This window comes from Heptranchias perlo, chromosome 20 (genome assembly GCF_035084215.1).
Source record: "Heptranchias perlo isolate sHepPer1 chromosome 20, sHepPer1.hap1, whole genome shotgun sequence".
Taxonomy (NCBI): domain Eukaryota; kingdom Metazoa; phylum Chordata; class Chondrichthyes; order Hexanchiformes; family Hexanchidae; genus Heptranchias; species Heptranchias perlo.
Genome location: NC_090344.1, coordinates 26,252,611 through 26,370,039, shown reverse-complemented (window position 1 = coordinate 26,370,039; position 117,429 = coordinate 26,252,611). Strand labels below are relative to the sequence as shown.

At 44.2% G+C, this 117,429-nt stretch overlaps 22 non-coding genes across 22 annotated transcripts; 10 read left to right on the top strand and 12 right to left on the bottom strand.

The window, feature by feature from the left end:
- Positions 1–13,533: 13,533 nt before the first annotated feature.
- Positions 13,534–13,628, bottom strand: trnay-gua (transfer RNA tyrosine (anticodon GUA)). Its single transcript has 2 exons — positions 13,592–13,628; positions 13,534–13,569 (listed from the first exon to the last, which is right to left on the bottom strand). It is a non-coding gene; the product is annotated as a tRNA-Tyr (tRNA).
- A 19,668-nt stretch (positions 13,629–33,296) lies between these two features.
- trnak-cuu (transfer RNA lysine (anticodon CUU)) lies at positions 33,297–33,369 on the bottom strand. Its single transcript has one exon. It is a non-coding gene; the product is annotated as a tRNA-Lys (tRNA).
- Positions 33,370–34,139: 770 nt separating this feature from the next.
- trnai-aau (transfer RNA isoleucine (anticodon AAU)) lies at positions 34,140–34,213 on the bottom strand. Its single transcript has one exon. It is a non-coding gene; the product is annotated as a tRNA-Ile (tRNA).
- Positions 34,214–36,103: 1,890 nt separating this feature from the next.
- trnap-ugg (transfer RNA proline (anticodon UGG)) lies at positions 36,104–36,193 on the top strand. The gene is given in 2 exon segments: positions 36,104–36,139; positions 36,158–36,193. It is a non-coding gene; the product is annotated as a tRNA-Pro (tRNA).
- A 526-nt stretch (positions 36,194–36,719) lies between these two features.
- trnai-aau (transfer RNA isoleucine (anticodon AAU)) lies at positions 36,720–36,793 on the bottom strand. The gene has a single exon. It is a non-coding gene; the product is annotated as a tRNA-Ile (tRNA).
- Positions 36,794–38,682: 1,889 nt separating this feature from the next.
- On the top strand, positions 38,683–38,772 carry trnap-ugg (transfer RNA proline (anticodon UGG)). The gene is given in 2 exon segments: positions 38,683–38,718; positions 38,737–38,772. It is a non-coding gene; the product is annotated as a tRNA-Pro (tRNA).
- Positions 38,773–39,298: 526 nt separating this feature from the next.
- On the bottom strand, positions 39,299–39,372 carry trnai-aau (transfer RNA isoleucine (anticodon AAU)). The gene has a single exon. It is a non-coding gene; the product is annotated as a tRNA-Ile (tRNA).
- A 1,879-nt stretch (positions 39,373–41,251) lies between these two features.
- trnap-ugg (transfer RNA proline (anticodon UGG)) lies at positions 41,252–41,341 on the top strand. Its single transcript is given in 2 exon segments — positions 41,252–41,287; positions 41,306–41,341. It is a non-coding gene; the product is annotated as a tRNA-Pro (tRNA).
- A 2,986-nt stretch (positions 41,342–44,327) lies between these two features.
- Positions 44,328–44,401, bottom strand: trnai-aau (transfer RNA isoleucine (anticodon AAU)). Its single transcript has one exon. It is a non-coding gene; the product is annotated as a tRNA-Ile (tRNA).
- Positions 44,402–46,825: 2,424 nt separating this feature from the next.
- Positions 46,826–46,899, bottom strand: trnai-aau (transfer RNA isoleucine (anticodon AAU)). The gene has a single exon. It is a non-coding gene; the product is annotated as a tRNA-Ile (tRNA).
- A 4,417-nt stretch (positions 46,900–51,316) lies between these two features.
- trnai-aau (transfer RNA isoleucine (anticodon AAU)) lies at positions 51,317–51,390 on the bottom strand. Its single transcript has one exon. It is a non-coding gene; the product is annotated as a tRNA-Ile (tRNA).
- A 2,505-nt stretch (positions 51,391–53,895) lies between these two features.
- Positions 53,896–53,969, bottom strand: trnai-aau (transfer RNA isoleucine (anticodon AAU)). Its single transcript has one exon. It is a non-coding gene; the product is annotated as a tRNA-Ile (tRNA).
- Positions 53,970–63,419: 9,450 nt separating this feature from the next.
- On the bottom strand, positions 63,420–63,511 carry trnar-ucu (transfer RNA arginine (anticodon UCU)). Its single transcript is given in 2 exon segments — positions 63,420–63,455; positions 63,475–63,511. It is a non-coding gene; the product is annotated as a tRNA-Arg (tRNA).
- A 2,630-nt stretch (positions 63,512–66,141) lies between these two features.
- Positions 66,142–66,214, top strand: trnar-acg (transfer RNA arginine (anticodon ACG)). The gene has a single exon. It is a non-coding gene; the product is annotated as a tRNA-Arg (tRNA).
- A 7,940-nt stretch (positions 66,215–74,154) lies between these two features.
- Positions 74,155–74,227, top strand: trnav-cac (transfer RNA valine (anticodon CAC)). The gene has a single exon. It is a non-coding gene; the product is annotated as a tRNA-Val (tRNA).
- A 1,880-nt stretch (positions 74,228–76,107) lies between these two features.
- trnar-ucu (transfer RNA arginine (anticodon UCU)) lies at positions 76,108–76,199 on the bottom strand. The gene is given in 2 exon segments: positions 76,108–76,143; positions 76,163–76,199. It is a non-coding gene; the product is annotated as a tRNA-Arg (tRNA).
- Positions 76,200–78,829: 2,630 nt separating this feature from the next.
- On the top strand, positions 78,830–78,902 carry trnar-acg (transfer RNA arginine (anticodon ACG)). The gene has a single exon. It is a non-coding gene; the product is annotated as a tRNA-Arg (tRNA).
- A 7,941-nt stretch (positions 78,903–86,843) lies between these two features.
- Positions 86,844–86,916, top strand: trnav-cac (transfer RNA valine (anticodon CAC)). The gene has a single exon. It is a non-coding gene; the product is annotated as a tRNA-Val (tRNA).
- A 5,260-nt stretch (positions 86,917–92,176) lies between these two features.
- On the top strand, positions 92,177–92,250 carry trnat-ugu (transfer RNA threonine (anticodon UGU)). Its single transcript has one exon. It is a non-coding gene; the product is annotated as a tRNA-Thr (tRNA).
- Positions 92,251–95,691: 3,441 nt separating this feature from the next.
- On the top strand, positions 95,692–95,773 carry trnas-gcu (transfer RNA serine (anticodon GCU)). The gene has a single exon. It is a non-coding gene; the product is annotated as a tRNA-Ser (tRNA).
- Positions 95,774–107,172: 11,399 nt separating this feature from the next.
- trnat-agu (transfer RNA threonine (anticodon AGU)) lies at positions 107,173–107,246 on the top strand. The gene has a single exon. It is a non-coding gene; the product is annotated as a tRNA-Thr (tRNA).
- A 4,335-nt stretch (positions 107,247–111,581) lies between these two features.
- On the bottom strand, positions 111,582–111,663 carry trnas-uga (transfer RNA serine (anticodon UGA)). The gene has a single exon. It is a non-coding gene; the product is annotated as a tRNA-Ser (tRNA).
- Between the last annotated feature and the right edge of the window lie 5,766 nt (positions 111,664–117,429).

Genomic DNA, 117,429 nt, shown 5'->3' with positions numbered 1-117,429 from the left:
TCCTTGCATTCCAACCACCTCGCAATAAAGACCAACATATCATTTGCTTTCCTAATTGCTTGCTGCACCTGCATGTTAACTTTCTGTGATCCGTGTACAAGGACACACAAATCTCCCTGACTATCAACATTTCGTAGTCTCTCACCTTTTAAAAGATATTCTGCTTTTCTAATCTTCCTACCAAAGTGAATAACCTCACATTTCCACACTTTATACTTCATTTGTCAACTTCCAGCCCATTAACTTAACCTGTCTGTATCACTTTGCATCCTCTTTGCGTCCTCCTCACAGCTTACTTTCCCACCTAGTTTTGTATCGTCAGCAAACTATGATACATTACACTCGGTTCCCTCATCTAAGCCATTAATATAGATTGTAAATAGCTGAGGCCCAAGCACTGATCTTCACAGCATCCAACTAGTTACAACCTGCCAACACGAAAATGACCTGTTCATTGCGACTTTCTGTTTTCTGTACGTCAACAAATCCCCAATCCATGCTAATATATTACTCACAATTCCATGAGCCCTAATCTTGTTTAACAACATTTTGTGTGGCAACTTATCGAATGCCTTTTGAAAATCCAAATATTCTACATCCACTGGTTCTCCCTTATCTACCCTGCTATCTACACCGTCAAAACCTATAATGGAGTTGTCAAACACGATTTACCTTTCATAAAACCGTGTTCCATGTGCCTAATCATATTATGAGTTTCTAAGTGCCCTGTTACCACGTCCCTAGGAATAGATTCTCCCAATTTCCCTACTACTATTGTCGGGCTAAATGGGCTGTAGTTCCTTGTTTTCTCTCACCCTCCTTTCTTGAATGGCGGGGTTACATTTGGTACCTGCCAATCCATGGGGACCTTTCTAAAATCCTGGGAACTCTGCAAGGTAAATCCAATGCGTCCACTTTCTCTGCAGCCACCTCTTTTTAAACCCGAGGATGTGGGCTATCAGGTCCAATGAATTTGTTAGCTTTTAGTCCCATTAATTTATCCAGTACTTTTTCATTACTAATCTTCATTGCTTTAGGTTCCTCTCTCTCATTAGAACCTTGGTTCCCCAATAATTCCGGTATGATTTTTGTGTCTTCTACTGTGAAGACAGATACAAAATACTTGTTTAACGTCTCTGCCATTTCCGTTTTCTCCATTGTCAATTCTCCTGTCTGTCTCCAAGGGACCCATGTTTACTTTCGCTAATCTCTTACTTTATACACACTTGTAGAAGGTCTTACAATCCATTTTAATATTTCTTGCTGGTTTACCCTCATTCTATTTTCTCCCATTTTAACAATTTATTGGTCATCCTTTGCTGATTTCTAAAAACCCTCCTATTCCTCAGGCTTACTTCTCTTTTTTGCAACATTGTAAGCCTCTTTTAACGTAATACTATCATTAATTTCTCCAGTTAACCAAGATTGCACCACTTTTCCGGTGAAGTTTTTAACCCTCAAGGGAATGTAATTTTGTTGAAGAATTATGAATTATGTCTTTAAATGTTCGCCATTGCTTATCTACCATCATATTTTTAATCTAATTTCCCAAACTACTTTAGTCAAGTCACCCCTCATAACGAAGTTATTGGTTTTGTTTAAATTTAAGACCCATGTTTCGGACTGAATGACATCACTCTCAAACTCGATATGAAATTCTATCGTATTATGATCATTCTTCCCCAGAGGATCATTTACTATAAGATTACTAATTAATCCTGTCTCATTACACAATACTAGATCTAAAATAGCCTGTTCCCTTGTTGGTTCCTCGACATATTGATCTGGAAAACTGGCTCGAATGCATTCCATCAACATAAAACAGCTTATCTTGAGTAGCAAACATGAAGTCAGCACGATGGGATGACTTATGGCTAGAAGACAAGGCCAGATCTGCCATGTGAATTAGATGTTTGCTGCAAACACGGAGAATTAATGAAACCAAGACTTCCCTGCAGAGCAGGGAGTTGGAAAGAAAGATGCTGGGCATTGAGAGGCGAAGGATTTTGTAGATAGCAGGATGAATAGAGAAAAGGATCTCAACTCCCTGCTTCTTTTCTATACGGATAAATATAGACAAAAATCTCATCCCCATGCTTCTTTCAGATAATGAATGTCTTAATGCTCAAAAGATTACTGATCCAAGCCAATTATCTCCACTCGCACTCTTCTTCCAATCTTGCACACGTTGCTTAGCTTTGAAATTGTGCACTTTTTCACATTGCGATTCAATTTGAAGAAAACGATGCTGTCATCAGCTAGTGCTGTTCAGGAAATGGAACACAAGAAGATACATAAAAGGCTAATGATAACAGTGACTGTTCGGACACTCTGAGCTACAGATACAGGTCGGCAACATTTAAAGTGTCAGGCAACAGATCTTTTCCAAATCATGACAGAATTGGCAAGAAAACTGCATGCAGACTTTGATCAGCGGCACGACTTTCGAACAGGAGGCATTTTACAGAAGGCAAGAAAGTGCATTGTGTCTCGCTCTTATGGGTTGTAAAATTGAAGAATGATGGGCTGCTGGCTGTTCAGGCAGTTTTCATTCAAGCAAGCAGACCAACGCTGCTTTTCCTACTTGTCCCTTTGAAACTCACTTAACTTTCGCCCCAGACAAGTTGCTCGCACAAAATGGAATTTACTGTTGGAACATGAAAGATTTGTTCAGACAACGACAGCCCCATTTTACACTACTTTATCTCCAGCTTCCTCTGCTCCTCCAGATGCCGGTGAAATAGATGTTCAAAGCAAATACTGCGACTTAACGAGAAAAAAACCTTAACTGGAAAGCAGGAGAGGGGGAGAATGATGCTGGGTGTTGAGAGACGATGGATTTTGCAGATACCTGGATAAATGGACACAACGACCTCATCTCCCTGCTTCTTCGGATAATGAATATCTTAATGCTAAAGAGATGTTCTCACTGCCCCAGGCTCTTTTTCTCCTGTCGCATCTCCCACCAATCTTGCCTATGTTGATTCGCTGTGAAATTGTGCAATTTTTCACACTGGGATTCCATTTGATGAAAACATTGCTGTGATCAGCTCGTGTTGTTAAGGAGGTGGAACACAAGGAGATACATAAAAACCTAATGATATCACTGCCTCTTCGGACAGTGTGAGCAACAGTTAAAGCTGGGCAATATTTAAAGTGTCAGGCAGCAGGTCTTTTCCAAATCTTGACACAAATGGCAAGAAAACTTCACGCAGCCTTTGATCAGCGTCATGACTTTCAAAAAGCTGACATTTTATACCAGCATTCCACACTCTGGACCTTGACCCTTCCCCTCTGATTCTCACTATGAACCGGAGGGATTTGTTTTGAGACAGGATGTCCCAGCTCTCCACCTTTAATGGGACAAGGACAGGACCAGATGGGCTGAATGGCACTGCTTTATGACATCACTGCAGTGCCGAGAAACCCTGCTCGGTATGTGAGTGTTTGATTGGGCGGTGTAGAGGGTGTGGAGGGAGCTTAACTCTGTGCTGTCCCTGCCCTTAGAGTGTTTGATGGGACAAGGCGAGGGAGCTTTACTCTGTATCGAACCCGTGCTGTCCCTGCCTTGAGAGAGTTTGATGCGACTTTGGAGAGGGAGCATTACTCTGTGTCTAACCTGTGCTGTAGTTATCCTGGGTGTGTTTGATAGGGCAGTGCTGAGGGAGCCTTACTCTGTATCTCACCCGTGCTGTACTTGCCCTCGGAGGGTTTGGTGGTACAGTGTGGAGGGAGCTTTACTCTATATGTAACCCGTGCTGTACCTGCCCTGGGAGTGTTTGATGGGACAATTGAGTGGATCTTTAGTTTGTATCTTACCAGTGCTGGACCAGCTCCTGGGAGGGTTTGATGGTACAGTGTGGAGGGAGCTTGACTCTATATGTAACCCGTGCTGTACCTGCCCTGGGAGTGTTTGATGGTACAGTGTAGAGGGTCTTTAGTCTGTATCTAACCCGTGCTGTACCTGACTGGAGAGTGTTGACACTGGGTGCTCACCTCGATGAGAACAACACTTAACCCGAAGATGAAAAGATAAACCCATCTGCTCCTGCCCTGTGCACAGACGTTGGGAGACATTGAGTGTCCCTAACACATTTAGACAATGCCCATAATCAAATTTTGATCACCTCCCTCAGATCTCCCCTTACCGTTCTTTGTTCTATGAAAAGAATCCCAGTTTCATTAGTCTCCCCTCATAACTAAAGTCTCTCGTCACTGGTATCATTTCAGTGAATCTCTTCTGCACCCTCCCCATGGCCTTGACATCTTCCCGAGTGTAAGATCCCCAAAACTTGACACAATATTCTAACCACGGCCTGACCAATAACTTGTACAGGTTTACATGACCTCTGTCCTTTTGTACTCTATGCCCCTGTTTGTGGAACCGAGGATCACATGTATTTTTTCAACCACTTGATCAACTTGACCTCCCACTTTTAAAGGTTTGTGTATCTGAACACTTCGCAGGTTTTCGAGATATTAACATAACATGGCTACAATACATTGACATTAAATATCTGATATAATGTGTATTATGGGAAAGAGAAGTTTAATCTGAGTTAGAAACTCAAACAGGCGCAGACAGGTCGCCATGTCAACACTAATCAGCCATTCCATTCCACAGAATCGGCGAGTTGGAATCTCGAATCCGATAAGGGGAAGGAAGAGGAATTCGTCTGTTATTAACCATAATGTAAACCTAAACCAGAGTGAGCAATATAGTAGATCAGATTGTAATGTGTGATGCTTATTTAATGAATATGAAATTTTATCTCCTGATGTCAAGTAGCATACAGGGTAAGATATGGCAGAAAAGGAAAGCTCATGTCAGACACCGAGAGCTCAATAATACAGAAAGCCTAGAGGAGTATAAAAAGTGCAGGGGTGAAATTAAAAAGGAAATTAGGAAACCAAAGAGAGAGCATCAAAAAATATTGGCAAATAAAATCAAGGAAAATCCAAAGATGTTTTATAAATACATTAAGAGCAAGAGGAAAATGAAGGAAAGGGTAGGGCCTTTTAGAGACCAAAAAATGAACCTATGTGTCGAGGCAGAAGATGTAGGTATGGTTCTTAATGAATACTTTGCTTCCGTCTTCACAAAAGAGAGGGATGGTGCAGACATTGTAGTTGAGTAGAAGGTGTGTGAAATATTGGATGCGATAAACTTAGTGAGAGAAGCAGCATTAAGGGGTTTAGCATCTTTGAAAGTAGATAAATCACCAGGGCCGGATGAAATGTAACACTGTAGCAATGGTAACACTGACCCTGGGGCACAGCACTGTTTACATCCCTCCAGTCTGAAGAACATCCATTAACCACTACTCTCTGTTTTCTGCCCTTTACACAACTTCCTATCCACACTGCCTCATTCCCGATAATACGGGCAGTATTAATTTTATCAACAAGCCTCCTGTCCGGCATCTTACCAAACACCCTTTCACAATCAATGCACACAATATCCACTACATTCCGTTATCAGTCGACTTGAGTTATCTCAAATGATCCATGTTGGCTGTTCTTAATTAACGTGTTTTTCTAACAAATGTTGAAATGCTTGCTCAACCTCATCTGGTTTGATCTGTTTCAAAACGCAACAGAAAGATCGAGACGTCTTCTGGAGTTTAAGATAAATTAGATTTTAAAAATTACGTTTCAGACAATGACGGACATCTGGGCTGAGACCCGCCCATTCTGTGCCGCAACTCCCGCCCCTCACACACTCCGATTGATTGGAGGACCAACTCACCCCACACCCGCTCACCCCGCCAGTCAATTTCCGCTCTTCCTATTTGTCCGGAACTCTCCTTAATCACCATGGCGGGATTAGTGTTGACACTGACATCCTGAGGTGCAGTTCGAAAATAAACCTTAATTGAACCCGTCAGTGGCAACATTTAATAAAACGAAATTAATAAAAGTTAACGGAAAAATAATTTCTGGAGTTTACCACAGTGGTGGAGCGACTGCGCTGTGTGTTTGTGCCAGTTTAAATGGCACGAAGAGCTGGGGTTTCAGTTAACTTTATTTTCCTTGGTCCAAACGCGCTCCCGCTGCTTCCAATGAATTTGCTTCTCGTCAAGATGTTAAGACCATCAATGGCGGCGGCATCACCCAGCATGCAGCGCGGTGCAGATTGTGCCCGATCTGAATCAGTGGAGCCCAGCGCGCAGGCGCAGTCTGACTCATTATCGGGCAGTGTGTCCTGAGCATGCGCGGTCAGTGGAGGCTGCGGGAGGAACGCGTTTGGTGCAGGTCAGAGGATCGGAGCAAGAGGATCAATAAACCCCGGGGCCCGGGTCCGGGCTCAGGCCCAGGCTCAGGCTTCACAAACCCCGAGTGCGGCCCCAGACCCGAATATAAAACAGTGAACATTATCCCCCCCTCACTACCCGCCGGTTTCCGGTTTCTCCCGTTTCGCTCCGGCCCAACTCTCAACAAAAGGCCGCTGCCCCGCGCATGCGCGGTGTAAACAGGGAATTCCCTGGGAGACAGGGAGCGTCTATAAATGAAGGAGAAATGGTGATCGGCCAGGGAGCGTCTGTAAATGAAGGATAAATGGTGATCGGTCAGGGAGCGTCTGTAAATGAAGGAGAAATGGTGATTGGTCAGGGAGCGTCTGTAAATGAAGGAGAAATGGTGATCGGTCAGGGAGAGTCAGCAAATGAAGGAGAAATGGTGATTGGTCAGGGAGCGTCTCCAAATGAAGGAAAAATGGTGATCGGTCAGAGAGCGTCCGGAAATGAAGGAGAAATGGTGATCGGTCAGGGAGCGTCTGTAAATGAAGGAGAAATCGTGATCGGTCAGGGAGCGGCTGTAAATAAAGGAGACATGGTGATCAGTCAGGAAGCGTCTGTAAATGAAGCAGAAATGGTGATTGGTCAGGGAGCGTCTGTAAATGAACCAGAAATGGTGATCGGTCAGGGAGCGCCTCTAAATGAAGCAGAAATGGTGATTTGTCAGGGAGCGTCTATAAATGAAGGAGAAATGGTGATCGGTCAGGGAGAGTCTGTAAATGAAGGAGAATGCGTGATCGGTCAGGAATCGTCTGTAAATGAAGGAGAAATGATGATCGGTCAGGGAGCGTCTGTAAATAAAGGAGAAATGGTGATCTCTGTATCTTTAGTCATCCAGGGAACTCTAGCTTTGGATGCTATTCCTTTGCTCCTCGTGGGAATCGGTCTACTCTCTTCCAAACCCACTCCTCCTTGAAGGCCTCCCATTGTTCAATTACTGTTTTGTTGCCAATATTTGATACCAATTCACCTGGACAAGATCCCTTTTTAACTCATGAAATTAGCCCTCCTCCAGTTAAGAATTTTCACATTTGACTGTCCCCTGTCCTTTTCCAGAACTGTTCGAAACCTAATGAGATTATGAACACTGCTGACCCACTGAAACTTGCTCCACCTGCCCCACTTCATTATCCACACAGAGCCCACTGCTGTACTCACATTCACTCTCTCACATTCACCCTCTCACATGCACTCTCTCACACTCACTCTCACATTCCTCTCTCACCCTTTCACTCATGGTTTAGGGCCACTGAAAGATGATGCGATGGGTTTGGATTTCAGCACAGGGAGGAGGGAGAGTGTGTGGGACGGGGATTTACAGCTTTGAGGAATAAGAGAGGAAAGAATGTTCCATGGAATGTAGAGTTATCTGATCTGAATTTTTATCCTGTACTTACAGTGATAACTTTTATGAACTCATTTTACAGGGGATGAGAAGGGGAGGATTTGCAGACAGGAAACTCAAAGCAAAGACCACGTCAAGATCTGACAGAGTCACTCGATTCATCAGGACCTGAAGATCATCGGCCTTTGAATGTGGAAGGAGAAATGTTTGTCTGTTCTATCTGTAGGAGAAGATTTCAAACATCAGTGTGAGTGGAAAAGCACCGAGACACACACACCCGAGTGAGAGTGTTCCAGTGCACTGACTGTGGAAAGAGCTTTAACCAGTTACATAGCCTGAAAAAACATCACACCATTCACAGCGGGGAGAAACTGTATACGTGTTGTGTGTGTGGACGAGGCTTCAACTGATCGTCCAACCTGGAGAGACACAAGGACACCCGGACCACGGAGAAACCGTGGAAATGTGGGGACTGTGGGAAGGGATTCAATTACCCGTCAGAGCTGGAAACTCATCGACGCAATCACACTGGGGAGAGGCCGTTCACCTGCTCCTTGTGTGGGATGGGATTCACTCGGTCATCCAACCTTCTGTCACACCATCGAGTTCACACTGATGAGAGACCTTTTAAATGTTCTGACTGTGAGAAGAGATTTAAAAGCAAAATTAATCTGCTGTCACACCAACACAACCACACTGGGGAGAGGCCGTTCACCTGCTCTGCGTGTGGGAAGGGATTCATTCGGTCATCCATCCTGCTGACACACCAGCGAGTTCACACCGGGGAGAGGCCATTCACCTGCTCTGTGTGTGGGAAGGGATTCACTCGGTCATCCATCCTGCTGACACACCAGCGAGTTAACACTGGGGAGAGACCGTTCATCTGCTCTGTGTGTTAGAAGAGATTCACTCATTCATCACACCTTCTGTCACACCAGCGAGCTCACACTGATGAGAGACTTTTTAAATGTCCTGACTGTGAGAAGAGATTTAAAATCAGAAACGAAATGGTGAGACACCAACGCACTCACACTGGGGAGAGGCCGTTCACCTGTTCCTTGTGTGAGAAGAGATTTACTCGGTCATCCACCCTGCTGAGACACCAGCGAGTTCACACTGATGAAAGACCTTTAAATGTTCTGACTTTGGGAAGAGATTTAAAATCAGAAACGAACTGCTGAGACATCGATGCACTCACGCTGGGGAGAGACTGTTCACCTGCTCCGTGTGTGGGAGGAGATTCACTCGCTCATCCCACCTTCTGAAACATTAACTTGTTCACACTATTGAGAGACCTGTTAATGCACTGACTGTGAGAAGAGCTTTAAAAGCAGAAATGAACTGCTGACACATCAACACATGCCCATTGGGGAGAGACTGTTCACCTGCTCCGTGTGTGGGGAGGGATTCACTCAGTCATGACACGTGCTGAGACACCAACGAGTTCACATATGACTGCAGGGGTTGGATTCTGCTGTTAATCCCATCCAGGTCTGAACCATGTTCATTCTGACAGTTGGGGTTTGTTTCTGCTGATGTTTAATATTCTGGATATCTGTTGAATAAATCAGCTTTGTTTTAAACACCTTGTTGTAGATTTTGGTCTTTCCCACCTGCGTGTTTAGCATCACCTGACTGGAGCTCAGAAAGGACAATCTGGGGGGAGGATCGTCCGGGGGGAGCAGAACTTCAGCCTGGACACAGTCCTTCAGGGCCACACTGAGAGGGGCAAACGGCACTTTGGTCTTTCTCATCTCTCTTCAACGACAGCAAAGTCACCGTGCGGCATCCAGTCTAAAAATGACTGTGGAATTATCCAATGAAGATTTAACCTGTTTGTGTGACAGTCCTGAGTCTACCATTTAAGGCAGGCGTTAACTCATTTAAAATAAACCTGTTAAAAATAAATGAGTTAAAGTCTGCTTAAAATAGCAAAGGGATGAGTTCACAGGAGCCTGTTAACTGCTGGTACAATTATACAACAGTCATTCGATCTCCAGATAAAGAAGGACCTGCAGTGTGTTTCCAGAATTCACGGTTTTGATTATGTGTGCGTGTTCGACACCAGGATCACTAAAAATACACGAAGCGGACCATCCACAGGGTGGGGGCGATCCCGACAGTTACTCTGGGATCACTCCCTCTGCACAACTCCACCACTGACCCTGCTGAACGTTGCAGGCTCAGGGAGTGGGGCCTCCAGGAGTGGACTGTAAGATAGCTGACAAATATATGCTGAGGTACCAGAGGAATCCTTACTAAGGAACCGTCTGGGATTTTACCTCTCAGTGTGGGTCTAGCGGTGAATGATTCCTGACTCCCCGAACTGTCTTACATTTAACCCAGGTCAGATCAGGATGAATTCAGTTTACAGGAGAATTGGGACAAATATCACCCACAATTGAGGGAGACACAAGCAGCCATTAGAGAAGCTCAGAGATCTTTGAAAAGAAGATGGTGCACAATTGTGCTAATAAGAGTAAAAGTTTTTCCAGCTACGTCAGGAGACAGAAGACCATTAACGATGGTTTAGGGCCACTCAAAGTCAGTTCAGGACAGATTCCCGGGCTATGGCAGAGCTGTTAAATGACTATTTCTCATCAGTCTACACTCCTGTGTATGATGCTCAGATTCCAGCTGTGGGATGTGCTGTCGACAATAACATCATAAATATTAAAATAGAAAGGGATGTGATCTTGGATAAAATATGAAATCTCAAAATAGTTTCTGCTCCAGGTCCAGATGATATCCACCCCCGGGTGTTTAAAGAGATGGGACGCGTGCTCTGTGAGCCTCTTGCCTGTATCTTCAACAGCTCAATAGAGTCGGCGATAGTCCCCTGAGATTAGAAGGTAGCTCACGTAGTTCCCATTTTCATTAAAGGGGATAAAATTGAATAGTAGAATTGAAGTCAATGGGAATCGGGGGAATACTCTCCACTGGCTGGAGTCATACCTAGCACAAAGGAAGATGGTAGTGGTTGTTTGAGGCCAATCATCTCAGCCCCAGGACATTGCTGCAGGAGTTCCTCAGAGCAGTGTCCTCGGCCCAACCATCTTCAGCTGCTTCATCAATGACCCTCCCTCCATCATAAGATCAGAAATGGGGATATTCACTGATGATTGCACGGTGTTCAGTTCCATTCGCAACCCCTCAGATAATGAAGCAGTCTGTGCCTGCATGCAGCAAGACCTGGTCAACATCCAGGCTTGGTCAGATAAGTGGCAAGCAACGTTCGTGCCAGACAATGACCATCTCCAACAAGAGAGAGTCCAACCATCTCCCCTTGACATTCAACGGCATTACCATCACCAAATCCCCCACCATCAACATCCTGGGAGTCACCATTGACCAGAAACTTAACTGAACCAGCCATATAAATACTGTGGCTACAAGAGCAGGTCAGAGGCTGGGTATTCTGTGGCAAGTGACTCACCTCCTGACTCCCCAAAGCCTTTCCACCATCTACAAGGCACAAGTCAGGAGTATGATGGAATACTCTCCACTTGCCTGGATGAGTGCAGCTCCTTCAACACTCCAGAAGCTCAACACCATCCAGGACAAAGCAGCCCGGTTGATTGGCATCCCATCCACCTAGAACAAATCACGCATCCCACCACAAGATCTTTAATATCCCGTCTCATCCCCGGCCACCATCCAATTTATCCTAATTTTTCCTCCATATCTTCCCATTTAGGGTGTCCGCCTGCGTTAGAGCCACGGGTCCACTGCATTTCTGAATCGAATTGGGAACCTCTTGAAGTAAATCACTATCCTCCTCACAGTTTATTATCCTCACTGTTCACTGCACTTTCAAGTTTGGAAATTGTGCCCTGTATACCCAGGTCCAAGTCATCAATATATATCAAGAAAAGCAGTGATCCCAGCACCGACCCCTGGGGAACACCACTGCCCACCTCCCTCCATTCCGAAAAACAACTGTTCACCACTACTCTCTGTTTCCTGTTATTTGGCCAATTCTGTATCAATGCTGCTACTGCCCCTTTTATTCCATGGCATTACCATCACCACTCCCCCACCATTAACATCCTGGGGGTCAACATTGACCTCAAACTTAACTGGACCAGCCATATAAATACTGTGGCTACAAGAGCAGGTCAGAGGCTGGGTATTCTGTGGCAAGTGACTCACCTCCTCACCTCAAAAGGCGTTTGTCATCATTAATATTGATGACAAACCTATTATGCGGCACTATATTGAACTTTTGAAAGTCCATACACACCTCATCAACTGCATTGCCCTCATCAACCCTTTCTACTCCTTATCAAAAAACTCTATCAAGTTGGTTAAACACAATTTGCCTTGAACAAATCCGTGCTGGCTTTCCCTAATCCTTGTACAAGTGACTGCTAATTCTATCCCAGATTATCGTTGCTAGAACTTTCCCCACTACCGAGGTTAAACTGACTGGTCTGTGGATGCTGGGTTTTATCATTCACCCTTTCTTGAACAAGGGTGTAACATTTGCAATTTTCCAGTCCTCTGGCATCACCCCCATATCTAAGGATGTTTGGAAGATTATGGCCAGTACATCTGCAATTTCCACCGTTACTTCCCTCAGCAACTGAGGATGCATCTCATCCGGACCAGGTGACGTTTCTACTTTAAGTCCAGCCAGCCTTTCAAGTACCTCCTCTTTATGAATTTTTAGCCAATCCAGTGTCTCAACTGCATCTTCCTTCACTGTCACTCTGGCAGCATCTTCTTCCTTGGTGAAGACAGATGCAAAATAGTTATTTAGTACCTCAGCCATGCGCACTGCCTCCCACTGCTACTTCCTCATTATAACTGGGGCTCGTGGTGCAATGGATAACACATCTGATTATAAATCAGAAGACTGTAGGTTCGACTCCGACTTAACACGCAATTTTTTTTTGCAATCTGTGCATTATTTTATGGATTCCAATACCTTGCAAGCTGTCCTAATTGGTGGTGCTGCCTGGCTCCATACCTGGTAAGTGCCTTCTCAGTGCTAGCAAGCAGTGCACCAGTGTCATAATCTGAAGGTCCTGAATTCAATCTTCAGAGAAGGCATCAGGGATTACGAAGCTTTTTTTCCATCTCTCACCTCATCTTTCCATCTTTGCTGCATAGCAAAATCAAGAACTTTTGCTGACTGCAGCCGATCAAAAGATTTGCTGCCCCTTGACCTCTCTGAACCCAAACACACAGCGAAGTTTAGGAAGTACATGTGCTATGGACTCAGTGAAAACACTCTTGTTTCTGTATAATTGCACCAAGACAAACGGTGAGTGGAGAATATAATCAACGATCCCGCTACTTCTCACATGCCAAGTGAGCGATCTGCCAGTTGAGCTAATTCCCAATTTGCTGTTTTTAAATCGCCCTTCACAGTTCCCACCTCGCACTCGCCTCCAAGCTGCTCCACGACCAGCAGAGAAATCTTGCCTTGGGTTGCCGCTCCCTGAATATATGAAATACTTTGCTCCAATCGGCGGTATCGAGCATCAGCAAGTGAGGAACAGCGGAACGGGAAGCCACAGTAATCATGAATGATGCTGAGAAGAGCCCGAGCCTGCGGAAGGAAGACGAGGTCACCGGAAAGCAACAGCCGCCCGAGCTTGAGGGAGCAGCGTGAGCCCTGACTGACTGACTGACTGATCGAAGACCTTTTTTGCCTGAAATTGCGGGCGATTTGAAGTGTTGCTCCTCAAAGGCACTCCCTGCTGGTGAGCAGAGGGAAATGCTCGAGTGAAACAGCCGTGCTCGGGCAGACACAGAAAGCTTTTCGGTTCGAGAAAGGAAAAGAGGTGTCCTGTGCCTTCGTGCAACAGGTTAATCTGTCAGCTGCCTGTGAAGTTAAGAGAGCGACCTTGAGTTAATTGCTGCTTATTCCAAAAGCACTCTCACGCCTTCGAGCCGGAATTGAACCGGCGACCTAAGGATGACTTGGCTTTGGTTTAATTAACTACAGTCCTCCGCTCTACCAGCTGAGCTATCGAAGGGAAGCGACAAAAGTCATTGTCTTTGGTGATTGTTCACCGTGTGCCTGTTGAGATGTTCAGACTCATGGAGACCACTGCTGATCGAAGACTTCTTTTGCCTGAGAGTGAGAATACCGACGAGGTGCCCCTCAAATGAAAATGCATATGTAGTAAGCTTTCAGTAGTTCAGTAAGATACGTCCATAGCAAAATGGCAGTGTGGTAAACCAGGGGTTAATATAAGTAGCCCATTTTGCTAGCTTGAATTCGAACAATGAGCTTTTCAATGAGCTTTTCGTTGATCATTCGTTTATGTTATTAATTTTCTTTATGAAAATGTATGCTTTATGATTAATCAAGCAAAGTGATATGATAGAGCTGAATTCTGGGGTAGGGAGGTATAGGGAGTGTTGTTATGCAGCTACCTAATGAATGGATCCTTATTTCGGACAAGGTCGAAAAACATCCCAGGCCAGAGAGAAGCAAGACTCCCTTTCCGTTGACCTACGCATGAACAGGTATCACCTGTGAGTGGTCAGTCATTATGTCAGTTAGTATGGCTTGCCGAGACTCAGCTTATCATTGGTTTTAACCCCTTGCTAATCATGTCCCTCCCCACTCTGAAAATGTATAACTGTGTGGATCTGCCTTTATAATTTTGCCTGTTCTATGAAATTGACCAGATTCTGTCAAGAGTTGAAATCGATTCTATAGAATAATGTCAGCTGCAGCTAATAAAATTGTGTTGAACTTTCAAGTGTATTCGCATCAGTTATTGCTGAACCAGACTAAGGGTAAAGAAATCCGGTATCGTCATTTGGGGGCTCGTCCGGGATCTCAACGTTCAATCACTGAGAGTTCACGGCGTAAGAGACGAATTGTCTTGGACACGGACGAAGGAGAGGGCGCCCCGGGTGAGTAAATCCTTCTTTACCACTCCGGCTTTACTAATCTGTTAAGTCTGACGACGAATCGTCCAATCGCTAACTCTTGTGTGGCGTCCTTACGAGATTCAGCTTAGTACTTAGTCTGGCGAATACACGGATATAGGTTAGTGATCAATATCACTAAGGTTCAGTCGGCGTACTGAGGGAGTGGTAATCAACATACCACTGGGTCAGGCTTTGAGTTCCGGGTAATTGAATATAAACCGAAACTCTGAAGCGGTAGGTCAGTGATCAACAAACATCACTGATGATAAACAGGAAGTGCGAATACGGTGCGTTAGTGATCAAAATATCACTAGGTCCGAGTTCCTGTTGATTGGATATGAACAGGACCTTTGAACACGGTGGGTCAGTGATCAATATCACTAAGGGTTAGGTTTCAAGTCTCTGGTGATTGGGTACAAACCAGTACTTTGAATCCTTGGGGATTGGGTACAAACAGGAACTGATTGCTTGTGCTGATCGACTACAGAAGGAAGTGCCTGTCACACACCCCGCCTTAGACTGGCTGTTAAGAGAGGAGATCCTCCACGCGAAGGTCAGGACCCTCAAGTGGGTGTAGGCACAAAGGGCACTTAGGATTGTGAGGCACAAGCAGTCAGGACCATCATTAAATCCAGTAAGTAACTGGGTGGCGAAATACGGTAGCGTTAACTTGTTGACTTGACTGGGTAGCGACCAATACAGTTGTGTTAACTGGTCGACTAAGGGCAACAAAACAAGATAAGATGGGTAATTGTCTGGATGTCACTACGGAACAGGGAACTGCCTTACAGATTTTGTGTGAAAAATATCCGGACAAGGTAAAACAATTAAGACAGTTGTCAGGGGGGCTGAATAAAAAACTGGGGAACGGTGAATGGCCATTGGGGGGAACTAAAAACCTAGATGCCGTCATAAAGGCTGAGGAATTAATTTGGAAAAATAACGGAGGTAAACCAGCCAAAGGGTTAATTGCTTTATGGAAACAGCACTGTCAGGAATTGAGAGAAGCTTCACTATTAGCCAACTGGCAAGATAACGCGTTAAAGTTAGGAATAGGACTCACTGAAGGAGGAATAGTCAAGTCTGTAGAAGTCCTAGAAAAAGAATGTGCTCATGCAGAACGGGAGTCTGAAAAGACTTCGGTCGAGTCTAAAACACTTGATAGGAGTGGATTACGTCATCCAATGGTTGGCATGGCTTTGACTGGGGAAGACGATGAATTAGATGAATGGAACTTCAGGTCCCATGTAGCTCCCCAGGGTCCTAGTGCTCCTCCTGCATAGAGTCGCCTCTATCCCTCAGCAGCTCCGAGACCGGTTGTTCAAACCGCTGTCATAACGCCTCAAATTGTTTCCCCAGTCTCCTCCCGTACCAGAAGTCAAACTAAGGGCTTATTGGCTCCAAGTTTTAAACCCTCAGCCAACCCACCTAGTTCCGGACAGCAGCCGAGACCGGACAGTCAGGGACTTAGAGACGCAGACACTGGAGAGCCAGAAGACGACTTGATATCACTAGACTCAAAACGTAATACTGAGACACTAGTTAGATATGAACCGACCCCTCGTCAGTTACCAATGAGACAGGCGCCGAATCCCGCCTATGTCGCGGCTAACGCCGGAAACGCTGACAACCCCCAAACGATAAATGTGTACTGTCCATGGAGACCCCACGAAATAATGGCCATTCTAACCGGGATACCGGGTAGAAAACAAGCACCTACTTCATTCGTGGATTTTCTTCGGACTACCATTTCCGTCTATAATGCCGAATCAAGGGACTTATGGTCGCTAATACAACAAGTTTTAACCCTGCTGAACATACTAAATTTCTGAACCAGTTGACTTATCCGAATCATGCCGCATTGGTGGAGCAGGTCGCAAATGATGAACACCGCCAGCAGCGTCTTTTTGCTGCCCTTAGTGCTATTCTACAAAAAACATTTGTTATAACCAAGATCTTAAACACCAAGCCTAAAAAGGGAGAGGGGGCAGACGAATATTTGGAAAGATTCTCTGAAATATACCAGAATCAGTCAGGGGATGTAACATACCGTGACAAAAAAGACTCACCACAGTACTGCGCTATGCTATTGAACTGTCTACCGATTCAGGTTGCTCAAACAATTAAGACTAATAATATGAACTGGTCAGAGAATACTTCCAGCCAGATGAATAGGGCGGTGAAATACTACTGGACGAATAATAAGCAACAGGAAAGTCAAGCCCAAGTTAGGGTCAAGACTGAGTATGTGATGAAAAAGGAAGAGCCAAAACTCATAACAGGATATCAGATGGAGCCTCAGTCTTGTGTCCCAGGATGGGTGGACAGGGAAGGGAATGAATATGTTACACATCCTACCGGACCAACCGCCCCTAATTATGGCCCACCCTATGTTCCCCCGAAACGTAATTCTGAAGCGAGAAGAGGAGGAGGGAGACAAACAGGGTCAGATGGCTGTTTCAATTGTGGTCAGCGGGGCCACTGGAGCAAGGAATGCCCCTCCCGTAGACAACAAAGATGGGAACATATGCAAGGGCAGCAAAGAGGAGGTTGGCAAGGGAATCAAGGACGAGGAAGATATACGGACTTTTCCCAAAATAATCCCTTCCCCCAGTATTGACTAGCTAACCTTGTGGTAAACGGGATCCAGTCAGAACAGGAGCCGGTTCTGTCATTAATGATCGAAGGAAACCCACATACATTCTTAGTAGACACTGGAGCAACTATGGCATCTGTCCGATTGGAGCTCAATCTCCCTGAGTCCGGGGAAAGACAAAGTCTGTCTGGTTTTCAGGGACAAGTGAGCCAATACCCGATATCTGAACCAGTGGAAGTATATTTTGGAAATGAGTCAGTAAAACACCAATTTATAATCACAAGTGGACTAGACTGTAACCTCATGGCTGGAGACTTGCTCTGTACATTCCGCCTGAGCATTGAGTGCGGGGACGAAGGACTGACTGTGAAACCATGGGCCCCCAAAAGGCAGTGTTATGTTTCTATCACCCCACAATGGTGGTCTCTAGATTTTAAGGATGAGGGTCCCCTTCATGTAACCTTGGCTTACGATATGAGTTGGAGAAATAAGGAATTGGAGGACTTTTACCGAAGCTATGTAGGAACGGAATGGGAAGTTATCCGTCGAGCTATGGTTACAGGACCAGAAGGGAGAGCAGAGTATGTTGAGATCCCCTCAGAGTTGTGGAAGGAAGCACCTATTACAGGTTACATCACTCGACGTGCTGCAAAAACAATGGGATGGGATCCAGGATACTTTGAATTAAAAGGAGCCCCACATATCACCCGGGAGGTGAATTACCCGCACCATGCGAGGAATCTAGGACCCATGGTAAAAACAGACAGTCGAACAAGCTGATCCAAATAACCGGCAGAAACAGATCCTGACAGATGGCCGGACTATTCTGTTTTATCAGACACCAAGGGTTAACAGAGCACAATTGCGCCACCATTTGGGCAAAGAAAAACCAGAATATGTCAATCCGCAAGTGTGGGCAGAGGACCCCACACAGGTAGGATGCGTTAAGATGACGCCTATTCATGTGGCCCTGCAGGACAATGTTGCATTACCCTCTATTCGACAATATCCACTAAAGCAACAGGCAATACCAAGCATTGACAAACTGATCGCTGGATTATTAAAGCAAGGGATTTTGATTAAATGTCAGTCCCCGTGTAACACGCCCATTCTTGCAGTTCCGAAGCCAGGGAAACCAGACCAGTACAGATTAGTACAGGACTTACGATCTATTAATGCTATTGTACAATCGCTACACGCACTTGTACCCAATCCGGCCCATATTCTGGCTCAAGTCCCGGCAGCAGCTAAAATCTTTGCAGTAGTTGATCTCCAACATGCCTTTTTCGCCTTGCCGCTAGACCCATCTAGCCAGTATCTTTTTGCCTTCACTTACAAGGGACAGCAATATACGTGGACCCGACTGCCACAAGGCTTCGTTAACTCCCCAACGTTGTTTTCTAGATGCCAACAGGAGCAATTACAGGCATTGACTTTAAAACAAGGGTCTGCACTAGTCCAGTATGTGGACGATCTGTTGATAGCCAGCCCTGATAAGCAGAGTAACCGGGAAGACACTGCCCAACTGCTAAATCACTTATCCTCGCTAGGGTACATAGTATCCCAGTCGAAAGTACTGGTGGCCCAACAGAGGGTTAAGTTTCTTGGCGTCTTGCTCTCAGCAACTGAGCGAGGCTTAGAAAGAAGCAGGATTGAACCGATCTGTCAATTCCCTGTACCTCACACTGCAAAGGAGGTACGGCAGTGGATGGGAATGGTAAACTATTGCAGACAGTGGATCCCTAATATTGCCTTGGACACTAAATTATTAACGCCATATACCAACAAAGAGGGCGAATTTCAACTAGATTCCGAAGCTTTAGAGGCATTCAAGAGATTAAAGGAAGCTTTGTCACAAGCACCCGCATTGGGGAGACCCCTGTACGACAGACCCTTTCAGTTGTACTGTACTATCCTCACTGATTGCTCGACTGCTGTTCTGACTCAAAAACATGGAGACAAGCATAGACCGGTAGCGTACTACTCTTCGAAGCTAGACCCGGTAGCACTGGGACATCCATTTTGTACTCAGATTTTAACGGCCATTTACAATAGCCTGCAGTCGGCTGCTAATCTGACTTTACAACAGGACATCACTGTATACAGTTCACACTCGGTGACTGCATTAATAGGACAGCTGCAGACTCAACATCTTACCATGGCCCGACAAAATAAGTATGAGATATATCTGCTGAATAATCCTAAGCTGCACTTTAAACATTGTACTCCCATCAACCCAGCGTGTTTTCTCACAGAGCCACCCCTTGAACAGACTGATCCAGGACACGATTGTTTATCTTTAATTAAGGAAGACACCTCTGTCAGAGACGATCTGTCTGATGTCCCAATAAAGGATCCAGACCTAACTATGTATGTAGATGGGAGTGCCTCTATTGGTTCCTTTGGGGAGAAACTTTCGGGATATGCAATCGTGAATCAATACCGTGAAACTATTGAATCTGCTGCTTTTGAATTTCCATATTCTGCCCAACAAGCGGAACTGTTTGCATTAATAAGAGCCTGCATTTTAGGAAAAAACTTGAGAGTGAACATCTATGCAGATTCGAGATACGCTTTCGGGGTAGTTCACGATTTTGGACAGTTATGGAAAAACAGGGGATTTCTGACTTCTGCAGGTACGCAGATTTCCCATCAGAAGTTAGTCTCAGATTTATTACAAGCCCTTATGCTACCAAGACAGATCTCGGTTATGAAATGCTCCGCCCACACGACAGGACAGACCTCAGTAGATATAGGGAATTGATATGCTGATCGGGAAGCAAAGGAAGCGTCCCAGACACAGAGGGTGGTTGTCCCTAGAATGATGAGTCAGACTAAAAGCTCAAACAAGAGCAAGTCTCCCTCTGAAAAACCAATGCCAACCATCCAAGACGTCATTAAATTACAGGAGGACGCTCCTGGCTGTGACAAGAAATTGTGGGAACAACTTGGTTGTACTTATGACTGTGTATCTAAATTGTGGCTTACCCCTGCGGGGCAGACTTGTATGTCGGATGAATTAGTAGTATGGGTTATTGAATGTGTACATTTTGCAACTCATTGTGGGGCCAAAGCTGCTAGCGATACACTGCTGGCCACTTGGTGGCATCTTAGGTTGCAAGCCCTAGCCCAGGGCATCAGCAGTCGTTGCCTTATTTGTCAGAAACACAACCCTGGAAAGGCAGTGTCTTGCGAAAAGGGAAAAACCCCTTTACCTGAAGGTCCCTTTGAGACCCTCCAAATGGACTACATTGAGCTGCAAAGATGTCAGGGTTATAAATATGTTCTAGTTATTGTTGATGTATTTAGTAAATGGATAGAGGCCTATCCGACAACGGATAATAAAGCCCCCACTGTTGTAAAAGTTCTGATGAAAGAGATCATTCCTAGATACGGAATCCCAAATCAATTGAGTTCAGATAACGGCCCTCATTTTGTAGGCCAGGTGAATAAGGAATTCTGCACCAAGATGGGCATCAAACAACAGCTACATTGTGCCTACAGGCCACAGGCCGCTGGGTTGGTTTAGCGTGCTAACCAGACTTTGAAAAATAAACTGGCCAAGCTGCAGGCTGAGACTGGTACTACTTGGCTCAAACTTCTTCCTATAGCCTTATTTCAGATACGTACTACCCCGGCTGGGGCAATGCGGTTAAGTCCTGCTGAAATTATATACGGGAGACCCCTCAAGACCCCGTGGAATCAAAACGTTCCGAAGACTGTCCATTTAAACCACATGACGACAGAAATGACTAACTATGTTTTGTCATTAACTAAGGCATTGAGAAGCCTTCACTCTCGGGTACGAGCTGCCAACATCGAACTTCCTCCTATAGCCAGTCCATCTAAAATCGAACATGGAATGTATGTGTTAATCAGGAATTGGACAAGGAAAGGACTGGAACCTCGTTGGGAGGGGCCCTATCAAGTCTTACTCACCACCCCTACCGCTGTGAAAGTGGAGGGGAAGAGTGCTTGGGTTCACCTCCAACACTGTAAAACTATCAGTCCCACGTTTTAAATTTAAAATGCTAACTTCTCTTTTCTTTCAAGAAATCTTTCCTATACAGGTGCCGTGACCAGCCATGAAAGCCTTACTACGGATCTCCTCTATTCAACTCTGCTTCACCCTGGGAGTGAACAAACAGGATACCTGTCAGCGCGACCAGCCTGAACACATATACCACCTATGCTCAGGAGACGTACTTCGATGCAACGACCCAGATGGATTCGGAAGATGGAACGTCACCCAGGTGGACGCCTCTACCGGGCTCTTGCGGCAGCCCTACCGCACGCTGATATTGGGAGCACAACAAAGGAACAGTCACTTACCATGTTACCGGACTAAATGCAAATTTGATTTTGTTTGCCACCGAAACGAAAGTGAATTCCCAGCCCCAGATCCATGCTCTAAAGGAGGGATCAGGCGCTCTGTGACTCGGGTGTCTAGGGGACTGTATTTAAATACTTTTCTCTGTATGTCTCATCTCTATGCCCAAAGCTTAAACATGTCCTCCTGCTGGGTGTGCTCCCATATCCCTCCCCATTCCAAGGGAGGTATCCCTCTAAGGCCGATTCCCCTAACTTCCCCAGAAATGGCAGAATGGGTGATAAATCGGAATGAAACTGACGGGAACGGCATTAGAGACAATGGCTATGTACGAGCATACGATTTAACAGTGCCAGTTCCAGTGGGGGAGCAATGGAGAAAATACACCAACCACACCAAGTGTGGGATCAAATTTAAGGGATGGTACCAAACCAATTACAATCGTACCTATAAGCCCCCATTCCTGATGCTCACCAACACGTCAAGGCCTCAGGGGGTAATATGCCTGTCTAAAAACACCACGGGTGGACAGGTAATGGGATGGAGCAGATGTACTCAATACATCAATGTGACAATGTACGCCAGCCCCAGTACCATCCAATGGACCGGCTGCGGAAATGGGTCAGTATTGCAGCACAGACTCCGGGGGGGGGGGGGGGGGGGGAACAACCTCTGGGACCAGACGGGGTGCCCCCATTCACGGAATTGCCCTCAAATCTGACAGCCTACAATGGTACGTATTTCATATGCGGCCATAAGGCATACCCATGGTTGCCTCAGAAATGGACTGGGTCCTGCTTTTTGGGATATGTGGTACCATACATCCATCACTTGCCCTCCCTAGCAGATCATCGCCATTACCGACTCAAAAGGGAAATCACAGAGACAGAACGATACTTCACTATTTTGTTCCCTGGGTATGGGGTGGGCAGGACAATCAAGGAAATTCGGCTTATCGCTTCCGTCTTAGAACAGGTAGCTAATGAAACAGCAGACGTACTGCAGGACATTAACGCGGAAATGATAGCCATGCGTACAGTGGCCTTGCAAAATCGCATGGCTCTAGACTATCTGTTGGCCGAAAAAGGGGGAACGTGTGCGCTGATTGGATCAGAGTGCTGCACCTACATACCAGATAACTCAGAAAACATAACTAATCTGGCTAAGCACATACGGGACGAAGTAAAGAAATTACGCCAAACCCCAAGGGAGGGTTGGTTAGACTGGCTTTTCGGTACCTCATGGGGAGCGTATCTAGTGCATGGATTGGTTATCCTAATTGCAGCAATACTCATTTTCGCCATAACCGTTCTTAGCATAAAAATTGTCTGCAAGATAGCCATCAACCAAATCCGAGTATAGAGCCTTGACCAATCAGAACTGTTGATTGAGCAAAGATTAGTTATCATAAATGATAAAAGGGGGGAATGAGAATACCTACGAGGTGCCCCTCTAATGAAATGCATATGTAGTAAGCTTTCAGTAGCTCAATAAGATGCCTCCATAACAAAATGGCAGTATGGTAAACCAAGGGTTAATATAAGTGGCCCATTTTGCTAGCTAGAATTAGAACAATGAGCTTTTCAAATGCGTTTATCCTTGAGCATTCGTTTATGTTATTAATTTCCTGTATGAAAATGTATGCTTTATTATGAATCAAGCAAAGCGATATGATAAGCTGAATTGTTATTAATTTCCTGTATGAAAATGCATGCTTTATTATGAATCAAGCAAAGCGATATGATAAGCTGAATTCTGGGGTAAGCAGGTGTAGGGAGTGTTGTTTTGCAGCTACCTAATGAATGGATCCTTATTTCGGACAAGGTCGAAAAACATCCCAGGCCTGAGATAAGTGAGACTCCCTTTCCTGTGACCTACGTATGAACAGGTATCACCTGTGAGTGGTCGGTCATTATGTCAGTGAGTATGGCTTGCCCAGACTCAGCTTATGATTGGTTTTAACCCCTTGCTACTCATGTCCCTCCCCACTCTGAAAATGTATAATTGTGTGAACTCTGACTGTGTAATTTGCCTGTTCTATGAGATTGACCAGACTCTGTCAAGAGTTGAAATCAATTCTATAGATCGGGCCAGCTGCAGCTAATAAATTGTGTTGAAACTTTCAAGTGTGTTCGCTTTCAGTTTTTGCTGAACCAGACTAAGAGTAAAGAATCCGGTATCGTCAGGCCATTCGGCCCATCGAGCTCGTGCCGGCTCGTTGTTAAAGCAGTCAAGATAGTCCCATTCCCCCGCTCCTTCCCGTTAGCCCTGAATTTATTTCCCTTCAAGTATTTATCCAATTGCTTTTTGAAAGCCACCTTTCAATCAGCGCATTCCAGATTATAACTACTCGCTGGGTAAAGAACTGTTTCCTCATATCGCCTTTGGTTCTTTTGCCAATCACCTTAAATCTGTGTCCTCTGGTTCTCGACCCTTCCGCCAATGGGAACAGTTTCTCTTTATTTATTTATCTCAACCCTTCATGATTTTGAACACTTCGATCAAATCTCCTCTTAACGTTCTCTGCTCGAAGGAGAACAACCCCAGCACCGGCTCAATGCGGTCAATTAGCTTCAATTCATTTATTGGAGCATTAAACAGCTCTTTAAACATTACTGTGACATTATGGTAGCGCGGCCTCGCGGTCGAAGGTGTTAAATTTAATTTCTATAGAGGCGTGGGTTTGAATCCCACTGCTGTTAGAATTTCTGCCAGTGTTTATTTTGACCTGTTCACAGAAAACCCGATTGTAGTGCGATGGAGCAGAGGATGTGAAAGAAGCTGAAAGTGAACGTGCAGATATTATTTTCATCACGGGGACAGGACACGTTTCTCACCTTAAGATTCTTTGCAGCAGAGTAGGAGAGGTGATCAAAGTGACCGGGCTCGAGCAGCGCAATCAGTCAGTGCGCGGTCCTTATATGACCGGACAAGGTCGGGAAATGGTGAGGTTGTTTGTCGAGTCTCACCTAGATCAACGAATCCTTTTCCTTGTGAACATTTCGAACGGAGCTGAACGTATAATTGAGGTGTTCCAAAATGCATCAATTATTTGTATCGCCACGTGGTTCCTCTTGTTGCAATATCAGATGAGATATTTAGTGTTATTAGTTTACAGGAGGGAGGCTGCGGTATTGGAGACGCAAACTATGATTTTGATCCATCTACAAATTATGGAATTTAGCCTGAGCTTTAACCCTGCGCGTTCGACCGCTCAGTCACGATACTTTCCATCTTGCGATCTTCAGGAGCTACTTTCACAGGAATAGAATTACTGCAAGCAAGAATTCTACCCCTCAAGCACCAATGCTTGCACGGCAGCCGGATGCATTTGTCCAGTTGGAAACCTGACTGAAGGAACATGCAGTCTGATAGAACCGGAAGTCCAGCAGATTGACTTTTGCGGTGAGCAGATGATGTGCCTCCATCTTGAGAGTGTTTCGCCAATCCAGCTCAGAGTGGATTAAGCATTATAAATTCGAGTGGGACTGGAGCCACTTGTATAAGATGAAGTGGAGGAGGTTATTTCCCTTCCTTGACGGGCATTAATGATCCTGTTGCGGTTTTGCTGCAAAATTTCACTTCCCAACGCCGAAATCACCGAACCCTGAACTAAAATTCAACGATGGTGAGATTCGGACACACAACCTTTGCAGTGATTAGAAGAAGTCCCACGTGCTACCAGAAATCGGCTATCGATTAGGTTATTTCACGTTACCCATATGCTGCTTGGGAACTTTTGCTGCGGTGCAGTAAGTTATTCAAAAGCTCAGTGGGGATTCATAGCGCTCCTGAGAAATCGACACAGGGACGGTTTGTGCAATGCATAGTCCTCTCTCTCTCTCCCATTTGCTCGCTCTCGCTTTCTCTCTTGAGCTCTCACTCTCCCCGTTTATCTCAAGAGGGCTGGAAAACAAGGGGTGGATGTTATGTTACAGCTGCACAGAGCTCTGGCGAGACCCCATCTGGAGGATTGCATTCAGTTCCGGGCACCCACCTCAGGAAGGATGTATTAACCTGGACGCTCGAGGGGCTGAATGGCCTACTCATGTTCCCAAGTTCCAATGAATGGAACAATAATTCAAGTATGGAGACCCTAATGTCTCAGGATGAGTGAGTGAAGAATGTTTTCTGTTTGAAGTATTGATTTCATGAATTGAATACTCCCAGTGTCCTACCTCATTGCAGCCCAGTCCGGACAAACTGCTCGCACAAAGTGGCATTTTCTGTGAGAACACGAAAGACTTGTTCAGGCCATGACAGTACCGAGTGCGGGTAGGTCTGCGCGTGAAATGGAAAAGTGAGGTGAAATACTCCAACAAGCAGCGGATGTCTCTGTTCCCATTTCCAAAATGCACGCACGCACGGGCCCATGATCCCCACTCACACTCTCCTTCCAATCTCACACACCTCGCTTTGGTTTGAAATCGTGTATGTTTTCACAATGGGATTTAATTTGAAGAAAGCAGTGCTGTAACAACCCGGGGATATTGAAGAGATGCAGTACAAGAAGATACCTTAAAGGCAAATGATAACAATGACTGTTCTGACACTGTGAGCTGCAGTTAAAGGCTGACAACATTTAAAGTCTCATGCAGCAGGTCCGGGTCCGAATCGTTCACGTGGCATCTCCTTCTGTTTCTGTCACTCCTTTTCCTCCACGTAGAGTGGATTTGGAATTCCTGTGCGGCTGCATTGCGCATTTTCCAGATCTGCTTCGAGCGCAATTCACTCCAGTTCATCAATTGCACACATTAGTTTGATCAAGGGGAGAGGACACCTTTTCACAGACAACGGCTGTTCATCCTCTTGTTTTTCTAACAGAGTAGGGCAGATCATCAAAGTAACCGGATTGGGTGAACTGTCCGTACAGGTGCCTGGTGGGCTCGTGGTTATGATTCGGCGTTCACATCTATAGAATTAATGACATGAAACCAAATAAACTCGACGAAAAGAGGAATATTTCTGTAAACACCATTAACCAGCCTATAACATTCTGTTGCAGACTGAAAGAGACGCTAACGTGGTTACCGAGTGACAGTCACAAGTTTAATAATGATTTGTTTTGTATGTGAAACGCTTTTCAGACTGCATTTTAGGAGACTGGTTGTCCAGCTTGCTCGAGTAAAACATGCCACAATGTCGTGATCGCGGGTTTGCTTCCTGTATGGGTTGATAAGGGGCTTTGTTTTGGGTATTCGTAATTTTAAAATCCAAGCTTTACAATCAGATCCACAGACAAATTCACGGGACAATTTTATTGAATAACATCCATTGCAACTTTACCCCTGGGCCGGAGAAACAAGTCTTTCTTTTTCTTTTTCTTTCTCCGGTTTGCAGAGAAACGTTTAACTCGCGGCCTGTTCCCATTAATGATCATCAGCAACAACAGAAAGACAGAGCGGGTCTGACCGCCCCGAGATGTGGAAAAAGGATCAGTTTAGAACAAATGCATCAAATCAAATGGTCACCCGGCACCGAGAGAGGAAAAACCAAGAGGAAAAGGCAGAATGTAACAGAGAAATAAAAACCAAATGCAGACGATATAAATATTTCCCATCGTTGATGTCTCTCTGTTCCATCCCCAATCCTTCAGTGGCGGGGATAAAATTTCACTGCAAATAAATGCGAGAATCGACCCAAAGAAGAAGAAACTAAATAACCAAAAACAGCCAAACACTGGATGACACCAAAGACCTTTAAATTTTCGGTCTAATGCAATCCCGACTGAGCTATTGGGACACCAAAGCAAATGCAACTTTTCGCCATTGTCTTGCAAGAAAATATCACCCCAGCGACGCCTTACTGTTCATTACAGCACTTCATATATAAACATCACACTCATATATACCCAACCACAGTCCATAGATAAACACCGCACTCATATATACACATCCACTGTTCAAGATATAAACACCGCACTCACATACACACAACAACAGTTCATATATAAACATCACACTCATATATATACACCCACAGTTCATATATAAACATCACACTCATAAAAACACACCCACAGTTCATATATAAACATCACACTCATAAAAACACACCCACAGTTAATATATAAACATCGCACTCATATATGCACACCCACAGTTCATATATAAACATCGCACTCATATATACACACCCACAGTTCATATATAAACATCGCACTCATATAGACACACCCACAGTTCATATATAAACATCGCACTCAGATATACACACCCACAGTTCATATATAAACATCGCACTCATATATACACACCCACAGTTCATATATAAACATCACACTCATATATACACACCCACAGTTCATATATAAACATCGCACTCATATAGACACACCCAAAGTTCATATATAAACATCGCACTCAGATATACACACCCACAGTTCATATATAAACATCGCACTCATATATACACACCCACAGTTCATATATAAACATCGCACTCATAAAAACACACCCACAGTTCATATATAAACATCGCACTCATATATACACACCCACAGTTCATATATAAACATCGCACTCATAGATACACACCCACAGTTCATATATAAACATCGCACTCATATAGACACACCCACAGTTCATATATAAACATCGCACTCATATATACACACCCACAGTTCATATATAAACATCGCACTCATATATACACACCCACAGTTCATATATAAACATCGCACTCATAGATACACACCCACAGTTCATATATAAACATCGCACTCATATAGACACACCCACAGTTCATATATAAACATCGCACTCATATATACACACCCACAGTTCATATATAAACATCGCACTCATATAGACACACCCACAGTTCATATATAAACATCGCACTCAGATATACACACCCACAGTTCATATATAAACATCGCACTCATATATACACACCCACAGTTCATATATAAACATCGCACTCATAAAAACACACCCACAGTTCATATATAAACATCGCACTCATATATACACACCCACAGTTCATATATAAACATCGCACTCATAGATACACACCCACAGTTCATATATAAACATCGCACTCATATAGACACACCCACAGTTCATATATAAACATCGCACTCATATATACACACCCACAGTTCATATATAAATATCGCACTCATATATACACACCCACAGTTCATATATAAACATCGCACTCATATAGACACACCCACAGTTCACATATAAACATCGCACTCATAGATACACACCCAAAGTTCATATATAAACATCGCACTCATATAGACACACCCACAGTTCATATATAAACATCGCACTCATATATACACACCAACAGTTCATATATAAACATCGCACTCATAGATACACACCCAAAGTTCATATATAAACATCGCACTCATATAGACACACCCACAGTTCATATATAAACATCGCACTCATATATACACACCCACAGTTCATATATAAACATCGCACTCATATATGCACACCCACAGTTCATATGTCAATACTGCACTCATATATACACATCCACTGTTCGTATATAAACATCTCACTCAAATACACTCACCCACAGTTCATATTTAAACATCGCACACCTATATATACAACGACAGTTCATATATAAACATCGCACCCACATATACAAATCCACAATCCATATATCAACATCGCACTCATATATACATACCCACATTTCATATATAAACATCGCACGCATATATAAACACCCACAGTTCATACATAAACGTTGCATTCATATACACTCACCCACAGCTCAGATATAAATAGCGCATTCATTGATAGTCACCCACAGCTTATATATTAAAATCGCATTTTTTTTATTCGTGCATGCGATGTGGGCGTCGCTGGCGAGGCCAGCATTTATTACCCATCCCTAATTGGCCTTCCAGAACTGCTGCAGTCCGTGCGGAGAAGCTTCTCCCACAGTGCTGTTAGGAAGGGAGTTCCAGGATTTTGAACCAGTGACGATGAAGGAACGGCCATATATTTCCAAGTCGGTATGGTTTGTGACTTGGCGGGGAACGTGCAGGTGGTCTTGTTCCCATGTGTCTGCTGCCCTTGTCCTTCTAGGTGGTAGAGGTCGCGGGTTTGGGAGGTGCTGTCGAAGAAGCCTTGGCGAGTTGCTGCACTGCATCCTGTGGATGGTAAACACTGCAGCCACTGTGCGCCGGTGGTGAAGGGAGTGAATGTTTAGGGTGGTGTCGAGCTTCTTATGTGTTGTTGAGCTGCACTCATCCAGGCGAGTGGAGAGTATTCCATCACACTCCTGACTTGTGACTTGCAGATGGTAGAAAGGCTTTGGGGGGTCAGGAGGTGAGTCACTCGCCGCAGAATATCTAGCCTCTGACCTGCTCTTGCAGCCACAGTATTTATATGGATGGTCCAGTTAAGTTTCTGGTCAATGGTGAGCCCCAGGATGTTGATGGTGGGGGATTCGGCGATGGTAATGCCGTTGAATGTCAAGGGCAGGTGGTTAGACTGTCGCTTGTAGGAGATGGTCATTGCCTGGCCCTTGTCTGGCGCCAATGTTACTTGCCACTGATGAGCCCAAGCCTGGGTGTTGTCCAGGTCTTGCTGCATGCCGGCTCGGACTGCTTCGTTATTTGAGGGGTTACGAATGGAACTGAACACTTTGCAATCATCAGCGAACATCCCCATTTCTGACCTTATGATGGAGGGGAGGTCATTGATGAAGCAGCTGAAGATGGTTGGGCCGAGGACACTGCCCTGAGGAACTCCTGCAGCAATGTCCTGGGGCTGAGATGTTTGGCCTCCAACAACCACTACAATCTTCCTTTTTGCTAAGTATGACACCAGCCACTGGAGAGTTTACCCCCTGATTCCCATTGACTTCAATTTTACTGGAGCTCCTTGGTTCCACACTCGGTCAAATGCTGCCTTGAAATGAAGGGCAGTCACTCTCACCTCACCTCTGGAATTCAGCTCTTTTGTCCATGTTTGGACCAAGGCTGGAATGAGGTCTGCAGCCGAGTGATGCTGGCGGACCCCAAACAGAGCATCGGTGAGCAGGTTATTGGTGAGTAAGTGCCGCTTGATAGCACTGTCGACGACACCTTCCATCACTTTGCTGATGATTGATAGTGGACTGATGGGGCGGTAATTGGCCGGATTGGATTTGTCCTGCTTTTTGTGGACAGCACATACCTGGGCAATTTTCGTCGTTGTCGGGTAGATGCCAGTGTTGTAGCTGTACTGGAACAGTTTGGCTAGAGGCGCAGCTCGTTCTGGTGCACAAGTCTTCAACACTACAGCCGGGATGTTGTCGGGGCCCACAGCCTTTGCTGTATCCAGTGCACTCAGCCGTTTCTTGATATCACGTGGAGTGATTCGAATTGGCTGAAGACTGGCTTCTGTGATGGTGGAGATATCGGGAGGAAGCTGAGATGGATCATCCACTTGGCACTTCTTCCTGAAGATGGTTGCAAACGCTTCAGCCTTGTCTTTTGCACTTACGTGCTGGATTCTGCCATCATTGAGGATGGGGATGTTTACACAGCCTCCTCCTCCCGTTAGTTGTTTAATTGTCCACCACCATTCACGACTGGATGTGGCAGGACTGCAGAGCTTTAATGTGATCCGTTGGTTGTGGATTCGCTTAGCTCTGTCTATGGCATGTTGCTTCCGCTGTTTAACATGCTTGTAGTCCTGAATTGTAGCTTCACTAGGTTGGAACCTAATTTTTAGGTACGCCTGGTGCGGTTCCTGGCATGCTCTTATGCACTCCACATTGAACCAGGGTTGATCCCCTGGCTTGTTTATTAATGGTAGAGTGAGGAATATGCCGGGCCAAGATATTACAGATTATGCTGGAATACGATTCTGCTGCTGTTGATGGCCCGCAACACCTCATGGATGCCCAGTTTTGAGCTGCTAGACCTGTTCTGAATCTATCCCATTTAGCACGCTGATAGTGCCACACAACACGTTGGATGGTATCTTCATTGCGAAGACGGGACTTCGTCTCCACGAGGACGGTGCGGTGGTCACTCCTACCAATACTGTCATGGACAGATGCATTTGCGACAGGTAGATTGGTGACGACGAGGTCAAGTAACTTTTTCCATCGTGTTGGTTCTCTCACCATCTGCCGCAGTTCCAGTCTGGCAGCTATGTCCTTCGGGCCTCGGCCAGCTCAGTCAGCAGTGATACGACCGAGCCACTCTTGGTGATGGACATTGAAGTCCTCCATCTGGAGTACATCCTGTGCCCTTGCTACCCTCAGTGCTTCCCCCAAGTGGTGTTCAACATGGAGGAGGATTGATACATCAGCTGAGGGAGGGCGGTTGGTGGTAATCTGCAGGAGCTTTTCTTGCACTTGTTTGACCTGATGCCATGAGATTTCATGGGGTCCAGAGTCAATGTTGAGGACTCCCAGGGCCACTCCCTCCTGACTGTATATCACTGCACCGCCACCTCTGGTCGGTCTGTCCTGCCGGTGGGACAGGACATGCACAGGGATGGTGATGGAAGAATCTTGGACGTTGGCTGAAAGGTATGATTCTGCAAGTATGGCGATGTCATGCTGTTGCTTGACTAGTCAGTGGGACAGCTCTCCCAATTTTGGCACAAGTCCCCAGATGTTAGTGAGGAGGACTTTGCAGGGTCGACTGGGCTTGGTTTGCCTTTGTCGTGTCCGGTGCCTAGTGGTCCGATGCCGGGTGGTCCGTCCGGTTTTATTCTTATTATGACTTTTATTAGCGAGATTTTACAACTGAGTGGCTTGCTAGGCCTTTTCAGAGGGCAATTAAGAATCAACCACATTGCTGTGGCTCATTTATACTCACTCACAGTTCACATATAAACATCGCATTCATATATACTCACCCACAGTTCATATATAAACATCGCACTCATATTTTTACACCCACAGTTCACATATAAACATCGCTCTCATATATAAACTCATTCGGTTTATAAAGCAACAGCGCGCTCATACACCCACACCCAGTTTATAGTAGCAGATCGGTACCGATCGCCGATAGAGCTCTCAGATTCCGAGAGTCCGAAGGAGCAGCGACCGAACAAATTCTGGATCTCATCCTTAACACAGACCGGTCGATCCACCTGTAAAATTACATCGCACTTGGATATCAGGGAGGGTAATGGTTTCTGAGAATGTATCAGGGAGCCTAATGGCTTCTTAGTGGCGATCCATCGGGGCAAGGGGATCTCAGAGAGGGGAAGGGACTGTCAGAGGGTATCAGAGAGTGCAAGGGGATCTCATAGCGGGGAAGGGATAGTCAGATGTCATCAGAAAGTGTCAGGGGGCTCAGAGAAGGGAAGGGACTGTCAGAGGGCATCGGAGAGTACATTAAGAACTGAGAGAGGGGAAGGACTGCCGAGTCTGAGAGAGTGTAAGGGGGCTCAGGGCAGATCTGTGTAAGGGGCACTCAGTGGGTATGAGAGAAGGTAAAGAACGCTGACAAGGTTCAAAGATGATCATGGACTCTCTGAGGTCAGAGACAGAGTGTATCAGAGAAGTTAAGGAGCTCAGCGAGAATCAAAGAGGGGAAGGGGGGCTCAGGATGTATCAGAGAGGCGAATGGATCCAGAGATCTCATCTTCTAAATGTTACAATTTCTAACCTTCAACATTTTTTATAACAGCAATAAATGAAGCCGATTGAACCGATAATCTGCCGTGTCCCATCTGGAGGGAATGAGAAGGTAGAATCGGGAGGGACTGGATATTTGGCAACGCTCAAGGTTTCATTTCACACAGCTCAGTGTTGTGTCTGTTTTTTAACTGGATTTCATGAACTCGAGAAAAGAGGTTGCAATTTGAAAATTTTATTACCCATTGTGAAAAATAGAACACAAATCGCCCAACGTGGGGCTCGAACCCACGACCCTGAAATTAAGAGTCTCATGCTCTACCGACTGAGCTAGCCGGGCTGGTTGCTAAAATTTTTCCCATTCTATTATTGTAGAGAGACAGCTGTTGGCTTTGCTGCAGGGGTTCAGTTCGTTCTGCAATCTCAGGGTTTCTCCTTCTGTGCACCTGATTTTCATTCTGGAGTCAGTCTGATGCCTTTTGCACGTCATTCAGCACCACGCTGAGCTGAAAAGGAACATCGGAACAGGAGAGGGCCATTCAGCCCCTCTTCCTGCTGTGCCATTCAATTCGATCATGACGTGATCTGCAACTCAACTCTCCTTCCCCGCCTTGGACACAAATCCCTTGGAACCCAAACCGAGAAATGATCGACCAATATCAGTCTTGAAAATTTGAATTGAGCCACAATCCACATCCTTTTGGCCGAGAGAGTTCCAGCTTTCGGCCGTATTTTGTTTGCTAAAGTAATTCCTGATTTCTTGCCTGATTGGTCTGTCTCCAATTTCAAGATTAAAACACCTCATTATGGATTCCGCCAACATAGAGAGAGATGACACAAAGATAGACAGAATTATAAGCAGTGCAGATGGAAGAATGAGATCACAGAGAGATATTACTCGATTAAGTGAATGGGCAAAACTGCGGCAAATGGATTTCAACGTATGCAAGTTTGAGGCCGTCCACTTTGGACCTCAAAAAGATAGATCAGAAAACATATTAATGGATGTTACTCCAAAAAATTGACCTCATGACATTTTGTGTGGATTCGCTTGTTTCTCAAGTCTGCCAAACTTTTAAAAGTTACCAAAATATTGCAATAGGAACCTTATGGCCCGTACGGGGATCGAACCCGCGACCTTGGCGTTATTAGCACCACGCTCTAACCAACTGAGCTAACCGGCCATGTAGACATGTTAGCTTTATGGGCTTACCCGCGTGTTGGGTAGTTTGTGTTTATTTTTACACCAGCTGACAGGGTTTTACAACGAATATTGAAGAAACCACATCCCTGAAACATTGTTACTTGTTTCTGTATATACTGTCGAGGATGTAGATCAAAATTAACAAACAAAGAGCACTTTAATGTAACAAATTAAATTCCGATCAATATTATTTTACTAACAATCAACAGCCCATCCATAAAACACTGCCCCGCTATAAAACCTGTGGGCAGGACCCTGAGCTGCGGTGAAAATGATATCACCGCAACGTGATTCGATCACGCTGCGTTTTGACGTTGAGTCAGATGTCTGTCTGTCTATCTGTCTGTCTGTTTATCCGTCTGATTGGGTCTCGGCCTTATTCTCAGGCCAGGCTTTTTGTTTGCTGGCTGCAGGCCTCGCTCCCCGACTGACTGAACAACTACCGGGCCGTGTGTCAGAATCAATGACTGTGACTGACTGTCTGCCCATTTATGGCCACATTTCTGAGTTCCTGCCTTCGCTCTGTGTCGCAGGCCTGTCTCTGTCCCTTAGGATCACAACACACCCACAAGCTTCACGACTGAACGCAGGTTTGGACAGTCTGTCCTCGCAGGTCCTTCGGAAGCTAATGATTTTGAACTGAATTATTTTTCCTGAGTGACTTGTGAAGTTTTGTTCAGTGATATGTTTGCGAAAGAGAACGGAGGAAATAGTTAGTGTGCAACTCGACATTTCTCTACATCGGAATAGAAAACGTGATTGGATGGATATAAGAGGTCTGAAAGGATGGCCGATCGGCTGTGGGTGGCACCGAATTCTGCAATGGCTGCAGTCGTTCATTACCGGTAATGAAAATGAGGTAATATACTACCACAAGCTGCCGGTGAAAATCATTCAATTTCCCAAACTTGACCCACCGAATCAAATGAAGCTGCTGGGAAAGCTACAAGACAACGCCGGTCTATCGGGCATCGTTTGAAGCAACTGGCAGTTTAAAGTAACATCTACAGCCATGCAAGTACTGCCATGTGCCGCTGCGATCGCCGAGTGGTTGAAGCGTTAAATTCAAGATCAAATGGAGTTTTCCTTCGCAGGTTTGATTTCTGCTCGCTGAATTATTGTTGAAAGATCCGTTCAATGCTCAAATGAATGAACTGGATCTAACTCACTTCATTTATCTCCCTCAGAGCATGAGAGATACTCGAGCGTGGCCGGCGCTTTTAATTGGGTGCCCAATGTACTCTTGCAAAATTCAAATACACAAGAAAGAATCTTGCCCAATCTGCAACTAAAATTCTGCTACTTTGCAGAACCACCCATTTATAAGCGACTTTATTTACATGAATCTCTCTATCTCTCCTTGTCTCTTGTCTCGATGTTGTCCCCTGATGGACTTCTCAGGCTTCCTGGAACGGTAAAGGCTGATCTAACCTGCAACACCAGCAGGGAAAGGTAAAGGAAAAAAAGACTGAGACGGTCGGAAAAGTAAAGGTGCAACCCAGCTGATAAATTCGTAGCGAATGTCTCCACATTTTAGTCTCTTCGCCCTCACAGTGAAAGAAAACAGCAATCTGAGTAAAATATACTTATGATAGCTTGTACACTCTGACGATGCCGAGACAGATGCCAACGTAGCTTCAGATTAACTAATTCTGAAAAGTATTATTTGAAAAAACAAGTCGTACATTGTAAACAAATTTAGTAAAGAGAGGCTAATATTGGTGACTGGAAATAGGTCGTGTACAACTTGATATTGCTGTATTTTGGAATAGAAAACGAGATTGGGTGGACAGAAGCGGTTGGAAAGGATAGCCGATCGGCTGAAGACTATGGTGAAATTTTAGACCGGCTGCAGGGCGTTGTAGCAAGCGGTTCGTTGGTCTAGGGGTATGATTCTCGCTTTGGGCGTTTTTCTAATGGAATATGCGAGAGGTCCCGGGTTCAAATCCCGGACGAGCCCTGTTATCTCACTGCGTTTTAGTGAAAAGTCACCAATTGGATTCTGACATCTTTGCAGTTGTTCGAATTGAATTATATTTGAGCTCCAGAGGACAAAGTGCAGAAGTTTCCAAGGCGCAACACACACGGAGTAAATAAAATGTCTCAAAATGATGTGGAGATTGAAGCTGAATGTGAATTTACCCCAATTTAGGCGGTCTCATTGATATTAGATGACGGGATCGAGAACCACATATCCAAGTTTGCCGATGACACAAAGATAGACAGAATTATAAGCAGTGTGGATGGAAGAATGAGATTACAGAGAGATATTACTAGATTAAGTGAATGGGCAAAACTGCGGCAAATGTATTTCAACGTAAGCAAGTTTGAGGCCGTCCACTTTGGACCTCAAAAAGATAGATCTGAAAACATATTAATGGATGTTACTCCAAAAAATTGACCTCATGACATTTTTTGTGGATTCGCTTGTTTCTCAAGTCTGCCAAACTTTTAAAAGTTACCAAAATATTGCAATAGGAACCTTATGGCCCGTACGGGGATCGAACCCGCGACCTTGGCGTTATTAGCACCACGCTCTTACCAACTGAGCTAACCAGCCATGTAGACATTTCAGCTTTATGGGCTTACCCGCGTGTTGGGTAGTTTGTGTTTATTTTTACACCAGCTGACAGGGTTTGACAACGAATATTGAAGAAACCACATCCCTTAAACATTGTTACTTGTTTCTGTATATACTGTCGAGGATGTAGATCAAAATTAACAAACAAAGAGCACTTTAATGTAAAAATTAAATTCCGATCAATATTATTTTACGAACAATCAACAGCCCATCCATAAAACACTGCCCCGCTATAAAACCTGTGGGCAGGACCCTGAGCTGCGGTGAAAATGATATCACCGCAACGTGATTCGATCACGCTGCGTTTTGACGTTGAGTCAGATGTCTGTCTGTCTATCTGTCTGTCTGTTTATCCGTCTGATTGGGTCTCGGCCTTATTCTCAGGCCAGGCTTTTTGTTTGCTGGCTGCAGGCCTCGCTCCCCGACTGACTGAACAACTACCGGGCCGTGTGTCAGAATCAATGACTGTGACTGACTGTCTGCCCATTTATGGCCACATTTCTGAGTTCCTGCCTTCGCTCTGTGTCGCAGGCCTGTCTCTGTCCCTTAGGATCACAACACACCCACAAGCTTCACGACTGAACGCAGGTTTGGTCAGTCTGTCCTCGCAGGTCCTTCGGAAGCTAATGATTTTGAACTGAATTATTTTTCCTGAGTGACTTGTGAAGTTTTGTTCAGTGATATGTTTGCGAAAGAGAACGGAGGAAATAGTTAGTGTGCAACTCGACATTTCTCTACATCGGAATAGAAAACGTGATTGGATGGATAGAAGAGGTCTGAAAGGATGGCCGATCGGCTGTGGGTGGCACCGAATTCTGCAGTGGCTGCAGTGGTTCATTACCGGTAATGAAAATGAGGTAATATACTACCACAAGCTGCCGGTGAAAATCATTCAATTTCCCAAACTTGACCCACCGAATCAAATGAAGCTGCTGGGAAAGCTACAAGACAACGCCGGTCTATCGGGCATCGTTTGAAGCAACTGGCAGTTTAAAGTAGCATCTACAGCCATGTAAGTACTGCCATGTGCCGCTGCGATCGCCGAGTGGTTGAAGCGTTAAATTCAAGATCAAATGGAGTTTTCCTTCGCAGGTTTGATTTCTGCTCGCTGAATTATTGTTTAAAGATCCGTTCAATGCTCAAATGAATGAACTGGATCTAACTCACTTCATTTATCTCCCTCAGAGCATGAGAGATACTCGAGCGTGGCCGGCGCTTTTAATTGGGTGCCCAATGTACTCTTGCAAAATTCAAATACACAAGAAAGAATCTTGCCCAATCTGCAACTAAAATTCTGCTACTTTGCAGAACCACCCATTTATAAGCGACTTTATTTACATGAATCTCTCCATCTCTCCTTGTCTCTTGTCTCTATGTTGTCCCCTGATGGACTTCTCAGGCTTCCTGGAACGGTAAAGGCTGATCTAACCTGCAACACCAGCAGGGAAAGGTAAAGGAAAAAAAGACTGAGACGGTCGGAAAAGGAAAGGTGCAACCCAGCTGATAAATTCGTAGCTAATGTCTCCACATTTTTGTCTCTTCGCCCTCACAGTGAAAGAAAACAGCAATCTGAGTAAAATATACTTATGATAGCTTGTACACTCTGACGATGCCGAGACAGATGCCAACGTAGCTTCAGATTAACTAATTCTGAAAAGTATTATTTGAAAAAACAAGTCGTACATTGTAAACGAATTTAGTAAAGAGAGGCTAATATTGGTGACTGGAAATAGGTCGTGTACAACTTGATATTGCTGTATTTTGGAATAGAAAACGAGATTGGGTGGACAGAAGCGGTTGGAAAGGATAGCCGATCGGCTGAAGACTATGGTGAAATTTTAGACCGGCTGCAGAGCTTTCTAGCAAGCGGCTCGTTGGTCTAGGGGTATGATTCTCGCTTTGGGCGTTTTTCTAATGGAATATGCGAGAGGTCCCGGGTTCAAATCCCGGACGAGCCCTGTTATCTCACTGCTTTTTAGTGAAAAGTCACCATTTGGATTCTGACATCTTTGCAGTTGTTCGAATTGAATTATATTTGAGCTCCAGAGGACAAAGTGCAGAAGTTTCCAAGGCGCAACACACACGGAGTAAATAAAATGTCTCAAGATGATGTGGAGATTGAAGCTGAATGTGAATTTACCCCAATTTAGGCGGTCTCATTGATATTAGATGACGGGATCGAGAACCACATATCCAAGTTTGCCGATGACACAAAGATGGACAGAATTATAAGCAGTGCAGATGGAAGAATGAGATCACAGAGAGATATTACTAGATTAAGTGAATGGGCAAAACTGCGGCAAATGGATTTCAACGTAAGCAAGTTTGAGGCCGTCCACTTTGGACCTCAAAAAGATAGATCAGAAAACATATTAATGGATGTTACTCCAAAAAATTGACCTCATGACATTTTGTGTGGATTCGCTTGTTTCTCAAGTCTGCCAAACTTTTAAAAGTTACCAAATTATTGCAATAGGAACGTTATGGCCCGTACGGGGATCGAACACGCGACCTTGGCGTTATTAGCACCACGCTCTAACCAACTGAGCTAACCGGCCATGTAGACATCTTAGCTTTATGGGCTTACCCGCGTGTTGGGTAGTTTGTGTTTATTTTTACACCAGCTGACAGGGTTTGACAACGAATATTGAAGAAACCACATCCCTTAAACATTGTTACTTGTTTCTGTATATACTGTCGAGGATGTAGATCAAAATTAACAAACAAAGAGCACTTTAATGTAAAAATTAAATTCCGATCAATATTATTTTACGAACAATCAACAGCCCATCCATAAAACACTGCCCCGCTATAAAACCTGTGGGCAGGACCCTGAGCTGCGGTGAAAATGATATCACCGCAACGTGATTCGATCACGCTGCGTTTTGACGTTGAGTCAGATGTCTGTCTGTCTATCTGTCTGTCTGTTTATCCGTCTGATTGGGTCTCGGCCTTATTCTCAGGCCAGGCTTTTTGTTTGCTGGCTGCAGGCCTCGCTCCCCGACTGACTGAACAACTACCGGGCCGTGTGTCAGAATCAATGACTGTGACTGACTGTCTGCCCATTTATGGCCACATTTCTGAGTTCCTGCCTTCGCTCTGTGTCGCAGGCCTGTCTCTGTCCCTTAGGATCACAACACACCCACAAGCTTCACGACTGAACGCAGGTTTGGTCAGTCTGTCCTCGCAGGTCCTTCGGAAGCTAATGATTTTGAACTGAATTATTTTTCCTGAGTGACTTGTGAAGTTTTGTTCAGTGATATGTTTGCGAAAGAGAACGGAGGAAATAGTTAGTGTGCAACTCGACATTTCTCTACATCGGAATAGAAAACGTGATTGGATGGATAGAAGAGGTCTGAAAGGATGGCCGATCGGCTGTGGGTGGCACCGAATTCTGCAGTGGCTGCAGTGGTTCATTACCGGTAATGAAAATGAGGTAATATACTACCACAAGCTGCCGGTGAAAATCATTCAATTTCCCAAACTTGACCCACCGAATCAAATGAAGCTGCTGGGAAAGCTACAAGACAACGCCGGTCTATCGGGCATCATTTGAAGCAACTGGCAGTTTAAAGTAGCATCAACAGCCATGTAAGTACTGCCATGTGCCGCTGCGATCGCCGAGTGGTTGAAGCGTTAAATTCAAGATCAAATGGAGTTTTCCTTCGCAGGTTTGATTTCTGCTCGCTGAATTATTGCTTAAAGATCCGTTCAATGCTCAAATAAATGAACTGGATCTAACTCACTTCATTTATCTCTCTCAGAGCATGAGAGATACTCGAGCGTGGCCGGCGCTTTTAATTGGGTGCCCAATGTACTCTTGCAAAATTCAAATACACAAGAAAGAATCTTGCCCAATCTGCAACTAAAATTCTGCTACTTTGCAGAACTAAGCGACTTTATTTACATGAATCTCTCTATCTCTCCTTGTCTCTTGTCTCTATGTTGTCCCCTGATGGACTTCTCAGGCTTCCTGGAACGGTAAAGGCTGATCTCACCTGCAACACCAGCAGGGAAAGGTAAAGGAAAAAAAGACTGAGACGGTCGGAAAAGTAAAGTTGCAGCCCAGCTGATAAATTCGTAGCTAATGTCTCCACATTTTTGTCTCTTCGCCCTCACAGTGAAAGAAAACAGCAATGTGAGTAAAATATACTTATGGTAGCTTGTATACTCTGACGATGCCGAGACAGATGCCAATGTAGCTTCAGATTAACTAATTCTGAAAAGTATTATTTGAAAAAACAAGTCGTACATTGTAAACGAATTTAGTAGAGAGGCTAATATTGGTGACTGGAAATAGGTCGTGTACAACTTGATATTGCTGTATTTTGGAATAGAAAACGAGATTGGGTGGAGAGAAGCGGTTGGAAAGGATCGCCGATCGGCTGAAGACTATGGTGAAATTTTAGACCGGCTGCAGGGCGCTTTTTAGCAAGCGGCTCGTTGGTCTAGGGGTATGATTCTCGCTTTGGGCGTTTTTCTAATGGAATATGCGAGAGGTCCCGGGTTCAAATCCCGGACGAGCCCTGTTATCTCACTGCTTTTTAGTGAAAAGTCACCAATTGGATTCTGACATCTGTGCAGTTGTTCGAATTGAATTATATTTGCGCTCCAGAGGACAAAGTGCAGAAGTTTCCAAGGCGCAACACACACGGAGTAAATAAAATGTCTCAAGATGATGTGGAGATTGAAGCTGAATGTGAATTTACCCCAATTTAGGCGGTCTCATTGATATTAGATGACGGGATCGAGAACCACATATCCAAGTTTACCGATGACACAAAGATAGACAGAATTATAAGCAGTGTGGATGGAAGAATGAGATTACAGAGAGATATTACTAGATTAAGTGAATGGGCAAAACTGCGGCAAATGGATTTCAACGTAAGCAAGTTTGAGGCCGTCCACTTTGGACCTCAAAAAGATAGATCAGAAAACATATTAATGGATGTTACTCCAAAAAATTGACCTCATGACATTTTGTGTGGATTCGCTTGTTTCTCAAGTCTCCCAAACTTTTAAAAGTTACCAAAATATTGCGACCTTGGCGTTATTAGCACCACGCTCTAACCAACTGAGCTAACCAGCCATGTAGACATCTCAGCTTTATGGGCTTACCCGCGTGTTGGGTAGTTTGTGTTTATTTTTACACCAGCTGACAGGGTTTTACAACGAATATTGAATAAACCACATCCCTTAAACATTGTTACTTGTTTCTGTATATACTGTCGAGGATGTAGATCAAAATTAACAAACAAAGAGCACTTTAATGTAACAAATTAAATTCCGATCAATATTATTTTACTAACAATCAACAGCCCATCCATAAAACACTGCCCCGCTATAAAACCTGTGGGCAGGACCCTGAGCTGTCTGTCTCTCTGTCTGTTTATCCGTCTGATTGGGTCTCGGCCTTATTCTCAGGCCAGGCTTTTTGTTTGCTGGCTGCAGGCCTCGCTCCCCGACTGACTGAACAACTACCGGGCCGTGTGTCAGAATCAATGACTGTGACTGACTGTCTGCCCATTTATGGCCACATTTCTGAGTTCCTGCCTTCGCTCTGTGTCGCAGGCCTGTCTCTGTCCCTTAGGATCACAACACACCCACAAGCTTCACGACTGAACGCAGGTTTGGACAGTCTGTCCTCGCAGGTCCTTCGGAAGCTAATGATTTTGAACTGAATTATTTTTCCTGAGTGACTTGTGAAGTTTGGTTCAGTGATATGTTTGCGAAAGAGAACGGAGGAAATAGTTAGAATGCAACTCGACATTTCTCTACATCGGAATAGAAAACGTGATTGGATGGATATAAGAGGTCTGAAAGGATGGCCGATCGGCTGTGGGTGGCACCGAATTCTGCAGTGGCTGCAGTCGTTCATTACCGGTAATGAAAATGAGGTAATATACTACCACAAGCTGCCGGTGAAAATCATTCAATTTCCCAAACTTGACCCACTGAATTAAATGAAGCTGCTGGGAAAGCTGCAAGACAACGCCGGTCTATCGGGCATCGTTTGAAGCAACTGGCAGTTTAAAGTAACATCTACAGCCATGTAATTACTGCCATGTGCCGCTGCGATCGCCGAGTGGTTGAAGCGTTAAATTCAAGATCAAATGGAGTTTTCCTTCGCAGGTTTGATTTCTGCTCGCTGAATTATTGTTGAAAGATCCGTTCAATGCTCAAATGAATGAACTGGATCTAACTCACTTCATTTATCTCTCTCAGAGCATGAGAGATACTCGAGCGTGGCCGGCGCTTTTAATTGGGTGCCCAATGTACTCTTGCAAAATTCAAATACACAAGAAAGAATCTTGCCCAATCTGCAACTAAAATTCTGCTACTTTGCAGAACCACCCATTTATAAGCGACTTTATTTACATGAATCTCTCTATCTCTCCTTGTCTCTTGTCTCTATGTTGTCCCCTGATGGACTTCTCAGGCTTCCTGGAACGGTAAATGCTGATCTAACCTGCAACACCAGCAGGGAAAGGTAAAGGAAAAAAAGACTGAGACGGTCGGAAAAGTAAAGGTGCAACCCAGCTGATAAATTCGTAGCTAATGTCTCCACATTTTTGTCTCTTCGCCCTCACAGTGAAAGAAAACAGCAATGTGAGTAAAATATACTTATGGTAGCTTGTATACTCTGACGATGCCGAGACAGATGCCAATGTAGCTTCAGATTAACTAATTCTGAAAAGTATTATTTGAAAAAACAAGTCGTACATTGTAAACGAATTTAGTAAAGAGAGGCTAATATTGGTGACTGGAAATAGGTCGTGTACAAGTTGATATTGGGGTATTTTGGAATAGAAAACGAGATTGGGTGGACAGAAGCGGTTGGAAAGGATAGCCGATCGGCTGAAGACTATGGTGAAATTTTAGACCGGCTGCAGGGCGTTTTTTAGCAAGCGGCTCGTTGGTCTAGGGGTATGATTCTCGCTTTGGGCGTTTTTCTAATGGAATATGCGAGAGATCCCGGGCGAGCCCTGTTATCTCACTGCTTTTTAGTGAAAAGTCACCAATTGGATTCTGACATCTTTGCAGTTGTTGGAATTGAATTATATTTGCGCTCCAGAGGACAAAGTGCAGAAGTTTCCAAGGCGCAACACACACGGAGTAAATAAAATGTCTCAAGATGATGTGGAGATTGAAGCTGAATGTGAATTTACCCCAATTTAGGCGGTCTCATTGATATTAGATGACGGGATCGAGAACCACATATCCAAGTTTGCCGATGACACAAAGATCGACAGAATTATAAGCAGTGTGGATGGAAGAATGAGATTACAGAGAGATATTACTAGATTAAGTGAATGGGCAAAACTGCGGCAAATGGATTTCAACGTAAGCAAGTTTGAGGCCGTCCACTTTGGACCTCAAAAAGATAGATCAGAAAACATATTAATGGATGTTACTCCAAAAAATTGACCTCATGACATTTTGTGTGGATTCGCTTGTTTCTCAAGTCTGCCAAACTTTTAAAAGTTACCAAAATATTGCAATAGGAACCTTATGGCCCGTACGGGGATCGAACCCGCGATCTTGGCGTTATTAGCACCACGCTCTAACCAACTGAGCTAACCGGCCATGTAGACATCTTAGCTTTATGGGCTTACCCGCGTGTTGGGTAGTTTGTGTTTATTTTTACACCAGCTGACAGGGTTTTACAACGAATATTGAATAAACCACATCCCTTAAACATTGTTACTTGTTTCTGTATATACTGTCGAGGATGTAGATCAAAATTAACAAACAAAGAGCACTTTAATGTAACAAATTAAATTCCGATCAATATTATTTTACTAACAATCAACAGCCCATCCATAAAACACTGCCACGCTATAAAACCTGTGGGCAGGACCCTGAGCTGTCTGTCTCTCTGTCTGTTTATCCGTCTGATTGGGTCTCGGCCTTATTCTCAGGCCAGGCTTTTTGTTTGCTGGCTGCAGGCCTCGCTCCCCGACTGACTGAACAACTACCGGGCCGTGTGTCAGAATCAATGACTGTGACTGACTGTCTGCACATTTATGGCCACATTTCTGAGTTCCTGCCTTCGCTCTGTGTCGCAGGCCTGTCTCTGTCCCTTAGGATCACAACACACCCACAAGCTTCACGACTGAACGCAGGTTTGGTCAGTCTGTCCTCGCAGGTCCTTCGGAAGCTAATGATTTTGAACTGAATTATTTTTCCTGAGTGACTTGTGAAGTTTGGTTCAGTGATATGTTTGCGAAAGAGAACGGAGGAAATAGTTAGTGTGCAACTCGACATTTCTCGACATCGGAATAGAAAACGTGATTGGATGGATAGAAGAGGTCTGAAAGGATGGCCGATCGGCTGTGGGTGGCACCGAATTCTGCAGTGGCTGCAGTGGTTCATTACCGGTAATGAAAATGAGGTAATATACTACCACAAGCTGCCGGTGAAAATCATTCAATTTCCCAAACTTGACCCACCGAATCAAATGAAGCTGCTGGGAAAGCTACAAGACAAAGCCGGTCTATCGGGCATCGTTTGAAGCAACTGGCAGTTTAAAGTAGCATCCACAGCCATGTAAGTACTGCCATGTGCCGCTGCGATCGCCGAGTGGTTGAAGCGTTAAATTCAAGATCAAATGGAGTTTTCCTTCGCAGGTTTGATTTCTGCTCGCTGAATTATTGTTGAAAGATCCGTTCAATGCTCAAATAAATGAACTGGATCTAACTCACTTCATTTATCTCTCTCAGAGCATGAGAGATACTCGAGCGTGGCCGGCGCTTTTAATTGGGTGCCCAATGTACTCTTGCAAAATTCAAATACACAAGAAAGAATCTTGCCCAAACTGCAACTAAAATTCTGCTACTTTGCAGAACCACCCATTTATAAGCGACTTTATTTACATGAATCTCTCTATCTCTCCTTGTCTCTTGTCTCTATGTTGTCCCCTGATGGACTTCTCAGGCTTCCTGGAACGGTAAAGGCTGATCTAACCTGCAACACCAGCAGGGAAAGGTAAAGGAAAAAAAGACTGAGACGGTCGGAAAAGTAAAGGTGCAACCCAGCTGATAAATTCGTAGCTAATGTCTCCACATTTTTGTCTCTTCGCCCTCACAGTGAAAGAAAACAGCAATGTGAGTAAAATATACTTATGGTAGCTTGTATACTCTGACGATGCCGAGACAGATGCCAATGTAGCTTCAGATTAACTAATTCTGAAAAGTATTATTTGAAAAAACAAGTCGTACATTGTAAACGAATTTAGTAAAGAGAGGCTAATATTGGTGACTGGAAATAGGTCGTGTACAAGTTGATATTGGGGTATTTTGGAATAGAAAACGAGATTGGGTGGACAGAAGCGGTTGGAAAGGATAGCCGATCGGCTGAAGACTATGGTGAAATTTTAGACCGGCTGCAGGGCGTTTTTTAGCAAGCGGCTCGTTGGTCTAGGGGTATGATTCTCGCTTTGGGCGTTTTTCTAATGGAATATGCGAGAGATCCCGGGCGAGCCCTGTTATCTCACTGCTTTTTAGTGAAAAGTCACCAATTGGATTCTGACATCTTTGCAGTTGTTGGAATTGAATTATATTTGCGCTCCAGAGGACAAAGTGCAGAAGTTTCCAAGGCGCAACACACACGGAGTAAATAAAATGTCTCAAGATGATGTGGAGATTGAAGCTGAATGTGAATTTACCCCAATTTAGGCGGTCTCATTGATATTAGATGACGGGATCGAGAACCACATATCCAAGTTTGCCGATGACACAAAGATCGACAGAATTATAAGCAGTGTGGATGGAAGAATGAGATTACAGAGAGATATTACTAGATTAAGTGAATGGGCAAAACTGCGGCAAATGGATTTCAACGTAAGCAAGTTTGAGGCCGTCCACTTTGGACCTCAAAAAGATAGATCAGAAAACATATTAATGGATGTTACTCCAAAAAATTGACCTCATGACATTTTGTGTGGATTCGCTTGTTTCTCAAGTCTGCCAAACTTTTAAAAGTTACCAAAATATTGCAATAGGAACCTTATGGCCCGTACGGGGATCGAACCCGCGATCTTGGCGTTATTAGCACCACGCTCTAACCAACTGAGCTAACCGGCCATGTAGACATCTTAGCTTTATGGGCTTACCCGCGTGTTGGGTAGTTTGTGTTTATTTTTACACCAGCTGACAGGGTTTTACAACGAATATTGAAGAAACCACATCCCTTAAACATTGTTACTTGTTTCTGTATATACTGTCGAGGATGTAGATCAAAATTAACAAACAAAGAGCACTTTAATGTAACAAATTAAATTCCGATCAATATTATTTTACTAACAATCAACAGCCCATCCATAAAACACTGCCCCGCTATAAAACCTGTGGGCAGGACCCTGAGCTGTCTGTCTCTCTGTCTGTTTATCCGTCTGATTGGGTCTCGGCCTTATTCTCAGGCCAGGCTTTTTGTTTGCTGGCTGCAGGCCTCGCTCCCCGACTGACTGAACAACTACCGGGCCGTGTGTCAGAATCAATGACTGTGACTGACTGTCTGCACATTTATGGCCACATTTCTGAGTTCCTGCCTTCGCTCTGTGTCGCAGGCCTGTCTCTGTCCCTTAGGATCACAACACACCCACAAGCTTCACGACTGAACGCAGGTTTGGTCAGTCTGTCCTCGCAGGTCCTTCGGAAGCTAATGATTTTGAACTGAATTATTTTTCCTGAGTGACTTGTGAAGTTTGGTTCAGTGATATGTTTGCGAAAGAGAACGGAGGAAATAGTTAGTGTGCAACTCGACATTTCTCGACATCGGAATAGAAAACGTGATTGGATGGATAGAAGAGGTCTGAAAGGATGGCCGATCGGCTGTGGGTGGCACCGAATTCTGCAGTGGCTGCAGTCGTTCATTACCGGTAATGAAAATGAGGTAATATACTACCACAAGCTGCCGGTGAAAATCATTCAATTTCCCAAACTTGACCCACCGAATCAAATGAAGCTGCTGGGAAAGCGACAAGACAACGCCGGTCTATCGGGCATCGTTTGAAGCAACTGGCAGTTTAAAGTAGCATCAACAGCCATGGAAGTACTGCCATGTGCCGCTGCGATCGCCGAGTGGTTGAAGCGTTAAATTCAAGATCAAATGGAGTTTTCCTTCGCAGGTTTGATTTCTGCTCGCTGAATTATTGTTTAAAGATCCGTTCAATGCTCAAATAAATGAACTGGATCGAACTCACTTCATTTATCTCTCTCAGAGCATGAGAGATACTCGAGCGTGGCCGGCGCTTTTAATTGGGTGCACAAGAAAGTATCTTGCCCAATCTGCAACTAAAATTCTGCTACTTTGCAGAACCACCCATTTATAAGCGACTTTATTTACATGAATCTCTCTATCTCTCATTGTCTCTTGTCTCTATGTTGTCCCCTGATGGACTTCTCAGGCTTCCTGGAACGGTAAAGGCTGATCTAACCTGCAACACCAGCAGGGAAAGGTAAAGGAAAAAAAGACTGAGACGGTCGGAAAAGTAAAGTTGCAACCCAGCTGATAAATTCGTAGCTAATGTCTCCACATTTTTGTCTCTTCGCCCTCACAGTGAAAGAAAACAGCAATGTGAGTAAAATATACTTATGACAGCTTGTATACTCTGACGATGCCGAGACAGATGCCAATGTAGCTTCAGATTAACTAATTCTGAAAAGTATTATTTGAAAAAACAAGTCGTACATTGTAAACGAATTTAGTAAAGAGAGGCTAATATTGGTGACTGGAAATAGGTCGTGTACAACTTGATATTGCTGTATTTTGGAATAGAAAACGAGATTGGGTGGTCAGAAGCGGTTGGAAAGGATAGCCGATCGGCTGAAGACTATGGTGAAAATTTAGACCGGCTGCAGAGCGTTTTTTAGCAAGCGGCTCGTTGGTCTAGGGGTATGATTCTCGCTTTGGGCGTTTTTCTAATGGAATATGCGAGAGGTCCCGGGTTCAAATCCCGGAAGAGCCCTGTTATCTCACTGCTTTTTAGTGAAAAGTCACCAATTGGATTCTGACATCTTTGCAGTTGTTCGAATTGAATTATATTTGCGCTCCAGAGGACAAAGTGCAGAAGTTTCCAAGGCGCAACACACACGGCGTAAATAAAATGTCTCAAGATGATGTGGAGATTGAAGCTGAATGTGAATTTACCCCAATTTAGGCGGTCTCATTGATATTAGATGACGGGATCGAGAACCACAGATCCAAGTTTGCCGATGACACAAAGATAGACAGAATTATAAGCAGTGTGGATGGAAGAATGAGATTACAGAGAGATATTACTAGATTAAGTGAATGGGCAAAACTGCGGCAAATGGATTTCAACGTAAGCAACGTGATTCGATCACGCTGCGTTTTGACGTTGAGTCAGATGTCTGTCTGTCTATCTGTCTGTCTGTTTATCCGTCTGATTGGGTCTCGGCCTTATTCTCAGGCCAGGCTTTTTGTTTGCTGGCTGCAGGCCTCGCTCCCCGACTGACTGAACAACTACCGGGCCGTGTGTCAGAATCAATGACTGTGACTGACTGTCTGCCCATTTATGGCCACATTTCTGAGTTCCTGCCTTCGCTCTGTGTCGCAGGCCTGTCTCTGTCCCTTAGGATCACAACACACCCACAAGCTTCACGACTGAACGCAGGTTTGGTCAGTCTGTCCTCGCAGGTCCTTCGGAAGCTAATGATTTTGAACTGAATTATTTTTCCTGAGTGACTTGTGAAGTTTGGTTCAGTGATATGTTTGCGAAAGAGAACGGAGGAAATAGTTAGTGTGCAACTCGACATTTCTCTACATCGGAATAGAAAACGTGATTGGATGGATAGAAGAGGTCTGAAAGGATGGCCGATCGGCTGTGGGTGGCACCGAATTCTGCAGTGGCTGCAGTGGTTCATTACCGGTAATGAAAATGAGGTAATATACTACCACAAGCTGCCGGTGAAAATCATTCAATTTCCCAAACTTGACCCACCGAATCAAATGAAGCTGCTGGGAAAGCTACAAGACAACGCCGGTCTATCGGGCATCATTTGAAGCAACTGGCAGTTTAAAGTGGCATCTACAGCCATGTAAGTACTGCCATGTGCCGCTGCGATCGCCGAGTGGTTGAAGCGTTAAATTCAAGATCAAATGGAGTTTTCCTTCGCAGGTTTGATTTCTGCTCGCTGAATTATTGTTTAAAGATCCGTTCAATGCTCAAATAAATGAACTGGATTTAACTCACTTCATTTATCTCTCTCAGAGCATGAGAGATACTCGAGCGTGGCCGGCGCTTTTAATTGGGTGCCCAATGTACTCTTGCAAAATTCAAATACACAAGAAAGAATCTTGCCCAATCTGCAACTAAAATTCTGCTACTTTGCAGAACTAAGCGACTTTATTTACATGAATCTCTCTATCTCTCCTTGTCTCTTGTCTCGATGTTGTCCCCTGATGGACTTCTCAGGCTTCCTGGAACGGTAAAGGCTGATCGAACCTGCAACACCAGCAGGGAAAGGTAAAGGAAAAAAAGACTGAGACGGTCGGAAAAGTAAAGTTGCAACCCAGCTGATAAATTCGTAGCTAATGTCTCCACATTTTTGTCTCTTCGCCCTCACAGTGAAAGAAAACAGCAATGTGAGTAAAATATACTTATGGTAGCTTGTATACTCTGACGATGCCGAGACAGATGCCAATGTAGCTTCAGATTAACTAATTCTGAAAAGTATTATTTGAAAAAACAAGTCGTACATTGTAAACGAATTTAGTAAAGAGAGGCTAATATTGGTGACTGGAAATAGGTCGTGTACAACTTGATATTGCTGTATTTTGGAATAGAAAACGAGATTGGGTGGACAGAAGCGGTTGGAAAGGATAGCCGATCGGCTGAAGACTATGGTGAAATTTTAGACCGGCTGCAGGGCGTTTTTTAGCAAGCGGCTCGTTGGTCTGGGGTATGATTCTCGCTTTGGGCGTTTTTCTAATGGAATATGCGAGAGGTCCCGGGTTCAAATCCCGGACGAGCCCTGTTATCTCACTGCGTTTTAGTGAAACCTTTGCAGTTGTTCGAATTGAATTATATTTGAGCTCCAGAGGACAAAGTGCAGAAGTTTCCAAGGCGCAACACACACGGAGTAAATAAAATGTCTCAAGATGATGTGGAGATTGAAGCTGAATGTGAATTTACCCCAATTTAGGCGGTCTCATTGATATTAGTTGACGGGATCGAGAACCACATATCCAAGTTTGCCGATGACACAAAGATAGACAGAATTATAAGCAGTGTGGATGGAAGAATGAGATTACAGAGAGATATTACTGGATTAAGTGAATGGGCAAAACTGCGGCAAATGGATTTCAACGTAAGCAAGTTTGAGGCCGTCCACTTTGGACCTCAAAAAGATAGATCAGAAAACATATTAATGGATGTTACTCCAAAAAATTGACCTCATGACATTTTGTGTGGATTCGCTTGTTTCTCAAGTCTGCCAAACTTTTAAAAGTTACCAAAATATTGCAATAGGAACCTTATGGCCCGTACGGGGATCGAACCCGCGACCTTGGCGTTATTAGCACCACGCTCTTACCAACTGAGCTAACCAGCCATGTAGACATTTCAGCTTTATGGGCTTACCCGCGTGTTGGGTAGTTTGTGTTTATTTTTACACCAGCTGACAGGGTTTTACAACGAATATTGAATAAACCACATCCCTTAAACATTGTTACTTGTTTCTGTATATACTGTCGAGGATGTAGATCAAAATTAACAAACAAAGAGCACTTTAATGTAACAAATTAAATTCCGATCAATATTATTTTACTAACAATCAACAGCCCATCCATAAAACACTGCCCCGCTATAAAACCTGTGGGCAGGACCCGGAGCTGCTGTGAAAATGATTTCACCGCAACGTGATTCGATCACGCTGCGTTTTGACGTTGAGTCAGATGTCTGTCTGTCTATCTGTCTGTCTGTTTATCCGTCTGATTGGGTCTCGGCCTTATTCTCAGGCCAGGCTTTTTGTTTGCTGGCTGCAGGCCTCGCTCCCCGACTGACTGAACAACTACCGGGCCGTGTGTCAGAATCAATGACTGTGACTGACTGTCTGCACATTTATGGCCACATTTCTGAGTTCCTGCCTTCGCTCTGTGTCGCAGGCCTGTCTCTGTCCCTTAGGATCACAACACACCCACAAGCTTCACGACTGAACGCAGGTTTGGTCAGTCTGTCCTCGCAGGTCCTTCGGAAGCTAATGATTTTGAACTGAATTATTTTTCCTGAGTGACTTGTGAAGTTTGGTTCAGTGATATGTTTGCGAAAGAGAACGGAGGAAATAGTTAGTGTGCAACTCGACATTTCTCTACATCGGAATAGAAAACGTGATTGGATGGATAGAAGAGGTCTGAAAGGATGGCCGATCGGCTGTGGGTGGCACCGAATTCTGCAGTGGCTGCAGTCGTTCATTACCGGTAATGAAAATGAGGTAATATACTACCACAAGCTGCCGGTGAAAATCATTCAATTTCCCAAACTTGACCCACCGAATCAAATGAAGCTGCTGGGAAAGCTACAAGACAACGCCGGTCTATCGGGCATCGTTTGAAGCAACTGGCAGTTTCAAGTAGCATCTGCAGCCATGCAAGTACTGCCATGTGCCGCTGCGATCGCCGAGTGGTTGAAGCGTTAAATTCAAGATCAAATGGAGTTTTCCTTCGCAGGTTTGATTTCTGCTCGCTGAATTATTGTTTAAAGATCCGTTCAATGCTCAAATGAATGAATTGGATCTAACTCACTTCATTTATCTCCCTCAGAGCATGAGAGATACTCGAGCGTGGCCGGCGCTTTTAATTGGGTGCCCAATGTACTCTTGCAAAATTCAAATACACAAGAAAGAATCTTGCCCAATCTGCAACTAAAATTCTGCTACTTTCAGAACCACCCATTTATAAGCGACTTTATTTACATGAATCTCTCTATCTCTCCTTGTCTCTTGTCTCTATGTTGTCCCCTGATGGACTTCTCAGGCTTCCTGGAACGGTAAAGGCTGATCTAACCTGCAACACCAGCAGGGAAAGGTAAAGGAAAAAAAGACTGAGACGGTCTGAAAAGTAAAGGTGCAACCCAGCTGATAAATTCGTAGCTAATGTCTCCACATTTTTGTCTCTTCGCCCTCACAGTGAAAGAAAACAGCAATCTGAGTAAAATATACTTATGGTAGCTTGTACACTCTGACGATGCCGAGACAGATGCCAATGCAGCTTCAGATTAACTAATTCTGAAAAGTATTATTTGAAAAAACAAGTCGTACATTGTAAACGAATTTAGTAAAGAGAGGCTAATATTGGTGACTGGAAATAGGTCGTGTACAACTTGATATTGCTGTATTTTGGAACAGAAAACGAGATTGGGTGGACAGAAGCGGTTGGAAAGGATAGCCGATCGGCTGAAGACTATGGTGAAATTTTAGACCGGCTGCAGGGCTTTCTAGCAAGCGGCACGTTGGTCTAGGGGTATGATTCTCGCTTTGGGCGTTTTTCTCATGGAATATGCGAAAGGTCCCGGGTTCAAATCCTGGACGAGCCCTGTTATCTCACTGCTTTTTAGTGAAAAGTCACCAATTGGATTCTGACATCTTTGCAGTTGTTCGAATTGAATTATATTTGAGCTCCAGAGGACAAAGTCTCGAAGTTTCCAAGGCGCAACACACACGGAGTAAATAAAATGTCTCAAGATGATGTGGAGATTGAAGCTGAATGTGAATTTACCCCAATTTAGGCGGTCTCATTGATATTAGATGACGGGATCGAGAACCACATATCCAAGTTTGCCGATGACACAAAGATAGACAGAATTATAAGCAGTGTGGATGGAAGAATGAGATTACAGAGAGATATTACTAGATTAAGTGAATGGGCAAAACTGCGGCAAATGGATTTCAACGTAAACAAGTTTGAGGCCGTCCACTTTGGACCTCAAAAAGATAGATCAGAAAACATATTAATGGATGTTACTCCAAAAAATTGACCTCATGACATTTTGTGTGGATTCGCTTGTTTCTCAAGTCTGCCAAACTTTTAAAAGTTACCAAAATATTGCAATAGGAACCTTATGGCCCGTACGGGGATCGAACCCGCGACCTTGGCGTTATTAGCACCACGCTCTAACCAACTGAGCTAACCGGCCATGTAGACATCTTAGCTTTATGGGCTTACCCGCGTGTTGGGTAGTTTGTGTTTATTTGTCACCAGCTGACAGGGTTTTTGAACGAATATTGAATAAACAACATCCCTTAAACATTGTTACTTGTTTCTGTATATACTGTCGAGGATGTAGATCAAAATTAACAAACAAAGAGCACTTTAATGTCACAAATTAAATTCCGATCAATATTATTTACGAACAATGAACAGCCCATCCATAAAACACTGCCCCGCTTTCAAACCTGTGGGCAGGACCCTGAGCTGCTGTGAAAATGATATCACCTCAACGTGATTCGATCACGCTGCGTTTTGACGTTGAGTCAGATGTCTGTCTGTCTATACGTCTGATTGGGTCTCTGCCTTATTCTCAGGCCAGGCTTTTGTTTGCTGGCTGCAGGCCTCGCTCCCCGAATGACTGAACAACTACCGGGCCGTGTGTCAGAATCAATGACTGTGACTGACTGTCTGCCCATTTATGGCCACATTTCTGAGTTCCTGCCTTCGCTCTGTGTCGCAGGCCTGTCTCTGTCCCTTAGGATGACAACACACCACAAGGCTGCACGACTGAACGCAGGTTTGGTCAGTCTGTCCTCGCAGGTCCTTCGGAAGCTAATGATTTTGAACTGAATTATTTTTCCTGAGTGACTTGTGAAGTTTGGTTCAGTGATATGTTTGCGAAAGAGAACGGAGGAAATAGTTAGTGTGCAACTCGACATTTCTCTACATCGGAATAGAAAACGTGATTGGATGGATTGAAGAGGTCTGAAAGGATGGCCGATCGGCTGTGGGTGGCACCGAATTCTGCAGTGGCTGCAGTGGTTCATTACCGGTAATGAAAATGAGGTAATATACTACCACAAGCTGCCGGTGAAAATCATTCAATTTCCCAAACTTGACCCACCGAATCAAATGAAGCTCCTGGGAAAGCTACAAGACAACGCCGGTCTATCGGGCATCGTTTGAAGCAACAGGCAGTTTAAAGTGGCATCTACAGCCATGCAAGTACTGCCATGTGCCGCTGCGATCGACGAGTGGTTGAAGCGTTAACTTCAAGATCAAATGGAGTTTTCCTTCGCAGGTTTGATTTCTGCTCGCTGAATTATTGTTTAAAGATACGTTCAATGCTCAAATGAATGAACTGGATCTAACTCACTTCATTTATCTCTCTCAGAGCATGAGAGATACTCGAGCGTGGCCGGCGCTTTTAATTGGGTGCCCAATGTACTCTTGCAAAATTCAAATACACAAGAAAGAATCTTGCCCAATCTGCAACTAAAATTCTGCTACTTTGCAGAACCACCCATTTATACTCGACTTTATTTACATGAATCTCTCTATCTCTCCCTGTCTCTTGTCTCTATGTTGTCCCCTGATGGACTTCTCAGGCTTAAAAGTTAGCAAAATATTGCAATCGGAACCTTATTACACGAACCCGCGACCTTTGCGTTATCAGCACCACGTTCTGCACAAACTGAGCCAATGGACCATGTATACAGATTTGCTTTTTAGGCTTACCCACGTGTTGGGCAGTTTGTGTTTATTTTTACTCCAGCTGACAGGGTTTTTGAACTAATATTGAATAAACCACATCCCTTAAACATTGTTACTTGTTTCTGTATATACTGTCGAGGATGTAGATCAAAATTAACAAAGACCACTTTAATGTAAAAAATTAAATTCCGATCAATATTATTTGACTAACAATGAACAGCCCATCCATAAAACACTGCCCCGCTATAAAACCTGTGGGCAGGACCCTGAGCTGCTGTGAAAATGATATCACCGCAACGTGATTCGATCACGCTGCGTTTTGACGTTGAGTCAGATGTCTATCTGTCTATCTTTCTTTCTGTGTATCCTTCTGATTGTGTCTCTGCCTTCTTCTCATGTTTTTTCTTTGCTGGCTGCAGGCCTCGCTCCCCGACTGACTGAACAACTACCGGGCCGTGTGTCGGAATCAATGACTGTGACTGTCTGTCTGCCCATTTATGGCCTTGAATGGCCACATTTCTGAGTTCCTGCCTTCGCTCTGTGTCACAGGCCTGTCTCGGTCCCTTAGGATGACAACACACCCACAAGCTTCACGATTGAATGCAGGTTTGGTCAGTCTGTCCTCGCAGGTCCTTCGGAAGCTTATGATTTTGAACTGAATTATTTTTCCCGGGTGACTTGTGAAGTTTTGTTCAGTGATATGTTTGCGAAAGAGAACGGAGGAAACAGTTAGTGTGCAACTCGACATTTATCTACATCGGAATAGAAAACGTGATTGGATGGATAGAAGAGGTCTGAAAGGATGGCCGATCGGCTGTGGGTGGCACCGAATTCTGCAATGGCTGCAGTGGTTCATTACCGGTGATATATTACCGGTGGCTTCTTATTTTCGGGGTATAATTCTCGCTTTGGAATATTTGACGATTCATTCTGAGCGAGGTCCCGTTTCTTAATGTTGTTTAAAGCTCAAATAAATATGAACCAGATTTAACCAACAGCATTTCTCTCCTTCAAAGAGATATTTCAGCAGACGTGTTTAATTCGAGAGCCCAATGGTCTCTTAAAAAACCTTGAAAGTAAACTCTCCCGAGCTCCGTGTTAAATTCTTGCTCGTTTGCAGAACTTGACATTTGTTTCTTTACTTTAATCTGTCTCTTGACTCTCTGTGTTTTCCCCTCATGCACTTCTTAGGCTTTATTAAACGGCCAAGGATGATCGAAGCTGCAGAGAAGTGTAAAGATAGGAAGACGGAGAAGGTCAGAGAAGCAAAGGTGCAACCCAGCTGATGAATTCATAACTGAGGTCCACTAAAGTCTCTTCGCCGTCACAGTGAAAAAATCAGCAATTCGAGTACAGTATACTTTTGGTAGAGTGTATAATAGGCAGATGTTGAGACAGACGCCAATCAAACTGTTGCCGTGGCGATTAAAACGCCAAATGCGAAACACTGGACCACAAGGTAACGCTGAACATTCTTTGCTGTGAACAAGCAGACAAACGCGGCCTTTCCCACTTGCCCCTTTGTAATTCCGGTCATTTTCGGGCCAGACAAGCTGCTCGCACAAAATAGCATTTTCTGTTCGAACTACTATTGGGACAGAAGTTGATGTTCAGGCAATAACAGCACCAAGTGCAAGTAGACATGTACATGAAATAGCAAATGAGGTGATATACTGCCACAAGCTGCCGGTGAAAATCATTCAATTTCCCAATATTGACCCACCGAATCAAATGTTGATCCTGGGAAAGCTGCAAGACAACGCAGTCTATCGGGCATCGTTTGAAGCAACTGCCAGTTGAAAGTGGCATCTCCTGCTGCTTCTGTGGGGAGTGAGAGGGAACTGAGCATCGATTTATTGGTTATTGGTGAGTTCGTGCCGCTTGAAAGCACTGTCGACGATATCTTCCATCACTTTGCTGACGATTGAGAGCAGACTGATGGTGCGGCAATTGGCCGGATTCGATTTGTCCTGCTTTTTGTGGACTGAATAACGGAACAGGCTCGATGGGCGAAATGGCCGAGTCCTGTTCCCGTGTTCCTCATTGGTTCAGAATGTAAAACGATCCTGCATTGGCCACGTATCAAGCTCGAGTCGCATGATCAGTCGGCGAGAATTCAACGCCACCACCACCAATCCTCGCATGGCCACTTGCTGCATGTGTCCATTTGGAATCCTGTTTGAAAGCATATGCAGTCTGGCGGAGGTACTGTGATAACCCTACGCAGTCACGCAGTCTGACCTACAGCTGTGCAAGAACTGCTGTGTGCAGCTGCGATGGCCCAGTGTTTGAAGCGTTCGACTCATAAGCCACTGGGGTTTTCTTGCACCGGCTTGAATTATACTCGGTGTGTTACTGTTTAACGATCTGTTCAATGTCCAAATGTATAAACTAGATCGAATTGACGCAATTACCCTTTTCAAAGCAGGAGAGACATTCCACCGTGGCGGGCGCCCAAAGTTCTCTTTCAAGATTTCAAGACACGAGAAGGAATATCTCCCAATCAGCAATTTAAATTCTGCTAGTTTGCTGAACCTGGCATTTATACTCTTCGTTTATTTCCTTGCATCTCTCTATCTGTCACTGAATCTGTCTCTTGTCTCTCTGATATAATTCTCAGGCTTCCTTGAATGGCGAAGGCTGATCTAACCTGCAAGACAAGCAGGCTGAGATGGTCGGAAAAGTAAAGTTACAACCCAGCTGATGAATTCGTAGCCAATATCTCCACATTTATGTCGCTTCAGAGCAATTCATTCTGCGAAGTGTTTCAGGATAATGCAAGTCGTACATTCAAAACGAATTTGGTGAAGAAAGGCTGATATTGTTAACTCGAAATAATTAGTGTTGAATCTGATCTCGCTGTACATCATATTTTGTACAAGAAAACGAGATTGGATGGACATTCTATTCTGAAAGGATGGTTGATCGGCTGCGTGGCAGCGAAAATTTACATTGCCTGCACGGCTCTGTTGCCAGTTGCTCTTTGGATCTGATTCTCGCTCATGGAGTTTCACTGGTTCAAATCCTGGAGCTCTTATTCACTTTCACTGGATTTCCCACGAAAGCCAAATAAAGTTTCACTCTCTCCGGTCCTCCATAAATCCTGATGTCGCAGCCTTTCTCACTCCGGGAGCTGGGGAATAGCGGAAAACTGATGAGTTTGTTGTCCCATCTGGAATGCGGTTTTGAACTGTTGTTATTCGCCGAGACAGCGTTGCTGAAGCCTTTAATGATCTCTCACAAATCAGCTGAACACGGTCGGAATGTGCAAACCATGTTACTTTTCCGAAATAAAGGAGTGACGTTCATTGTAGAAACACGGTAGAAGACTGCTCTCGCTCACTGCACAAATATCCATATCTGAATGAACCAGCTCTCCGGCAACCATTGAGTCCTCCCTTCGGACCTTGTCTGTGAAGAAGAATTCTGAGTTCCGTGCAGCCAATCTCGGATTTTTAAATATTTTTCATGTGCCTGCTATCGGACCGCAGGGTCACTGGTGGAATATCAGCCGTGCTCCGCTGGCAATTTTTACCGTGCATTTTCTTGCAGACAAAACACACATTGGAAACCTGGCGCTGTGAGGCAATAAATTCTGAGGTAAAAGATATCCAGGGCGGGCTGAAACCACCAACCTTTCAATTAAAAGCCGAACGCCCTGGCCGATTACACCACAGAGACACTATGTTCTTTATACTAAACCATTAATTCACCGCGCTAAAGTTTGAGTTTGCAGCGACCAATACAGCAGCTGTCCATCATCAGTTTACTTTTCGAAATAAAAGGTGTGCAGCTTGCACGAGTGAATATTTTTGCTGTATTATTTCTGAGCATTAGGCTCATAACTGCCTGTATGTTTGAAGGCTCAGTCCGCAGTGGGAGAGAGAAGTGGTTTTTTGAACTGTTATTTGACCAGGTTCTATTTCAGTAAAATTCCCGTGACCAGAAAATGAGATGAGATGAATCGAGCAGGTCCAACCTGCCGTTCTGTAACACTACACGGCATCTACAAAGTTGCCTCTTTGCACTTACAGTGAAGCGGAGGGCAGTTTTCACCCTAAAACCAGCAAGATAGTTGGCGCAGTAAATAGTGTCGATGGGAGCAGAAAGCAGCAAAGGGCCATTGATGATTAAATGTGAGGGCAAAACTGTGACAGATGGAGTTCAATGTGGGGAAGTTTGATATAATCCACTGAGAAACGAAGATAGATCAGAGTGTTTTCTAAATGGAGAGAAGTTAGGAACTGTCGAGGAGCGGAGATATTCAGGGGTCCAAGTACAGAAATCTTTGCGTCAACTGATTATTTGCTGATCTGCTGGCGAGCAGCTGGTGTTTACGATATAATTGTTTCACTTTCATACTGCGGGTTCGATTCTCGGTCAAGGAAATCATTTTAACAAAACAATTATGAACATTACCAATTTAATACATGAAACCGATGATTCTCTGTGAAAGATGAATGTTTGTGATCGTCATTAATGAACCGATAACTTTCTGCTGCAGACCGGTGGAAATATTAACATGGTTAACGAGTGACAGCGAAACTTTGTGCTTTGCATGAGATGAACTTCCATCCGTTCTCATTTCCCAGACAGTATTTTAAGAGTCTGGTTAAAAATGTTCAGTGTTTATGACACCAGGACTGTGATAGAGCCGTTGTTAAATTGAACAGGAACAAACAATTGACGGCGCCTTTTCACATGTGAATCTCAGCCCTGGAGGGTTATCAGGAGTAACTTCCCAAATAACGTTTCCGCCTCCGATCTAACCGGGGACTTTTCGCATGTGAGACGAACGTGACGACCGCTAAACTAGCGAAACCGTTGCTCAGTTTATAGCACTGTGTCGCTTCTCCGTTAGACAACATCACTTCTGTCCCACACTAAACGCCGCCAATCCTCTTCCGCTTTCCTTCACAAACATCTCAATGATCAAAACTTCACAAGTTACACAGGAAAAAATCTTCAAAATTTCAAAATCATTAAACTCCAGAAGGAACTAAGATGTTAATTCGTGGGATTTTGGTGTCGCTGGCAAGGCCAGCATTTATTGCCCATCCCTAATTGCCCTTGAGAATGTGGTGATGGGCCGCCTCCTTGAACCGCTGCAGTCGGTGCGGTGAAGGTTCTCCCACAGTGCTGTTAGGAAGGGAGTTCCAGGATTTTGACCCAGCGACGATGAAGGAATGACGTCACCATTCCAAGTCGGGATGGTGTGTGACTTGGAAGTGAACGTGCTCTTCCCATGTGCCTGCAGCCGTTGTCCTTCTAGGTGGTAGAGGTCGCAGGCTTGGGAGGTGCTGTCGAAGAAGCCTTGGCGAGTTGGTGCAGTGCATCTTGTGGATGGTACACACTGCAGCAGATTAAAGTTGCGTTCAGTAAAAGTCGGTGTGTGAATGTTGTGTGTGTATTGTCATCCTGAGAGACAGAGACAGGATTGTGACACAGAGCGAAGATATGAACTCAGAAATGTAGCCATTCAGGTTCATAAAAAGGAAGACGGTAAGTCAAAGTCATTCATTCTGACACACGGTCCGGTACTTGGTCATTCAGTCGGGGAGTGAGGCCTGCAGCCAGCAATCAGAAAGTCTGAGAATAAGGCAGACACGCATTCATACGGATATACAGGTAGACAGCCAGATAGACAGGCAGACAGACAGGCAGAGAAGCAGACCGTGTCCTTTGCCTTTTATCCTGATTTGTCAGTAACAATTTTAAACAGCTTCTGGATCCGTCCCTTCCTTTAATACTGTGCAGCAGCAGTGAAAATAACTTTGTGGATTTGAGGGTTGAGCCGAATCGGAGACCGATCCCCAGTCCCCAGGAGAAATTCCCTAATTCCTGGGCACTTTGTGTTAAGCAGAGGTGAGCAGCAAAAAGTGTTAATAATGGGAATAGTGGGACTGAGATTTGCTTAAACAGCCGGCACCCTGTAAAACAGAGCTCCAAGTATCGGTTTAAATAAAGTCCTGAACTGACAGAGGGGAGGGAAGATGAGGATTGAATTAAATCCCAATTCACTGAATCTAAACAAGGTTTAAATAAGTGAATCTTTCAGGAGTTGGATTCCTGAGCCTGTGTGTGAGCTGAAACTGGATCGGTCCCGTTCAGTAAAAGAGACCGACAGGCGGATCCCAGACAGGGCTCAGGCCGGGACCGGGCAGCGGCTGGATGAGAGAGCGGGGCTCCTGCGCTGTTGCTGCGACTGCTTCCGCCTCTGTGAGTCCCTGCGGCGGCCGGTACTGATTTCCCTCTTATGGATCCGGCTCCAAGCTTTCGTTGTGAACCTCGTGGCGCAACGGTAACACGTTTGATTATAAATCCAAAAAATGCGTGTTCGAATTACGTTGGGGTTGTCGCATTTTCACCACGCTTCAGTGTCACTCTGTTTTATCGCGGGGCAGTATTTTTGGGATGGTCCATTCACTGTGTGCAAAATAATATTTATCATAGAATGAACACACCACAGAAGGAGGCCATTCGACCCATCAATTCCTTACCTGCCTTTTGTAAGAGCAATCCCATTGGTCCCATTCCCCGTCCCTTTCCCCGTGGCTCTGCATTTTCCCCTTCAAGTATGTATCAAATTCCTTTTTGAAAGCCACGACTGAATCTGCTTCCATCACCTTTTCAGGCAGCGCATTCCAGATCATAGCTACTCGCTGCGTAAATAAGATTTTCCTCATGTCGCCTTTGGTTCTTTTGCCAATCACCTCAAATCTGTGTCCTCTGATTCTCGACACTTCCGCCAATGGGAACAGCTTCTCTTTATTAACTTTATCTGAACCCTTCATGACTTTGAACACTTCTATCAAATCTCCTCTGAACCTTCTCTGCTCCACGGAGAATAACCGCGGCACAGCGTAAATGCGGTCAATTAGCTCCAATTTATTTCTTTGGGCATTAAACAAAACGTGACAGTCTGGCAAGGCGTTGTGCGAACGGAACTCACTGTTTGAGTGTAATAAATCCAATCGCTGCGTGGGCGCTGGGTTCAAATCCTACCACCGATAGAATTTCTGGCAATGTTCATTTTGACCTGTTCGCAGAAATCCCGATTGCAGTGCGATGGAGCAGAGGATGTGAAAGAAGCTGAAAGTGGAAGTGCAGATATTAATTCCATCACAGTGACTGGACACGTTTCCACAGGTTCGGGCCTCTTACCTTAATATTGTTTCCAGCAGAAGGGGACAGGTGATCAGAGTGACCGGGCTCTCGCGGCGCAATCGGTCAGTGCGCGGTCCTGACATGACAGGACAGGATCAGGAAATACCGAGGTTGTTAATTCGAATCTCACCGAGATCAAACAATCATTTTGCTTGTGAACATTTCGACCGGAGTTAAAGGGACAATTGGTGTGTTCCAAAATGCATCCATTCATTTGTATTGCCACGTGGTTCCTCCGGACGACGCTGTTGTATTAGCAGATGAGATGTTCAGTATTACTTGTTTGTCGGAGGGAGGCTGCGGTTTTGGAGACGCAAACTATGATTTTGATCCATCGACAAATCGTGCGATTGAACTGGAGCTTTAAATCAGCGCCTTCGACCGCTCAGCCAGGATACTTTCCATCCGACACTTCTGGAGCTAGTTTTACAGGAATAGAATTACTACAAGCAAGAATTCTACCCCTCAAGCACCAATGCTGCCACGGCAGCAGGATGCATGTGTCCAGTTAGAAACCTGTCTGAAGGAACATACAGTCTGACAGAGCCGGAAGTCCAGCAGATTGACTTTCGGTCTGAGATGATGTTGAGTCTCCATCTTGAGAGTGTTTCGCCAATCCAGCTCAGAGTGGATTTAGAATCATAAATTCTGGTTTGACTGGAGACACTTGTGTAAGGTGAAGTGCAGGGAGCAGTTTCCCGTCCTTGACGGACATCAATGATCCTGTTGCGGTTTTGCTGCAAAATATCACTTCCCAGCTCCCGAAACTAAAACCCAACTCTGGTGGGACTCGAACCCACAACCTTTGAATACCTCCTCCAATCATTTAGTAGAAGTCCAACACGCTATCCATTGCGCCACAGAGTCAGTTATGCAACATGCGGGAGAGCGGGGGTCTTGTGCTGTGGTTGAGGCGGTCAGGCTGCTCCTGCTTCCGCTTCTCACATTCCCAGAGCCGCGGCGGCAGTCTGCACGGATCACCCTCCAATGGATCCGGCTCCAGCCGCTTGTTGTGGGCCTGGTGCAAGAACAGTCGCGTCTGACTCCAAATCAGAAGGCTGCGTGTTTTGAACCAGGTTGAAATCACAGCATTTTCACTGTGGCTCAGGGTCCTGCCGACTGATTTTAGATCGGGACCGTGTTTCATGGATGGGATGTTCAGTGTTTGTGCAACAATATCAAAATTAAGTTTGATACATTAATGAGCTTTTATTCTGTTACTTTCTATTTACACCCTCTCCAGTTTTATGTAGAAAAAGTTAACAATGTTTAAGGGATGTGGTGGGCGGTGTTTGTGGAATCAGTGTAATTAAATTTGATACTTTCATCAGTTCCTTCTCTAACCCAGACTCTTATCATTAGATTTGTAGCTTCACCCTGTTTAAAATAGGTTACTCAGTGATATAAATAAATCAGTTACAACCCCGAAACCTCAGTGGGTATATTTGTTCCAATGCTTTGTGATGGTCTCGATTTCCATTGAAATTTTCAATCAGCAAATCCAAACGGGTGTTTTGGGTTTGACAAACTAACTTTTTACTTGCCTGGTTCCTGGAAATGATCCAGTGGGGATTTGCTTACCCGTACAGATATAGAAATAAATACATTCCATCATTTCACAAATGACAGTTGTGTAAATAAATATACCGCGATATCCAACATGGAAAAGCAGCTCTTCATGTTCTTAAACAAATTTCCTCATTTTATTTTATTAATCCACTTACGTTTCAATGTAAAACATATATTCAGAGCATCTCTCTAAACTTAAAGAATGGTAAAACAATTGCAGGTTTTACAAACACATAACATGCGATCGTATAAGTAAGATTAAGGCTGACTTTGTGAAACTTGTATTCTAAATGTCTTTCTGATGGTGCGAAAAATATTTCTAGATGTCCGTCCCCAACATAACAGAGAAACTGAGATGAAAACCAAAAGGATTTTTCAAAAACTATTTGGAGCGATTTGATCGGTTCCCCTTCTCCTTTCTTTAATTGTTACCTTTTGATAATTGTTGACCTTGATCCGTTTGCTTCATTTTTTTCAGTCATTTATGGTGAATTTTCTATCCGTTAACGTTCTTAAATATTTGATTTGTTTGTTCCCTGCCTCTTGACTTGTGATTTGTCGACCTTCAGGTAAAAATCTGAAACAGAAATGTGTTTATATGCAGGCGTGACTCTGAAGTGTGAGACCGAGAGGTGATGCCGGATGTGTGACCGAGAGAACAACTGCTGGAGGCAGAACTGTCTCCTAACATACCCCGTGTGGCATTGCTCATGGTAGGTCGGATGACAATGTTTTATATTGACTGAACGGCTATGTACATAACGCAGAACGGATTTTACTGCTGCTTTAACTCCACAAACTTTAATCACCATAAATGACCAAAGTCTCAGATCAGTAAGAATTGAATTACTGTTGGTGAGGGGAGTTTGTACATTGGAAGGAGTTCATACAATTACAGCTCCAGGTAAAACCTGCAAACCTCCCTCGCCTGTAGGTGACGTCACCATGAGGTGTCCAGCTTTCTTTGCGCTTCTGGACTTCTGAAGTGTGATTGAACCTTCCCAAAAGTTTCCTATAATTAGTGAGGAAGGAAGGTATCAGTGAAAATGTGATATATAAACGTGGATATTTCACTGGGTACCATGGGAACCTGATACACTGCTCTTTCCAGTTATTTGTCCAGCAGGAAACAGAAATCATTCTCTTCAACTGTACTCGCCCGAAGGAAAAGGAAACAAACAAAACTGCTCAGTTCTTTGTTTTAGCTTCTTCTGTTGGTTTACGTTCACTCACCGAGAAAGTGACAGAGAGACTGAGAGACTGGATTGGCTTTTTCACTTTGTAATCGATTATACTTTGTACTTATTGTAAGAGACGGTTCCATCCCAATTGTCATGTGCCTGATATTCTCATTAATACTATGATGTGTTCAAAATGAGTTTCTGCTAATTTTACAAAAGCTGAACAGCGAAACTGCTCTGAAACGAGTTTCGCTTCGCAAATTTAATGGAGATGGGTTGCTGGTTGTAACTAAAGTAGTTTGTAAAATCAGCCCTCTGGAACAGTATCCTCGAAACGTGTTTCGGAGACATTGTGTGAGAGCTCCATCTGTTCAATGAAGGAGCACTTCCGCACTGCAGTTCTGGAATCCTTTCCTTGTTGACTCCGAAACTAATACAAATATTATTTTGTTAAAGATCATTTTGTTGTTGAACTCACAAATTGGGTAAATATCACATCGGAGGCTTAAGACAATAAAGGACCCGATGAAACAGGCACTTTGAGCAGCGAAGCCACGGAGCCAAATCAAGCTGCAAAATCACCATCTCCTCTCACTGACACCTGTCAGATACTCGCCACTGTGTGTTGGATTTTGAGGCCGTTTGGTTCATTTCGATTGCGCTTGCACATTTCGCTGTTTTTATCTGTCAACCTGTCGGTTGATTCTGAATGAAAAGTGAAATAAAATACATCAACTCCCATGACTTGGGCCAGTGGCGCAATGGATAACGCGTCTGACTACGGATCAGAAGATTGTAGGTTCGACTCCTACCTGGCTCGGGTTCATGCAATTTTATCTCTGACACTGGGGAACGAAGAATCAAATTTCATAATAAGATATTGTTTATGGTGAAGCAGGAAAGAAAACATTCCATCTTGAAAGATTTAGGTTCAATTACAAAAAGAAACTGTGACCACAACGTTTACCAACAAGCTGCCTTTTAGTTTGATGTCAGACACACGAACATTGCAGCACGACGTGGAGGCACCGCGCTGATGACCTTCAGGTGTATCCGGGCCGTTCAGACACTTCGTGTGACACAAGAGCTTTCCAATCCCCGCCAGCTCCTGAACGCCGAGACGTTCGTTGAAAGCAGCATTCACCGGCAGGACCGCTATTCCGCTCACTTTGCCGGTCTGCAGGAAATCCGATGCTGAAAATACAAAGTAGGACGGACAGTATCTGGAAAACAGTTAAACTTTCAGTGTTCAGACATTGGTGAGAACCATAAACAGGACTTTGGATACATTTAAATTGGGTGTGGAGGAGGAGTACGCTGTTTTTTTATAAACTGTGGGAGTGTAGATATGAGTGTGATGTTTACATATGAACTGTGGGTGAGTATATATGAGTGCGATGTTTATAAATGAACTATGAGTGTGTATATATGAGTGCGATGTTTATATATGAACTGTGGGTGTGTATATATTAGTGCGATGTGTATATATGAATTATGAGTGTGTATATATGAGTGCGATGTTTATAAATGAACTATGAGTGTGTATAAATGAGTGCGATGTTTATGTATGAACTGTGGGTGTGTATATATGAGTGCGATGTGTATAGATGAACTATGAGTTTGTATATATGAGTGCGATGTTTATGTATGAACTATGGGTGTGTTTTTATGAGTGCGATGTTTATATATGAAGTGCGGAATGACCGGGAGGGGCAATTCCCCCTGGGTTTATATGTTCTTCCAACATAAGGACACAAAGATCAATTAACAGTGGGGTGGAAATAGCTCAGTTGGGAGGGCGTTTGACTAAAGATCTCGGGTTTCGGCAGTTTGAGTTATTTGGTTTCTGCTTCTTTGAATCCTAGAATGGTTACAGCACGGAAGGAGGCCATTCGGCCAATCGAGTTCATGCCGGAACTTTGCTAGAGCAATCCAGCTCGTCACACTCCCCCGCAGTTTACCCGTAGCCCTGCATTTTTTCCCTTCAAGTACTTATCCAATTCTCTTTTGAAAGCCACAATTGAATCTGCCTCCAGCACTCACTCAGGCAGTGAATTCCAGATCTTAACCACTCGCTGTGTAAAAGCGTTTTTCCTCATGTCGACTTTCATTCTTTTGCGATCACCATAAATCTTTGTCCTCTGGTTCTTGACCCTTCCGCCTATGGGAGCAGTTTCTCTCTCTCTACTCTGTCTGGACCCTTCATGATTTTAAATACATCGATGAAATCTCCTCTCAACATTCTCTGCTCCATGGACAACAACCCCAGCTTCTCCAGTCTATCCACGTTACTGCAGTCCTTCATCCCTGGAACAATTCTAATAAATCTTTTCTGCAGCCTCTCTAAGGCCTTCACACCCGTCGCAAAGTGCGGTGCCCAGAACTGGACACAATACTGCAGTTGTGGCCGAACCAGTGTTTTACAAAAGCTCATCGTAACTTCCTTGTTTTTGTTCTCTTTGCCTCAATTTGTAAAGCACAGGATCCCATATGCTTTTTAAAACCGTTTTCTCTATCTGCCCTGCCACCTTTAAAGATTTGTTCACACAAACCCCCAGATTTCTCGGTTCCTGCAGCTCCTTTAGAATTAAACGCTTTAGTTTAATTCGCCTCTCCTCGTTTTTCCAACTAAAATGTATCGCTTCGCTTTTCTCCGCGTTAGATTTGATGTGCCATATGTTCGCCCATTCCACCAGCCTGTCTTTGTACTATCACTATCCTCTTCACTGTTCATTACACTTCCAAGCTTTGTGTCATCTGCAAATTTTGAAATTGTGCCCTGTACACCAAAGTCCAATTCATTAATATATATCTAGAAAAGCAGTGGTCCTAGTACCGACCCGTGGGGAACACGACTGTACACCTCCCTCCAGTCTGATAAACAACCGTTCACCACTGCTCTCTGTTTCCTGTCACTTAGCCAATTTCGTACTGCCACTGCCTCTTTTATTCCTTGGGCTTCAACTTTGATGACAAGCCTATTATGCAACACTTCATCAAACGCCTTTTGGTAGTCCATATATCCCATGTCAACCACATTGCTCTCATCGAATCTCTCTTACCTCAACAAAAAACTCAATCAAGTTAGTTAAAAACGATTTGCCTTCAACAAATCCGTGCTGCTTTCCTTAATTAATCCACACTTGTCCAAGTGACGATTAACTTTGTCTCGGATTATCGTTTCTAAAAGTTCCCCCTTCACCGAGGTTAAACTGACTGGCCTATAGTTCCTGGGATGATCCATACACGCCTTTTTGAACAAGGGTATAATATTTGCAATTCTCCAGTCCTCTGGCACCACCCCCGTATCTAAGGATGATTGGAAGATTATGGCCAGTACCTCCACAATTTTCACCCCTAATTCCCTCAGAAAACTAGGATTCATACCATCCGGACCACGTGACTGATCTACTTTAAACACAGCTGGAATTCCTAATAGCTCCTCTTTATTAATGCATATCCCATCTCGTATTTCAACTACTTCTTTTACTGTAACTTTGCAGCATATTCTTCCTTGGTAAAGACAAATACAACGTACTCATTTATTACCACAGCCATGCCCTTTGCCTCCATGTGTAGCTCTCCTTTTTGGTCCCTAATCGGTCCCACCCCTCCTCTTCCTACCCGTTTACTGTTCATGTGCCAAAAGAAGACTTTTGGATTCCCTTTTATGTTAGCCACCAGTCTATACTCATACTCTCTCCATGCCCCTTTTTTTCCATTTTCACTTCCCCTCTGAACTCTCTATATTCAGCCCGGTTCTCACTTGTATTATCATCCTGACATCTGTCCGACGCCTCTTTTTTCTGTTTCCCCTTAATCTCTGTCTCTTTCGTCATCCAGGGAGCTCTGGCTTTATTTGCCCTACATTTCCCCCTGGTGGGAATGTACCTCGACTGTACCTGAACCATCACTTCTTTAAAGGCCGCCCATTGTTCAGTTACAGTTTTCCATGTCAATCTTTGATTCTAATTTACCCTAGACAGATGCGTTCTCAACCCATTGAAATTGGCCTTCCAGCAGGATTAAGCGAGAACCAGAGAGAGTGAAACTGCCTCACTGAGAAAATCGGGGTCAGTGAACTCGAGATTCCGGAGTCAGGATGAGCCAGCGGTTGACGGCGCTGTATTCAGATCGCAGTTTCGCCTGGTGGTGTGGTTTTGAATCCTCAATCTTCACATTCAGTCCTTTGCTTGTACGAATTTTTTTCTTGTGCCTGAGGATGGAGGTGATTTTTCTGCCCAGTTGATTTGCTGCTTCCAGAAAACAAACCCGACATCCGTCCACGGCAGGTTTGTTTTTATTTGTTCTGAGAATGTGTCGTGCTTGGGGTCAGCAGAACACGGCCCGTGGAATCAATCCATTGTGTCTTTGACCAGTTGTTCCAATATCTTTGCCACGAGCCTCATCTGGCTAAATGGGAATCCAGATATGGCTAATTGCAATTGCGATTATTAAATCAAAATGAGTCATGGACACAGTCTTTAGACCTGTGATCTCAATACTCATATTCGCATGTGGACTTCAAACTTTTTGTGAGTTGTTGATAAAATGGTGAAAAGCAGAGTGTGCGAATGTTTTTGATCGTTGTGAGTGCTTTACTTCCTAGGTTACTGAATGGTGGGAGATGTTTGTAAGGAAATATACACATGTGAAGTACACCTCACTGTATATTGTGTGTGTGCAAGATGTTTTCGTTCATGTGACTTAAACAATGCGACCATGGCCACACCTGCGGCTAGTCAGCAATTTCTCTTGGACAACACTGACATAGAGGATGGCCGAGTGCACTGAGCATGGACATTGATTCTTCAGGACTGTCAGGGTGGGATTCGATTTTCGTCTCTAACAAACTTTCCATAGCAACGGAAAGATTGGCGGCGGCCGCTGCATAAACATCACAGTCAAACAAACGCACACTCTTTGTATATACTCACTTGAGGTTGTACAAGAGTGGGGGGCACTAGTTAATGTACTTTAACTGAGGCGGCATTAGTTGGGGTTGTATGATAGAGTGGAGCAGACGTTGCCCTTCTGTCTTACTGAGGCGGGGAATTTAACAAAGGCTGCACCAGATACCTTGCATCACAAGCACGGAACATTTTTAACCAAGTCCTAAAATTCCGTCTGTAAAATGAGAACGGGTGACAATTCAACACAGGGAAAACACAACAAACTCATTAAAGTTTATACTGTCAATTGGTAACCAAGGTGGAAAGCCAACAAAGTGGAACATTGTGCAGGGATGTCCTGCTCACAAAAGGCTGGACAAAGCCAATCCGGCAAATTACCACCCTATCAGTCTGCACTCTATCATCAGCAAAGTGATGGAAGTTTTCGTCGACAGTGCTATCAAACGGCACTTACTCACCAATAACCTGCTCATCGATGCTCCGTTTGGGTTTCGCCAGGACCACTCGGCTCCAGACATCATAACAGCCTGGGTCCAAACCTGGACAAAGAGCTAAATTCCGGAGGTGAGGTGAGGGTTACCGCCCTTGACATCAAGGCATCCTTTGACCGATGTGTCTTCAAGGAGCCCTAGGAAATTTGAAGTCAACGGGAATCAGGGGGAAAACTCTCCAGTGGCTGTAATCGTACCTGGCACCAAGGAAGAATGTAGTCGTTGTTGGAGGCAAATCGTCTCCGCCCCAGGACACCACTGCAGGAGTTCCTCGAGGCAGTGTCCGAAGCCCAACCATCTTCAGCTGCTTTATAAATAGCCTTCCCTCCATCATAAGGTCAGAAATGGGGATGTTCGCTGATGATTGCACAGTGTTCAGTTCCATTCGCCATCCCTCAAATAATGAAGCAGTCCCTGCCCGCGTGCAGCAAAACCTGGACAACATTCAGCCTTGGGCTGATGAGTGACAAGTAACATTCAAGTGCCAGGCAATGACCAACTCTAACAAGAGAGAGTCTAACAACTCCCCTTGACATTCAACGGCATTACCATCGCCGAATTCCCCACCATCAACAGCCTGGGAGAGGCCACCATTGACCAGAAACGAACTGGACCAGCTGCATAAATACGGAGGCTACAAGAGGAGGTCAGAGGCCGGGTATTGTGCGGCGAGTGACTCATCACCTGACTCCCCAAAGTCTTTCTACTATCGACAATGTACAAGTCAGGAGTGTGATGGAATACCCTTCACTTGCCTGGATGCGTGCATCTCCAGCTTCAATCAAGAAGCTCGACACCATCCAGGACAAAGCAGCCCGCTTGATTGGCACCCCATCCACCACCCTAAACATTCACCCCCTCCACCACCAGCGCACCGTGGCTGCAGTGTGTGCCATCTACAGGATGCACTGCAGCAATTCGCCGAGGCTTCATCGACAGCACCACCCAAACCCGCGAACTCTATCACCTAGAAAGTCAAGGGCATATGGCACATAGGAAAAACACCACCTGAATGTTCCCCTCCAAGTCACACACCATCCTGTCTTGGAAATATATCGCCGTACCTTCATCATCGCTGGGTCAAAATCCTGGAACTCCCGACCTAACAGCACTGTGGGAGAACCTTCACCACACGGACGTCAGCGGTTCAAGGAGGTGGCTCACCACCACCTTCTCAAGTACAATTAGGGATGGCCAATAAATGCTGGCCTTGCCAGCGACACTCACATATCATAGAAATCGTAGAAAGTTTACAGCACGGAAGGAGGCCATTCGGCTCCATGCAATCGTAATCCAGCTAGTCCCACTCTCCCGCCCTTTCCCTGTAGCCCTGCATTTTTTTTCCTTTCAATCACTTATACAGTTGCCTTTGAATCTGCCTTCACCACCCCCTCGGGCAGTGCATTCCAGATCCCAACCATTCGCTGTTTAAAAAAGTTTTTCCTTATGTCACCCTTGGTTCTTTTGCCAATCACCTGAAATCTATGTCCTCTGGTTCTCGACGCTTCTACCATTGGGAACAGTTTCTCTCTATCTATTCTGTCTAGACCCATCATGATTTTGAATACCTCTCTCAAATCTCCCCGCAACCATCTCTGTTCCAACGACAACCAATCCCAGCTTCTCCAGGCTGTCTAAGTAACTAAAATCCCTCATCCCTGCAATCATTCCAGTAAATCTCTCCTGCACGCTCTGTAAGGCCTTCACATCTTTCCTGAACTGCGGTGCACAGAACCGGACACAATAGTCCAGTTGTGGCCGAAACAGTGATTCATAAAGGTTCATCATGACTTCCATACTTTTTTACTCGATGCCTCTATTTATGAAGTCCAGGATCCCGTATACCTTTTCAACCGCTTTCGCAACCTGCTCTGAAGCCTTCACCGATTTGTGCACATAAACCACCAGATTTCTCTGGGCCTGTACCATTTTGGAGTTGTTCCCTCTAGTTTATATTGCCTCTCCTGGTTCTTCCTACCGAAATGTATCATTTCGCATTTTTTTTGCGTTATATTTCATCTGCCACGTGTCCGCTCATGCCACCGGCCAATCTATAACTTCTTGAAGTCTGTCACCATCCTTCACACTGTTTACTACCGATCCAAGTTTTGTGTCATCTGCAAATTTTGAAATTGTGCCCTGTACACCCAAGTCCAAGTCATTAATATAAATCAAGAAAAGCAGTGGTCCCAGCGTTGACCCCTGGAGAACACCATTGTACACCTCCCTCCAGTCCAAAAAACAACCAATCACCACTACTCTCTGCTTCCTGTCCCTTAGCTAATTCTGCATCCATGTTTCTACTGCCCCCTTTAATCCATGGACCTCAATCTTACTGATAAGCCGACCGTGCGGCACTTTATCAAACACCTTTTGAAAGTCCATATGCACCGCATCAACTGCGTTGCCTTCATCTACCCTCTCTGTTAACTCAACAAAAACTCTATCATGTTAGTTAAACACGATTTGCCTTCAACAAACCCATGCCGGCTTTCCCGAATCAATCCACAGTCGTCCAAGTGTCTGTTAATTCTGTCCCGGATTATCGTTTCTAAAAGTTCCCCCACCATTGAGGTTAAACTGACTGGCATATAGATGCTGGCTTTATCCTTACAACCTTTTTTGAACAAGAATGTAACTTTTGCAATTCTCCAGTCCTCTAGCACCACCCCCGTATCTGTGGATGTTTGTAAGATTATGGTCAGTACCTCCTGCTATTTCCACCCTTACTTCCCTCAGCAGCCTACGATGCATCCCATCCGGACCGGGTGACTTATCCACTTTAAGTACAGCTAGCCTTCCGAGTACCTCTTCTTTATCAATGTTTAGCCCATTCAGTATCTCAACTGTATTTAACTTTACTGAAACTCTGGCAGCATCTTCTTCCTTGGTGAAGACGTATACAAAGTATTTATATCGGATCTCGGCCATCTCCTCTGCCTCCATGAACAGCTCTCCTTTATGGTCCCTTATCAGAGTACGGCTCCTACTGCCCGTTTAATGTTTACATGCCAGTTTATGTTGGCCGCCAGTTTATTCTCACACTCTCTCTTTGCCCCTCATTTCCTTTTTCACTTCCCTTCTGAACTTTCTATATTCAGCCTGGTGAATGAATGAATGAAAAACATGTTGGGTTTCCGTCAGTCTGAAACAGAAAGTTATTGGTTGATATAATGGCGATTTGAACAACTATTCGTCTTTTTATTGAGTTTGATGAGTTTTGCAAAATTGATACAACAAACTATTTTGTAAAATTTAATTCCCTGAAGGGGAACCGGCCCCGTCTCCCAGCACTGAGAACATTTGTAGACGGCAACTATCTTCCGAGCATTTCCTACAAGTATTTGAACAGCAGAGTTTCCGTAGTGTAGTGGTTATCACGTTCACCTCACACGCGAAAGGTCCCCGGTTCGAAACCGGGCGGAAACATTTTCAAAACGGAATCCACTAAAAATCAATAAATATGAAAAAACACAAGAATTCACTCTGTGGTGAAATATGAATAAAATACAGATCCGGTATATTTTCCTTTCTCTGTCCAGTTCTACACACACTCAAACATTACACGGATACCGAAAATGTCTCTCCCTCACTCCAGTTTCCTGCCCTGACTGTGCAGAAATCCCCTCTCAAAGCGACTCTTTGCAACTGGTTTTAGTTGATTTGTGAGAGATCATTGAAGGACCCTGAAGAGCTGCCTCGGTTAATAACGACAGTTCGAAACAGCGTTGCAGCCGCGGCAACAAACACATCCGTTTTTCGATGTTCGATATTCCCCAGTTCCCGGATTGAGTGAGGCCACGACAGCAACGACATTCAGGCCGCCTGTCCGGCCCCGCTCCCTCCAATCACAGGTTGCTGGCGGAAGGCCGCAAATGCCGCCTCAGACAGCGCAATACTGCACATCCCTGGGAAACAATTTCCCACCGAAGCTTTGACAACACATCGCAGGCATCATCTGTCCCACAGTGTTCTTACTTCGCTGCAAACACAGAACTCGCCAGCTGTTTCAACGTTCATTGTCTGAACAAGGATTTGAATTCTGCACACTCAACTCACTGGCCACTTTAACGAAGTCCAGTAGTCTACCGACTGAGCAACCCAGGCTCATCATTAAAAAGCGATCCATTATACAGATTTATGGTAGGACTCTGAATTATCCTTCGTAGACGTCGAACTGAGGTGAAGATCCCTTTTATAAATTTTTCAGTAACGTGTTGAGGAGAATCCTTGTTCCTGTTGAACATGATGCAAGAAACATGGGCAGTGAACTCGTGAGTTTACAATTCTTCTTGTTTTTGCCAAATGTCTTGTCATTCGTTAGCACCAATTAAAATAACACTTTACCCAGTGGCTCAAAAGCTAAACTTGTCCCACACGGGAGCTGGAAACGGCCTCTCGACATCTGTAAGCTGAATAATTTCACCCGTTACACAGTGACACCAGGCAGCAGATTTCCCTTCCAAATTTTCCCCACACTAAACTTCCACCCGATGAATATCTGCTAAACGAAAAAAAGAATTGTGTGTTTGGTTCTTTAGATTTCAAGATCTCGGACCGGGCCCTTTGGCACATCAACTGCCGCTTATAGCCCCCCTCTCCCACTATAAACAAGCAAACTGGCACCTGCTATTGCAAGATGGTAGGCCAGAGGAACCCAAGGGCCCACATGGGAACACTAAGAAGTAGTGAACATTTCGACCGGAGTTAAATGTACAATTGGTGTGTTCCAAAATGCATCCATTCATTTGTATTGCCACGTGGTTCCTCCGGACTACGCTGTTGCAATAGCAGATGAGATGTTCAGTATTACTTGTTTACAGGAGGGAGGCTGCGGTTTTGGAGACACAAACTATGATTTTGATCCATCGACAAATCGTGCGATTTAACTGGAGCTTTAAATCAGCGCCTTAGACCGCTCAGCCAGGATACTTTCCATCCGACACTTCTGGAGCTAGTTTTACAGGAATAGAATTACTACAAGCAAGAATTCTACCCATCAAGCACCAATGCTCGCACGGCAGCAGGATGCATGTGTCCAGTTGGAAACCTGTCTGAAGGAACATGCAGTCTGACAGAGCCGGAAGTCCAGCAGATTGACTTTCGGTCTGAGATGATGTTGAGTCTCCATCTTGAGAGTGTTTCGCCAATCCAGCTCAGAGTGGATTTAGAATCATAAATTCTGGTTTGACTGGAGACACTTGTGTAAGGTGAAGTGCAGGGAGCAGTTTCCCGTCCTTGACGGACATCAATGATCCTGTTGCGGTTTTGCTGCAAAATATCACTTCCCAGCTCCCAAAACTAAAATTCAACTCTAGTGGGATTCGAACCCACAACCTTTGAATACCTCCTCCAATCATTCAGTAGAAGTCCAACACGCTATCCATTGCGCCACAGAGTCAGTTATGTAACATGCCGGAGAGCGGGGGTGTTGTGCTGTGGTTGAGGCGGTCAGGCTGCTCCTGCTTCCGCTTCTCACATTCCCAGAGCGCAGCGGCAGTCTGCACGGATCACCCTCCAATGGATCCGGCTCCAGCCGCTTGTTGTGGGCCTGGTGCAAGAACAGTCGCGTCTGACTCCAAATCAGAAGGCTGCGTGTTTTGAACCAGGTTGAAATCACAGCATTTTCACTGTGGCTCAGGGTCCTGCCGACTGATTTTAGATCGGGACCGTGTTTCAGGGATGGGATGTTCAGTGTTTGTGCAACAATATCAAAAATAAGTTTGATACATTAATGAGCTTTTTTTCTGTTACTTTCTATTTACACCCTCTCCAGTTTTATGTAGAAAGAGTTAACAATGTTTAAGGGATGTGGTGTGCAGTGTTTGTGGAATCAGTGTAAATAAATTGGATACTTTCATCAGTTCCTTCTCTAACCCAGACTTTGCTAGATTTGTAGCTTCACCCTGTTTAAAATAGGTTACTCAGTGATATAAATCAATCAGTTACAACCCCGAAACCTCAGCGGGTATATTTGTTCCAATGCTTTATGATGATCTCGATTGCCATTGAAATTTTCAATCAGCAAATCCCAACGGGTGTTTTGGGTTTGACAAACTAACTTTTTTACTTGCCTGGTTCCTGGAAATGATCCAGTGGGGATTTGCTTACCCGTACAGATATAGAAATAAATACATTCCATCATTTCACAAATGACAGTTGTGTAAATAAATATACCGCGATATCCAACATGGAAAAGCAGCTCTTCATGTTCTTAAACAAATTTCCTCAAATTATTTTATTAATCCACTTACGTTTCAATGTAAAACATATATTCAGAGCATCTCTCTAAACTTAAAGAATGGTAAAACAATTGCAGGTTTTACAAACACAAAACATGCGATCGTATAAGTAAGATTAAGGCTGACTTTGTGAAACTTGTATTCTAATTGTCTTTATGATGGTGCGAAAAATATTTCTAGATGTCCGTCCCCAACATAACAGAGAAACTAAGATGAAAACCAAAAGGATTTTTCAAAAACTATTTGGAGCGATTTGATCGGTTCCCCTTCTCCTTTCTTTAATTGTTACCTTTTGATAATTGTTGATCTTGATCCGTTTGCTTCATTTTTTTCAGTCATTTATGGTGAATTTTCTATCCGTTAACGTTCTTAAATATTTGATTTGTTTGTTCCCTACCTCTTGACTTGTGATTTGTCGACCTTCAGGTAAAAATCTGAAACAGAAATGTGTTTATATGCAGGCGTGACTCTGAAGTGTGAGACCGAGAGGTGATGCCGGATGTGTGACCGAGAGAACAACTGCTGGAGGCAGAACTGTCCGTAACCTAACATACCCCGTGTGGCATTGCTCATGGTAGGTCGGATGACAATGTTTTATATTGACTGAACGGCTATGTACATAACGCAGAACGGATTTTACTGCTGCTTTAACTCCACAAACTTTAATCACCATAAATGACCAAAGTCTCAGATCAGTTAGAATTGAATTGCTGTTGGTGAGGGGAGTTTGTACATTGGAAGGAGTTTATACATTTACAGCTCCAGGTAAAACCTGCAAACCTCCCTCGCCTGTAGGTGACGTCACTATGAGATGTCCAGCTTTCTTTGCGCTTCTGGACTTCTGAAGTGTGATTGAACCTTCCCAAAAGTTTCCTATAATTAGTGAGGAAGGAAGGTATCAGTGAAAATGTGATATATAAACGTGGATATTTCACTGGGTACCATGGGAACCTGATACACTGCTCTTTCCAGTTATTTGTCCAGCAGGAAACAGAAATCATTCTCTTCAACTGTACTCGCCCGAAGGAAAAGGAAACAAACAAAACTGCTCAGTTCTTTGTTTTAGCTTCTTCTGTTGGTTTACGTTCACTCACCGAGAAAGTGACAGAGAGACTGAGAGACTGGATTGGCTTTTTCACTTTGTAATCGATTATACTTTGTACTTATTGTAAGAGACGGTTCCATCCCAATTGTCATGTGCCTGATATTCTCATTAATACTATGATGTGTTCAAAATGAGTTTCTGCTAATTTTACAAAAGCTGAACAGCGAAACTGCTCTGAAACGAGTTTCGCTTCGCAAATTTAATGGAGATGGGTTGCTGGTTGTAACTAAAGTAGTTTGTAAAATCAGCCCTCTGGAACAGTATCCTCGAAACGTGTTTCGGACACATTGTATGAGAGCTCCATCTGTTCAATGAAGGAGCACTTCCGCACTGCAGTTCTGGAATCCTTTCCTTGTTGACTCCGAAACTAATACAAATATTATTTTGTTAAAGATCATTTTGTTGTTGAACTCACAAATTGGGTAAATATCACATCGGAGGCTTAAGACAATAAAGGACCCGACGAAACACGCACTTTGAGCAGCGAAGCCACGGAGCCAAATCAAGCTGCAAATTCACCATCTCCTCTCACTGACACCTGTCAGATACTCGCCACTGTGTGTTGGATTTTGAGGCCGTTTGGTTCATTTCGATTGCGCTTGCACATTTCGCTGTTTTTATCTGTCAACCTGTCGGTTGATTCTGAATGAAAAGTGAAATAAAATACATCAACTCCCATGACTTGGGCCAGTGGCGCAATGGATAACGCGTCTGACTACGGATCAGAAGATTGTAGGTTCGACTCCTACCTGGCTCGGGTTCATGCAATTTTATCTCTGACACTGGGGAACGAAGAATCAAATTTCGTAATAAGATATTGTTTATGGTGAAGCAGGAAAGAAAACATTCCATCTTGAAAGATTTAGGTTCAATTACAAAAAGAAACTGTGACCACAACGTTTACCAACAAGCCGCCTTTTAGTTTGATGTCAGACACACGAACATTGCAGCACGACGTGGAGGCACCGCGCTGATGATCTTCAGGTGTATCCGGGCCGTTCAGACACTTCGTGTGACACAAGAGCTTTCCAATCCCCGCCAGCTCCTGGACGCCGAGACGTTCGTTGAAAGCAGCATTCACCGACAGGACCGCTATTCCGCTCCCTTTGCCGGTCTGCAGGAAATCCGATGCTGAAAATACAAAGTAGGACGGACAGTATCTGGAAAACAGTTAAACTTTCAGTGTTCAGACATTGGTGAGAACCATAAACAGGACTTTGGATACATTTAAATTGGGTGTGGAGGAGGAGTACGCTGTTTTTTTATAAACTGTAGGAGTGTAGATATGAGTGTGATGTTTATATATGAACTGTGGGTGAGTATATATGAGTGCGATGTTTATAAATGAACTATGAGTGTGTATATATGAGTGCGATGTTTATATATGAACTGTGGGTGTGTATATATTAGTGCGATGTGTATATATGAATTATGAGTGTGTATATATGAGTGCGATGTTTATAAATGAACTATGAGTGTGTATAAATGAGTGCGATGTTTATGTATGAACTGTGGGTGTGTATATATGAGTGCGATGTGTATAGATGAACTATGAGTTTGTATATATGAGTGCGATGTTTATGTATGAACTATGGGTGTGTTTTTATGAGTGCGATGTTTATATATGAAGTGCGGAATGACCGGGAGGGGCAATTCCCCCTGGGTTTATATGTTCTTCCAACATAAGGACACAAAGATCAATTAACAGTGGGGTGGAAATAGCTCAGTTGGGAGGGCGTTTGACTAAAGATCTCGGGTTTCGGCAGTTTGAGTTATTTAGTTTCTGCTTCTTTGAATCCTAGAATGGTTACAGCACGGAAGGAGGCCATTCGGCCAATCGAGTTCATGCCGGAACTTTGCTAGAGCAATCCAGCTCGTCACACTCCCCCGCAGTTTACCCGTAGCCCTGCATTTTTTCCCTTCAAGTACTTATCCAATTCTCTTTTGAAAGCCACAATTGAATCTGCCTCCAGCACTCACTCAGGCAGTGAATTCCAGATCTTAACCACTCGCTGTGTAAAAGCGTTTTTCCTCATGTCGACTTTCATTCTTTTGCGATCACCATAAATCTTTGTCCTCTGGTTCTTGACCCTTCCGCCTATGGGAGCAGTTTCTCTCTCTCTACTCTGTCTGGACCCTTCATGATTTTAAATACATCGATGAAATCTCCTCTCAACATTCTCTGCTCCATGGACAACAACCCCAGCTTCTCCAGTCTATCCACGTTACTGAAGTCCTTCATTCCTGGAACAATTCTAATAAATCTTTTCTGCAGCCTCTCTAAGGCCTTCACACCCGTCGCAAAGTGCGGTGCCCAGAACTGGACACAATACTGCAGTTGTGGCCGAACCAGTGTTTTACAAAAGCTCATCGTAACTTCCTTGTTTTTGTTCTCTTTGCCTCAATTTGTAAAGCACAGGATCCCATATGCTTTTTAAAACCGTTTTCTCTATCTGCCCTGCCACCTTTAAAGATTTGTTCACACAAACCCCCAGATTTCTCGGTTCCTGCAGCTCCTTTAGAATTAAACGCTTTAGTTTAATTCGCCTCTCCTCGTTTTTCCAACTAAAATATATCGCTTCGCTTTTCTCCGCGTTAGATTTGATGTGCCATATGTTCGCCCATTCCACCAGCCTGTCTTTGTACTATCACTATCCTCTTCACTGTTCATTACACTTCCAAGCTTTGTGTCATCTGCAAATTTTGAAATTGTGCCCTGTACACCAAAGTCCAATTCATTAATATATATCTAGAAAAGCAGTGGTCCTAGTACCGACCCGTGGGGAACACGACTGTACACCTCCCTCCAGTCTGATAAACAACCGTTCACCACTGCTCTCTGTTTCCTGTCACTTAGCCAATTTCGTACTGCCACTGCCTCTTTTATTCCTTGGGACTCAACTTTGATGACAAGCCTATTAAGCAACACTTCATCAAACGCCTTTTGGTCGTCCATATATACCATGTCAACCACATTGCTCTCATCGAATCTCTCTTACCTCAACAAAAAACTCAATCAAGTTAGTTAAAAACGATTTGCCTTCAACAAATCCGTGCTGCTTTCCTTAATTAATCCACACTTGTCCAAGTGACGATTAACTTTGTCTCGGATTATCGTTTCTAAAAGTTCCCCCTTCACCGAGGTTAAACTGACTGGCCTATAGTTCCTGGGATGATCCACACACGCCTTTTTGAACAAGGGTATAATATTTGCAATTCTCCAGTCCTCTGGCACCACCCCCGTATCTAAGGATGATTGGAAGATTATGGCCAGGACCTCCACAATTTTCACCCCTAATTCCCTCAGAAAACTAGGATTCATACCATCCGGACCAGGTGACTGATCTACTTTAAACACAGCTGGAATTCCTAATAGCTCCTCTTTATTAATGTATATCCCATCTCGTATTTCAACTACTTCTTTTACTGTAACTTTGCAGCATATTCTTCCTTGGTAAAGACAAATGCAACGTACTCATTTATTACCACAGCCATGCCCTTTGCCTCCATGTGTAGCTCTCCTTTTTGGTCCCTAATCGGTCCCACCCCTCCTCTTCCTACCCGTTTACTGTTCATGTGCCAAAAGAAGACTTTTGGATTCCCTTTTATGTTAACCACCAGTCCATACTCATACTCTCTCCATGCCCCTTTTTTTCCATTTTCACTTCCCCTCTGAACTCTCTATATTCAGCCCGGTTCTCACTTGTATTATCAACCGGACATCTGTCCTACGCCTCTTTTTTCTGTTTCACCTTAATCTCTGTCTCTTTCGTCATCCAGGGAGCTCTGGCTTTATTTGCCCTACTTTTCCCCCTGGTGGGAATGTACCTCGACTGTACCTGAACCATCACTTCTTTAAAGGCCGCCCATTGTTCAGTTACAGTTTTCCATGTCAATCTTTGATTCTAATTTACCCTGGCCAGATGCTTTCTCAACCCATTGAAATTGGCCTTCCAGCAGGATTAAGCGAGAACGAGAGAGAGTGAAACTGCCTCACTGAGAAAATCGGGGTCAGTAAACTCGAGATTCTGGAGTCAGGATGAGCCAGCGGTTGAGGGCGCTGTATTCAGATCGCAGTTTCGCCTGGTGGTGTGGTTTTGAATCCTCAATCTTCACATTCAGTCCTTTGCTTGTACGAATTTTTTTCTTGTGCCTGAGGATGGAGGTGATTTTTCTGCCCAGTTGATTTGCTGCTTCCAGAAAACAAACCCGACATCCGTCCACGGCAGGTTTGTTTTTATTTGTTCTGAGAATGTGTCGTGCTTGGGGTCAGCAGAACACGGCCCGTGGAATCAATCCATTGTGTCTTTGACCAGTTGTTCCAATATCTTTGCCACGAGCCTCATCTGGCTAAATGGGAATCCAGATATGGCTAATTGCAATTGCGATTATTAAATCAAAATGAGTCATGGACACAGTCTTTAGACCTGTGATCTCAATACTCATATTCGCATGTGGACTTCAAACTTTTTGTGAGTTGTTGATAAAATGGTGAAAAGCAGAGTGTGCGAATGTTTTTGATCGTTGTGAGTGCTTTACTTCCTAGGTTACTGAATGGTGGGAGATGTTTGTAAGGAAATATACACATGTGAAGTACACCTCACTGTATATTGTGTGTGTGCAAGATGTTTTCGTTCATGTGACTTAAACAATGCCACCATGGCCACACCTGCGGCTAGTCAGCAATTTCTCTTGGACAACACTGACATAGAGGATGGCCGAGTGCACTGAGCATGGACATTGATTCTTCAGGACTGTCAGGGTGGGATTCGATTTTCGTCTCTAACAAACTTTCCATAGCAACGGAAAGATTGGCGGCGGCCGCTGCATAAACATCACAGTCAAACAAACGCACACTCTTTGTATATACTCACTTGAGGTTGTACAAGAGTGGGGGGCACTAGTTAATGTACTTTAACTGAGGCGGCACCAGTTGGGGTTGTATGATAGAGTGGAGCAGACGTTGCCCTTCTGTCTTACTGAGGCGGGGAATTTAACAAAGGCTGCACCAGATACCTTGCATCACAAGCACGGAACATTTTTAACCAAGTCCTAAAATTCCGTCTGTAAAATGAGAACGGGTGACAATTCAACACAGGGAAAACACAGCAAACTCATTAAAGTTTATACTGTCACTTGGTAACCAAGGTGGAAAGCCAACAAAGTGGAACATTGTGCAGGGATGTCCTGCTCACAAAAGGCTGGACAAAGCCAATCCGGCAAATTACCACCCTATCAGTCTGCACTCTATCATCAGCAAAGTGATGGAAGTTTTCGTCGACAGTGCTATCAAACGGCACTTACTCACCAATAACCTGCTCATCGATGCTCCGTTTGGGTTTCGCCAGGACCACTCGGCTTCAGACATCATAACAGCCTGGGTCCAAACCTGGACAAAGAGCTAAATTCCGGTGGTGAGGTGAGGGTTACTGCCCTTGACATCAAGGCATCCTTTGACCGATGTGTCTTCAAGGAGCCCTAGGAAATTTGAAGTCAACGGGAATCAGGGGGAAAACTCTCCAGTGGCTGGAATCGTACCTGGCACCAAGGAAGAATGTAGTCGTTGTTGGAGGCAAATCGTCTCCGCCCCAGGACACCACTGCAGGAGTTCCTCGAGGCAGTGTCCTACGCCCAACCATCTTCAGCTGCTTTATAAATAGCCTTCCCTCCATCATAAGGTCAGAAATGGGGATGTTCGCTGATGATTGCACAGTGTTCAGTTCCATTCGCAATCCCTCAAATAATGAAGCAGTCCCTGCCCGCGTGCAGCAAAACCTGGACAACATTCAGCCTTGGGCTGATGAGTGACAAGTAACATTCAAGTGCCAGGCAATGACCAACTCTAACAAGAGAGAGTCTAACAACTCCCCTTGACATTCAACGGCATTACCATTGCCTAATTCCCCACCATCAACAGCCTGGGAGAGGCCACCATTGACCAGAAACGAACTGGACCAGCTGCATAAATACGGAGGCTACAAGAGGAGGTCAGAGGCCGGGTATTGTGCGGCGAGTGACTCATCACCTGACTCCCCAAAGTCTTTCTACTATCGACAATGTACAAGTCAGGAGTGTGATGGAATACCCTTCACTTGCCTGGATGCGTGCATCTCCAGCTTCAATCAAGAAGCTCGACACCATCCAGGACAAAGCAGCCCGCTTGATTGGCACCCCATCCACCACCCTAAACATTCACCCCCTCCACCACCAGCGCACCGTGGCTGCAGTGTGTACCATCTACAGGATGCACTGCAGCAATTCGCCGAGGCTTCATCGACAGCACCACCCAAACCCGCGACCTCTATCACCTAGAAAGTCAAGGGCATATGGCACATAGGAAAAACACCACCTGAATGTTCCCCTCCAAGTCACACACCATCCTGTCTTGGAAATATATCGCCGTACCTTCATCATCGCTGGGTCAAAATCCTGGAACTCCCGACCTAACAGCACTGTGGGAGAACCTTCACCACACGGACGTCAGCGGTTCAAGGAGGTGGCTCACCACCACCTTCTCAAGTACAATTAGGGATGGCCAATAAATGCTGGCCTTGCCAGCGACACTCACATATCATAGAAATCGTAGAAAGTTTACAGCACGGAAGGAGGCCATTCGGCTCCATGCAATCGTAATCCAGCTAGTCCCACTCTCCCGCCCTTTCCCTGTAGCCCTGCATTTTTTTTCCTTTCAAGCACTTATACAGTTGCCTTTGAATCTGCCTTCACCACCCCCTCGGGCAGTGCATTCCAGATCCCAACCATTCGCTGTTTAAAAAAGTTTTTCCTTATGTCACCTTTGGTTCTTTTGCCAATCATCTGAAATCTATGTCCTCTGGTTCTCGACCCTTCTACCATTGGGAACAGTTTCTCTCTATCTATTCTGTCTAGACCCATCATGATTTTGAATACCTCTCTCAAATCTCCCCGCAACCATCTCTGTTCCAACGACAACCAACCCCAGCTTCTCCAGACTGTCTAAGTAACTAAAATCCCTCATCCCTGCAATCATTCCAGTAAATCTCTCCTGCACCCTCTGTAAGGCCTTCACATCTTTCCTGAACTGCGGTGCACAGAACCGGACACAATAGTCCAGTTGTGGCCGAAACAGTGATTCATAAAGGTTCATCATGACTTCCATACTTTTTTACTCGATGCCTCTATTTATGAAGTCCAGGATCCCGTATACCTTTTCAACCGCTTTCGCAACCTGCTCTGAAGCCTTCACCGATTTGTGCACATAAACCACCAGATTTCTCTGGGCCTGTACCATTTTGGAGTTGTTCCCTCTAGTTTATATTGCCTCTCCTGGTTCTTCCTACCGAAATGTATCATTTCGCATTTTTTTTGCGTTATATTTCATCTGCCACGTGTCCGCCCATGCCACCGGCCAATCTATAACTTCTTGAAGTCTGTCACCATCCTTCACACCGTTTACTACCGATCCAAGTTTTGTGTCATCTGCAAATTTTGAAATTGTGCCCTGTACACCCAAGTCCAAGTCATTAATATAAATCAAGAAAAGCAGTGGTCCCAGCGTTGACACCTGGGGAACACCATTGTACACCTCCCTCCAGTCCAAAAAACAACCAATCACCACTACCCTCTGCTTCCTGTCCCTTAGCCAATTCTGCATCCATGTTTCTACTGCCCACTTTGACCCATGGACCTCAATCTTACTGATAAGCCTACCGTGCTGCAATTTATCAAACACCTTTTGAAAGTCCATATGCACCACATCAACTGCGTTGCCTTCATCTGCCCTCTCTGTTAACTCAACAAAAAACTCTATAATGTTAGTTAAACACGATTTGCCTTCAACAAACCCATGCCGGCTTTCCCTAATCAATCCACAGTCGTCCAAGCGTCTGTTAATTCTGTCCCGGATTATCGTTTCTAAAAGTTTCCCCACCATTGAGGTTAAACTGACTGGCATATAGATGCTGGCTTTATCCTTACAACCTTTTTTGAACAAGGATGTAACGTTTGCAATTCTCCAGTCCTCTAGCACCACCCCCGTATCTGTGGATGTTTGTAAGATTATGCTCAGTACCTCCTGCTATTTCCACCCTTCCTTCCCTCAGCAGCCTACGATGCATCCCATCCGGACCGGGTGACTTATCTACTTTAAGTACAGCTAGCCTTCCGAGTACCTCTTCTTTATCAATGTTTAGCCCATTCAGGATCTCAACTGTATTTACCTTCACCGAGACTCTGGCAGCATCTTCTTCCTTGGTAAAGACGTATACAATGTATTCATATAATATCTCTGCCATCCCCTCTGCCTACATGAATAGCTCTCCTTTATGGTCCCTTATCAGAGTACGGCTCCTACTGCCCGTTTAATGTTTACATGCCAGTTTATGTTGGCCGCCAGTTTATTCTCACACTCTCACTTTGCCCCTCATTTCCTTTTTCACTTCCCTTCTGAACTTTCTATATTCAGCCTGGTGAATGAATGAATGAGAAACATGTTGGGTTTCCGTCAGTCTGAAACAGAAAGTTATTGGTTGATATAATGGCGATTTGAACAACTATTCGTCTTTTTATTGAGTTTGATGAGTTTTGCAAAATTGATACAACAAACTATTTTGTAAAAGTTAATTCCCTGAAGGGGACCCGGCCCCGTCTCCCAGCACTGAGAACATTTGTAGAAGGCAACTATCTTCCGAGCATTTCCTACAAGCATTTGAACAGCAGAGTTTCCGTAGTGTAGTGGTTATCACGTTGGCCTCACACGCGAAAGGTCCCCGGTTCGAAACCGGGCGGAAACATTTTCAAAACGGAATCCACTAAAAATCAATAAATATGAAAAAACACAAGAATTCACTCTGTGGTGAAATATGAATAAAATACAGATCCGGTATATTTTCCTTTCTCTGTCCAGTTCTACACACACTCAAACATTACACGGATACCGAAAATGTCTCTCCCTCACTCCAGTTTCCTGCCCTGACTGTGCAGAAATCCCCTCTCAAAGCGACTCTTTGCAACTGGTTTTAGTTGATTTGTGAGAGATCATTGAAGGACCCTGAAGAGCTGCCTCGGTTAATAACGACAGTTCGAAACAGCGTTGCAGCCGCGGCAACAAACACATCCGTTTTTCGATGTTCGATATTCCCCAGTTCCCGGATTGAGTGAGGCCACGACAGCAACGACATTCAGGCCGCCTGTCCGGCCCCGCTCCCTCCAATCACAGGTTGCTGGCGGAAGGCCGCAAATGCCGCCTCAGACAGCGCAATACTGCCCATCCCTGGGGAACAATTTCCCACCGAAGCTTTGACAACACATCGCAGGCATCATCTGTCCCACAGTGTTCTTACTTCGCTGCAAACACAGAACTCGCCAGCTGTTTCAACGTTCATTGTCTGAACAAGGATTTGAATTCTGCACACTCAACTCACTGGCCACTTTAACGAAGTCCAGTAGTCTACCGACTGAGCTACCCAGGCTCATCATTAAAAAGCGATCCATTATACAGATTTATGGTAGGACTCTGAATTATCCTTCGTAGACGTCGAACTGAGGTGAAGATCCCTTTTATAAATTTTTCAGTAACGTGTTGAGGAGAATCCTTGTTCCTGTTGAACATGATGCAAGAAACATGGGCAGTGAACTCGTGAGTTTACAATTCTTCTTGTTTTTGCCAAATGTCTTGTCATTCGTTAGCACCAATTAAAATAACACTTTACCCAGTGGCTCAAAAGCTAAACTTGTCCCACACGGGAGCTGGAAACGGCCTCTCGACATCTGTAAGCTGAATAATTTCACCCGTTACACAGTGACACCAGGCAGCAGATTTCCCTTCCAAATTTTCCCCACACTAAACTTCCACCCGATGAATATCTGCTAAACGAAAAAAAGAATTGTGTGTTTGGTTCTTTAGATTTCAAGATCTCGGACCGGGCCCTTTGGCACATCAACTGCCGCTTATAGCCCCCCTCTCCCACTATAAACAAGCAAACTGGCACCTGCTATTGCAAGATGGTAGGCCAGAGGAACCCAAGGGCCCACATGGGAACACTAAGAAGTAGATGCGTTATGGAACAGACCAGTTGTACCTTGAACTCCGGTCAAAATGTTCGGAGTAAAATGTTCGTCTGTTCTCGGTGAGGCTGAAACTCACAACCTGGGCATTTCTGAAGCTGATAAAAGTGCCGCACGCTGACCGCTTGCGCTTCAAGAGCTTCGTGATCTTTCTCCAATTTCTCCAAGAAGCCTCCAATCAAGATGCGCTTCGATAAATATCCGCAATGACCTTTAAAATCCCTGGAATCTGAAACAAAACCCCAGAAGATAAGAATTTTTAATTATATTTTTATTAACTTAGGGACAATTTTTGATGGAACTTTAAGGAGGACTTGGGGAAAGTGTGAGACGAAACTGGGAAACTCTCCCTGGGCTGTCGTTGATTGAAGCGATGGGCGTTATTTCATTTGAAAACCGAGGCTCGGAACTTTCTGATGGAGAAGTGTGACAGAAGATTGTGGTGAGTGACAGTTGCCGGTGAGATCGAGAGGAGAGGGAGAAAAGTCAATGTCACAGCTGTGACAGCTCAAGTGCTCTGCTTATCCGTAATATTTAAAAAGTAATGTACAATACGGGGCAAACCGATTTGGTATCGGTTATCAAAAATACTAAAAGACACGGGGTCAAACGTGGATTCGTAAAGAGGGAACGGATTTAACCGCCAGAGCGAAATAATTCCACATGAATCTGAAGTGTCTTGCGGAAAAGGGAAGTGCGAACTGTTATGTTCGTGTCATGACTTGAAAGACCCTCCAATTATCGACAGTATCTTTGAACGAGTTGTGTCAGCAAAACCGCGATTGAAGCCGCTTTGCATTTGTCAAACGTGTAGGTGACGATATTGGGGTTAATAAGGGGCGATTTCAATTATTTGAAATATCACTGTACGTCATGACCCAAAAATCGACTGTAAAATCGAGTTTTTCCTGTAAGTCGTGAATTGAAGGGAAAGGCGCACCAATCAGATCAGGGAAACGAAGAGCAGAATACGTGAATGAAACTTGCACGATTGAAAATCTCTGTTTGTCGGAAGACTCAGTCCTCAGTGGTAGAGAGGATTGGTGTTTCGAGCAGTTATTCACCAGCCTCAATTTCAGTAATTTCCCGTTTCCTGACAATGAGATGAGTCGAAATGAGCAGGTACAACGAGCCGGTCTGTAACACAGGCCAATGTCTCAGTGCAGCTCATGACCCAGTCACTGGGCTCTATTATAGCCGCTCCTGTCAGCAACACACAAAGAGAAATTGTAAATCTGAAACAGAAAGTGATAATGTATAAAACTTTGTATCAACCACCAGGTTTTCCATCTTTTCGGCTTTTAAAACAATCTGTTTCACAGTTTGTCAAGCCCGAAACAGCCTCTGGGATTTGCTGATTGGAATTTCAATGGGAATTGGGACCGTCACTAATTATCGGAACAAATATACCCGCTGAGGTTTCGGGGTTGTTCCTGGTTTATTTATATCAGTGAGTGACCGATTTTAAACTCGCTGAGGGTCTGAACATAAGGTAAAAGCCTGGGATAGACAAGAGATTCTTCAATGTATCAAGTTAAATTACACTGATTCCACCAACACTGGACATCACATCCCTTAAACATTGTTACCTGTTACTGTATAAAACTGGTGAGGGTGGAAATGGGAAATAACTGAAAAAACCTTCATTGTATCAAAGTTATTATTATTATTATTAGACAAACAATGTACAGCCTATACCTTCAAAAAGACTCAATGTAAAACCAGTCGCCAGTTCCAGAGCCGCTGTGCCGGTTGTGTGATTTGCATCCGATTCTGACTGACTTAGTATCAGACGCGCTCCCGTCCACAGTAAACGGATGGGGCCGGATCCATAAGAGAAAAATGAGGACCGACCTCCGCATAACCTGTCTTCATAATTTAACCATTTTAGCCCCGGTATCATTCTGGTGAATCTGCGCTGCACTCCCTCCAAGGCCAATATATCCTTCCTGAGATGTGGTGCCCAGAACTGAATGCAATACTTTAAATGGGGTCTCAGCAGAGATTTCTATCTGTAACATACTTCCCCCCTTTGAATACCAGCTTCCTTGAAATAAAGGCCAACATCCCATGAGACATTTAAATTAATTTTTCTCCCATTCCACTGGCTTTGAGCGATTTCTGTACTTGGACCCCTAAATCTCTCTGCTCCTCGACAGTTCCTAGCTTCTCACCATTTAGAAAATACTCTGACCTGTCTTGCTTCAGTCCAAAGTAGATAAACTCACACTTCTCCATATTGAAAGTTTGAACAGACTGGGGCTTTTCTGTACAGAAAAGAGAAGGCTGAGCAGTGACCTGATATAGGACTTTAAGATTATCCAAGGGTTTGATAGGTTGGACGTAGATAAGGTGTTTGCATTTGTGGAGGTGGGGACTCCAAATCATTGAGGCAATTAATATAAGGTAGTCACTATTTAATTCAACATGGCATTCAAGAGGAACACATTCACCCAGAGAGTGGTTAGAATGTTCAATTCGCTCCCACAAGGAGTAGTTTAGGCGAATAGCATGGATTCGTTTACAGCGAAGCTAGAAAAACAAATGGAGGAGAAAGGAATCTAAGGGTTTGCTCATAGGGTTAGATTAAATGGGGATGGCGGAGCCTTGTTTGCAGCATAAAAACCGGCATTGTCTAGTTGGGCCGAATTGCCTGTTTCCGTGATGTACATTCTGTGTAATTCTATGTTACTCCATCTGCCACAGTTTTGCCAACTCTCTTAATTTATCAATTTCCCTTGGCAACTTTATGCTTCCATCTACACGACTCGCTGTGACACCTATGTTGTTGTCAGCGACACACTTGGATACACGGCTCTCTATTCCTTTGTCTACGTCATTTATATACCGGGACTCTGTCTCCCACCTTCTAACCAACTCCCTGCCCATTTCATTAGGTTGCCTCAAATTCTACGCACTGTCATTGTCGTTAACAGTCTCTTATATGGTACCTTATCGAATACCTCTGGAAGTCAATATCATTTAACAACCATGGATACTCCATTATCTACCACGTTCGTTACATCTTCATTAAGTTCAACTAGTTTTGTTAGACTTGACTTATCCTTTACAAATCCATGCTGGCTCTCTCTGATCAATTCATGTTTATCCAAGTGCTCAATCTTTCTTTCCCTAACAACGGATACTGGCAACTTCCCCACAACGGATGTCAGACTAATGGGTCTATAATTTCCAACATCATCTCTGCTACCCATCCCAAATAATGGAGTGACATTGAAATTGTTTCCATCAAAGGAACAATTCCTGAATCAAGAGAGTTTGAACGATCATGACTAAAGCATGTACAATGTCCTCACCTCGTCCTCTCAGTCCCCTGGGATGGTCACCATCAGGTCCTGGAGATTTGTCTATCTTTAATCTAATTATTTTCTCCATTGTCATTATTTTACTTATACTGAATCCCCTTGATTTATTTATAGTTTTCCTCATATCTTTGATATGTTAGCCTCATTTATTTCTGTGAAGAACGAAGCTAAGTAAGTATTTAGCAACTCTACATTTCATGATTTTCAATTACAATATCACCTCCATCTGTCTTTAAGCGGCCCACATTACTCTAAGCCTCCCTTCTTTCACTTAATATACTGGCAAAAATCTTGACTGTTGTCCTCATTTTCCCTAACAGGTTTTTCTCCTTTTCCCTGTTTGGACCTCTTACGGTTTTTTTATTTTCAGCACCAAAATAAACAATACTTTGCTGTAAAGTTCGTCTCAATAGTTCTTCACTTTCAGACCGAGAATTGTCTAAACCGGGAATTTATTTTATGTAACAAACATAAGTACACGGAATCATCCCTGTATCAACGCACTGATGGACACACAAAGAGAGATGCAGGCAGCATCGGGATGCACAGGTGAACGGACAAACCAAACAGACAAAGATGAAACGGTCTGAACCCCAAACAGACAGTAACGTATCGCTGATAGATATTAGTGAGAGGAGGTAGGGCTAAATTATCATGGCTGGGCGCTGTGGCTTAGTTGGTTAAAGCATCTGTCTTGTAAACAGAAGATCCTGGGTTCAACTCCCAGCAGTGCCTTATCCAGCTAATTATTTTTACCTGATTTGTGGAATTCAGTGACAAAATGACACTTTGGAATTGGTATTTGTTCAGGTATGAGGAGGAAACGGATATCAGATTGACTCTTCTAAAGCGCCCTTTCATTGTGCAGTCAGACCTCTCATAGAATGTGTCTGTAACGGGTTAACTTGAAGACACGTTCTTGTTTCTGGGCTCGTTGGGGTCAGGGTACAATTCACGATTTGAGGTTCAACCCGGAAGTCGTCCAAATTTGGACCGAGACTTGTGATCTTGACCTGCGCTGAAAATCTTTGCAAAGAGGAAAATGAAGTCCCCAAATCACTCCACCTGAATCTCCAGACCCCGAGGAAATATATCCCAGGCTGTTAACAGAAGCAAGGAAAGAAATAACAGAGGCTCTGACCATAATTTTCCAATCCTCCCTGGTTACAGGTGATATGCCGAAGGATTGGAGGACTGCTAAAGTTGTATTGTTGTCCAAAAAGGGAGAATAGGATAGATCAAGTAATTACAGGCCAGTCAGCCAAACCTTCGTCAGGCTGAAGGTACTCTATTAAATCTACTCTGCACTTCCTCCACGGCCAATACACGGAGGAGAGGACTCTTGACTGACAAGCCTCAGCTCTATCAGGAGAGGGAGACTGACCCACGCTCTCTCTTGCTTCTGGGATGTGCCACTTTTGAAAAAAAAAGGTGAATTTCTCTATATCTTTAAACGCTCTGACTCACTGCACATGATTTAAAGTGTATTGTGGGACGCTGTGAGTGTCTCTGTACCTGTATACTCTCTGACTCACTGCACGGATATTTAATGTGTACTGTAGGACAGTATGTGAGTATCTCTGGCTCTCTGCACGGGTATTGAAAGTGTATTGTAGGATGGTGTGTGTGTGTTTATGCCTTTATACTCTCTGTCTCTCTGCACAGCATTGACAGTGTATTGTAGGATGGTGTGTGTGTCTTCATGCCTTTATACTCTCTGTCTCTCTGCACAGCATTGACAGTGTATTGTAGGATGGTGTGTGTGTCTTCATGCCTTTATACTCTCTGTCTCTCTGCACAGCATTGACAGTGTATTGTAGGATGGTGTGAATGGGATGAGGGTCAGTGGGGCGAAGTGCAGCCGATTGGGAGCAGCGCCCGTTTGCGGGGTGAGAATTGCACGCTTGATTTTCTCGCTCCCTTCTATCTTTCTTTCTCTCTTTCTTTCTTTCACCTCCCTCTCTCCCATTCCTCTTCTTTCTTTCTTTTTCTTTCTGCCCCAGCACATTTGTCTGTATCCTGTTTTTGTTCTCACATGTGTCTCTGTTGGATGATCCGAAATTCAGACCCGCCGCTTCTTCCAGCTTTTCCTTACTTCCACAATCATGGTCTATTTCATTGAGACTTTACTGCGGCCTTGCCCACTCAAACATTTACTTTCACATTCTTACGCCTTTAAGTTTGCTCTCCATCGACTGCTGTTTCTCGGGGGCACATGTCCCGTTCGCATCAATGTTCATTTGTGACTTGAAACCAGTCGATACATTTTGATCTGCCTGTCTGCTCCAGAGACAAGCTCGAAGAAAGCAGGGCTGGCATTCGGAAGTACAGCGCATACTTTTCCGTGAAATTTCCATGGGGTATCTTGTGATACGGGGGATGTTAACTGAAGAACTGGGTTTTGTTTTCATGGACGTTGGCGCTTTTCCCCGAGCAGTTGATGTGCGGGAGAGACGGGCGGCGATACATAGCTGCGAATGACGGCTGAAAGGTGCACTTTTGGCAATTTGGGCGATGCAGTCAGGTCGGAAATGTTCCGCTTGATCTTAATAGGTCTGTGGAAATGTCCGATTGAAAAGGAATGAGGAGAAATGAGAAGAGCGGCAATGGTGAAAAGGTGTCGATAACAGGAGGTTGGCCGTGAGCGAAAGGTCCTTTGAAAGCTCGGCGCGGAGGAGATTTTGTTCGGAAACCACAGACTTGAAACGCGTGAGGAAAGTGAAGTGTGAGCTGCGTCCTTGGGTCAAATTGGGTGTTTTCAGGAAAACAGCCATTGTGGAATCACAAAAATGAAAATAGAAAATGCTGAGCAGGTCAGGCAGCACCTGTGGCGAAAGAACCAGAGGAAACGTTTCAGCTCCATGACCTGAATCATCAGATCTGAATGGTTCAACATTTGCGTGAGTAATTGCGCTGTCTCAGATGCTGGCTTCCATCTCTGAATTATGTGGGTTCGAATCTCACTGCTGCTAGAATTTGTGCACCCTTTCATTTTGGCCGCCTCACCAAAAACCCTTCTTTGATAAGAAGTGCTTTTCCGCATTGCTGGTTTACACCTGTTTGCACAATTCAGCAAAGTCTGGATTGCCACCCAACTGTTTCTTAGACGGAGGTGTTGGGAGTGTAAGGGGTGATCTCGGCGAAGTATCAATCAATGTGCACAATGGCGCCCTGGTGAACCGAGTACCTCCTATAGTCAGTATAATATAAAAGATATGCACCATAATTATGAATTTCTTCTTTGCATCACACTAGGATTTATTATCAGGAAATGGACATGAGCAGGTCGATTTACGTCACGCTCCGGTCGCTTCGCATCGCCTCCCACAAATAGAATAGAATCATAGAAAGGTCACAGCACGAAAAGAGGCCATTCGGCACATCGAGTCCGTGCCGGCTCTCTGCAAGTGCAACCCAGACAGACCCACTCCCCCACCCTATCCCTGTAGCCCTCTATTCTCTTTCGTTTCAAATACTTATCCAGTTCCTTATTGAAGACCATGAGTGAATCTGCCTCCACCACCCCCTCGGGCGGTGTATTCCAGATCCTAAACACTCGCTGTGGAGAAAAGTTTTTCCTCATGTCACCTTTGGTTCTTTTGCCAAACACCTTAAATCGATGTTCTCTGGTCCTTGAACCTTCCGCCAATGGGAACAGTTTCTCTCTATCGACATCATTCATGATTTTGAATAACTCTATCAAATCTCCTCGGAACCGTCTCTGTCCCAAGCAGAACAACCCCAGCTTCTCCAATCTATCCATGAAACTTATGCCCCTCATCCCTGGAATCATTACAGTAAATCTCTTCTGTGGGGATTCGGAATTAACATCGCCGAATCCCCCACCATCAACATACTAGTGGTCACCATTAACCAGACATTTAACTGGGCCAGCTGCAGCAACATTGTGGCGACAAGAGCAGGTCAGAGGCTGGATATTCTGCGCCAAGTGACTCACCTTCTAACTCTCTAAAGACGTTCAACCATCGACAAGGCGCAAGTTGAGTGAGTTGGAATACTCATGTGATGGTCATCGACCTGAAACGTTAACACTGTTTCTATGTCAAAAGATTCTGCCTGACCTGCTGAGGATAGACACATTTGCAGTTTTTATTTCAGATTGGCAACATAGCCAGTATTTTCATTTTGAAAGGGGTTTCGCATGTTTTCGTATGCGACGAGGTGGCCGAGAGGTTAAGGCGATGGACTGCTAATTCATTGTGCTTTGCACACGTGGGTTCGAATCCCATCCTCGTCGTTATTATGCTTAAGTTTTGTTTCTCTCATTCAGTGCACCCAGAAGGTCTGGTCAATGTCCCATCCTTCTCGAAACGGCAAACGGTGGGTTTTGCATTGTTTGCTGAAATCAGCAACAGTTCCTTCCAGGAAGGTGTTGAGATTGTAAGGTCGCGAAATATCAGATTGTACATTGGTGTCATTGTAAAAAGAGTAAATCTTATGGTCAACGTAAGAGAAACTTACGTCCCATAATTATGATTTATGTCCGGATCATTCCGTGTCGGTGTCTGATTAAAAGAGATGTGCTGTAAGTCCCGAATCATTCTGTGTGCGTTTTACCCGATTTTCTTGATACCTTTTTGCTTCTGAAATGAAATGACGATCCTCTCTCGAGAAAAAGGTTCACCGCCTGCATCGGGCAACTGTAAGGAAAAATAACAAAAACTGATGAGACCAAGTTCATTCTGCTGGGCTTCCATCCCAATCTCCGCACTCTATCCCCCATTCAGTCCCACCCCCGCCTGGACATTATAATCTGCGATATTCATAAGGGAATGAAGAAGCAGAATATCACGGTTATAATGTTCTTCGTTGATCAACACTGAATAGCTTCAATTGCAATGATTCAGAAGGTAATCATAGAATCATAGAATCTTACATCACAGAAGGAGGCCATTCGGCCGTCGTGACAGTGCCGGCTTTTTCGAAGACATGTCCAAATTAGACTCACACCCCAGATTTTTCCCAATAATCCTGCAAATGAATCCTCTTCAATTATGTCCAATTGCCTTTTGAATGATCCCATGGAATCGGCTTCCACCATCCTTTCAGGAAGTGCGTTCCTGATCTTAACAACCCTCTGTGTGAAAATAATTCTCCTCAATTCCCCTCTAGTTCTTTTGCCAATTATTTTAAATCTGTGACCTCTGGTTACCGAACCACTTGCCAGAGGAAACCGTTTCTCCCTACTTGCTCTTTCAAAACCCCTCATTATTTTGAATACCTCTATTAGGTCTCCCGTTAACCATCTCTGCTGTAAGGAGAACAATCCCAGCTTCTCCAATCTCTCCAAATAACTGAAGTCCCTCATCCCTGGTATCATCCAGGTCAACCTGCTCTGAATCCTCTTCAATCCCTTTTCATCCTAAAGTGTGGTGCCCAGATCTGTACAATATACTCCAGATGAGACCTAAACACTGATTTGTAAGGATTAGTATGATTTCCATTTTTTGTATTCAATGCCCCTATTTACAAAGCGAAGTATCCTATATGCTTTCTTAACCGCCTTATCAACTTGCCCTGTTTTCTGAATATGAACCACCAGGTTCCTCTGCTCTTGGAACCCCCCATAAATTGTTCCATTTAGATTATACTGTCTCTCCATGTTCTTCTTCCAAAAGTGCATCACTTCACACTGATCGGCGTTAAATCTGTCACGTGACCGCCCATTTCACCAGTCTGTCCATGTCCTCCTGAAGTCTGCTATTATCATGCTCACTATTTACTACGTTGCCAAGTTCTGTATCATCCGCAAACTTCGAAATTGTATTCCCTATTCCCACATCCAAGACATTTATATATAACAAGAAAAGCAATAGTCCTAATACCGACCCCTGGGGGATTCCACTGCATATTTTTCCCCAGTCAGAAAAACATCCGTTCACCACTACTCTCTGCCTCCTATCCCCCAGCCTATTACTTGCCCACGTTACCACCGGCCCTTTAATCCCACGTGCTTCTAGTTTTCGAATAAGTCTGAATTTCTAAAATGTGTCCTGAAAATAACTGTAACCCCGTAATTTTATTGTTAAACAATGAGAATACAGATATTAGGACCGGATGATAGATCGGGTTCATTCCCATTATCCGCAGGTGACGGGACCCGAGCAGGGGAAATCCCATCTCGGTTTATATTTTCCGAAAACGGAGACGGAAAATAGCAAAACTCAATCCGTCGAAATCCAACAATTGGACGAAGAACCGACAGCCTTTTCCCATCCCGGGTTTGCAGACCTGGCTGTTGAAGGAAGTCTGATAAGTCCATTAGGGATCAACAGCGAAAGTGAAGAAACGCAGACAGAGATAGATAGATACATGCAAAGAAAAATAGTATAAATCTCCAATTCTGTGGTTGAGCAGAATTTAGGTGGCAGCTTAAAGGAAATTCGTCGCATATCGTGAAATCTTAGAGTTGTACATAGGGCTGGATTCTTACATTATTTCTGAAAAAAGTAAACACTGCCTGGTAACTACAGCTCTTATTTATTTGACCATTTTACAGTGGCGGTGTGAAGTGATTTCGAATCTCAGTGAATTTCAAGACCATGCTTGACCCACTCGTTTGGTCACCCACAGGTAGCACGCGGTTGGAGACTGCGCAGGATAATCACAGGAACTCTGCCAGACTGCATGTTCCAGACTTGTATCCAACGCCACACGTGCAGCCTGCAGCCGTGTGTGGATTGATGGTTGAGTGTAGAACTCTCGCCTGCCGACGGGAAACCAGGGGTTTGGTTCCAGGCCAATGCAGCTTCCTTTACCTTTTGTATCTGTACCCATGAAATCGCCTGAATTGGGATAAATTCATGTGCCGGCTTCAATCTGCACAACTTCTTGAAAGATTATCTTCATTTCGTCTCCGTGTCTTTCGTGGACATACCCTCTGCATTCTCTCCTCTGGTGTTCAAACATGCTCGGCTGGAGATAAGTCAAACCTGCCTTCTGCACTTGCTTGAAAGATGTGAGAAGCCAATTGGTGGTTTTTGACGAAAAATGGGGACGCAAGGGGGCTCATACCGGGATTGAACCAGTGAAACTCGCTGAGCGAGAATCAGATCCAAAGTCCAACTGGTCACAGAGCCGTGCAGCCACTGTAATATTTCGCTGCTACGCAGCCGATCCGCCATCCTTTCAGAACACCATGGCCATCCAATCGCGCTTTCTTGTACGATATACGATGTAGAGCAATATCAGGTTCTAAACTAATTATTTCAGATCAACAATATTCGTCTCTCTTTATCAAATTAGTTCTGAATGTACGACTTGTATTATCAAGTAACACTTTACAGAATGAATTACTCTGAAACGACATTGTCGTCTGTCTCGGCATCGTCATAGTTTACACTCCACCATAAGTACACTTTACTCAAATTGCTGCTTTCATTCACCATGAGAACGAAGAGCCACGGATGTGGAAACATTAGCTACGAATTTATCAGCTGGGTTGCACCTTTCCTTTTCCTACTTCCTCAGTCTGTTTTTTCTTTACCCTTCTCTGCAATTGTTGCAGGTGAGATCAGCCATCGCCGTTCAAGGAAGCCTGAGAAGTCCATTGTGGACAATACAGAGAGACAAGAGACAGAGACATGGAGAGATGGAGAGATGCAGGCAAAGAAAATAAAGAGTATAAATGTCAGGTTTTGCAAACTAGCAGAATTTATGTTACAGATTGGGAGACATTCCTTCTTGGGTCTTGAAATCTTGCAAGATAAGATTGGACACAAGTTAAAAGCTGGAGAATCTCTCATTCTGGGAGAGAGATAAATGCGGTCAATTAACTCCAATTAATCTCTTTCAGCACTGAAGGGATCTTTAAACAGTCGCTCTGCGAGCAGAATTCAAACCTGGGCAGGAAAACCTCAATTGAATTTTGAGTCCAACGCTTTAAACACTCGGCCACCGCAGCTGTAAACGGCATGTTCATTCAGATCGGATTCCAAATGGATACATGCTGCTGTTACAAACGCGCGCATTGATGGTGCTTGGGGTCGAATTCTTACTTGTTACGCTGGAGACCTTGGTTCGATTCCCGATACAATGCAGGATCATTCTGTAACAATGAGGAGCTGAAGAGCAAAAGTATACTATTTCGCCCCTCGAGCCTTATGCGCAATCCAGTGAGATCCCGGTTGATATGTAACCTAACTGCATATTATCGCCTTAGCCCCATGTCCCTTAATGCCTTTGGTTAACAAAAATCTATCAATTTCAGTTTTAAAATTAACAATTCAGTTCGCATCAACTGCCGTTTGCGGAAGAGAGTTCCAAACTTCTCCCTCCCTTTGCTTGCAGAGGTGTTTCCCAACTTCACTCCTGAAAGTCCTGACCCGAATATTTAGGCTGTGTCCCCGAGTCCCAGACATGCTAACGGGCGGAAAAAGTTTTTGTTTTATTTACCCCATCAGTTCCCTTTTATATTTTGAAATGTTCGATCAAATCAGCACTTAATCTACTGAATTCGAGGCAAACCCGAGTTTATGTAATCTCTCCGCGTAATTTAATCTGTGGAGTCCAGGTAACATTCTAGTAAATCGACGCTGCACTCCCTTCATAGCCAATATATCCTTCCTAAGGTGCGTTGCCCAGAACCGAAGGCAATACTCCAGGTGTGGTCCAACCAGAGCTTTGTATAACTGTATCATAATGCCTATCCCCTTGTATTCTAGTCCTCTCGATAGAAAGACCAACATTCCATTAACCTTTTTGATTATTTTTTGTACCTGTCCTTGACATTTTAATGATGTTTGTTCATGGACACCAAAGTCTTTTTGGACCTCCACTGTTTCGAGCTTTTCACCATTTCGAAAGTACTCTGATTTATCCTTTTAGGTCCAAAGTGGATGACCTCACACTTGACGAAATTCATATCGATTTGCCACAATTTTGCACATTCATTTGTTATATTAATGCCTCTCTGTAATTTTATGCTTTCATCTGCACTGCTTACAATGCTGCCCATCTTGGTGTCATCGGCAAACTTGGATATGTGGCTTTCTATCCCGTCATCGAACATCCAAATTCAGTTTCAATCTCCTCATCATCTTGAGACATTTTATTTGCTTCATGTGTATTGCGTCGACGAAACTTCGGCATTCAGTCCACTGGAGCTCAAACATTCTCTGGATATAATTCAGTTCCACCAACAGCAAAACTGAAAAGATGTGAGAAGACAATTGGTGACTTTTCACTAAAACATGCGGGCTCGTCCGGGACTTGAACCCGGGACCTCTCGCATATCACTCAATGAAACTCCCTAAGCGCGAATCATACCCCTAGACCAACGAGCCGCTGTTACTTTAGTTGTGCAGCCAGTGTAAAAGTTGGTTGCGTCTCACAGCCGCTCGACCATCCTTTCAGACCACTTCGATCCATTCAATCTCGTTTTCTGTTCGGGTGGACAGCAATATCAAGTTGTGCACCAACTATTTCCATTCACCAATATTAGTCTCTCTTTACCAAATTGCTTTCGAGTGCACGACTTGAGTTATCAAGTAAGACTTTTCAGAATTAGTTGCTCTTAAACTACATTGCTTGTGAGGATGCTCAGAATCGTGTCGATTTAGGGCACGCTCTGTTCCCTTTGCATTGCAACGTACACATAGAATTGAATCATAGAAAGCTTACAGCACGGAAAGAGGCCATTCGGCCCATCGAGTCCGTGCTAGCTCTCTGCAAGAGCAATCCAGCTGGAACCACTCCCCCGCCTTTCACAGAAGCCCTGCATTTTTTTTTTCCTTTGAAGTACTGATCCAGCTCCCCTTTGAAGGCCATGATTGAATCTGCCTCCATCACACACTCGGGCAGTGCATTCGAGATCCGAACCTCTCGCTGTGTAAAAAAGTTTTTCCTCAGGTCACCTTTGGTTATTTTGACAATCACTTTAAATCTCTGTCCTCTGGTTCTTGACCCTTCCACCAATGGGAACAGTTTCTCTCCATCTTCCATGCCTGGATCCTTCATGATTTTGAAGACCTCTATCAAATCTCTACAAAACCGTCTCTGTTCCAAGGAGAACAACCTCAGATTCTCCGGTCTATCCACGAAAGTAAAGTCCCTTATCCCTGGAATTATGATAGTATTTTTTTCTGCACCCCCTCGAAGGCCTTCACATCTTTCCTGAAGTGCGGTGTCCGAAACCCCACACAAAATTTCAGTTGTGTTCGAACCAGTGTGTTATAAAGTTTCATCCTGACTTCTATACTTTTGTACTTTTGTACTCTATACATCTATTTCTAAAGCCCAAGATGCCGTATGCTTTTTAACCGCTTTCTCAACCTGCCCTGTCACATTCAACTATTTGTACACATAAACCCCTCTTTGTTCCTCTACCATTTGTGCCCTGGAGTTTATTTTGCCTCTCCTCGTTTTTCCGACCGAAATGTATCACTTCGCATTTTTTTTGCTTTTAATTTCATCTGCCCCGTCTCCGCCCATGCCACCAGCCTGTCCATATCCTTTGAAGTCTATCACTATCCTTATCATTGTTTACTACTCTTCCAAGTTTTGTTTCATCTCCAAATTTTGAAATAGTGCTCTGTGCACTCAAGTCCAAGTCATTAATATATATCAAGAAAAGCAGTGGTCCCAGCACTGATCCCTGGGGAACGCCACTGGACACCTCTCCTACACTGTTTCCTGCTGTTCGTCAATTCTGCATTTATGTTGTTTCTGCCCCCTTTATTCCATGGGCCGCAATCTTGATGAGAAGCCTACCATGCGGCACTTTAACAAACACCTTTTGAAAGTCCATATACACCACATCAACTAAATTGCCCTCATCTATTCTCTCTGTTGACTCATCAAAAAACTCTAACAGGTCAGTTAACCACGATTTGCCTTTAACAAATCCGTGCTGCCTTTCCCTAATCAATCCACCCTCGTCCAGGTGACTGTTAATTCTGTCCCGGGTTATCGTTTCGAAACGTTTCCCCACCACTGAGGTTAAACTGACTGGCCGATAATTGCTGGGTTTAGCCGTACACCCTTTTTTGGACAAGGGTGTAACCTTTGCAATTTTCCAGTCCTCTGGCACCACCCACATATCTAAGGATGTTGGTAGATTATGGTCAGTACCTCTGCAATTTCCACCCTTACTTCCCTCAGCAACCTAGCATGCATCCCATCCGGACGTGGTGGCTTATCTACTTTAAGTACAGCCAGCCGTTCAAGTGCCTCTTCTTTATCAATTTTTAGACCATCCAGTATCTCAACGATAACTTCCTTTGCTGAGACTCTGTCTTCTTGGTAAAGACAGATACAAAGTACTCATTTGGTACCAAGGCCATCCCCTCTGCCTCCATTAGTAGATCTCCTTTATCGTGCCGAATCGGCCTCACCCCTCCTCTGACTCCCCGTTTACTGTTCACATGCCTGTAGAAGTCTTTTGGATTCCCTTTTATGTTGGCCGTCAGTCTGTACTCCTATTTCTCTTTGCCTCTCATTTCCTTTTTCACTTCCCCTCTGAACTCCCTAAATTCGGCCTGGTGAATTGACGCATAAAAAAGCAAGCATTTCTTTCAGCCGGAAACAGAAATTTACTGGTTGATCAATGGCGATTTGAACAAGTATTCGTCTTTTTTACAGAGTTGAATGAGTTTTGCGAAATTAATACAGTGAACTAATACAGTAAAGTTGAATTCCTGATCGGGAACCGCCTCAGACGGCGCATTACTGCCCATCCCTGGGAAACAAGAAACTATCGAAACTTTGAAAACACATCTCAGGTCCCGCTACAAAGTCACAGCTTGCCAGCTGTTCCGAAATTTGGAGCCTGGACAGGGAGTTAAACGCTGGACCTTCAGCTCACTGCCCACTATAAAAGTCTGATACTCTACCGACTGAGCTACCCAGGCTCGATACTACATAAGCTCCCATCGTACATATTCATGTAAGATCTCTGAATTATCCCTGCAGCCGTCGAACGAGGGTGAGGTCCGTTTGATAAAATTCTCAGCAACGTGTTGAGGAGAATCCTTGTTTCTGTTGAACAAGATGTAAGAAACATGGACAGTGAACTCGTGAGTTTACAATTCTTCTTGTTTGTGCCAAATGTCTTGTCATTCGTCAGCAGCAATTAAAATAGCACTTTACCCAGCGGCTCAAAAGCTGAACTTGTCCCACACGGGAGTTGGAAAAGTCATCTCGACCTTTCAGCGTATTAACATCTGTAAGCTGAATAATTTCACCCGTTACACGGTGACACCAGGCAGCATATTTCTCGTCCAAATTTTCCCAACACGAAACTTCCAACCGATGAATATCGGCTTAAAGAAAAGAAGAATTGTTTGTTTGGTTCTTTCGATTTAAAGATCTCGTCCCGGCCCCTTTGCCATATGAGCTGCCGCTAAAAGCCCCCTCTCCCGCTATGAACAACTAAAGTGGCACCTGCTGTTGCAAGACGGTAGGCCAGAGGAACCCAAATGCCCACATGGGAAAACAAAGAAGTCGATTGTTGACCTCCATACTTTTGTCCCACAAGAGCGTATTGTAAAAAGGACTGGTTGTTAACAAGATGCGTTATGGAAGATACCATTTGTACCTTGAACTCCGATCAAAATGTTCGGAGTAAAAGGTTTGATTGTTTTAGAAGACGCTCGAACTCACAACCTGGTCATTTCTGGAGCCCATACTGCTATAAATAAGTAACGCACGCTTAACAATTGTGCAACACGAGAACAGCGAACAACCGACAGCATCAGCGCTCCTGCCAAACAGCTTTATTTTCGGTCTCTCAATTATCACTTCGAGATCTTTCTCAAAAAGAAGCTTCCAATCAAGATGCGCTTCGTTAAATAACAATTCCGAAATCAAGAGAGTTTAGATCAATCATGACTAAAGTATGTACAATTTCTTCACCTGTTCCTTTTTATCCCCTGGGATGGAAACCATCAGGTCCTGGAGATTTGTCTATCTTTCGCCTCCTCTTTTTCTCCATTGCCATCATTTTACTTGTACTGAATCCCCTTGATTTATTAACAGTTTTCATCGTGTCTCTGGTATGTTAGCCTCATCCATTTCTGTGACGACCGATGCAAAGTAAAAATTTGGCAACTCTGCCATTTCCCGATTTTCAATTACAATATCACCTCCATCTGTCTTTAAGCAGCCCACATTACTCTCAGCCGCCGTTCTTTAAGAACATAAGAACATAAGAACATAAGAAATTGGAGCAGGAGTAGGCCAATCGGCCCCTCGAGCCTGCTCTGCCATTCAATAAGATCATGGCTGATCTGATCCCAACCACAAATCTAACGAACACAAGCAGTAGGAGCAGGACCCGGCCACACAGCCCCTGGGCCCTCTCCGCCACCCACAGGGCATTGACCGATCCGAACTCAGCTTCATGTCCAATTTCCTGCCCGCTCCACATAACCCCTACTTCCCTTTACTTCTGGAAAACTGTCTCTTTCTGTTTTAAATTTATCTAATGATGTAGCTTCCACAGCTTACTGGGGCAGTAAATTCCACAGACCTACCACCCTCTGAGTGAAGAAGTTTCTCCTCATCTCAGTTTTGAAAGAGCAGCCCCTTATTCTAAGATTATGCCCCCTAGTTCTAGTTTCACCCATCTTTGGGAACATCCTTACTGCATCCACCCGATCAAGCCCCTTCACAATCTTATATGTTTCAATAAGATCGCCTCTCATTCTTCTGAACTCCAATGAGTAGAGTCCCAATCTACTCAACCTCTCCTCATATGTCCGCCCCCTCATCCCCGGGATTAACCGAGTGAACCTTCTTTGTGCTGCCTCGAGAGCAAGTATGTCTTTTCTTAAGTATGGAGAACAAAACTGTATGCAGTATTCCAGGTGCGGTCTCACCAATACCCTATATAACTGCAGCAATAACTCCCTGTTTTTACATTCTATCCCCCTAGCAATAAAAGCCAACATTCCGTTGGCTTTCTTGATCAACTGCTGCACCTGCATACCAACGTTTTGATTTTCTTGCACTTGGATCCCCAGATCCCTTTGTACTGCAGTACTTTCCAGTCTCTCACCATTAAGAAAATAACTTGCTCTCTGATTTTTCCTGCCAAAGTGCATAACCTCACATTTTCCAATATTATATTGCATCTGCCAAATCTCCGCCCACTCACCCAGCCTGTCTGTATCCCCCTGCATGTTTTTTATGTGCTCCTCACTCTCTACTTTCCCTCCCATCTTTGTATCATCTGCAAATTTTGATATGTTGCACTCGGTCCCCTCCTCCAAATCGTTAATATAGATTGTAAAGAGTTGGGGACCCAGCACCGACCCCTGTGGAACACCACTGGTTACTGGTTGCCAGTCCGAAAATGAACCATTTATCCCAACTCTCTGCTTCCTGTTTGATAACCAATCCTCCACCCATGCCAGAATGTTACCCCCAATCCCGTGATTTTTTATCTTAAGTTATAATCTTTTATGTGGCACCTTGTCGAATGCCTTCTGGAAGTCTAAATACACTATGTCCACTGGTTTCCCTTTATCCACCCTGTACGTTATATCCTCAAAGAACTCAAGCAAATTTGTCAGACATGACTTCCCCTTCATAAAGCCATGCTGACTTTGTCCTATTAAATTATGCTTATCTAAATGTTCCGTTACTGTCTCCTTAATAATAGACTCCAAAATTTTACCCACCACAGATGTTAAGCGAACTGGCCTATAATTTCCAGCCTTCTGCCTACTACCCTTTTTAAATAACGGTGTTACATTAGCAGTTTTCCAATCTGCCGGGACCTCTCCTGAGTCCAGGGAAATTTGGAAAACTATCACCAAAGCATCCACAATCCCTACTGCCACTTCCCTCAAGACCCTAGGATGGAAGCCATCAGGTCCAGGGGATTTATCCGCTTTGAGTTCCATTATTTTACTGAGTACCATCTCCTGAGTGATTTTAATCGTATTTAGCTCCTCCCCCCGTAGAGTCCCCTGTTTGTCCAGTGTTGGGATATTCTTAGTGTCCTCTACTGTAAAGACTGAAACAAAATATTTGTTCACCATTTTTGCCATCTCCATGTTTCCCACCATTAATTTCCCGGTCTCATCCTCTAAGGGACCTACGTTTGCCTTAGCCACCCTTTTTCTTTTTATATAACTATAGAAACTCTTGCTATCTGTTTTTATATTTTTTGCTAATTTCTTTTCATAATCTAACTTCCCTTTCTTAATCAATCCTTTAGTTACTTTTTGCTGTCTTTTGAAGAATTCCCAATCTTCTATCCTCCCACTAAGTTTGGCTACCTTATATGTCCTTGTTTTTAATATACTCGTAAAAACCTTGAGAGTTGTCCTCATTTTCCCTCATCAGTTTTTCTCCTTTTCCCTTTTTGCTCCTCTCACGATTTTTTAGTTTCAGCACCACAATGAACAACACTCCGCTGTGAAGTTCGGCTCAATAGTTCTCCAATGTCAGAGCGAGAATTGTCTGAAGCCCTGATTTATTTAATGTCACAAATACAGTCACACATAATCATCCATGTATCAACTCACTGAAGGATACACAAAGATAAACTCAGCGAGAAATGCAGTCAGTGCCGGGATGCACAGGTGAACGGACAAGCGAAACAGACAGAAACAAAACGGCCTGAACCCCCAACAGTGAAGTGTCGCTGGTAGATATTAGTGAGGAGGTGGGGGAAACATGTCATCAATTGGTGCTGTGGCTTAGTTGGTTAAAGCATCTGTCTAGTAAACAGGAGATTCTGGGTTCAACTCCCAGCAGCGCCTTGTGCAGCTCATTATTTTACCTAATTTATGGAATAAAGCGACAAAACAACAATGTGGTGTTCGTATTTATTCAGGTTTCAGGAGGAAACGGATAACAGAGTGACTGTTCAAAAACGTCCTTTCATTCCACAGACAGACCTCTCAGAGAATGTGTCTGTAACACGTTAATTTAAGGACACGTTCTTGTTTCTGGGCTCGTTGGCATCGGGGTATAATTCACGATTTGAGGTTCAAAGCCGGAAGTAGTCCGAATTTGGACCAAGACTTGTGATCTTGACATGCGGGACAAACGTTTGCAAAGAGGAAAAAGAAGTCCCCAAATCGCTCGACCTGAATCTCCAGGCCCAGATGAAATATATCCCAGGTTGTTAACAGAAGCAAGGAAGGAAATAGCGGAGGCTCTGACCATCATTTTCCAATCCACCCTGGCAAAAGGTGTCGTGCAGGAGGATTTGATGATTGCTAACGTTGTACCATTGTTGAAAAAGGGAGACAGGGATAGATCGAGTAAATACAGGCCAGTCGGCCTGAACTCGAGCTGAAGTATGAATCGTCATTTAGAAAGGCACGGATTAATCAAGGACAGTCAGCGTGGATTTGTTTCGGGATGGTCGTTTGAATTGAATTATTTGAGGAGGTATCAAGGAGGATCGATTAGGGTAGCGCGATTGATGTAGTCAACATGGATTTTAACGAGGCTTTTGACAAAGTCCTACAGGGCAGATTTGTCAAAAATGTAAAAGCCCATTGGATCCAAGGGACATTGGCAAGTTGAATCCAAAATTGGCTGTGCAGCAGGAAGCAAGCGGTTGTGGTCGACGGGTGCTTTTGTGACTGGAAGGCTGTTTCGAGTGGGGTTCCATGCGGCTTCGTACGAGGTCCCTGCTTTTCATGGTACAGATCATTGATTTAGACTGAAATGTAGGGGGCATGATGAAGAAATTTGCAGATGATACAAAAATTGTTCCTGTGGTTGAGAGTGAGGAGGAAAGCTGTCGACTGCAGGAAGATATCCATAGAGCAGACAGGTGGAAAGAAAAGTGGCAAATGCAATTCAATCTGAAGAAATGTGAGGTAATGCATTTAGTGGGGGGGGGGGGGCAAAAAGGCAAGGGAGTGTATAACAAATATTGCAATTAATTTGCCATTTACACGCCCATTCTGCAAATTTACTAATGTCTTCCTTTATTATTCGCATTTTTCTTGGTATTAACTACAGCTCGCAATTAGGTGTCGTCCCTAAGTTTTGAAATTGTACTTCCGATTCCCGTGTCCAAATCATGAATGTAAATTTTGAACAAAAGTGGTCCCAGCACCTATAAATTGTGAACAACAGTGGTCTCACCACTGATAAAGTGTTAACAACAGTGGTCCCATCACAGATATATTGTGAACAATTTTACAACACCAAGTTATAGTCCAGCAATTTTATTTTAAATTCACAAGCTTTCGGAGGCTACCTCCTTCCTCAGGTGAACGATGTGGAAATCTTCACAGATATATTGTGAACAACAGTTGTGCCAGCATCGATAAATTGTGAACAACCGTGGCCCAGCACCGATAAATTGTGAACAGCAGTGGTCCCAGCACCGATAAATTGTGAACAACTGTCGTCCCAGGAATTTTGATCTTAAACTGCAGTTGAAACTTTTGCACAAAAGAAAATAACGTCCGCAAATCGTCCCACGTGAAACTCAAATGCTTTGGGAAGAAGTCCAATAGAAACAATCAGGACTTTAAAGGCACCTCAACGACCTGAACTTTCGTTGAATGAATTGTGTTTGCCATTGCATTCGACCGTGAAATCGCTCTTGACTTTCATCTCATTGAAGCAGAGTGTGGCGGCTTTGCATCTGTGAGCATGTCTGTGGCGTCTTTACATTTGATATTGATCGCTTCCAATTTGTAAAATTTCATCAATCGTCAGGAAAAAGAAACCGAGAATCGAGTTGTCCCTCTCAGTGATGAGCTGAAGGGATTGGTGATCCAAGCAGATCTGGAAAATGCGTGGTGCAATCGGTCAGGAGTTCCAAATCCACCCTCCAGCCACTCGGCAATTATATTGAATGAACTTTACTCTGGCCCAGTGTCGCCGCACTGAAATCGAGTATTTCTCCGGCATGTTTTTCTTCATAGTTGCTGGTTTAAGAGTGAAGACCGGCTGGTTGGATTTTCACTCCTACAAGCTGTAATCATTCATTTTTCACTGACTGTAGATAGTTGTTGTATTGGTCGCTGCAATCTCAAAGTTTAGCCCAGTGAATTATTGGTTTAGCAGATGATCTCTTCACCTGTTCTCGGCGGTGTTATCCGTTAGCGTGAAAGTTTGATTGTTCGAGCCCTTATTTTATTTTATCCTCAGGATTCATCGCCTCAAAGTTCCAGGGTTTCAACGCATGATTTGGAATCAAGAAAATGTACCGGAATCAATGCCAGCTGAGCAGGGCTGATATTCTACCATTTACCCTGCGGTCGGAAATCAGGCACATGAATCATATAAAGGAATGGAACATTGGCTTCACGGTAATTACAATTCTCCTTGACAGACAAGCCCCCGAAAGGCCCGAAGGGAGGCCGCATTCGCAGCAGGAGAGCTGGTTCGCTGTGACATGGAGATTTCTGTAGTGAGTGAGACCAGACTGTTCCTATGTTCAGAGAATAAATTTCACACCCTTTATTTTGGAAAAGCAAAACGGTGGGGATTTTTGTCATAGCCCGATGCCTTTCGTGTTGTATCAGATGTTCCTCGTTGCGTTACTTTCATCTTGATCGGAGAACCAGTTCGGGCTTTCCTGTGATAAACAGCGACAATTGCCAGTTAATGTTAAATTTAACAACGACTCTACTGCGTTTTTAATCCCACTCTTAAGATGCAGTCTATAAAATGAATAAAAAATCATCACATTCAAAGCATAAAAATCTTATTAAAGTTTGGAATGTCTCTCGGTAACCACGTCAACATCGCCTTCAGTCTGAAATAGAAAGTTATCGATTGATTCATGGTGATTAAAACAGGGATTCAACGACGAACAGGATTTATTTAGCTTCATGTAATTAATTTAATAAGTTCATAACTCTTTTTAAAATTAATTCCCTGACTGGGAATCGAACCTCGCGGCGGTGAGAGTACCGAATTCTCACCACCAGGCCATTGGGGAGCTCCCCAGATTGTGCACGAGACAAAGTGGAACTGATGACATTAGTTTTTCTTTCGCTCTTTCGTGATTCATTCAGCTCTGTGTTTATTCTCAGGCCTCTTATCTCTCCTTCTTTTCAGCTTCTGACTGCGGATATTCCTGTGGCTCAATATGAATAATATAGAACATCTCACAGCCCCGGTATATTTGCTGTTTCTCTGTGCAGTTCTGTGCAAAATCAAACTGCACGCAAATACCGGCAGTGCCTCTCTCTCACTCCCCACAGAAGCAGCAGGAGATGCCACTTTAAACTGCCAGTTGCTTCAAACGATTCATGATGGACCTGCGTGGCCTTGCAGTTTTCCAAGGAGCTGCATTCAGTGCGTGAATTTTGGAAATGGAAACATGTCAATCAGCAGCTTGTGGTAGTATTTTACCTCACTTTCCATTTCATGTACATGCCTACTTGCACTTGGTGATGTCATTGCCTGAACATCACATCTGTCGCGGTATTATTTCGAACAGAAAATGCCATTTTGTGCGAGCAGTTTGTCTGGCAGGAAAATGACCTGAGTTACAAAGGGCCAAGTAGGAAAGGCTGCGTTGCTCTGCTTGTTCGCAGCAACGAATTTTCAGCGTTTCCTTGGGGTTTAGTGTTTCGGATTCGGCGCTTTCATCACCACGGCAAAGGTTCGATTGTCGGTCTCAACATCCGCATATTATACACTCTATCATAAGTGTACTGTACTCAAATTGCTGATTTTTTCATTGTGAGGGGAAGAAACATAAATGTGTGGACATTAATTACGAATTCATCAGCTGGGTTGCACCTTTTCTTTTCCTACCGTCTCAGTCTTTCCATCTTTACCCTTCTCTGCTGGTGTTGCAGGTTCCATCATTCTTCGCTGTTCACGATGCCTGAGAAGTCCATCAGGAGAAAACAGGCAAAGTCAAGAGACAGAGACAGGGAGAGATTAAAACATAGAAATAAATTGTATAGATGTCAAGTTCTGCGAACGAGCAGAATTTAGAATGGAGCTTGGGAGAGATTCCTTCACGTGTCTTGCAATTTTGCAAGAGATCATTGGGCTCCGAGTTAAAAGCGTCGTTGGCGATGGAGCACCTCTCTGAGGGAGCGAACAAGGTCCGTTCGTTCAAGTTCATATTAATTTGAACACTGAACAAACATAAAAAGTAGCGCTGCGAACAGGATTCGAACCTGTGCAGGGAAACCCCATTGGATTTCAAGTCCAACGCCTTAACCACTCGGCCATCGCAGCGGCAAACATCGATCATGCACAGCTATAAATCAGAATGCGTAGGGTTATCAGACCAGATCTGTGACACTTTGTTCTCTCAGACAGGTTTCCAACTGGAAACTTACAGCTTGTTAATGTGCTGACTTTGCTGTCTCGGTGACAGAATTCTCATTTATCACGTGAGAAACCGGGGTTCGATTTCCGGTTCGTTTCGGATTATTTTCATTCTCCATTCATAAGATCGCGTGAATTGTGCGACATTCGCCCTCAGCTTCAATCTGCGCACCATTTGAGACATTTTCCATTCTCCACGTGTGTTGCGTCGAAGCTGGGTTGGAAAATCACATTGCAAGTCTAACGCCTTAATCATTCGGTCATCGCTGCTGCAAGCGACAAATCCGACACGGCTGCAGAAGAGAATGAAGAAGGTTATGACAGGAGAACTCTGAGACTGTATGTTCTTTGAGACAGGTTTCGAACTGAGCGCATGCCGCCGGCTGCTGTGCGGACTTTGTTATTTCAGTAATAAAATTCTTGATTTCTGCGCGGGAGGCGCGGGTTCGATCACCACCCAATAGAGGAGCATTTTTCATTCTCCATTCATGAGGTCGAGTGAATTGGGATACATTTACATTCAGCTTCAATCTGAACACCATCTTGTGATATTTTCCGTTCTCCATGTGTGTTATCGTCGACAGAACCTCTGCATTCTGTCCTCCATGCACTGGAATTAAGACAATCCTGCCGACTACACCGCTGACAAGACGTGAGAAGCCAATTAGTGATTTTGAACTAAAAATGGTAACACCGCAGGGCTCGTCCGGGATCTCTCACATAACAATCAGCAAATCCCCAAAGCGAGAATCATACCCGAAGACCAACGAGCCACTGATAACAGAGGGGTGAAACGAATGCAGAATTCGTTGCCACCCACAGCCGATCGGCCACCATTCTCTACATCCTATCACTTTTTCTATTCCGATGTACGGCAATGTGAAGACGTACATTAACTATTTCATATCAACAATATTAGCCTCTCTTTACCACATTCGTTTCGAATGTGCGAGTTGTAATATCAAGTGAGGCTTTGCAGAATTAATTGCTCTAAAGCTGCATTGTTGTCGGTCTTGGCATCCGCAGATTATCCACTCCACCACAAGTATAACAGTGACTACACTTCAAAAATACTTCATTGGCTGTAAAGCGCTTTGGGACGTCTTGATGTCGTGAAAAGCGCTTTATAAAGACAAGAATTTGTTTTTATTCTGGGCTAAAAGGACTGATGATTTCACTATGAGTACGAAGAGACATCAATATGTGGACATTGGCTACGAATTCATCATCTGGGTTGGTCCTTTACTTTTCCTACCGTCTCAGTCTTTCCATCTTTACCGTTCTCTGCTGGTGTCGCAGGTTCGATGAGCTTTGTCCGTTCAAGGAAGCCTGATAAGTTCATCAGGGGAAAACACAGAGGGACAGAGACAGAGGGAGATAGAGAGATAAAAGTATAGAAAAAAAAGCCTGAATATCAAGTTAGCAGAATTTGAAATGAAGCTTGAGAGAGATGGAATCATACACTCATAGAATCGTTACTGCACAGAAGGAGGACATTCGGCCCATTGAGCCTGCCCCTGCTCTCTTTAAGAGAAATCCAGTTAGTCCCATTCCCCCGTTCTTTCCCTGTCGACCCGCAAATATTTTTCCTTCAAATACTTATCCAATTCCTTTTAGAAAGTCACGATTAAATCTGCTTCCACCACACTTTCCGGAGATGCATTCCAGATTATATCTACTCGCTGATTTAAAACGTTTTTCCTCATATCGCCTTTGGTTCTTTTGTCAACCACCGTAAATCTGTGTCCTCTGGTTCTCGACCCTTCCGCCAACGGGAGCAGTTTCTGTTGATTTACTTTATCTAAACCCGTCATGATTTTGAACACTTCTATCAAATCTCCTCTCAACCTTCCTGCCCGAAGGAGAACAACCCCAGCTTCTCCAGTCTTTCCACATAACTGAAGTCCCTCATCCCTGGAACCATTCCAGTAAATCTTTTCTGCGCCACCTCTGAGGCCTTCACATCCTTCCAAAAGTGTGGTGCCCAGAATTGGACACAATTCTCCAGTTGTGGATTATTGTGAAGTTTCCTTCAAGCACCTTGAAATTTTGCAAGAGACCACTGGGCTCCCAATTAAAAGGCTCTGCCGCGGTGGAGGATCTGTCTGAGAGAAGGAAATGCGGCCCGTTATTTCCAGTTCATATTTATTTGAGCATTGAACAAAACTGTAAACAATAGCGCCGCGAGCAGGATTCCAATGTTTCACCGAAAGACCCTGTCGAGTTTTAGATCGAACGCCTGAACCACTCGGCCATCACATACAGCGAGTGCTGGTAATGCAGGGCTGTAAATCAGAATGTGCAAGGTACTCAGAGGAGATTTGTGAAATTATATGTTGTTTCAAACAGGTTTCCAATTGGACAGGTTTCCATGAAAACGTTGCTGTTTCACTGGTAGAATTTGCACTTAGCACGCGAGGGAACAGGGTTCGTATTCCCGACCAATTAAGGAGCATTTTTATTCTGCACTTCTGAGATCGCCTGAATTGGGTTAAATTCACCTTCAGTTTCAATCTGCACACCGCCGTGAGACATTTTACACTCTCCGTGTGTGTTGCGTCGATAAACCGGATGCATTCCGGCCTCTGGACCTCAAACATGCTCGAGGATTAAATCAATCCTGCTTTCTGCAACGCTGAAAAGATGTGAGAAAGAAATGAGTGAATCTTCACTGGAAATAGTGAAACAGGAGGGTTCTGGGATTTGAACTGGGGACCTCTCGCATATCAAACATTGAAACGCCCAAAATGAAAACCATAATCCGAGAACAAGGAGCCGTCAGTAACACAACCGTACAACCAGTTAAAATATCCCTGCGACCCACAACCGATCGCCCATTCATTCAGACCGCTTCTGTCCATCGAATCATAGAATGGTTACAGCACAGAAGGAGGCTGTTCGGCTCATCGAGCCCGTGGCGACTTGATATAAGAGCAATCCAATTAGTCCCATTCCCCGGCCCTTTCCCGGTGCTCCGTATTTTTCCCCTTCAAATTCCTTTTTTAAGTCACGATTGAATCTGATTCCACCACCCTTTCAAGCAGCGCATTCCAGATCAGAACTATTCGCTGCGTCATTAAGTTTTTCCTCCTATCGCCTTTTGTTCTTTTGCAATCACCTCAAATCTGTGTCCTCTGGTTCCCGACCATTCCGCCAATTAAAACAGCTTCTCTTTATTTACTTTATCTAAACTCTTCATGACTTTGAACACTTCTATCAAATCTCCTCTGAACCTTCTCTGCTCTAAGGCGAACAACCCCGGCACTAGGCAAATGCGGTCAATTAGCTTCAATTAATTTAATTTATTTCATCATTAAACGGACCTATAAAGACAGGCCTTGTTTTGTGGTAGTGTGAGCTGGTGGTTCAAATCGCTGGTTTCAATGTTTGGGGCGTTTCTCGATTCGAATTTTCCACTGACAGAACTTCTGCAAATATCCATTTTGACTTGTTCACAGAAAACCCGATTGTCGTGCGATGGAGCAGAGGATGTGAAAGAAGCTGAAAGTGAAAGTGCAGATATTATTTTCATCACGGGGACAGGACACGTTTCCACAGGTAAGGAAATCTCACCTTCAGATTCTTTCCAGCAGAGTGTGACAGGTGATCAGAGTGACCGGGCTCCAGCGGCGCAATCGGTCCTTATTTGAGTTACAGGCTCAGGAAATACCGGGGTTTTTAATTCGAATCTCAGCAAGATCAAACAATCCTTTTCCTTGTGAACATTTCGACCGGAGTTGAAGGTACAATTGGTGTGTTCCAAAATTCATTTAATTATCTGAATTGCCATGTGGTTCCTCCGGACGACGCGGTTGTAAGCGCAGATGAGATGTTTCGTATTACCAGTTTACAGGAGGGAGGCTGCGGTTTTAGAGACACAAACTATGACTTTGATACATCAACAAATCGTGGGATTTAACTGGAGCTTTAAACCAGCGCCAGAGGCCGCTCAGCCAGGATACTTTCCATCCTACACTTCAGGAGCTAGTTTTGCAGGAACAGAATTACTGCAAGCAAGAATTCTACCCCTGAAGCACCAATGCTGCCACGGCAGCAGGAAGCATGTGTCCAGTCAGAAACCTGTCTGGAGGAGCATGCAGTCTGACAGAGCCGGAAGTCGACCAGATTGACTTTCGGTCTGAGCAGATGTTGAGTCTCCTTCTTGAGACAGTTTCACCAATCCAGCTCAGAATGGTTTAAGAATCATGAATTCGGCTGGGACTGGAGCCACTTGTGTAAGATGAAGTGTCGGGGGCAGTTTCACATCCCTGACGGACATTAATGATCCTGTTGCGGTTTTGCTGTAAAATTTCACTTCCCAGCTCCCGAACTAAAATCCAACGCCGTTGCAACTCGAATCCACAACCTTTGAATGGCTTATCAAACAAAACAAGTAGAAGTCCAACACACTCGCCATTGCGTCACAGGGTCAGTTGCCAAAAAATCCCGAATAAAAAGAAAGACGTGTTTCTCCGGTCCAGGGGCAAAGTGACAATGGATATTATTCAAAAAACTGTCCCCTCGAATCTGTCTTTATGTATTTTTTTGTAAAGCTTCGATTTTAAAAGTTATAAAAAGCCGAAATAAATAAAGTAAATTATAAGAATCGAATCCGTGATTAAAGCGTTATAACACACTCGAAGCAACTGAGTTAACCGGCCGTACTGATGGTCCATTAGACATTTTAATTAATTTCTGTACCTGTACGCTAGTTGGTCGCGCTTTCTGTACTGGGACCCCTAAATCTCTCTGCTCCTCCACAGTTCCTAGTTTCTCACCATTTAGAAAACATTCTGATTTATCTTTCTTAGATTTAAATTGGATGATCTCGCTCTCCCCCACATTGAACTATATTTGCCGCAGTTTTCCCCACTCACTGAATTTATCAATTCCCACTTTTCAACTTCCTGCTTCAATCTTCATGACTTATTGCGTCACCAGAAGGCTGCGTGTTCAAATCACGGGGTAACCGTTACTTTTCGAGCTGATCAGATTCTGGATCGTTCCGGGATGAATATTGTATCTGCTTTTTCTCAATAAACAGAACCTTGCTCTAAAGTCTGCTTCCCTGGTTCTCAAATTTCAGGAAGGCGTCTCATTCCGCCCTGGACTTTTGATTTTGACCTGCGGTTGAAACTTTTGCAAAGATGGAAAAGAAGTCCCCAAATCGCTCCACCTGAATCTTAAACGCTTTGGGAAGACGTTCAATGCAAACAATCAGGAATTTAAAGGCACCTCAATGACCTGCACTTTCTTGGAATGAGTTTTGTTCGCCATTGCATTCGACCCTGAAATCGCTCCCGGCTTTCATCTCACTGAAGTGAAGAGTGTGACCGCGTTCCATCTGTCAGAGTGGAAGTGACGAGTTTGGGGTCGGTATGGGTCGTTCACAACTTTTGAAATCTCACCAAGCACCAGAGAAAAAGAAACTTAGAATCAAATTGTCCCTGTCAGTGATGAATTGAAGTGAATATCGCTCCAAGTCGATCTGAACAACTCGCAGCGCAGCCGCACAGGAGTTCCAAATCCACCTTCTCGCCACTCGGCAATCGCATGAACTGAACTTTACTCTGACCCAGTGTCACCGCGCTGAAATCGAGTATGTCTCGGCCACACTTTTTCTGAACATCATGGTTACTGGTTTAAGAGTGAAAACTGCCGTCCGCTTCACTG